Source organism: Leopardus geoffroyi, chromosome C1, assembly GCF_018350155.1.
Source record: "Leopardus geoffroyi isolate Oge1 chromosome C1, O.geoffroyi_Oge1_pat1.0, whole genome shotgun sequence".
Taxonomy (NCBI): domain Eukaryota; kingdom Metazoa; phylum Chordata; class Mammalia; order Carnivora; family Felidae; genus Leopardus; species Leopardus geoffroyi.
In genome coordinates this window covers 146,185,448-146,329,626 of record NC_059328.1, presented here as the reverse complement: position 1 = coordinate 146,329,626, position 144,179 = coordinate 146,185,448, and positions in this window count along the sequence as shown.

The following is a 144,179-nucleotide window of genomic DNA, read 5'->3' as shown; positions in this document are numbered from 1 at the left end:
AGTCCTTGGGATTCTTCCTGACCCTAGAAGCAAAAGCATTGCTTAATGATAATTATGTTGCTTGGGGCTTCCAGATAAATAGGGATGGAACCATATCTTTTTTGTTGTCCAGATAGGGCACAGAGAAAGAATGAATAAGCTCGTCTCCCAAAAGGTAGAAACCTCATAAAAAACAGAAACTGACTGATATGTTTCTGTGGAAGCATTTGTTGTTACGTCATTGCCAGGGCCTCAGATGTGTGAAAAGTAGGTTTAATTTATATTGAAAGGCGCTGATGAAATACATTACTAATCTTTTCATTTCCATGAACTGGAGGTTACTCGAGAGATTTCTAAGGGTAGATTCTCCCACAGGAGAGTAACATGTATCTCAAAATGCCAGCTATTTCTGGGAATTATCATCAAGGGTATTAAAAGCAGGGGAACAATGTGTGGAAGTTTGGATGTTGCAACCAGAGGAATGGCGAGAGAAGGTCCAGGAAAGGGCACCTGAACTGAATCAAGGGAATGTGGGTACTGCCATCTGAGGACAATCTAAAAATATTTGCTCTCATCTGTCTGGCAATATGCAGGCTAAAATGAAAAATGATTGACGCCTGTCAAATTATGAAAGTTATGTATAATTGGAACCAGACTTAAATGCAAATGAACTAACATATGTGAATGGGATTTAAATAGTTCCTGGCACATAGTAGGTGTTCAATAAATGTTAATTCCCTTCTTGTGCAAGCTTATTTGGAAGTTTAAAAGAGGAAATTGTAACACAAAGGAAAAGAGATATAATTTGTAGCAGGTAGTAAACATATGGAATTTGGTGTCGAAAGAGGTGATTTTGGTGGGAAATGTGGAGCTAGCTTCAAAATAAACTACAGAGATGATAGATACATAATGATCAGTTAAGGGGAAGCTAGTTATGAGTCTGTAGCCTGAGGAAATGTCTGACTTAAAAAACAGAAGTTTGTTATTTTTTTTCTCATTATAAAGACACATTTGCTAAATAATTTTCAGAAAAAATAGATGAACAAAACCCAAAATCACTCATGATATCAGCATTTAGTAATACCACTCGAAATTTTACATGGGTAGTTTCAGTATTTTTCCATGTAAATGAAAATACTTCATCAGTGATGCATACGATTTCACTTAATGAAGTGAACATCTTTCCATATCATTTGAATTGTTTACAACACAGTTTTATTCAATTCATATTATATACTATGAAAGATATCATATATAATATGTCATCAATTGCCTATAAACGGAATTTGACAGTTTCCCCACGTCAGCTCTTTGAACCAATATCCGTGTATCTGTCTTTGCATAGTTCTTAAAATATTTAATTAGGCTGAATTCCTAGATATGAAATTGCTTGGTCAAAGAGCACATGAGTTGTTGAAGCTTTTAATAGGTGTTACCAAATGCCCTCTTGAAACATTGCAATAGTAATGTGCACTCACATCTTGGTTTATTAAAGTACTCCTTTCCTCAAACTCTCTCCGAATTTGGGTATATTGAAAAAAACAGTTTACCAAATTTATTTTAGCCATATGTTACAATTTCAATTTACATGGATTAGTAGTGAGATTAAATATTAACTATTTTTAAATGTTTATTTCTTTTGGGGAGAGCTATTGCCATTTTATTATATACTTTCTCCGAAGTTATATTGCTATGTTTGCTTTTCACATTTTTTATTTTATTTTATTTTATTTATTTACTTTAACATAAAATTATTTATGTTTGAGAGACAGACAGAGACAGAGAGTGAGTGGGGGAGGGGCAGAGAAAGAGGGAGACACAGAATCCGAAGCAGGCTCCAAGGCTCTGAACTGTCAGCACAGAGCCTGGTGTGGAGCTAGACCCACTAATCGCAAGATCATGACCTGAGCTGAAGTCAGACGCGGAACCGACTGAGCCACCCAGGCACCCAGATATGTTTGCTTTTTAAACAATAATTAACTTGAAAGATTTCCTTGTTGCAGTTGCAGTCTTCGTTTCTATTTTTGGGCACTCTCCTTCATCTGAGTTTGAGCCAACTTTCTTTCTTTCTTTCTTTCTTTCTTTCTTTCTTTCTTTCTTTCTTTCTTTCTTCTTTCTTTCTTTCTTTCTTTCTTTCTTTCTTTCTTTCTCTTTTTCTTTTTAACTTTTATTCATTTTTGAGAGACACAGAGAAACAGAGTATGAGCAGGGAAGGGGCAGAGAGAGAGGGAGACACAGAATCCAAAGCAGGCTCCAGGCTCTGAGCTGTCAGCACAGAGCCCGATGTGGGGCTCGAACTCACAAACTGTGAGATCATGACCTGAGCCGAAGTCGGACGCTCAACCGACTGAGCCACCCAGGCGCTCCTTGAGCCAACTTTCTACTACAGAAACCAACAAGACAGGGTACTGTATTTCCCAAGGTCCTTTGCAGGTACTGCGTTTAGGTGATCTAGCATAGCTAATCAGCTGCGTCCACCTGGGACTTTGAACTGGGAGCTGGTGATGCAAAGAAGGAATGAAAGGTGAGGATTTATTATGCGTAACGTGGCAACTCCAGCAGTGTCAGTGATAGCACCTGATGTCTCATGCCCAGTTTCATCCACAGTGGTGTCCTCAGCAGATGGGATCGGTGATGTGATTTTGGTTGCGATTCTGGCTGCCTAGCCTCCATTGATTAATGTACTCATGACCTAGATGACCGTTTAGAAGTATAATTTTTCCACATTGTTCTTATTTCAAGTTCCCAATAGTCAGGAACACAACCCAAAAACAAGATAAAATTCAAGCATACATAACCTCATTTTGGCATTTGCTTCTGACTTGTCTAGAAATGATAATTTACCAGGCAGGGTGTTTGTGTGGTGTTCATATCAGAAGTCAACGGGTAAGTCCACATATATTTATTGGATTCATCTATGTTCATGGCAGATTACTGAGTGAAGAAGGTATAAATGGAGAAAAACATATGGCCTTAGTCCTCAATTTTGTTGATGAGGGAAAAATAAACAGAAATAAATGGGTTGGGGCACAGTAGAAGATTCTTTATAGCCTAGGGTTAATTATGTGGGAGATACATCAAAAGAGGGTAAAATTGAAACAGATATCAAGGAAAGTTCCATGGGGGAAGAATGGGTTTGAATAAGGTATACTAAACAGAACATAGATTTGGAATAAGTGGAGAGGAGGAAGTTACTCCCATGTAGAGATCAAGGAAGTGAGAAAAAAGTAGGCACATACGAAAGACAGACACTAACTAGAGTGAGAAAGTTGAGTTAGAGGGTAAGATGAAATAAGGTTGGATGTATATATGTTATAGAGGAATTTGTATACCAGATCAAGGTTGGCCTTGACTTAATAGGCATTGAGGCACCAGTGCACACTCTTGAGGCAGAACAGTAATTTAGGAACCACGATCTTTGTTCTTGCAAAGGCAAATTAAGATATTGAATTATGAAGGCCCCTTAAACACCAGTGTTCCTCATGGATTTATCAAAAAACTTCCTTTTGGCTTTTAAAAGCCTTTTCCTTGATCATTCCTGTCACCTTTAAGAGCAACTCTTCCCTTTTACAGAAGAGATAAGTGAGGCCCAGAGATGAAGTCATTAGTAATTAGTGGTAAAGCCAGGTCTGGGTACATACCACATCATGGCCAGCCCAGCACACATTTCTTCAGACCTCTGGTTTCCACCATCTGTCCTGAGAAGCAACAGATAGAGTGACATGGACCGTAGATTCTCTGGGTTCAAAGTCTAGCTCTGGTACTCACTAGCTTATGACCTTTGGCATTTTTTTCTAATGTTTGTTTGTTTTTGAGAGACAGAGAGAATGCGGGAGGGGCAGAGAGGGAGGAAGACAGAGGATCCAAGCAAGCTCTGTGCTGACATCGACGCGGGGGGTCAAACTCATGAACCATGAGATGACGACCTGAGCCGAAGTCGGCCGCTTAACTGACTGAGTCACTCAGGTGCCCCATTTTTTTAAGTTTATTTACTTATTTTGAGAGAGAGAGAGTGTGTGTGCAAGCCCGGGAGGGGCGGAGAGAAAGGGAAAGAGAATTCTGAGCAGGCTCCACACTCTCTGCGCAGAGCCCCACACAGGACTGGAACCCACGAACCGTGAGATCATGAAAAGAAGCCAAAATCGAGACGCTCAAATGACTGAGTCACCTGGGTGCCCTGTGACCTTTGGCATCTTTCTGTCTCAGTCACTTGTTTTCTTCGAGTATCTGCTTCATGAGTTCTGGGAAGATTAAACTAGCCAATATTCATAAAATACTTAGAACAGAGCCTGGCACATCCCTGGGGGGGAAGAGAGGTGTAAGGAAAGCTATATCAAGGGTTACACTGTCAAACTGAACAATGTAGTCAACTCTCTGATCTGAAAAAGCATAAACAATAGGTACGAATCTTATCAGGTTGTTTTCAATATCAGGTTGTTTTCAAGTTGAAATGAAACACTGTATAGAAAGTTGAGTGTGTGCCCCTTGGAGGAACTCAGTAAATGTTAACTCTTTCTTCCTCATTTCTTGCGTCTATCAGTGGTAGCAGAAAACGAAACAAATGGAAGAACAGCAAGTACGTATCAACGGGTAACTTAGAAACAGTCGATAATTTGTATGCTTATTGTGTATGTGTATATGTTTTCTGAATATGCTTGCATATACGCTCTCCTCACTTGGATTTTCTCTCGTATGCCATTTCACAGATATGTTGAAGTTCTGTAAATACATACTTCTTGTAGATTGAAGGAAGAAAGATGAGCAGGTGTCAAACTCTGTAATGTAGACTTTCCTACCCAACACTCTTCATGATAACCTCTCTGCACCTTGGGAAGGAAGAAAAGTAAATCTTTTACTGGATTAAAAAAAAATACATTGTTTGGGGTGTATTAACTGAAAATAACATTGTATTGGGCAGTGAAACTGGGCCATAAAAATGTTTCAATTGCTAAGTATTACTAAATGCTTATATGGGCTAAAGCAGTCAGGCCAACAATGATTAGTTTTTCTGCTTTTCTGAGTGGGTCCTAAGGAGAAACAAGCAAATTGAGAGCACAGGCTTTGCTTCTGATGCTACAGCCTTGGGAGAGATATGAGGGAAGACTGGGTCCTACTTTGCTTGGATAAGTGGGAGTTTCCATGGGGAGATGGCATTGTGTGAGGCTGAAGCCCTTGTGAGGAGTAGGACTATATGTATTGTTTGTTGAGATGATGCTCATAGATGTCAATCTAGCAAAAGTGTTACATCATTCAGTAGCTACATATCCCCAGAGGGAGAAAACTTGGCTTTGATGTGCTGTGGTACTTGGTGGTGGAATAAGGTACTACACGACACTTTGTGCATTATCTCTATTCCTTTCATTTTTTAAACTTAAAAAAAAAGTTTATTTTTTTATTTTGGTAGAGGGAAAACAAGCGGGGGGGGGGGAGGCAGAAAGAGAGGGAGAGATAGAGAGAGAGATTGAGAATCCCAAACATGCTCTGTACTGTCAGCACAGAGCTGGACATGAGACATGAACTCAGGAACTGTGAAATCATAACCTGTGCCGAAATCAAGAGTCAGATGCTTAACAAACTGAGCCACCCAGGCACCCCTCTATTCCTTTCATTTTGAAAGAATATTGTGTTGAATGTTGAAGTATTTGGTACTTTGAGTGAGATGAGGAGGAATTTATTTATTTTTTTTTATTCTGAGTGAGAGAGAGAAAGAGGGAGGGGCAGAGAGAGAGGGAGGGGAAGGGAGACAGAGGGAGAGAGAGATCCCAAGCAGTCTCTGCACTGTCAGGGCAGAGCCCTGTGTGAGTCTTGATCCCATTACCGAGAGATCGTGACCTGAGCTGAGATCAAGAGCCCTTTGCTTAATCAAATGAGCCATCCTGGCACCCTATGAAAGAATTTTACTAAGCAACATCCTTTGCCCGAATTTCTCTATCTAACTTAAAGCCTTCTTTAATACATATATAATAATACTCATAATTTCTTCTTGTAAATTGTTTCTGGTTGCAATAAATATGCCAGCATCATGTGCTCCCAAAGTTCATTATTATACTCCACTGTCTGAGCAGTAACCGAATGAAGGATGTGGGTGTGGGAGATGGAGTTATTAACTACAGAAATGTATCAAGATCCACATTTTTGTTTTTTTTTTTAAATTTTTTTTTCAACGTTTATTTATTTTTGGGACAGAGAGAGACAGAGCATGAACGGGGGAGGGGCAGAGAGAGAGGGAGACACAGAATCGGAAACAGGCTCCAGGCTCTGAGCCATCAGCCCAGAGCCTGACGCGGGGCTCGAACTCCCGGACCGGGAGATCGTGACCTGGCTGGAGTCGGACGCTTAACCGACTGCAACACCCAGGCGCCCCAAGATCCACGTTTTCAAATTGCACATGCCCCAGGTCAAGAATTAAGAAACATAGAATGCTCCTTCTAGTAAAAGAAAAATGCCTACCCTCAAGAAGTGTGTCATATAATCATAGAAAGTAAGCAAATTTTTAAAGTAATTATTTTGAAACTGTTGAAATTGTTCGTATAGTGATGAAGAAATAAAAATAGGGGAATTTCCCAGATGGAGCGATAGCAAATGAATTGGGAACAGCATCGTGGCGAAATCCTGAACTCCGAGGCTTTGAGCACTGTAATCACAACATACTAAAACTAGCATCATTGTGGGATCTTCAATATAGTGATCAGCCTTTCCATGTCTTGGCTTCATCATCTGTAAAGTGGGGATAATGATAATAGTAACTTACCCCGTAAGATCATTTTGTGGATTAAAGAGTTACCATAAAGGTTGTATTTATTATCTTTTACAGCTATTATCTTGTTTGCTGGGATACCCTTAGTATAATTCATCTTTTCTTCTTTCAAATAAGTTTACTCCCAGAAACTTCTATTTTATTAAAAAAAAATTTTTTTTAAACATTTATTTATTTTTGAGACAGAGAGAGACAGAGCATGAACGGGGGAGGGGCAGAGAGAGAGGGAGACACAGAATGTGAAACAGGCTCCAGGCTCTGAGCTGTCAGCACAGAGCCCGACGCGGGGCTTGAACTCGCAAACTGTGAGATCATGACCTGAGCTGAAGTCGGCCGCTTAACCTACTGAGCCACCCAGGTGCCCCTGGAAACTTTTATTTTAAAATAAACATTCATTTGGGGGCGCCTGGGTGGCTCAGTCGGTTAAGTGACCGACCGGCTCAGGTCATGATCTCACAGTTTGCGAGTTCAAGCCCCGCGTCGGGCTCTGTGCTGACAGCTCAGAGCCTGGAACCTGCTTTGGATTCTGTGTCTCCCTCTCTCTCTGCTCCTCCCCTGCTCATGCTCTGTCTCTCTCTCTCTCCTTCAAAAATAAATAAAAACATTAAAAAAAAGTTAAAATAAACATTCACTTAAACCATATGAGAAACCATATATTTTAACTTAAAAATGTATATTTTAAAAAGAGGTAGGAAGATAGAGTACAAATGATTTGTTATTTTGAAACAATCAGTTGGTTAAATTTACCCAAAGGACAGGGTTCTAGTTTCTTTACTGAAGGAAAGGAGGTTAAAGTACATAGGCTGGTAAATAGAATTTATAACTCTGGGATTTTTATCCCCAAGAATAATTACCTGGAAATGGGAAGGGGGCATTGTGCAAGGATGCTTTTATTACTTAAGTTTGCTGTTCTCAGGAATTAGGCACCTCTAGGGTGTGAGAGTGAGAGGCACCTGGTTATATACTACTTTTAAATGTTGATGGATCATACACAAGACATACTTTTATAAGAGGGAAAATGCATTCAACATTTTTCCCTGAGTAGAGTATGCAGAAAACCTGCTTAAATGGGGCATATGATTTTTAATGACTCAGGCCTTTTAGTCCTCGGAGATGAACCAAGTATGATAAATAAGATGGCAGCTGGTGAATATTGTGTGTTGTCATCACACCGTCAGGTTTGAAATCACCTGAGAAATGTGTAAGAAAGGTGGTAGCTTGAAAGGACTGGTCTTTGGTCTAGCCAACTTTGGAGAGGAATGAATATATTGAAGAAAGTGCATTGAAGTCAATTAAGCCAAACATCTCTTTCTGAAAATTGAGAGATACTGACAAGGTAATTAGAAATAGGGTAAGACTTTCATTGCAAGAAAAAACAAAATCAGAGCTCAGTTTCTCATAGAAATTGTTTTTCAGTCCGTTTCCTTTGACCCGTACATTACGGACAAGAACATGTTTCCACCTTGTGTTTTTTCTTTTGCTAACTTTTGACCTTTGATTTTTCAAATACTTATTAGTCTACACATAGGTAGGCTGCTCTTATGTCTGTTCTTATTTCACTGGCTATTCTTAGAAGGAAATGTTCACTAGTTAGCCCAGGAGAAAAGCAAGGTTTGTGCATCATTAAAAAATCAATGAATGCATTTATTCTTTTATCTAACTGGATATAATTATCTAAACATATATTAAACCTGTCCCGGAATCATAAAGAAGAGAGAATGTGGAAAATTAAAGAATTAGGCAAATTAGAAAAGCTTAAAATGAACAGGTAACTAGCGAAGAAATAATTAAATATATTGTATATACAATTGACTTTAATATAACACCAACAGAGCCTCAATGCAAAAAAACTGTATCCATGAAGTTTAGTCGACTTACACTTTGTAAAGCATCCAGTGTCTTAGGACTCCCCCCAAATTAAATAACATAGATCACATGACTTCACTCATATGTGGGATTTAAGGTACAAAACAGATGAACATAAGGGAAGGGAAGCAAAAATAATATAACAAAAAAGGAGGGGGACAAACCATAAGGGAGTCTTAAATGCAGAGAACAAACTGAAGGTTGCTGGAGGGGTTGTGGGTAGGGGGATGGGATAAATTGGCAAGGGACATTAAGGAAGACACTTGTTGGGACGAACCCTGGGTGTTATACATAGAGGATGAATTACTAGACTACACCCTGAAATCTTTATTGCACTATATGCTAACTAACTTGGATGTAAATTAAAAATAAATAAATAAGTAAATACAAATAACATCGATCAGCAACTACAGGGAATTTAAAAATATAGAAAAAAAATAGTTAACGGCCATGTTGATCCTAAGAAATATTTCTGATTGATTATAATTAGAACAGTAAGTTGTAGCTTTGGTGTGAGACAGCATCATTAGCTAATGAAAGGTTTACTCAAACTCTTAAAGTACTATAAACTTATTAAAATTATAAAAAGCTAGGCATAATTTTAAGAATAAAATGACAAGGGATCAAATCTATAAAAACATTCAGAATCACAGGACTAAAGAAAAAGGGAAAACAACTATCAAATATAAAACCATAAAGGTCAAGAAAATAGATATTTGACAAATCAAAATTAGATCCATTGAGATGAGAGATGAGAATTGAGAGTTGTGTCAAAAACTACAGAAAATTTTAATATTTATGAAAAGGCTCATTGTTTATATGTAGAAAAAACTAAGTTCATCTTGATAAAATAGAGTTGAAGAATGTTGAATGTACGTTTGCTTAAATGAATTTCACAAAAATTCCTTCCTCTTCTGCTTGAAAATATTCTCAAGCATATTTTGCTATTTTTAATAGAGAAAAGCAAACAAAAGAGGAATTTTTATTACAATTGCAAATCAATTATGTGCTCATATTCAGGGAGAAGCAGTGACCACATATATAAAATACAAAATTAGTTCACACAGATTTTTTTGATTTGTATAAGAACACACATAAACAATCACACACAAATATAAAATGCAGAAATATATGTATTTATGTATTTGGTGTGTGTGTGCATGCTATTAATATTTTCCTAGCATAAAATCAAAACTCTGAGCCCTTAATGATAAGTAAAAAGAGATAAAAAATATTCATAAGCTCTTATAATATTGCCTAACATTTAAAACTTCTTGTTCTACCTCAAGAATTGACTTCACAGATGCAGTTTCATTATCTACAGAATGGGTATAAAAATCCTTATCTTACATGATTGTGTATGGATTAAGTGAGGAAATATTTGTAAAATACTTAACCCAATGCCAGAAATATAGTAAATCTTTCATAAAAGTAAATATTATTAAAAAATTATTATGAGAATTGGGTAATTGAATGCTTATATTATCAGAGGTACTTGTATTCATGATACTGAATGCTAAACATATAATAAAGCCACTACGAGGGAAGAGCTGAATATGAAAAATTCATATATTTATTTTATTTTAATTTTTTTGAACTGGCTCTCATATATATATATACATATATATATATATACATATATATATATATATATATATTCTTTTTTTTACTTTTTATAGAGAGATGGAGCACAAGTCAGGGAGTGGGGTAGAGGGAGAGAGACTCTCAAGCAGGCTTCATTCTCAGCATAGAGCCTGACAGAGGGCTTGATCCCATGACCCTGGGATCATGACCTGAGCCAAAATCAAGAAATGGATGCTCAACCGACTGAGCCACCCAGGCGCCCCTGAACAATTCATATTTTTAATTTGCTAAATTGGCCTTATTCAAATGAATGTAACTGTTACCAAAAGTTTTCATTTTTGTTTATGGTTAAACATAACATCGTTAGTTGACGGATGCTTGTTTTGGCTGTCCTGTATAGTGTTTGTGCCTCTACTGAAAAGAATTATAAAGTCCATTGTATTCTTTTCAATTGTATATACAATATAGCTCTTCCTCAAAGTATATTAACTAATTTCTCTCAAAGGCCAATTATTAGATGTCCTCATATTTGTGGCAGATTAAGTACGGATAGAAGATCATTGGAAGTTCTATGTACATCCCAGGTAGATGAAGACATGATGAGGTTAAAAGTTTTGTTCCTAGAAACTCACATCCCTTACACCTATCTAGACAGTCAGCTAAATATTCATGAAACTGTGTCATCATACAGTTTACATTTTTCCTTCTGGTCCAAAGAATAGTGTCTGTCCAATCTCTTGCTGAAACATGATACTCGATACTTTGCTATTCTCTATAACCACTGGTTTTGTCATTCTATTTATCCATAAGTTTGACTAATTGGAGACTCATTTATTCATTATTAATTTATACATTTAATTAGAATTTCTAAAGAAAGACAATGTACATTAGGGAATCCGTGTTGGCATTTGATGATCACCATTTTCTAAGTGCTAACAAGTTACCAGTTCTATAAGCATTTCATGATTTTGCTGGCCTTCAAATTTCAGAATTAAATATTCAGCATTTAAAAACTCCAATAATGTTTTCTTTATTTTGTTGTTAATTTCATGAGCAGAATATCCCACCTTTTGAGCAAGCAACTACAAAGACTAAACATAAAAGAGGTAGCCAGAATGTGGCATAAATTGTAAGATAGTCAGCAAATAAAAATTAAATTTTCTTCTAAACTAGAAAATCCAGTTTTTGGCCTCTTTCTTTTCTAAATTGTCCAGTGTCCCACGCATGGTTTTAGATGTGGACTTTCCCAAAGCAACTTCTCTGGATTTTAGTTACTTTCTCAGTAGGTACGGATACAGTACTACTTGAGTCATAAGTTTGTTGAGAAGAGAAGATTAAATATGGTATTCTTAGATGAAGCATCTAATACATGATATGAAACATTGTAGAACCAGTAAATTGGAGAAGGTGTCGTTATTATTGTTCTTAGATTCCAAGCACTCACCAGGAGAAGTACTTTAGCTCTTTGTTCAGCTTCTCTACATTTCTTGCCTCTCATGGTATACAGGTTTGGGGCCAGGAGAAATTCTGGGCTATGAGACTATTGTTTTCATGGAATGGGGGTTGGGTGAGGATTTGGGGTAGAATACAAATTGATGGGGGTGTCACTACTGAGCAGGCCGGGGAAATGGGGTAGAGATCCATGCCAAGAGGATAGGGAGTGAGGTAGGTAGAGTAAGACCTGAGAATATTGGCGCCTTTATATAAATAAGCAAAGAGGCATTATTGAACGGAAGGAGTGGTTCAGTTCCTTTGCTTCAGGTCCAGCCAGATACACCACTTGTAACCGAATGAGGAGGACAGTGATCGCAGCTGAACTTTTGAACACCCACCAGGGTGCAACGGTTGGTTTTGAGCAGCTTCAGCCTGAAGTCATAGCCCCCTGGCCAGGAGGAGGTTAGCAGACCCCAGGGAAAGAGAGAGTATATCTTTTCTCATTCAGAACCACTCCCCTACTCCAAGCAGTTCCCACTCCAGCACGGGGAAATCTCGAAAACTCTGGCTTATAGAGGCTTAAGCTTCTTTATTCTGGAAGCAAAATCTTAGAGATAAAGGCTTTAAAATGCAAATGAACTGAAATAACCAATTTGTTTCTATTTTACTACATAGGAGAGGGATGAGAAAGCCAAAAGTCATCTGAAACTTTGTCTCAACTGTGATTTATCTCTCCACTATGGGCTAATTAAAAAAAAAAATCAGGTTTATTGAGGTACAATTTACATATAATGATATTTTCTTTTTTCTTTTTCTTTTTTTAAAAAAAAATTTTTTTTTCAACGTTTATTTATTTTTGGGACAGAGAGAGACACAGCATGAACGGGGGAGGGGCAGAGAGAGAGGGAGACACAGAATCGGAAACAGGCTCCAGGCTCTGAGCCATCAGCCCAGAGCCCGACGCGGGGCTCGAACTCACGGACCGCGAGATCGTGACCTGGCTGGAGTCCGACGCTTAACCGACTGCGCCACCCAGGCGCCCCTATAATGATATTTTCAACTGGTCTGATTTTGATGAAGCACAAGACAACACTTCCTTAAAACCCTTGTCCTGGACCCTTGTGCAAAGGCCATTCAGATCGCACTGCAAATTGTTTATGAAATCTAGCTTCCCATACTACAGCTATATTGGAATGGAAACAATCTCACATCAATGGCTCAAGTGGAATCTGAGAGCAGCCTATCCCATTATATTCCTGTTATCCTTGACACTGAACAAAATGTAGCCTCTTGCGTCTCCCAATGCCCATACTGTTTGCTCTGGGCCTCCTGACACTGCTTTCCTCTCTCCTTACTAACCTCTCTTCCACCTGCAACCCCCATTCCATTTTAAATCACCCCTGTGCCTTTAATGTTGATATTAGACATTAATGGAGTCGTAATGGGCCATTTTGCCTACTAACAGGTCTGAAGAGTCGCTTTGACACGTGTCGAATATTACAAGTCAGCAAACACTTTAGAATGTTATTCTCTGATAGAGTATCAACTCCATAAGGGCACAGGTTTTTTGTTTTATTCACTCGTGTGGACCAAGTAACCAGAACAGTACCTCTTATAGTAGGTATTCAATAAATATGAATAGAATGAATAAAGTCTCTGACCATTCTTCAGCAAAGTATATGGTTGTGTGGTAACATAACAACTAATGATTACAAAATTCTTTCTTCCATGGAGTTTATTTCCTAATGTATATGGGAATATTGGAAAAGGCAAAACAAATGAACAAAAAATTCCCGACAATAAGAATGGAAAGAAATATGATTTCAGACTGCCATTATACTATGAGAAAAATAAATCAAGGTAAGAAAATAGAAAGTGACTGGTATGGGGTGTTTGGTTATTTTAGATAAGGTGATTAGGACAGCTGTCTTTGGGAAGGCAGATCTGGGCATGACGCTGAGTGATGTGAAGATTTTGGGTATGAAAAGATTTGGGCATAGGCAGGAGTGACAGAAAGTGTGGAGGTTCTGAGGTAGGAGCATGGTTTTGTGAATTTGAGAGAATGCTGGAGATAATGCCAGGGAGATAAGCAACAGCTATATTGTATGGGTCTTATAGGTTATGCTAAGAATTTTTGGTTTTATTTTATTTTTTATTGTGAAAAATATTTATTTTGAGAGAGAGAAAGAGAGTGAAAGCATGAGTGGGGTAGGGGCAGAGAGAGAGAGAGAGAGAAAGAGAGAGAGAGAGAGGGAGAGAAGAGGGAGAATCCCAAGCAGACTGCACTGCCAGTGCAGAGCCCTAGATGGGGCTCCATTTCACGAACCATGAGATCATGACCTGAGTTGAAACCAAGAGTCAGATGCTAAACCGACTTAATTACCCAGGTGCCCTTGGGTTGTATGTTACACATAATGAAAAGACACAGGATAGTTTGGAACGGGAAATTCATGTAATCTTACAGGATTAAAGCTCACTGATTAAAAGGCTACTTGGTGAAGAGACCAGCTAGGTAAGGCTCTTGCAGCAACATGTGAGAGGTGATGGTAGATTGAACTAGCATGATGGCATAGAGTGGAACTCAGTTTCTGGATATATTATTAAGGTAGAGTGCTGAGTATGGATTCAATGTGGGGTAAGTGAAAGAGAAATGAAGGTTCCTCGACCAAGCTGGAGAAACCTATGTTACTGTACGTGTTTCCTCAGGGAAGGGAGTGAGCTGAAGCATTTTGGGAAACTATTTATTATGACTCCCTGAAAACTCAAAAGAAAATGGTCATTTCAAAGACTGGTGTACATTTTTGGGGCGCCTGGGTGGCGCAGTCGGTTAAGCGTCCGACTTCAGCCAGGTCACGATCTCGCGGTCCGTGAGTTCGAGCCCCGCGTCGGGCTCTGGGCTGATGGCTCAGAGCCTGGAGCCTGTTTCCGATTCTGTGTCTCCCTCTCTCTCTGCCCCTCCCCCGTTCATGCTCTGTCTCTCTCTGTCCCAAAAATAAATAAATGTTGAAAAAAAAAATTAAAAAAAAAAAAAAGACTGGTGTACATTTTTAATTTTTTTTTTTTTTATTGTGGAAAGTGTTAAACAAAAAGGTGAAAAAAATAGTACAATGGGCAACTAGATACCCATTGTCTACATCCATCCACTAATTGTTAACATTTTGGAACATTTGTTTTTTTTCTCTCTCCATTCACACACTACGACACACAAGCGTCCTTCAGAAGCATTTGGAAGTATGTTGCAGATATCATGTGACTGTACTTCTAATATTCAGCTCATATTTACTGAAAACGAGAAAATTCTCTTAAATAAGCATAAGACCAGAAGAATTTAACATTGATACAATGCTATTAACCTTTTTTTTTTTTTACATTTATTTATTTTTGAGAGACAGAGAGAGACGGAAGGCAAGTGGAAGAGGGGCAGAGAGAGAATGAGACACAGAATCTGAAGCAGGCTCCAGGCTCTGAGCTGTCAGCACAGAGCTTGATGTGGGGCTCAAACTCCTGAGCTGTGAGATGGTGACCTGAGCTGAAGTCGGATGGTTAACCGACTGAGCCACCCAGGCATCCCAGTACAATGTTATTAATCTAATAGGCAGGACTTGGGGGTCCTGGGTGGCTCGGTCCGACTTTAATTGTCCGACTTCGGCTCAGGTCATGATCTCGCAGTTCCTGAGCTCGAGGCCCATGGAGGGCTCTCTGTGGACAGTTCAGAGCCTGGAGCCTGCTTCAGATTCTGTGTCTCCCTTGCTTTGTCCCTCTCTTACTCACACTCTGTCTCTCTCTGTCTTTCAAAACTAAACATTAAAAAAAATTAATGTGCAGGCCATAATGAAATCTTCTCAGTTGTCCAAACAACGTTCCTTTTTTCACTTATCCTTGAGTCAGTCGAGGATTATTCATTGCCTGAAATGGTGTTTCTTTGGTTTCCTTCAATTTGGAGAAGGGGTTAGCAATTTTTTCTTTCTTTCTTTCTTTCTTTCTTTCTTTCTTTCTTTCTTTTTTTGCAAAAACTCAGACAGTAAATATTTTAGGTAGGATTTGGGGGTCGCATGTGGTCTCTGTTGTAACTATTCGACTCTGGTGTTACAGTGTCAAAGGAGCCATAGACAATATGTAAATTATGTGTGGCTGTGTGCCGATACAACTTTATTTATGGACGACGAAATTTGAATTTAATATACATTTCAGGGTTCATGAAATATTCTTCTTATGATCCCCCCCACCTCAAATTTAAGCATATAACCAGGTTTGCCAGTGGGCTATAAAAACAAGCAGCAGACTGGATTTGTCACATGGCCCGTAGCTTGCCAATCCCTGATGGAGAACAATCCTCTCACCTTTCTTCTCTTTAATGGCATTGGCATTTTTGAAAAGTCCAGGCGAGGCCTGTTGTCATGTTGAATGTCAAAATCAGATCCATCTGATTGTCTCTTCATTATTAAATACAAGGTCATCGTTTTGGGCAAGAATATGGAGAGACAGTGCCTTTCTCACACATGGTTCACATGTCAAGGTGTATACATGGTGTCAGTTTAGCCTATTATTTGTAATGTTCTTTTCATTTTTCTTCGTTCAGTTCTGTGAGTAGAAAATGGGACCATGCCCGTATCAAGAGTGCCTATAAACAATGAAATTTTATAATGAGAAACCCAAGCGTACCCAATGGAAAAACAACTATATGAACCACTATGAAGCTTGAGCGATGTTGATGGGCATAATGTTACTAAGAGTAGAACATTTACAAATGAATGAAGATTTTTATATCATTCTTACGTTACTTTATTGAAGGGATTTTAAAAAATGTTATATACAGACAGTTGGGCCAATCACATCCCTCTGTTTATGGTACCTTTGGTTATGGTATGCCCCTCATTTTCTTTCTTCCTTTTGTTTTCAATCTTCCCCTCCCTCCCAAGCAGAAATCCACTCTATTGCATTTGAAGATACATGTATCTGGAAAACATAGAATGTTATTGTGTATTTGTATGCTATAAATTTATATAAGTGACAGTGTATTATAATGTCATTATTTTTCTTCTTTCTGATCATGTTCTTAAGGCTTAGCCATATCATTCTTTGTGTTGCTTTGCTCTGAGAATAATATTCCACAGTTTACATCTACCATAGTTCATTTATTTCCCCTAGTAGAGTACACTTAAGTTGCTTTCCCACTTCCTTTTACCACACACAGTGCTGCAATGAGCCCGGTCATACATCACTTCTTCTGTGTCCCCCTTCTGATTCTCTGGGTCAGGTACTCAGGAGACGGAGGGCTGGGCCATGGGGTTTACACATCCTGCAGTACACTGAGCACTGTCAGTCAACTTTTTGTGCCTGCCGCTGATTCACAAGATTCCTATTTCTCCACATTCTCACCGACGTGTGGCATTATTTCCAATTATGACCTTAATGACTGGTACAATGAGATGCCATCTCTTCATAAAATTATTTTTCTACTGTGTACTCCTGGCTTTCTTTTACTCATTGATGCCAGAGTTACTTATATCTTATAAATTAGTTGATAGTCAAGTTTTGATATGTTATCTTATGAAATAAGAGAGAGAAAAGGGGAGGAGGAGAGAGAGCAAATAAAGCAGAATGTTAACGGTTTGGAATCCATCTGGGTTTCATCATGCTATTCTTTTTACTTTACTATATTCTTGAAATGACCTATATTAAAATTTTGGCTATAGTTCTTTTCTTTGCATCCATAGAGCTCTCAAATGCTGTCGTGTTTACCCATGTAGCTGAAACATAGAAAGTATTCATACATTCATTCAGCTATTGAGGAAATAGTTATTGATGAAACACTACCAGACACGTAATCTGAGTACTGGCAATACAATGGTGAATGAGAAAGAGTCCCTAATTCTAAGGAAGTGAATGCTAAATCAAGTGAAGGGATATGGTCAATAAATAAGTAAACCAGTAAATGAAAAAGATAACTTCCTATAGTGACACATCCTCTGAAATAAGTAAAACAGAGTGTTTGATAGTGACTTGGGAGACCTGATAAAGTTTGTAAAATTGTGGACTGAGTGAATAAAGAATTTCTAGGTTAAAGACACAGTGAGGTGATAGAAGATGATGGACGTTGGAATCAGATCTGGGTTCAAATTCTGCTCTTCTTACCAGATAAAGACTCAAACAGACTTGCATTTAGATCTTATTTTATTCTATGGCAAATAACAATTTCTGAACCGATGCTCTTTTGCTCCTGTCTTATCCATCACTGAATAGGCCCATGAACCACCAGTAGGAGGGGGTGCAATGGAAAGAGGAAAGAAAGCAGAGTGGGTGATGAACGGTACAGCAGAAAAAGAGGAGGATGAGAGGAATCTGGATGAAAAGGCGAGATGGCAGAGAAAGGCAAGGAGGAAGATAAAGACAGAAATGCTCAGGTTCAGTGAGGGGATTGTGAATAAATTCAGTGAGCATTTATTGTGTAAAATAGAGCTCTCTTCAATGAAGGCTGATTTAGAATTGGTGCCATCACTAAACATAGGCTGAGTAGACAGATACCCTCTTTGGTGGTTGTTTGAGTTCATGAGATAATATTAACAGTAGCTATTTTCCCTAACTCTCTGCTTAAGGAAGCTGACTGACTTTTGATAATGCCAGGATACTGTGTTAGTGTGACACGTCAGACATGTGCAGGGGTAGGTTTAAATAAAATGGACAGATCAGGGGAGAGTAGGTCATGGTTACTGGTGAGCTTGAGAAAAGGGTCAGAGCGATTACTCAGAGAAATGTCTGGCAACCTTTCCACGCTATTCCTTGATTTTAAGAGGTTTTCAAATTTAGTTCTTATAATGCACAACAGGTTAGAAATTGGCAGTTGTTTTTTAGACCAGATGCAGTTTTCATTACAAGATATTTTGATTGAAAATGGTCTCTTCCGAGTGGCAAAAGAAGCGGGGGGAAGAGTTATACTGACATTATGCTGCAGATTTTTTTCAATTAAGAAAATATTCTAATCCATAATATGTGAATTAGAAACTCAGTATCATATAGCTCCACAGCCCATATGTAGGAACTCAGGTATGGCAAGAAAGTGAAGAGGGACTTACATAGTCTATGTAAGTCTATGTAAGAGGGACTTACATAGTCTAAGTCCCTCTTAGAGGTCCCTCTTAGAGGTCCCTCTAAGTCCCTCTTAGAGGTCCAGAATTAGTTCATATTGATATAAGCATACATACATAGGGGAAATCAGAAACCAAGAAGGTAAATAAAAATTAGTGATGAATACCAGAACTCAGAGATTCCTCATATCATTTTCACCTGTTGCCATTGCAAAGAATACTTAGCTACGGCTTTGATGGGAAGTTAGAGAAACAAGAAGTTGTACAGAGTTCAGTTACACAGCACAGCACTTGACGGTAATATGTGTTGAATAAATGAGTGAACATATCAGAGGTATCAGAATTAACAGAGTTGACTCGTTTCTTCAGTGAGATAAAAATATTATTTTGGTACATCTCAAATCCTTTACTGCTTACCCTGGAGACAGTATCTCCCTTATCCATTCTCTACTCTTGTGTTTCTGGTGATCTGTCTCCTACTCTAGAATGACACCTGACTTAGACAAGAGCAATCAGTATAATTTATAATCCCAGCTTCATGATTGGTTCAGAGAAAGACACATGGCCCAGATTGTCCCATCAGGATTAACCTAGGGATTTTTGCTGGATGACTGGGAAAGAATTACATTCTAGCCTCTGGTATTGCTGGGAATATAGCACATGAGCTTGAAGCTGCCAGGAGCCATGTTGTCACCTGAAATGGAAAACCTACTTAAGCATTAAAACAACACCAAAAAAAAAAAAAAAAAAAAAAAAAAAATCCCACAACAACAGGAAAAGAGCTTGGATTCATCCTAATGTTATCATCTGAGCCCTTGGATTCTCTTGCACCTGGACTTCTCCAATGGAATTTTCAGTTTTGTGAGCCAATTAATTCCTGGTTTCCTTAAACCAGCTCTTTGTTGTGAGTGGCCAGAGGCAGAAAGAATCTCAACAAATGTGCAGAATGTGTGTATTTTATTTTATGCTAGGCAGTAACTAAAACATAATAGGATAATTATTTTCTATTTCAGAAGATAATCTGGATTTGTATTTCACTTAAATCCATAATGGTTTGATGTTTTATGTTTTCTAACTTGCTACAATACTGGGTGAAAGCTAGTGATGTGAAAGTCCTTTCATGGCCTTTCCATAAACATGGAAAATAAAAATCTCAGTAGATGAATGCTATATTCATGGAGTATATGTTATTTTAATTAATGATTCCAATTTAATTTGGAGAACTCAGCATAGAATGAGTGTGAGCCTTTATACCAAGCAGCCTTGGTCTTTTTTTTTTTTTTTTCCAACGTTTATTCATTTTTGGGACAGAGAGAGACAGAGCATGAACGGGGGAGGGGCAGAGAGAGAGGGAGACACAGAATTGGAAACAGGCTCCAGGCTCTGAGCCATCAGCCCAGAGCCCGATGCGGGGCTCGAACTCACAGACCGCGAGATCGTGACCTGGCTGAAGTCGGACGCTTAACCGACTGTGCCACCCAGGCGCCCCATGAGTGTGAGCCTTTAAATAATTGTATGTATCTACTTGGAATAGTAATTGTGTGATTTGCGCTCTATAGTGTCTACAAAATTCTAAGTATCCATCTTTGTTAAGATGCTTGAAAGTAGGACAGTTTCTCATAGACTCACAGTTGTGTTGACCGTCCATTTAGTAATACTGACCAGAATATAAAAATGATTGAAAAGAAAAAAAGATTTTGATTAGTGAAACCAGACAATGGAATATTCATGCAATAAGCTTATATATAGTTTTCTCCTGTCTAAAATATTTTATCTAAGCATATATGGTATGACTGTTACAGTTTGGATTTAGAGAAATATATAGGAAAATGCCTTCTGTTTGGACATTAAGGTGAGAAGAAAAATGGCTCCCTAAAGATGTCCATGCCTTGGTCCCCCAAACCTCTAAATATGTTACTTCACATGGCAAAGGAATTTTGCAGATATGATTATGGTTCAGAACCTTTAGATGGAGAGATTATTCTGGATTATCTGGGTGAGCCCACCTTAATCATGTGATTTTTTTAAAAAGTGGAACCTTTCTTGACTGCGGTCATAGGGAGAGGGGACAAAAGAAGAATAGTCAGAGAAGTGCAATGTTGCTGGCTTTGCAGATAGAGGAGGGTTGGGGGGCGCCAAGAACCAAGGAACTTGCGTGGCTTCTAGAGACTGGAAAAGGCAAGGGAATGGATCTGCCCAAGAGCACCTAGAAAGGAACGCTGCCCTGTTGACACAGTGGCTTTAGTCCAGTGGGACGCGTGTTGGACTTCTAATTACACAACTGTAAGGTAATAAATTTGTGTCATATTAAGTCATAAAGTTTGTGCTAATTTGTTCCAGTGGAATAGGAAATAATACAGCCATTAATGCTTTTTGTCAGACCAGAGTTGCATTCAACCATGTACTTTACAACCTCACAGTGGCCCAAACTATGCAGTGAAAATGTTTGCCTCTTTATATGTGCGTGTATAGATGAGGTCATAGTTCCCCTGCTGATACCTTTCTATAAAAAAACAAACAAAAAGAACATAAAAATAAGAAGTAGCATACACCTAAGATCACAATCTGGTTTTAATTGACGAACTTGCTTGAGTTTTCAGGAGTTCCAAAGCAATCTGAGTCCATGTCTCTTTTTGTACTTGGTGGTTTACCTGTAGTCCAAAGAAATAGTTACTGGTAATACCCGTAGTGTAGTGTTTAAGTACGAGAAGGATCTCCTTAAAAATGCAATTGGGAAATACTCATTACTGGTGATCACATTGCTTAGATACCAGGATGAGTACATTCAATTTCCTAAGGAAATAGATTGCTTCAAATATGTTTTGATGGCAATGGGAATTGAGGAGATTATAGAATCTTGGAATTTTAGAAGATCTCAGAAGTCCCTGATTCCAGTGATTTTCAAACCTGGCCATGAACAACTTTGGGGAGCTGTTTAAAAATGAAGATTTCCTTGGGGCGCCTGGGTGGCGCAGTCGGTTAAGCGTCCGACTTCAGCCAGGTCACGATCTCGCGGTCCGTGAGTTCGAGCCCCGCATCGGGCTCTGGGCTGATGGCTCAGAGCCTGGAGCCTGTTTCCGATTCTGTGTCTCCCTCTCTCTCTGCCCCTCCCCCGTTCATGCTCTGTCTCTCTCTGTCCCAAAAATAAATAAACATTGAAAAAAAAATTAAAAAAAATATGAAGATTTCCTTATTTCATGTCAGGTATATCAAATCATATTTTTGGTGGTGTACCTGACAGATTTTTTAAAAGAGCTCCCCATGTGATTCTGATGCGAATCACAAGTATTTTGGATCCACTAAGCCCAATTGTCCACTTAAAGAATTAATTCCCCTTATGTACTGTGTCAAATAATTCAGCAAATATGGTGATATGGAGATTAACAAGCCAGAGTTTACTCATCTGCCAATTTACATGCCCAGTGATTTTTAGGTATGGAAAGAATTTGGAATCCAGTGAAAAAGACAAATTGTAGTAAAGTGTGAAGTAGAAGTAAGTAGGATGTTAGAACCAGGAGAAATAGTATATGATGCAGCCCAATATATGATTGTCAATCCTCTAGTTCTTTCAAAAAGTGTTCATTTATTTATTTTGAGAAAGAGAGAGAGCAGGGGAGGTGCAGAGAGAGAGGGCAAGAGAGAGAATCCCAAGCAGGCTCTGTACTGTCAGTGCAGAGCCCGATGTCAGGCTCAAACCCACGAAACCATGAGATCATGACCTGAGCTGGAACCAAGAGTCAGATGCTTAGCCAACGGAGCCACCCAGGCACCCCTAAAATAATTTTTCTTTTACATTTAGCCCCAAATATCTTCATATAACTCCTAACCAAACATTTGCATTCGATTCATTATAGCCTCGTGAAGTGAAACGAATAAATGAGACAGCATACGTGGCTCAGTGCCAGGCTCAGTCGTCTCAGCTGGGAAATCTCAGGCCCATCCAGTGCTAGAATATGCACATCTATGCGCACTCATAGCACTGATCAGTCTTACTGCAATCACTTCTTCATTTGTGTTTCTTCTATAAGATTGTAACTATTTTCTGAAGCTTTAGCAGTTAGTGTAAGGTGTGGCGTATAGTAGGTCCTCAATAAATATTTGCTGAATAAATGACCAAAGAGTCGGTGTGTTTATGAAATTTTATGCCTCTCTTCCTCTTTGTGTCCAGTCGTATTGAAAATAGTGAAATATATATATTTTTCACGCGGTTAACAACTTCAGTTCTTGGAGCTATTTCTCATAATTAGTGTTTTTTTAGATTCTTCCCCACTCCTGCTTTCTTCTCTGAGTATCTTTGGATGGACAGAGGATCAGAAGAGGGCTCTGTGCTGACAGCAGAGAGCCTGATGCGGGGCTCAAACTCACAAACCTTGAGATCACAACCCAAGCGAAGTTGGATGCTTAATTGACTGAGCCACCCAGGTGCCCGTGGTCTGTTAATAGGTGTTTTAATTTTATTTTGTAAAGTATCTTGATTGGACCCTCTAGTTCCAGCAAATTTTCATATTTGTTGAACATGCCCTTTTATCCCTATGAAATTTAACAATAAAATGTTGGGTAGGACAGAGAGAAGATCAGAGATGCTGCAAAATACTGCTACAAACTGCTATTTAGGGTGACTGGAGTCTTAATTATTATGTAGCTGATGAAGTAATTAATGAATCAATCTTCATTCTGTTGGTATATTTGTTAGAAGAGATATAAATCCAACTAACTGTATCATTTTCTAGTTTCATGTCTACATTTTTTTTTATAGGAATATAGTATTAGACTTTGTCAAAAGTCTTTTAAAAGCTTGGTTTTATTGGGACATTCGTTAGGCTAAGAATGTGGTCTAGAGCAAAAAAGTTATTGGAGCGTGGAGGGGCTCTACAGAAACATCCAGATTATTGAATGAGAATGGTGGGGATTTGAGTTGCATAATTTTAGTGCTAAGACTTTGGAACCAAGAGAATCTGAACCCAAGATGAGCTAGAAAATTAAGTGGGTTTGGAGAAGTTGAGTGACTTTGTAAGATCTTGTACTTAGAAGCAGAAGGAATATAGGGCCAGTTGTTGAACATTCGGTCCAGTGATGTTTCTACCTTACTATAGCATCACACCATTCTTGATGTCTCAGCTACGTGGCTAATTTTCTCTTTTTTTTTGTTTTTGATCACCATTTCGCTGCCCTGAGGCTAAGGCTGTGAGAAACAGGTAAAATTGTTTCTTGCTAGGCCATGCATTACCCCAAGCTATGTTTAATTTTGACACAAGTGAACTGGGTGAAAAAAGAAGTCCTCTTTTTTTTTTTTTTCAGTCTACTTTATACTGACATTCTCTAATGATGAAGTGATGAGACTAGATGTCTTAATTTCTGGAATGACTCTTTTTAATCCATGCATGTTAGAGATGTAGGCAAAAAATGTAATGACAGTAAACAATTTCCATGCCCTAGCTTTTCTTTGGCATGGAATTATTGTCTGATGTAAGATTTAGAGTCATGGAAAAACATCACGCTGGCATTAGTTAGATCAGTTGGCATCCAGCTAACAGACATAGGCAGAAACCAGTGAGTTTTAAATGGAGGAAAGGAATAGGAACAGGTACAGAGCAGAAGATAACTTAAGGGAACTTTGAAAAACACAAAGGGCTCACTGTTTGGGATCAAGAGGCATTGAACCACGATGGGGAGAGCATTCTTAAAGGAGATAACAAATGGTCAAATACTAGCTCTACCTTTAGACAGTCCTTGTTCAGATTATATTAGTTACAGTTGTAAGATAGTGAAACCATTCCACTGCAGTAAACACTTACTGTATTTATTTTTATGTAAGACCTAGTTTTTCTTCTATAAGCTAGATTATCAATAATCATGGCTTTAAGATTTGGGCATGTTCTGAGAAAATCCACAGATAGCAGAACACATTAAAATTTTTTTTAAATGTTTATTTATTTTTGAAAGAGAGAGAGACAGAGCACAAGTGGGGGAGGAGCAGAGACAGAGGGAGACACAGAATCCGAAGCAGGCTCCAGGCTCTGGGCTGTCAGCACAGAGTCCGGCCTGGAGCTGGAGCCCAAGAACCGTGAGATCATGACCTGAGCTGAAGTCGGATGCTTAACCGATTGAGCCACCCAGGAGTCCTAGACAACAGAGTATATTGAGGTTTATTCTCATAAGTCCAAAGAAATCACAATGGGGAGGAGTACAGAACTTACTCTATATTCTTATCAGTAGAATTATGCCTTCAGGATTGTATGGATCTTAGAACTTAGGTTCATGATCAGATGAAGCAAGAAAATATCTTTGGGTTAAACTTCGTTTATAAACCCAAGTACCACCACTTTATTCCTCAAAGTGCGATTGTAATGCAAAGACTCAAAATTTAATTTTGAGACATCATAAATTAACAATTCAAATATGTTTACATTTAAAATTTTGTATCTATTATTAGTAGATTTTGTTGAAGATTCCTTCTTTGGGAGGGGCGCTTGGGTGGCTCAGCTGGATAAGCATCAGACTCTCGATTTCTGCTCAGATTATGATCTCACAGTTTGTGATATTGAGCCCTGTGTCAGTCTCTGCACTGTTCGGAGGCTGTGTGGGATTCTCTCTCTCCCTCTCCCTCTGCCCCCAACTCCTGCTCATACTCTGTCTCTCTCTTAAATAAATAAACTTAAAAAAAAATATTCCTTTTTTGGACTGGATTAGATTGGAATTGGAGTTAAAAACCATGAAGCTCACAGCCAACATTTTGTGAAATTTTATTTCTTTCTGCATTCAGAGTCTTGTAAGATACATCTCATTTTTAAAACATTTAAATAAATTTGCTACTAATTCCTTTATATTTTATACATTATACATACCATGACGTTTATGTCAATATTTGGGCATAAAAAATAAATTTTAAAGACTTAAAGCTTTTCTTTTTCTTTTTCATGTTCATTTTATTTATTTTAGAGAGAGAGAGAGAGAGAGAGACAGCACAAGTGGGGGAGGGGCAGAGAGAGAGGAAGAGAGAGAATCCGAAGCAGGCTCCAGGCTCTGAGCTGTCAGCATAGAGCCCCAAGCAGGGCTCAAACTTGTGCACCGTGAAATCATGACCTGAGCCGAAGTCAGATGCTTAACCGACTGAGCCACCCAGGCGCCCCACCTAGGCACCCTAAACAAGGGAGGTAAGGAAATATTAAATATAATTTGATTCATCTTAGGAGAATATTTCTTCATTCATTTAATAAAGTTTTTTCGAGTACCTAATCTATGCAACTCTTTATACTAGCTGTTAAAGGAGGATACAGTTAAATAAGACTTGGTATTTGCAAAAATGATGTGATATTTTCTACAGCATAATTATTCTGAGAATAATTATCTTTAGGTCAGGGAGAGTGGTAAAATTAGTTGAGTTACAGAAGACCCAAAGTGGGGAGACTAGCTTTTAGGGGCATTGGGCAACTGTTCAGATATTAGGAAGGAGATGGGGCTGGAGGATGGTATAAGTCTCCTGGGACACTGTGTTATCAGAATGAGAGAAGGGTCAACAGCAGTGTTAATTCCATCCTAATCTAGAGAATTACTGAGGATTTTCTACATGGTATGCAGCTAGAACCAGATTTAGTTAGAGTTTGAAGTTGTCCCTTATGTGAAGATCAGTGTAAGTGCTGCAAAGTACTATGGCTAGACAATTGTAAGGAGAGAGAAATAGAAATCTAGCCAGATTGTTAAAACCAGGGCATCACAAATGTTAATAAATGATTGTAGGCAGACTAGTGGCTCCTCAAAGGGGTTCAGGGTCTGGCTCAGTCGAAAGAGCATGCTACTCTTAATCTCGGGGTTGTGAGTTCCAGCCACCATGTTGGGTGTAGAGATTACTTAAAACAAATCTTAAAAAGAAGAAGATGTTCAAATCCTAATTTCTGGAATCTGTGAATATGTTGCCTTATGTGCCAAAGGCAAATTAAAGTTGTGGATAAAGTTGCTAATCAGATGATCTTGAGAAGATTATATTGGATTATCTGAGTGGGCTCAATGTATCAGAAGGGTCCTTGTAAGTGGAAGAAGAAAACAGAGTGAGATAGCCCAAGGAATGGCGGCCTGTGAAAGACTTGATCTGCTACTGTTGGCTTTGAAGATGGAGACAGGGAGTTGTAAGCCAATTCATATGGGTAGCTTCTAGAAGCTGGAAAGGACAAGGAGCAGATTCTCCCTGAGAGCCTCTAGAAGGAATGTAGTCTTGCCAACACCTTAACTTTAGCTTGGTGTGACCCATTTCTGACTTCTGACCCCCAGCATTAGAGGTTAATAAATTTGGGTTACTTTGAAGTCACTCAGTCAGTGGTAATTTGTTACAGAAGCAATAAGGATACCCATACCATTGAAGTAAAATTCTCTGAGCTTTATCTTCCATAACTCTGAAGAGAGGGTTATAATGCTTGCCTCCAAAACAATAACCTCAAAATTTTATTGCAAAACTTGTATGATACTATGTACCTGAAGTATCATAGATCAATGTACTTGAAGCCCAGCAGGAAGCTGGACAACTATGAATTGTTCGGTTTGTACAGTTACCTGCATGCAGCTTCTTATGCATTTTGGAAAGAGGCTTAGAATCAATATCTCTGTGTAATCCTCAGAGATAATGTCTCTGTATGCACTGTTGATGTGTCCCGCCACACTGGACAAGCAAGGCACAGTTTCCAAGTCATTTCAGATAGCATTTAACAGGGTTCCGCATCAGAAACACATGTCTAAGGTGCAGAGTTGTGAAATAGAACAGAAGCTGACAGCTTAGACTGAAAAGTGGCTAAGGGCAGAAGTTAAGGGTACAAGTAAATGGAAAAATTTCTAGCAGGACAAAGAATACCTTGGGGAAGAAGACCGAAGAAAAATCACCAAAGCGCTTTGTGTTTATTTTATGTCTGGCACTGTTTTAAGCATTTTACATCCATTAAGTCACTTGATGCCCAAGACAATCCTGTAAAGTAGGTATTTAACTATCTCTGTTTTATACATGAGGTCACTGAGGCAATTAACGTGCCCAAGTCACACACTTACTTAGAGGCAAAGCTGGAATCGGAGCCCAGGCAGTTTGACTCCAGAGTCCATGCTCTTTTTCTTTGGACTCAGATGAAATTGCAACATTTGAACCGTGTTTTTCAGTATTATATCCCACAGGGCTCTTAACCTAGCTATCACTTTAATAATTTGAAATAAGCATGAAAATTTGGAAGAAATAGAGGACCGTGTCGCCAAAAATAACTTGTGGTTTTTGTTCCATATGCGATTGCCTTCCTTTTGTATATTTGGGAGAAATTCCAATGTTATGTGTCCTGTCCTCTGAGGTGAAAATCAGAACTCCGATTCTCAGGCTTTCTCGTGGCTGGAGCACAGGCATATGACTGGGCAAATCAGACACCCGTACGTGAGTCTTTGACTTGCAGAAAACACACACTACATGGTGCTTCTGTTTTGCGGGTGCCTGGTACTGGTCTAAGGTTCAGTTTCCTAAGGCAGAAGTGGCATGAGCGCAGGAAGCTAAAATTAGGGCTGTAAACCAACTTCCTGGTGACTGGAGGCAGAAGTGGCATTGGCAACGGTTTCTTATCACTTTTCTGACACCGTTTTGGCCCTTTGTATGTCCTGGAAGTTTAGACTTAAATCTGTTTCTCCAGCCTTCTCAACAGTTCTGTGAATGGCTTAATATTCAATAAATTATCTTCCTGCTTTAGTTAGTCAAAGAGGATTCCGTTGCTTACAGCTCAAAACCCTGACCGACAGGAAAATAAAATGAGAAGACAATGCAGAATTATCATTTCTTTAAGATGCGTTTTTTTGTTTTTTTTTTTTTTAAATTGGAGAGAGAAAGCTCCAGGCTCAATGCGGAGCCTGTCACAGGGCTCAATCCCATGACCCCGGGATCATGACCTGGGCCAAAATCAAGAGTCAGATACTCAACTGACTGAGTTACCCAGGCACCCCTAGAATTATCTTTAAAAAAATATTTTTTCTTAATATTTATTTATTATTGAGAGAGAGACAGAGCATGAGTGGGGAAGGGGCGGAGAGAGAGGAAGACACATAATACGAAGCAGGTTCCAGGATCTGAGCTGTCAGCCCAGGGCTTGACATGGAACTTGAGCTCACAGAAGTTGAGATCATGACCTGAGCCAAAGTCAGACACCCAACCGACTGAGACACCCAGGCTCCTCTCCCAGAATTATCTTTTAAAAGGGAAATAAGGGCGCCTGGGTTGGTCAGTTGGTTAAGCGGTTAATCATCCGACTTCGGCTCAGGTCATGATCTCACAGTTCATGGGTTCAAGGCCCCGCAACGGGCTCTGTGCTGACAGCTCAGAGCCTGGAACCTGCTTCAGATTCTGTGTCCCCCTCTATCTCTGACCCTCCCCCGTTCATGTTCTGTCTCTGTCTCAAAAATAAATGAACATTAAAAAAAATTATAAAAGGGAAATAAAAGAAATTATAGGTGAATTAGAGGGTTAATATATATTATCAAACAATATATATAATATATATAATATAAATAATCTAAAATAAATAATATATATAATATATATTATCAAACAATAAAAGGAATGAAAATATAAGTTAATATATCTATCAAATCTCTGGCTGTGAGATGACTTTGTAAGTGTTAAATTAATTATATACATCTTATTAAAGAGTGATGAGTTACTCTGTATTTAAGTATATTATGTGTGAAAATAAAAAAGGTAAAAAATAAGCCAATGGAGGGAACTTTCAGAACAAATAAGAAACCTAGAGAGTTGTGATCTTTCCAACATAAATTTGTAATAAACACAGTAAAAGCACAATAGAAATGGACAGAGATCACAAATATAGAGAAATAATGAAAAACGTCTAATATTACCAGTAATAAAACAAAGGAAAATTAGAAAAAACTGTAAATTTTGTCTACCTATGATGTAGCTGACTTTAAAAAAATGATTGTAAGGATAAAAAGGACAGATTTGAAGGGGTATAGGCACCACAATGTTTATAGTAGCACTATCAACAATAGCTGAACTATGGAACTATGGAGAGACGCCAAATATCCATTGACTGATGAATGGATAAAGAAGATGTAATATATATATATATATATATATATATATATATATATATATATTACTCAGCCATCAAAAAGAATGAAATCTTGTCCTTTGCAATAATGTGGATAGAACTAGAATGTGTTATGCTAAGTGAAATGGTCGATCAGAAGAAGACAAATACTGTATTATTTCACTCATATGTGGAATTTAAGAAACCAAACGGATGAACATATAGAAAGGGGGAAAACAAAGAGAAGAGAGGGAAGCAAACCACAAGAAACTCTTAGTGATAGAGAGTACACTATGGGTTGACAGAGAGAAGTGAGTGGGGGGATGGGCTAGACGGGTGATGGATATTAAGGAGGGCACTTGTGATGAGCACTGAGTGTTGTTTATGAGTGATGAATCACTGAATTCTATTCCGGAAACCAATACTGCACTGTGTGTTAACTAACTAGAATTTAAATTAAAAAGAATGAAAGAAAATGATTGTAATGTTAGTGATGGCAAAGTGAAATGCTGTTGTTAAATTTTAAAATTTTATAAAGTCATAGAATGTTCTTAACAGTTATATAACACTACATACAAGCTTTAAAATACTCATAATTTGGGGCTAATCAGCCCATTTCTTGCAATCTAAGCTAAGATGCAATCATTAATAAAGACAAGTTTTTTCCGCAGAGAAGTGTATCTAAGTTTAGTAAAAATTCACATTGACTAAATAAAAATAAGAGAAGAGTTAAATGTACATTGCAAAATGAAATAAGTTATCATTGAAATATTCATTACAAATAATTTGTAGTTTGTGAAAATGCTTGTGATACAATGGAGTGAAAATAAGTCAAAATTTCAGAGTATGAGTATATACATGTATTAAAAAGAAAACCCAAGCTACACATACAGACATGTGGCTATGAGCATATACAATACCTCCTCTGAGTTCTAGATTTCATTAACGTGATAGAAGACATAAGAATAATACCCTCCGTAATAACACAGAAAAGGGCAGCATCAAATGCTAAAAAGATACTGGGTCTATATAGTTTTTGGGTTTGAATATATCAAACTTTCCAAAAAAAAAAAAAAGATATTGTTTATGCTATTTGAATGTTCTAGTCATAGAAAAATAAGAGTTACTGAACTGCTCTGTGAAGTTGGCATAGCCATAATAACAAAATTGGAAAAGGGCAGTGTATATAAAAGCAGGAATTTATAGATTGTTATGGGTTGACTTGTGTCCCCCCAAATTCATATGTTGAAGCCCAAAGAGCAATAACTCAGAATGTGATTGTATTTAGAAAGATGATTGAGCTAGAATGAAGCTGTTAGGTTGGGCCCTAATCAGATCTGACTGGTGTCATTAGAAAAGAAAATCTGGACACACGAAGAGACATCAAGGACACGTGTACACAGAGGAAAGACCATCTGAGGACACAGTGGAAAAAGTGGCCATCTGCAAGCCAAGAAAAGAGGCCTCAGGAGAAAACAAACTTGTCAACACTCTAACCTTGAATTTCTAGTTTCCAGAACTGTGAAAAAATAGATTTCTGTTGGAGAATACTACCCAATGTGTAGTATTTTGTTATGGCAGCCCTAGCAAACTAATGCATAGATTTATTTCATTTAGAAAATTAGATACAAAGATTCGAGAGAAAATATTCTTAAACTAAATTCAGGTCTGTAGAGAATGAGATATCATAAACATTAGGGATTTTCATAGGAATTCAAGAATGATTCAACAATAAATAATCCATCAAAGTAATAAATAAACGGCAGATTTTCATTTTTAAAAAAAATTAAATTTTTTCTATTTTAAGTTTTTATTTTAATTTTAGGATTGTTAACATACAGTGTAATATTACTGGCAGGTGTACAATATAGTGATTTCGCCTTTCATACATCACCCAGTGCTCATCACAAGGGCCCTCCTTAATCCCCATCGCCTACTTCACCCATCCCTCACCTCCCACCCCCACCTCCCCTCTGGTAACCATCAGTGTGTTCTCTATAGTTAAGTCTGTTTCTTGGTTTCTTTCTCTCTTTTTTCCCGCTTTGCTTGATAAACTGTAGATTCAAAAATTTTTTTTAATGTTTATTTTTTGAGAGAGAGAGAGATAGAGTGCAAGCAGGGGAAGGACAGAGAGAGAGAGGGAGACACAGAATCCGAAGCAGGCTCCAGGCTCTGAGATGTCAGCACAGAGCCCAACAGGGGGATCAAACCCACAAACTGTGAGATCATGACCTGAGCCGAATTCGGATGCTTAACCGACTGAGCCATCCAAGTGCCCCAAACTGCAGATTTTTAAAAATAAACATTCCTTGCCTTTTCTGGCTCTAGAAACTGCAGCTCCCAGTCTTTGGCTTGTGGCCCACTTCCTCCATTTTCAGAGCCGGTGACGTTCCATCCCTCTTACCATTTTCCACCGTCACATCTCCCTCTGACCACAGTTGGAAAATGTCCTCAAGTTTTAAGGATCGATCTAGTTTGTGCCCAGCTAGAAATCTAGACGATATCCCTGTATCAAGAGACTACCTTATCATACCTGTAAAGTCTCTTTCGTCACGTAAAGTAGCAAATTCATATGTTCAGCAGATTAAAATTAGGATTTATTCGCCTGGCCATTATTCTCCCTCTCAGAGTGATATCTCCTTTTCCATTCTTGACTTTGGTAATCTGATTCTTGTCTCTTTTTTCTTGTTCAGACTATCTAAACATTTATCAGTTTTGTGGAATTTTCAAAGAGCCAATTTTTATTTTGCTGATTTTTCTTATTTTTTCGAATCCCTATTTTACTTATTTTTGGTCTCATGTTTATTATGTCCTTTTTTTTAATGCTTGCTTTGGGTTTATTTCTCTCTCTCTCTTTTTATAGTTTATTAAGGTAGAATGTTAGATTATTGATTTGTGAACTTCATTCTTTTTTAATATGGGCATTTATTGTTCAGATTTTCTTTTATCACTACTTTGCCTTCATGCCATAAATTTTGGTAAGCCATGCTTCTGTTTTTACTCCTCAAAGTTGTTTTCTAATTTCCATAGTAGCTCTACTTTGACTCATTGCATGTTTGGGAGTTGATTGTTTCACTTCTCCATATTTTTAAATTCTCCAAATGTATTACTTTTATTGAAACATAATTTAATTCCGCTGTGGTCAGAGAACATCTCTGTATGCTATTGATCCTTTTAAATTTCTTGCTGTTTATGTCTAACATGTAAGCCATACTGGAGAATATTCACTGTGTGTTTAAGGAGAGCATGTATTCTACCTCTGTTGGGTAGTGTGTTCTAGAATTGTCTGTTAGAACTTGTTGGTTTACAGTGCTGTCCAAGTCTTCTGTTTCCCTGTGTGTCTTCTGCCTACTTGTTCTATAATTATTGCAAATGGGCATTACAATCTCTAATTCTCATAGTTGATTTACCTATTTATCTGAATTCTTTCAGACTTCATACATTGTAGATTTGGGGCTTTGCTGATGGGGACATATGTTTATACTTGCTATATCTTTTTGAAGGATTAAAACGTTTATCATTATAAAATGTCCTTCTTTGTGTCTAGTAAAAATTTTATCTTAATGTCTTATTTGTCCAATATTAGTATAACTGTTCCAGCTCTCTTTTGGCTAGTTTGTATGGAATATCATTCCTATCATTTTACATTTACCCTATTTGTGTTTCTGCATATGAAACATGTCTTTTTTAGACAGCATAGAGTTGGGCCATTAAAAAATATTTTTTGACAATATATATTCTTTAATCTGTGTGTTTAATTCATTTTCATTTGATGCAGTTACTGACAATTTAGGATTTTTGTTTGTCATTTTGCTATTTTTTCTTATGTCTTACCTGTTTTTGTTCCTCTGTTTCTTCTTTATCGTCTCCTATCTTTGTATTGATTTATGCCTTTGGTGATGCAATATTGTCATAACCTCCTTTAATTCTTTAGACATATTTTTCCTATAGCTCTTTGAACTTTTTTTAGTAGTTGATTTTACGTCTTTTTCAAGTCAATCCAATATCCAAAAACCCTCAGAGAGAGTTTTAACTCAAGGCTTTTTCCTACGTAAGTGCCATACTTCCTTGTTTCTGTGTTTTTTCTTGATATTTTTGTTGACAACTAGACACGTTACATAATATTATGTGGCTAATCTAAAAATCAGCCACTCCTTCGCCACATTTCCCCATGGTTTGCCATTGCTGCTCCCTTTCTGTTTTGGTTGCTGTTTGTTTGTTTAGTGATTTTTTTGGCTTGCTTCTACAGACCCTCTGTCTCTTATAGTGTATAGTGTATAGCTTTTGAAATCTCTACTTAATTACCTTACTGGTTATCTAATGCTCTGGTGGAGATTTCCTTAAAAAATTCTTGAACTTATAAGTCTTCTACCCTTCGCTAAGAGACTGTGTGTGCACATGTGTGTGCGTGTGTGTGTGTGTGTGTGTGTGTGTGTGTGTGTGCCTGTGCGTTGTGTCGGGCCTTCTACTCCCTAGCAGTTAACAACTCTGGCTTAACTTTTACTTTCTGCTTGCCCATAGCCTCGAGGTTAGCCAAAGGCAAAAGATTATGGTTGTGATGATTAATTTTATGTGTTGACTTTGCTAGGCTATGGTACCCAGTTGTTTGGTCAAATACCAGTCTAGATGTTGTTTTGAAGGTACTTTTTTTTTTTTTTTTTGAGATGTGATCAATATTTAAATCAGTATACTTTGAGCAAAGCAGATTATCGTCCACACTGTTCAATTCATTCAATCAGTTGAAGACCTAAAAGGAAAAGACAGATTTTCTAACAAAGAAGGAATTTTGCCTCTAAGTTGACTTTGGAGTCAAGGCTGCTGTATCAATTCTTCCCTAGATTCGCAGCTTGCCAGTGTGTCCCATAGATTTTAGATTTCTCAGCCCACACAGTAGCAGGAGCCGGCTCATTAAAATAAGTATCTCCATATACATGGTATTAGTTCTATTTCTCTGGAGAATCCTGACACAGGGCTCTTTCAGGTATCGCTTTGGCATGTGTACAACCCTGTCCGTATGTGTGTCCTTCTAGTTCCCAGGAATATAGCTTTTCAAAGCCTCCTATGGACAGTTTATTCTCTAAATCTTCCTTTTAAGTTTCGGCAGACTCTTTGTTCCCTCAGCTGATATTTCAGCTTTAGGCAGCTCTGATATGAAATAATTGTCATTGATTATTTTCCACAAATACCCTGGGGAGGGGAGTATTTTTACCCCCCTTAGGAGCTGACTTTAAACAATGACAATGCCCTGTGAATGGGGCTTTTCCATGGAGCTGCGGGATAGGTAAAGTAATTACAATGTTCTGGGGATGAGACTTTTTGGAGGAGCTCCAAGCCTTTCTTGTCTTCTCCAGTGGCTTAAAAGGTTACTGTTTGGCACATCTACTGTGTGAAGCTTCAGGGTTTCAAGTCTATGGTGGTATAGGGAGAAAGGACACATTATATTGTCATAAACTTTGCTATTTTTACCAAGGGTCAGCAGTTTTTCTTGAAGAAACACCCCTTAGATTGTTGTTGCTTTTATGGAGGAGACAGATTTACCAAATTTCTCATTTTACCATTCTGGTAGTCCTGCTTCCACTCTTCTTTAGCTATATATATATATATATATATATATATATATATATATATTTTAAGGTTCTTTGTTAATAGAGAGAGAGAGAGAGAGTCAGAGAGAGAGGGAGGGAAAGAGAATCCCAAGCAGGCTCCACGCTGTTAGCACAGAGACTGATGTGGGACTGGAACTCACAAACCACAAGATCAATCCCTGAGCCAAAGTCAGATGCTTAACCAACTGAGCCCATTTAGATAAATTTTTATAAAACACAACTCATAGTTGCATGAGTGTGTACGAGCATATGTGTGTGTGTGTGTGTAAAAGTGCTTCTCTTCAGAGTGGGGTATGTGTTAATGGAAAGAAGTGAGATCTGAACTTTCCACTCTTTATCATGTAGTTCTATGCTTGTTGAATAGTCTAAAATGAATATGGTACTTTTTACAGTAAATTTAAAAAGTAAGGGCAGAATAGTAAAAGAAAATACTTTGGGTAAACTTACCAAAATTCACTAATATTTTTCATTGGGTAACAGGAATGTTATTATTTTTTTTTCCCAGCATTTGTTTCCAAAGTTTTAACTGAAACATTATCAGTTCTTTTAAAATTTTTTTGAAAATTAGGGGCACCTGGATGTTTCAGTCAGTTGAGCATCTGACTTCAGCTCAGGTCCCGATCTTACGTGCAGTTTGTGAGTTCTGGGCTCCACATCAGGCTCACCGCTGTCAGCATGGAGCCTGCTTTGGATCTCTTGTCCCCTACTCTCTGCCCCTCCCCTGCTTGTGATCTCTCTCAAAACCAAATAAACATAAAAAAAAAAAAATTGAAAATTAGAAAATGGAAAATGTGACATGGGTTTCAATCTCCTACCTAGTTTCTCACAAAAATGCAAGTAAAAGGAATAGTTAATATTATTTGGGTGCCTATTATTTACCTACCAATACAGAATTCATTCATCTTCATGTCAACTGCATCAAAATGAATTAGTTTGCTACAAAATGCACATAAACATAGTATAAAGCATTTATTTAGTTTCTGGTAATTTTGAGAGGCATAAAACACTTGGGACACTCCATGAGCATAAGGCTTGAGATTGTTTAAAAATAGTTAAGTGGGATATTTTGTTTAAATCTTCAAAAGAGAAGGCATCAGACTATTACTTCGTGAATAGCAAAACCCCGAGGGAAGTTGAACTAGTCTAAAGTTGACTTCTAAAGCCAACTCTGTGTAATTACAAATATGATAAATAATACAACATAACATAAAAAGGCAATGTTGTAAATTAGGTTCAGTTCATGTAGGCAAACTGAAGCAGAATTAAATAATTAGAAATAGTAGCTAAATTTGGTGAGTAATTTTCATCATTTGGAGCAGCCACCTCTTTTCACTTGAATAAGTGTGTTTCAAGCTCCTCAATTATCTGGATAATTATAATCACTTTCAGTTTCACTTCACATTCTAAAAGAAAGAAATAGAAATGTTTTTATTTTTAGTTTTTTAAGAGAGAGAGAGAATGTGTGAGCAGGGATGGCCAGAGGGAGAGGAAGAGAAAATCTTAAGCAGGCTCCATGCTCTGTGTGGGCAGTGCTCAATCCCATGATTCCGGGATCATGACCTGAGCAGAAATCAAGAGTAGGATGCTCAACCGACTGAGTCATCCAGGAGTCCCAAGAAATGTGTTATTTTAAAATCTAACAATTATGGTATGTGTATTTGTGGTGTTTTATAAATTGTCTTATATGCGAAAACTAGAAGTGTTGGAGTGAATTCTAACACATATCCTGGCTTGGCCAGTTATTAACTATGCAACCTGGGGAGATGCTTTCTTAACTCTTTTGAACTTCAATTCCTAATGAATACAATGGTTGTAATAATACCTCATATAATTGGAGTAAAGATTAAACAAGATATAATTTATAAATATTTGACAGGTTGGATACGATCAATAGATGTTTTCTTCTTGGATGAAATAATTAAAAATATCACAAATATAATAATATTCATTAAGTCAATAAAAGCAACACTAAAATGTGCCTACTATCTAAATTGATGTTTTTGAATATTTAACATGAGCTCTGAAACATGTATCTTTGTGGATCTTTTGAAAATAATATTATTGCACCTTGATTCTCAATTCTGCTCACAAATGGAAAGATCGATAGCACGCTAAATCTTGAACAGCAGGCAAACCAGTTTTCACATATACCGAGATTTAGAATTATTTTTATTCACAATAGTTTTGTCATTCTCATCATGGCTGATTTGAGTTAATATTAAAACAAGTCTGCTTTTTATTCATACCTATCACTAAGAAGCAAGATACAAATATCATGGACTGGGCCTTGGATCTTGGAGAGGCATACTGAAAACAAACACTATGAATATCGATTTTGTAGGTAAGTGTAATCAAAACCCTTTCTCTTGGATTTGCATCCATAAAGTTTTATTGGTCAGAGTTTGTTCATGGGCAGGTATTTCTCAGAGAACAGTAGTGAACAAATTTCCATATCGTATAAATACTGAGAGAAAAAGTTATGAAAGAGTTTGTTTGGCATGGGAGGGAAAAAAAATGGGTGCTATGCTCTAGAATTGTCTGTTAGGTCTTGTTGGCTTGCCGTCTTGTCCAAGTCTTCTGTTTCCTTAATTGACTTCCTGCTCATTTGTTCTACCAATTATTGTGAATGGGTATTAAAGTCTAATTCTTATTGTTGAATTATCTATTTCCCCTGAATTTATTTTCAGGAGTGTCTGTCATGGATTTGAAAAAGGAAATATCCCAGGTCTCCTTCAGTTTCTCCTTTATATGGATTTTCATATATGGGTTGTATTATCTCATGACATTCTTACCGACTTCAGTCTTTCCTTTGCTCACTGTTACCATATTCACTTTCTGAATGTACTACGTGGGTCGTTTCCACCTCTGCTCGCCAATACTTCTATCTAGTAACATAAAGTCCTTCGTATGGCATGCACAGCCTTGAATAGCACTGTACTATCTGTAGCTCTGGCTTAGCCCTGGCTGCCGTGACAAAATGCCACACACCGGGTGACTCATACAACAGAAATTTGTTTTCTCACAGTTCTGGAGGTTAGGAAGTCCAAGATTACAATGCTTCCATAGTTGGTGTCTGGTGAGACCTCTCTTCCTGGCTTGCAGGCCAACTGTCTTCATGCCGTTCCCTCCTAGGGTCTTTTCTCTGTGTGCTCATAGAGAAGGAGAGATCTCTAGTGTGTCTTCCCCTTCAGCCCTATCTGATTAGTATCTCACTCTTTGACTTCATTTAACCTTGATTATCTCTGTGTAGGACCTCTCTCCAAATACTGTCATTTAGAGGGTAGGGTTTCAAGATGTGATTTTTATAGGGACACAGTTCAGTACATAACCTGTATTATTTAAGATTAGGCTCAGATGACAGTGACAGAAAGTCCCCAAATAACAGTGGCTTAAAAAACTAGAAATTTATTTTTCCCTCATGTGAATTTAGGTAGTTCTGAGATGGTCTGTCTCTCCACGGTGCCGAGGACCCATGTTCTTATTTCTCCTCTACCCTCAAAAAGAGTTTGTTTACTTCTGACAGCTGTGCATGCCATTTCCAGCAATTAGCCATTGCCCAGAACTTAGACACATGGTCACATCTAACCGCAAGAAAGTCTTTATTTGCAGGTGTTGGTTCTGTTACTGAGGAAAACTGGGGATAGTGCCTATTGTAGGACAACCATCAGCTTCTGCTACAACATTTTCTAGTTTTCCTTTTTCTCCAGCCAATTTCAACATATACCCTAAGCCGTAGCTAACCTGGATTACATTTCATTTCATACACCTTTGTGTTTTACCATCTCAATGTTTCCTTATGCAATTCTTGTTTCCTAGATTGCATCCCCGGTTTAAGGTAGATATGACAGAACTTGGCCATAGATCCTTCACAAGAGAGGGAAAACATTTCGTCTTTCCGCACAAATCTGGCTAAAATTCACTGTAAGAACTTTTTCTCTGAATAATCATGGTCTACTCTGAACTGTAGTCACTGACAAAGCTGTTTGCTCGAATGTAAAAATGCCTGATTTATTATTGTTCTGGTGAGTGATTTGTATGCAGTGGAGAATTGTTGATCATGGTAATTTTAAAGTAAAAAGAACTTGCTTTCACAAGAATGTTTTATGTTTCATTTAGAATTCTCCAAAGCAAATTATATCAATTCTATAGTTTGTTTTGGTGTGTATATTGCCTAGATTGCACTACAGAAATATTTTTTGCTTTTTTTTTTAAAGTTTCTTTATTTATTTTAAGAGAGAGAGAAAGAATGAGAGAGAGCAGGGGAGAGGCAGAGAGAGAGGGAGAGAAAGAATCTCAAGCAGGCTCTACATTGTCAGCTCAGAGCCTGATGCGGGGCTCAAACTCATGAACTCATGAGATCATGATCTGAGTTTAAATTAAGAGTGGACACTTAAATGACTGAGCCACTCAGGTGCCCCTAGAGAAATATTTTTACACTGTTTTGAGTAAATGACTATTTTTCATTGTTAAGATAATTATTTCCTCTGGTGATGGATAGTCCTTAATTTTTAACTTGTGTAGTAAATATTAGTTGGTTTGCCCATTATTACTATCCTACCAATATTCTAAAGAAAGTTATTTCTAAAGTTTCAAAGAAACCTTTTGTCAACTTTGTTAGAAATATATATATTTTTTTGATTAAAAAATATTTTTTGAGAAAGAGAGAGAGAGAGAGAGAGAGCATGAGAGCAGGGGAGGGGCAGAGGGAAAAGGAGAGAGAGAATCCCAAGCAGGCTCCCTGCCCAGAGCAGAGCCCCACACAGAACTTGATCTCATGACCCTGAGATCATGACCCGAGCTGAAATCAAGAGTTGGGACGCTTAACCACTCAATCGACAGAGCCACCCACGTGCCCCATGTTAGAAACATTTTCTAGGTAAAGTGACAATCATAGATATTTTCTAAATTTTTCACTTTATATATAAATTTTTTTTAAAATTTTTAAATTTCCCCACCACTAATTGGTAGAATCATTGTCATTAGGAAGGTACTCATTATTAAGGAAAAGAAATACAACATGTTTATCGGTAATGATTGATATAGATTTCTCTCTATAGCTTACTGAACTCTAGACTCCTGTCTTGAAACACCTCCCTTAAAAACCCTGAAATTCTATAGAGCATAACTTTGCATCATGCATTTGTTTTGCGTTATGGGTTCCATCAGTCAGGATAGATGGAAGTTATGCTCTGGAAACAGACGATTTCCAATCTTCGCTGTTTTAAACAAGAGTCTCTTTCTTATTCATGCTACATGTTCAACCGAGGGTGGCAGTGGGCTCAGCTCAGTAGTCACTGAGGGACCTAAGCTAAGAGAGGCTCCAACCCAACACATATTTACAATCTCAATGGCAAGGGAAAGAAGATATGTGCTTAAAGATTCATCCCGGAATGACACATGCCACTTCTCTTCGCAGTTTATTTGCCAAAGCAAGCTACAAGGCTACATCTCAATTCAGTGGGGGCGGGGAGGTATAATCCTTTCACAGAAATCAAGTAATTTGTGAACAGTGACATGGTTTACAACAGCCTTGAGGCAGACAAGTCTTACCTTTGGGGAATGTTTGATGGAATGGAAATAAGACAAATTTACTGATATAAACTTGTGAAAGAATATTTCAAAGGAAGACAGATTGGTAGAGTTGAACAACTACCTGTTACCAACAATGTTGAAACTTTGTTTAAAAGTGAAACTCATGGTTTGGTCTAAAGTTTGAGATGTGTGTAGTTTGGTAAGTGGGTTCCGGAACAAGATCTCTGGATCGAGGTAATTAAATTCAAGCTTACTTCACAAGATACTAGTCAAGGAAAATAGCAAATGTATTAATCTAATTAAATGAGATCTCTTTACAATGATCAGAATGAGCATTTTCTAGGTCGTGCCTGTATTTTCTAGCCAAATCAATCATTTACTACCTATGTAACAAGCGTTCATAGCTCAAGGACACTAAGATGCTTGGAAACTAGTGAAAGAGCTTGAAATATACCCTTAAAGGAAATTTGCAAACACTAAAAGAGCTAGTCCATAACCACATCCATTTTTTCGATCATTAAAAACTTTTCGTGTGATCACAATCACAGGAAACCAAACTCTCTCACTTTCCTTTGAAAAATACTAGATAAATACAATTGTTATTATTTATTGGGTACCCACTAGGTGTCAGGAATTATCAGTTAATTGTTTTGAATTCTCACAAAACTCTGTAAGATATTAGCCCTTTTAGGATTAAAAAAAAAATGAGTTTCGGGAAGTTAAATCATTTTCCCCAGATTTTCTAGCTATTAAGTGAATTTTTGAGATTTAAATAAACTGAAGTCTGCCTGATGTCAAAATCAGTCTCCTTTCCTCTATATCACACCACATCTTTCTAGTAAATTATACAAAAACTATGGTGCTGTATTCTCTTTGCATATTTTGCTTTTGAAGTTGATGTTGCTGACAGTGTGATTAATTAAACATTCACCAGACACGATTTGTTCCTGAAAGAATGTGAAGGTTGGGTGACTTGCTCAGATTATTCACTGAACTCTTTCCTCTTTATTTTATAGACCCATCCTAAGTTGAGGGTGATGTTTCCCCCAATAGATCTGAACACAATTTCTATGACTGCAGTAGTTTACAAAGGCTAGCTCTGTAGAAAGATATCTCAAGGTGCATCTGCTTAAGAGGTCAGTGCTAATCTATTTTTTCAAGTAAAACTACCTGGCATCGCATATTAATATTTATTACTCTCTCCTACTTCCTTTTCTTTTGCTATTCTAAAACTTGACTGTATGAGAGATTCCATCTAAAACCCTTGCTTTCACCCTATAGATGAGAAAACTAAGAAACAGTAAGGTTAAGTGGTGTATTACAGTTCCGACCGAATCAACCAAGCTTGGCAGTTTAGTCTTCTCAATGTGCCAATGTCATATTTACTCATTGTCATCTACTTCTCTTTTCTTGGAAAAGTAAACTCTTGTTTATCCACGTGACATTAAAATACCAATTTAAAAACTTCAGATCTTGATGATGATGAGTAAACAAGCCATAAAATGGAAACATGTGCTGCAATGAATACATCCAATAGAAGATCTAAATAAAATACATACCGAGCTTTTATAAACCAGTAAGTAAAAGATGAATACAATGGAATAATGAATAAAGACTTGGATAGGTACTTCACAAATGATGATATCCAAAAGACTGGCTTTATCTCATTAACTTTCGGGGAGATAGATATTAAAAGCACAATGACACATCAGTTTGTACTCAGCATAATGGCCAAATTTAAAAATAAATGAACCAACAATGAAAAAAACACACTCGACAAGTACTAACAAGGATGTGGTCTATTCAGAACAATCATACGCGGAGGGTGAGAATGTAAAGTGGACTGGCTATTTTGGAAACTCTGCTTTCAGTATTTGTGAATACTGAGTGTGTGACTCAAATAATTATAGTCCTAGGTATACGCCCAAAGGATATATGTATATCAGTTTATCAAGACATAGACTATTCACAGCAAGCCATTATAATGGCACAGTGATAAAACTATCCAAGTGCTCATCAACGACAGAATGGGCAAATTGTGATATTGATGTTGTACAACAAGAATGAACACACTGTAACTACATGAAATCATGTGGGTGAGTGTCAAAATATAATAATGTAAAAGAAACCAGATGCAAAAAAAGTAGGCACTGTGTAGTTCCATTTATACAAAGTTCAAAAACAGCAAAAACTAACATAAGTGTTTGAAGTCAGAATGGTGGTCACCTTGAGAAATAGGGAATGAGGGGAGGGTAACAAATAGGGTGATAAAAATATTCTGATTGTTGACCTGAGTTAAATAGTTGTATTTACTTCATGAACAGTCATGAAGCTGTGCACTTACGATTTGGGCACTTTTAAAATGCCACATTTAAAAAAATGTACTTAATTTCAGGTGTGTGTTTTTTCTTTCTCTCAAAACCTTCTCGGACATTACAATTCCTTTGATTTGCCCACATACAAAATACACTCCTGGCCATTCCTTGCTCCTTAGGTGAGATATACTCAAGGAATATAGCAGGGTAAGGTTGGCCAAATAAAATCTTAATTAGAAATTAATATGACTCAAATGTAAACAGCCCCTACATTATATCACTCTCTTGAGCCACTTTTTATGAATGTGAGTAATTGAGAATTGTTTATCTATAGCTTGTTGTTGGAGAGATTTCCCAATTAATATTTCTATCAAGTAGGCAGAAGAATTAATTTCGATTGTAATAAAATATTGAGCCCAAGAATTTCTATCCCATCTTATTAGGTTATCCTTTACCCTTATTGTTCTATGTTTTCTCTCTCTTTTTATCCACTGCAAGAAAACATTTCTGTTCACTTAATGGATTTCAGACCTTTTAAAAATATTCAGATCCATCTGATATTTATCTTGATTTGGATGTCATTCAGAGTGTTTGCAATGAAAAAGATTTTCTATATGCTTTTCTAATATCTAGTATCTGTCACTGCCACTAGACTGATATGCCCTTGGTTTCGTCTTTCCTTTTGATGAAATGTTTCATGAGAATATGAGACGCATAATTGTGCATTTTTAAAAATTAATTTCAAATATTAGTTAAGGCTGTTAGATTTAGAGACCAGGTTTATTTATCTAGATAGAAATAACAGCGTGGTGTAATTTTAAATACGATTTTTGTGTAACCATTAAAAAAGTGATACAGGTGGTAATTAAAGAAACCCATTTGTGATCTACATATTCATGCAAAATAAAATTCCAGAATCAAACTACTACCCAGATGGGGTCTTCAAAGACTCTGATTTTGCTTTAGTGCATCTAGAGCATTCAAATATGCATGAAAACTTTTTATATTCATTTTCACTGATGATCAAATAGATGAAGAACGGAAGGGGCAGTTTGTCATTTTTTTTTTATGTGACTGCAGTGAAATATTATTGGTAATTATACCATATATTTTATCCAGACGTTAGCTTTTTTCTTGCTCAGTGCAAACCCCTCCACATCCCCCAGAGTTTAACTTTCTCTAGCATCGTCGAAGAGAAAGGTGCTATCTTTCGTTCACGCCCGGATGACTGACTGTTGCCCTCTTCGCGTTCCCCTCACCCCTTCTGTGGGCCTCGGGTTATCGGGCCCTTTCTTTTCTTTAAGTATCAATTATTCAAACATTTTGTGCCAGTCTTAACTGAAAATTTGGCTGTAAAGCATTTCCTACTCATTACATGATACACTGGTCTCTCTCTCGTCTGTGTCTGGCTTCCAGATTGGCAGTCCCCCTGTGTTTCTGCTAAGAATCTCCTCCCATTTGAGGCTGCTCAACACCACTGCCCCTACTCCCTTCCTTCCTTCCTTTCTTTCTTTCTCTTTCTTTTTATGTAGAGCAATCAGAGCTATCTCTGTCCTTTTCCAAACTAGGCCCTGAGGGCCTCAGCACTGAAACCCAAGTGGTCTGTCAAGGTGTTTTGCTAAACAAAAGGCCATCTCCTCCAGAGAGAGATTATGCTTATTCTTTGGAAGTATAAGTGATTTCAGTCAGCTCTCTTTCCCCCTTCTCTGTTGCAAATACATGTACATAAAATGTCACAGAGGAGTCTTTGTCTTTTCCTTCTCACAGTCACTAATACCACTAATCAGACACACTACCATTGTTTAACTAGGCAGAGTCTTTCCTTCCATTTATAAGTTTGCCCGCATAACAGCTCTCTTGAATTTCACGGTGACTGACAACCAGGAGAAGGTGATGATGCCTTTGGCCACCTATCAGTGCCAAGAACAGAATCAGAAAAATACCATGATCATAAATGTTTCATGGAATAAAAATTATCAATGAAATGCTAGATTAAACATCGCTGGACGTGGCTTTTATTTTACATAACTAAACTATAGAATGATTGAATTAGTGTTTGTATTTAACTTCCAAATGCCAATTAAATTTGACACATGCCGCTTCGAAGTCAATAATTCCCAATGTCCGAATAGGCTGAAATTCAGAATTGCATGTGTGCATGAGTATGTGTGCTTGTCATGTGTATACATGCAGGGGTGCACATTTTTGTATGTGTGTATTTGGAACAAGCCTCCCTCCAACCTGTCCCAACTAACCACGATTTAATACACTGTCTTTCCCAAACTTACTAAGAATAACTGCTGTAATCCAGCATTACAAAGTATTTAGCTATGTGTTAGTTACAAACTTCTTTTATAATTATATTCAGTGAATCAATTTGGCAATTTTGGTGCAAACTGTTAATATCATTGTTGATTCTGATTTTAATGTCTTTAATTATTATTGGAAAGTGTGCCCTTAATTGACCACTCTTATCCTTTAAATCTGCTAGAAAGTCTAAAAAAAAAAACCCACAAAAACAAACACATGAAGAAAAAAAAAATCTTACACTCTTTATCAGCTTCCTCCATAATTAAAATTTTTTAATTTTATTCATTTTTCTTTGAATACATGCATAACAAAGTTTGAAAAGTATAAGTAGGTGTAGAGTAGGAAGTAAATTTTCCTTTTAGTCCTGTCTCCAGCCACTAAGTCCTTTCCTCAGAGGGCTGTTTCGATTCTTTTAATTCCATAAGCCTTCTGTATGTCCACAAGCATAAATATCTGCCTATCTAGGGGCACCTAGGTGGCTCGGTCCGTCAAATGTCCAACTCTTGATTTCGGCTCAGGTCATGATCTCATGGTTCGTGAGATCAAGCCCTGCATGGGGCTCTGTGCTAAAAATGTGGAGCCCGCTTGGGATTCTCTGTCTCCCTCTCTCTTTGCCCCTTCCTTGCTCCTGCTCTCTCTTTCCCTCACTCTTTCTCTCTCTCTCTCAAAATAAATAAACTTAAAAAAATCTGCCTGTCATCTATTCATCTACATACTCTGTAAAACACCTGTATATCTTGCAAAAGTTAAAAATTGCTCCAAAATTTTCATTGTATGATATCATTAAGTTTATTATGATGGGCACTTGATTTCCTTCTAATCTTGGGCTATTGCACACAACAATGCAGTGGAGATCCATCTACATATGTCATTTTATATATACGTGTGTTTTGGTGGGATAAATTCCTAGAAGTGGAATCGTTAAGTATGCTGAATTACTCTCCACAGCGGTCATAACCAATAACAACGATACCTGCAACGTGGACCTCATACCAAGAATCTATGTAAGTTATTATCGTAATTTTATCTTCACAACGCTTCCATAAAGTTTGTATTGTTTTTCTAAGATAAGATGAAGAAATTGAGGCTTGGGTTGCTTGGGGGCTTGCCCAAGATTCCACAAGCGCCCGAGTCAGAGCCCTTTCCAACATAGTCTTTTCTCTCTTTCTTAAAGATGCGGAAGAAGCTGTCTTCTAGACTGTTAAGTCCTGCGACTTGTCAGAATCCAGAAGGTAACTCAGGACATCCCTGAGATGTATCATGGTTTTACTATATCAAAGAGTCTATCCCTTTTCTCTATTCTTTCGGGGTGCAGAGAAAGCATATCTATATCTGTATCTATATCTATATCTATATCTATATCTATATCTATATCTATATCTATATCATCTATATCTATATCTATATCATCTATATCTATACCTATATATCTATATCTACACACACACACACACACACACACACACACACATATTTTATTGATGTTAAAACATGAGATTTGCTATGTAAGATCATCTCTGCCTCTTTGTCTGTAAAACAAAAATTTGGGCTAAATTATCTTTCAGAGTTGTATTTTAAATATAAATAGGTCAGTTAACTAAAAATTTTGAAGTATTTTTTTTTTTTATTTTGGAAAAAATTCTTCTTTCTAGTTTAACATGTGAAGCCATAAAGACTACATATCTTCCGGATATGGTAATACATGGTATTTCTCTCTTTCTTGGCAATGCTGTATATATTTTTTTCTATTAGAATCCTATCATTTCCCTGTCCTAGGCATATTAAGTGGGTGCACACCAAGGATGATTTAGAAGAAGTATTTGGCTGTCTTAATGGTCTGGTATCACATAGCATACTTTACATGGTGTTACTCTAGATGATACACATTTATAGAGGAGACATTTAATTTGTCATGGCATATGTGCTTTAAAAAAACATGCTGATAATTGTGTGATTGGTTCTTTCACGTGTTTCAAGAAAGGGTTACCAAGTGAGTGGTATAAAGGATGACTGTGCTTCCCCGAGTTTTGCAAATGCTGCCTCTACTTTGTCCTTGACCCAATTTTATTTCATTTTATTTTAAATTTGGGCTTAAAAAATAAGTACGAGTTTTGAAAGCAAAGTTAAAGTAAAGGTCAGAGGGGCGCCTGGGTGGCGCAGTCGGTTAAGCGTCCGACTTCAGCCAGGTCACGATCTCACGGTCCGTGGGTTTGAGCCCCGCGTCGGGCTCTGGGCTGATGGCTCAGAGCCTGGAGCCTGTTTCCGATTCTGTGTCTCCCTCTCTCTCTGCCCCTCCCCCGTTCATGCTCTGTCTCTCTCTGTCCCAAAAATAAATAAACGTTGAAAAAAAAATTAAAAAAAAAAAAGTAAAGGTCAGAGATGATTCTCTTTTGCTTGGTCTTCTCAAGTTTGGAATTCTGTTTATGAGAAGTATTTGCAGAAAAGGGTTGGAAGGGTAATCATTTCATTTCCCTTCTCTTCCAATAATATGAAATGAAGTAACTGCAGGTTTTACAGACTCAAGTTCATACTGGAATTGTTCTATGGTAGATGCATTTAATTGATTAATTAAATTACTTGCTCCCTATTTTAGGGGGAAAAAAATAAGGAGTTAAAGAAAGCATCCTGGCCATTTGTTTAGGTTTGTGAGACACAGTGCACACCTACTGGGTAAGGAAGTTTATTTTTTTCCTCTGATTTAATTTCCCTAATCTTTGGAGTCTTAATAAATTCAGGTCATTGGAGAAATTATAGGTGGAGAAAATAAAGTCTAAGAGTCAAATAAACACAAGCCCAACACACCCAGAAACCCAAATTAGAGATAAGGAATATATGAATAATAGTTAGAAAATATTTCCTTTTTTTTTTTTTGTGCTCCTTTCTCTCTCTTTTTCATGATCTTTTAAAGATTTGTTTTTGTTACTTTTAAGCTAAACAATATGTTTTCCCCCTACATCTCTCCTAAATGGAAATTTACCTTTGGGGAAAAAAAAAAGCTAACATATTTACTACGCTAATTTGCTCTATAGATATTTTGGATTCATGGGAAGTTGCTTATCTTTAAGAAATTTTTTTTAATGTTTATTTATTTTTGAGAAAGAGAGAGAGAGACAGAGTGCAAGCAGGGGAGGGGCAGTGAGAGAGGGAGACACAGAATCTGAAGCAGCTTCAGGCTCTAAGCTGTCAACACAAAGCCCCACATGGGGCTCAAACTCATGGACCGCGAGATCATGACCTGAGCCAAAGTTGTTCGCTTAACTGACTGAGCCACCCTTGTGCCCTGAAGTTGATTATCTTAAAAATATTCCCAGTGCACAGGAAAAAAAACAAGGATTCAGGTTATTGCCCATCTGTTCTACAATCCTTTGTGGAAAGTCTTAGATCTTAAGAAAAATCTGTGGGTTCAAAGGGAAAAAACAGAAAAAATGGGGAGAGAAGTAAAGCATGGATGACCCTCCTGCTCTCAGGGTGGGGCAGTAACAGGGAAGGCTGAGCAGAAGCCCGGACCCACAGCCCCACTCAGCCATAAGGAGCGCCTCTCTCCCTCCCTGCCCAATGGGAGTTTAGGAGTTTCACCTGTTTCAGTTTCAGCTATGATAAGGTTACTCATCATACCAAGAACCAGGAAAGCCTCAACTGAATGAGAAAGAATAACCAACAGATGCCAACCTTGAGATGACAAAGATGTTGAATTAGCTGATGAGGATTTTAAAATGGCCATCATAAATAATAATGCTTCAAGGAGGAATTAAAAATAGGGCTTGATACAAATGAAAAAAAAGAAATCGAAAATCTCAACAGAGAAATAAAAGAAATAGAGAAAAATTGAACTTTTAAAACTGAAAAATAAAGTAACCCCAAGCCAAACCAAACAAAAAAACAAGCAAAAATTTTACTGAATGGGCTCAGAAGAAGTATGTATGAAGAGAACAGAAGAAAGAATCAATGCGCTTTAAGATGAAGACAATAGAAGTTACCCAACCTGAACATCAGAGAGAAAATAAACAGGAAAGAAGTGAACGGGCCTCAGCTACATTTGAGACTGTAACAAAAGATCTAATGTTTATCTGGTCAGTATCCCAGAAAGAGAGTTAGAGAATGTAGAGTTGGGAGAGGATTAGAAGAAATAGTGGCTGGAAATTTCCCAAATTTGGCAAAAGATATAAACCTAGAGATTCCAGAAGCTGAACAAACCCTAAACAGTATAACCCAGAGACATCTTGGTCAAGACACGTCATTATCAAAGTCCTGAAAGCTAAACACCAAGGAAAAACTTTAAAAGCAGTTAGAGAGAGTTGGTATCTTACCTATAGGGGAAAAGAATTCGAATGACAGAGAATTTCTCATCAGAAATCATGGAAGCTAGAGAAGGTGCCACAACATTTGCAAGCGCTGAAAGAAAATAATTGCCAACTCAGAATTCCATATCTATGGAAAATATCCTCCAGGGATGAAGGTAAATTAAAACCATTTTCAGATGAACAAAAACCAAGAGAATTTGTTGCCAGCAGAACCACCCTAAAATAATGACTTTAAGAAATTTTCAAACAGAAGGGAAATAATATAAGAAGGTTCATTGGTACAATGAAAATGGACAATGGGAAGAGTAAAAATATGGTCCCTACAACTGATATTCTTTTTTGAGTTTTCTATGTTATATTTGGTGGTTTTCAATGTCTGATGTAGCCCTCGTTGTATGTAGAGGAGATATTTAAGATAATTCCATTATGAATGGGGGAGGAAAAGGGACTTAAGGGGAGTTAAGATTCCTATTTGTCACTTGTACTGTTAAAGTATCAACACGAAAAGTTGTGAAAATTATGTATGTGAAAGAGTGTAGTACTTAGAACAACTACTAAAAAGCTATACATAGAGGCACCTGGGTGGCTCAGTCGGTTAAGCGTCCAATTCTTGATCTCGGCTCAGGTCGTGATCTCATGGTTTGTGGTTTCGGGCCCCACATGGGGCTCTATGCTGGCAGTGTAGAGCCTGCTTGGGATTCTGTATCTCCTTGTCTCTGCCCCACCCCCGCTTGTGCTATCTCTCTCAAAATAAGTAAATAAATAAACTTAAAAATAAAAAGCTGTACAGAGAGATACATTCAAAAAGTACTGTAGGTAAATCAAGATAGAATTCTAGAAAAGGTCCAAACACAAAGCAAATGAATAAAGAGAACCATTGAAAATTATTCAAGGAATATTTAAGAAGACAGCAATTTTTCACACGTAATGGAAATGATCAGTCAGGAAATTGCTTTCTTCCTAAAAGTCAGTTGAAGGGTGATGCATTAAACCACGTGCGAATTTCACCTGAAGAGGGATAGGCAGTAGGTAGGTTTGGAACTGCGGCCGCTGAGAGATGGAGGTCAGGCTTATAGGAAGCTGTTAGGGTGAGGTGCTTCGTAAAGGTTGAGAACAACTCTAAGCAATGGAGGAACTGGGTCAGAGAAATGATATAGAAAAGAAGCACCAAAAGGAGATGTAAGCAAGGGAGTTTTGGTTATTTCACATTTTTGCCCAACATGAGCCTTTCATCCAAGTTGGAAGGAAGCTCCTTTTCTATTATTTCTCATATGTCCTGTATGTTCCCTTATATTATCATTTTCTCCTCTCTTAACATTCAAAGGTATTATACATTGAATTGTATTATACACTAAGTAGGTTATTATGGAGGGAGTGTGGGCCAAGCTTTTGTGAACACATTACTTTTTTTGGCTAAATAAGTTTTGAGTTCCAAACAACAGACTCAACATTAGTCTTTTGGACCGCTTTTCTGATGGTTGGAAACAGATGGGTTCTGCTGAGATCGATGCTTAGCACTAATGTTCAGAGAATATCCTCTCATGGGAATTTATCAGACAGAAGTGAGCAGCTATTTTATTTAGCTGATTATAATGGAGAGTCGAACTATGGATACTTTTCACATGAGGCTTCAGTAGCTGCAGTGTTCTGTAATATATTAAAAGAAAGAGTCAAACCTTGATCTTGGGGTCCAGGGTTGGGGTGGAAGCACCCCTTTGCATTGAATGAAGTGGGCCCTTCTCTAGGCTAAGTGTCAAGAGGGAATAGGGAAAGACACATGTACCTCTGTTGAAGATGATTTTTCTTTTAAAACTACACTGCCCACAAAGCATTTTTAGCTTGGGTAAAGTATACAATGACAGAGAAGAGCTATAATTTTCCTTCTCTTTTTCTTTCTTTCTTTACTCCTCCTTCTTCCCTCCTCTTCCTTCCTTTCTTCTAAGAGCAAAGATGCAACACCATTTTCCCAATCTACTGCTTTAGATCTTGGGCCCAGATTGCCTTTTTGTAACTCTCAACAGGTTAGACTTTATCAGCTACAAAAGGACTTTATGCCTGCAAGCATAATGTGTCCATTTATGTTGAAATCCACTGATTTCCCAGCTGTCGTTAATTACTACTGTTCAGTAAACTCTATTATTCTTTTTACCAGGAAATAAATTTTTTAAATTAGTTTTCATACGATTGAGATTCTATGTATCAACATGATGATTTCATTCTTAGTTTAGTCTGCCCTCTCTACTTTAATTCTACAGTACTAGAGTGAAAAGAAATAGAGTTAGGAAAATGTGGAATATAAAATATTATTGCTTTTGGTGGCCCTGGAATCATTTAAAGGAGCACAATTTTTAGACACACAGTTCCTATGAACTTACTAAATGAATTTCTTTAGAACATAAACAATCCTTTTGTCCCGCATATCTGAGAAGCCCAAATATGTAATTAGTCAGTCCTAAGTAGTTTCAAAATAGGTTTGTTTCTTTCTTTTTTTTAATTGAAAATAATTTATTGTCAAATTGGTGTCCATAAAATAGGTATGCTTCAAATTGAGTAGGAGAGAGGCATTTTCTCGAATAATGGGTGTGTGCAATTTTGCTTCTTTCAGCATAGAACCAACCCTGTAGAAGAAGTCCCAGGGTGTACCCTTGCGTTTATAGTAATTAACTCCTCAGGCGCTAGGGCCCTGTTGACTTTGAATCAAGTTTGTGATCAAAAAAGGAGCTGGCTATTCAGTAATTATGCCAGACCAGACATCTTCACTAGAGGGGCTTGGTCTTGTTTTGTGAGTTATCTCGAGATGAATTGTCCATGATTTTCCTCATTATGTTGTCTTTGAGTGGGCTTGGGCAGTTCAGGCCACAGTGTTGAGGAAGTGATTGGCAACACACTCAAATATTTTAAATGGATATTTGGAATGCACCTTTGGGACAAATAGCTATTTTCATGTATTTTGAAGAAGTTCACTCAATTCACAATGAATAAGCACTAAAGGCGTTGCACAATTGGGTATAGTTGACCTTTTGCCAAGGGTTATTAATATGGCAGAGAGCTTTGGTAAGGGTGAGGGCTAGGCCTTGGAACTATTGGTAGAACAGTTAAGGAATACGGTAAACTATCACATTACATATTCATGTTTTCGTTTAAAAGACACTCCTGCATTTCACATTCCATCTTTGAAATATAAACTTTAAAAAAGAAGTTTTGTTGATGGCATTGTAATGGCTTGCCAAAGTGTAAGAAATAGGTCGAACAGGTTCCATCTGTGTCCATTGCACAAGATTCTCTACGCCCTACATTTAGCATATGAAGCGTGGATTTCGTTTTGCTTGTGGATGTGGAGGGAAGTCCTGTAAGAACTAGTAGGAGGGGTTTTTCTTTCCTCATGCCAGTCATTGTAATCTACTTATAGCAATTTTTCCTCACCCAAGCCCCACCTAATAAGGTGTCATGTTATGGGTATGATTTATGAATCTGATTTGAGTACTTCCTAAATCAGATGAAGTGGAAAACAAGAGAATTTGTGAGTCAGTGAAGAAGAATTCATTTGCCTATAATACTGTCTCCGTTTAAAAAAAATGTTTTTTAAATGTTTATTTATTCTTGAGACAGAGAAAGACAGAGTGTGAGCAAGGGAGGGGCAGAGAGAGAGGGAGTCACAGAATCTGAAGCAGACGCCAGGCTCCAACCTGTCAGCACAGAGTCCGATGCGGGGCTTGAACCCACCAACGAGGAGATGATGACCTGAGCTGAAATCGGATGCTTAACCCACTGAGCCACCCGGGTACCCCTGTAATACTGTCTCTTAATCAAAGTCTTATATTTAAAATGTTGAAATAATGTTGAAGTAATCCACCCTTGTGCTGTAGCTGTCGCTGTAGCCGTGACAAAAGTGGCCCTGACACACGGCTGCTGCTGGGTTAGCAGGAGTAGAGCGACCTGAGCCCAGAGGTAGCGCTGTGTTTCTCACACTTCCCCCTCCCCTGCTGTTGTCGGGAGTTTTCTTTATGTTTTCAACAATCCAGACGTGCTTCTTTTCCTGGGGGCAACCTCCTTGAGTGAGAAATGTAGTGAGAAGTGTGGCTACAGCATTTTGGTTGAAATGTGCTACGAACACAGCCAGATATTTTTTTTTTTCTCTTCCTTCCATAGGATTTGGTATTTGTTTAGTCTTTTAAAGCGAAACCATAACAAGGTGTTTGATTTTTTAACCATTACAATACGTGATAAATGAAATGGTGAAAATGTAAATATGTTTGCAGCAGCATGAAACCTTTTAATTTTAAGTAATAATGAAATTTGTTTTGCGGTCATGGACATATGCAGAGATGGTTGGCAAAGATATTTTGCTTGAGACTCAAGAACCTGATAATAGGTGCAAAATTAAATAAGGTGTATGTCTCATTTGGAACGAGTAAAAGTGAAAGAACTGGGAAAAATTTGATGCAATTAAGCTGATTAAGATGTCGTATCACCTTCTTTTATGTGAAAACCATTTGTTCAAAGAAAGGAAATATTACCCTGTGAAGAGCATGGGCTTCAATAAATATTTATTGAACTGTAATGTCCCATTTGATAAGAGTATCTCTCAACCCTGCTCAGCATTTTAATGATTCTACTGATAGCAGAATCGCTTTGCTTCTGAAATGTAGCAGGTGATTTGTAATTGTCCAGCCAAAGTTGGAATCAGTTCAGTTAGGACTCCCCCATGTTTATCCAATTGTAAGTAATGTCAAGAGGTGAGATGTTTGATGAAGGGGATATGATTTCTCATCTATGAAATGCTATTCTCATTTGTTCCTTTGGGGACTGTAGCTGTCAAAAGGAAAAAAAAAAAAAAGACAAGCTGAAAAAAAGAAAATCTTTATCCAAAGAGTACCGCAGAAATACCTATTTAACCCAGATTTTAAAGACCATTTTATAATCTTGATTAAAAAATATAAGCACTTCAGCGCTTTCTAGTCAGCCACATAGAGTAAAATATGCTATTGGAGTGATCACCTGGTATTCGGTGAGTAACAAGTCAGTATTGATCACCCCTTATGAGTGCGGTGGCCTGAGAGCTTTTGGGTAGTCACATTTCATGGAAAAAAACCATTGACTCTTACTTTTTTCCAGTCTCCCATCTATAGATTTAGCCCCTGGTAGCTCTAGAATATCTTCTGGCTCTCTTAGCTTTCTAATTCTTACAAAATACTTTTGGTGTTCTCTCACAGGTAAAATATTTTATGTTACACAATTTTATGCTTCCAAGATGACACTAGTAGAAAAAATATTTGTGAAAGTTTTATATACACAGCTTGGTCGCACAATTAGTTTCAATCAAATGTCCTTGGTGCCTGAGCTATAAATACTATTCTATAACACTGATAAAGCACAGTTTTGATATCTCATCTAAAAAATGGATTCAGTATTTGGATCCATTTGGAAAGCAGAGGCCTACCTGATTGTTTATAGATAACTGGGTTTTTTTTTTTTTTTTGTAGTTTTTGTTACTGATGTAAAAGACCACCTAAGCTAATGTTTATGTATCTGGAGGACTTCTTGGCAATTGATTATAAACACACATTTAATTAACAAATGAATCACATGGATTAGATTTATACTGCCAGGGTTTTTTATTTTAATCATTTTCAATTAATAATACAAAGCATTTACAGTTTTATTTAATTCGTAGCTGTAGTTTTGAAGATAAGCTGTGCTGGAAACGATGGTTCAGCTTTTTAACTGGCTTTGGTTTGGTGCAAAGATCAACCCTACAGTAATTTCATCTTGGAAGTGTGTGTGTGTGTGTGTGTGTGTGTGTGTGGTGAAGGGGTGGGGAGAGAGGGGGAGAAATATGAAACTCTTCTTATCAGTTGCCTTTTGAATAGCACTTTATTCTAGCCATCAGCAATGACAGTTTAAAAAAAGCATAGAATACCAAAGAAGGAAGACATATGTTCCCTATTTTTATGAATAAGTATTTCAACAACAGAACTCGGTTCTGTTCATGGAAATAGCTTCTTATACATATCTCTAGGACTATTTAGGTGCTCTAGCAATATATTCTATAACCATAGCCTGGGGTCTTCATCTTCCTAATCCCTGAAAGTTTTCCTTCGTTTTTTCTGTAACTGGGTAAGCCATAAACGCTAAGCATACTTTAAAATATTAATAACATGAAAACCTGCCATTAAATCATTTCTTCTCTGAGTAAGACATGCCCCTCAACAAATGTTTTTGTTAATGTTTATTTATTTATTTTGAGAGAGAGAGAGCGCGAGTGAGTGCGCTTGTGTTGTGCAAGCCGGGGCAGGGTAGATGGGGAGGGAGAGAGAGGATCCCAGCAGGTTCTGTGCTGTCAGCACAGAGCCCAGTGCAGGACTCGAGCCCAAGAACCGTCAGATCATGACCTGAGCCAAAATCAAGTCTCCGGTGTTTAACCGACTGGGCCACCCAGGCACCCACTAAACAATTTTTTTGATTGGATGAGGATACTCAGTGAGCTAGATCCTTCTAATGGGTGATCCACTTCTGAGAGAAAAGGGGGCAACCCTGTAAGTTGTAAATCTTTTAGTTTATGAACAAGCCTTGTTTTGGGTATCAAAGCAGTGATTCAATAAAAGTAAATAAACACGACCTCAAAACATCTTCTTGTGCAAACTCTTTATGAGCGATGTGCTAGGCAAAAGATCAAATACACTAAAGGCATTTTATCCCTTCCCGTTAGGAGAGTAACCTAGGAAACAAACAGCATGGGTGTGTCTACTTATTCCCATGCTGTAGTCAACCTCCAAGGACTGACTTCTTTAGAGTAATGCTTGGCCCAGCAGTGAATTCTCTGACAGCCCTGTGATTGGTAAAGGCATCAGGATGAGGCAAAGAATGGAGGCATAGGACATATACCTCATTGGTAGGGGGAGCGTGGCCTCAGGCTGATGAGGGTGTGATAAGTCCGCAGGGCACGGGGGGGGGGGGGTGTGGGAAGAGTTGGGGACGAACAGAACAAGTAACTCTCTGATAGTGTTTGAAGGGTTATACAAGAAGCATGGAACCCAGCTGTTCCATACTTTATGAAGGCCAGACAAGAAGGAATGGACTGAACTTGCAGTAAGAATTGACAAAGGAGGTTCTTAAGTACTGGAAACGCGCATGAAAGGCGGTTCTGTACTTGTCCCTTCACACACACATACATGCTCAGCTGTTAATCTCCGTTGACAGAGACCAGGCTGCAAGACCTTTGGAGGCCCTTCACAGTTTTATAGAAAGTCGAAAACTAACTGAATTGGGTTATGTGCCTCCGTGAACAAAAAATTCTGGTAAACTCTTCTGCCTTTCCAAACCCAAGGTCTGAAAGTCCTTTCAAAACAGTCAGGATATGTATAGTATCACTGGGAAGATCTTCCTCACAAGCCTGTTACTTTCGTCTATTGTGAGCCAAATAGAGCGTTTCCAGTTACTATGCAGACATCTGGTCATTTGCAATTAGGAGAAGCCATTCACTCAACCATTCTTTTATTCATTTCCTTTTAAAACATCCTTTTGAATGGCTATTTAGCTGATAGAGTCTGACTAATTTCACTAAAAAAATGAATAACTAAAAATTTCTAAGCACGTGCAATTATGTATACATATATATTTTATAAATTAAGATGATTTTCCTCATTTGTACATCGCTGAGCTCTCTGTCTTAGTCAATGTAGATAAGCCTGGAAAGGAATGGATGAGCATTTAGGATTATATTATATAGAGAGTTTTGTATTTTATTTTGTTAACGCATTGTCTATTTCACCAAAATGACATTGAAAACAAGATTTTTACTTGGTGGATACTAATTAGTGCTTTTCTCCATGTTAGAGATTAAGTTGCTTTCATTTTTTTTTTTTTCACTGTAATGAACAGTCCTTAGAATAAAAGCTTAGAAGGAGAGTTGCTAAACCAAAGGGTAAGAACATTTTTAATGCTCTTAATGCTGCCAGATTGCTATTCAGAAATTCCATCAAAAGTGCCTGGAAGTGTCTTTTTCATTGCACCTTTACCAGTGTTAACTGTTAACAGCACTCAAGGTTTGGAATAACATTAAATGGTTTCTGATTTGAATGGGATTGATGAAATGATTAATATGTAGACAGGTTATCACAGGCATATGGGACTACCTCCCGAGCTTTTAAATGAAATCAATCCATTAAAAATGTTTTTGATTTCATTCACTCGTGTTCATTCACTAATTTGAGAAATACTAACTACGTATTCAATAAGCTCCTACTATGTGTCAGGCTGTGATCTCTATTAAAAAAACTGGGTGGTGAAATTCCTGTGCTGTTCAGGTCACTATAATGTCTAGTTTACTGCACCAGCTTTTCTCGTGCACTCCCTGGATTCTTTCTTTCTTTTTTAATATTCACCACTGTGATGGTTAATTTTGTGTGTCAGTTTGACTTGGCCATAGGGTGCCCAGGTATTTGGTCAAACGTTATTCTGGTATTTCTGTGAGGGTGTTTTGGGGTGAGATTAATACGAAATTAGTAGACTGAGTAAAGCAGATTGCTCTTCCTATATGGGTCAGCCTCATCCAATCAGGTGAAGTTACAAACAGGCTGACTACCCCGCTCCACCTCTGAGTAAGTGAGACTTCCTCCCACTTAATTACCTTTGGATTATAGCCACACCATTGGCTCTTCTGGTTCTCAGGCCTTCAGACTTGGACTTGAACCATATTACTGGATTTCCCAGGTTTTAGGCTTGCAGACAATGGATTGTGGGACTTTTCAGGCTTCATAATCTCATAAACCAATTCCTTATAATAAATCTGTCCCTCTGTCTGTCTCTCTCTCTATAAATACACACACACACATACACACACACACACACACACACACACACATCTCTCCTATTGGTTGTTTTCTTGGAGAACCTTCATACAACTATGATAGCTAGAGTGATCTCTTTGAGAAAAAATCAAATAATCCTGCTTTTCCCTGTGGAATTATTCAGTGAGTTCCCTTTGCCTTACAATAAACCTCAAACCTTTTAACATGGTTTCCTTCATGATTTAGCCCCTGCTTTTTAGCCTCACTTCTTTACCTGTCTCCCTCAGTAAGTGCACTCTATCCTTATTGTAATTTTTATATTCCCGTGAACACTCCATGCTTTGTGACCATGCTGGGCCACCTCTCGTGCTATTCCAGCTTCTTAGTCATGTTCTCTTCTTAGTCTTTTCTCTGCCTCATTTCTGTTTGTCCTTTTTGTCTCAGCTTACACAGAAGGTCTTCTAGGAATCTCTTTAAATCTCTTAAATCTACTTAAAGAGCCCCAGCTACTTTTCCCACGGCAGCACTTACTATATGTCATAGTTGCCCACTTCCTTACCTGACGTTGCCGTCGGCATTGAGAGTCCATGAAAGCAGGAATGCTTCTATCATTTTTACTCCAGAATCCAGCTTCTAACACGGTGCCTGCCATAATCTAGGCTCTTAATAGACACTTGAATAAATGAGTAGAGGTATTTGATGAGATTTTAGGGTTTCCTTTATATGCTCTATGATATTGCTGAGGTTGCAGATCAATTGATTTTTACTTGATGAGCCTGGTAACTCGTTGAATACATATGAGTCATGGGGCGCCTGGGTGGTTCAGTTGATTGAGCTTCCCATTTCGGCTTAGGCCATGATCTCGCGTTTGTGGGTTCAAGCTCCTCAGCGGCTCTGTGCTGACAGCTCAGAGCCTGGAGCCTGCTTCGGATTCTGTGTCTCCCTCTCTCTCTCCCCACTCTTCCTCGCTCTCTGTCCCTCTCTGTCTCTCAAAAAAAACCATTAAAAATTAAAAAAAAATAGGTATGAGTCATGCCATTGACATTGTTTACAATATTAGACAAATGTAATTCTAGAAGATTAGTCCCCCATCTGGTAGGTGGACTGTTCAGGTACAGTACCCAGTGCATTTTGCTTTACCTGTGACTCCTTTCCTATAACTACGATTTCTATCAGTGATTCTAAACTGGGGACTATTTTTTCCCCCAGAGGACATTTGGCAGCATCTGGAGACATTCTGACTGTCATGGTTTGGGGTTGGAGTGAGGGTCCTGCCGGAGTCTAGTGGCCAGAGGCCAGGGATGCTGCTAATGGTCAACATTGCACAGTGTAGCCCCCACAGCAAAGACTCATCAGGCCCAAACTGTCTAGGAGGCCAAGGTTGAGAAACTCTAGTCTGCATAAACCCAGAGAAAGTTTATGAAGAGCAAGCTGTCCCATGTGATGGGTTCACTGTAGTCACTTGATATCTGTGGTCTTTCCAGGATGCTGCATATTATTTGACCATTGAAGGAAAAAAAAACAAAGGCAGGGGACCAGGCAGCCAAATGATGCACTGTATTATTGCATGGGAGCTGTTTTGGTGCTGTATTTTAACTCATTAACATTTAAAAATTGTTATGCAGCAGAAAAATAATTATGTCCTTTTAACTGTTGAAACAGAATCCATTTTTTCCAAGCATACTTTTTTTAAGGGCATATTGCTAAAACACCAACTGTTTTACAAGCACAGTAATCACACTGTGGTTGAGTATATTGTGTTTTGTTAGGACACACTTCATAGTGTGGAAAATGCATTTGAAAGTAATTCTTCTGGGCACAGTTATGGAAAAGAACAAAGGTGTGCTTTAGTTTTGCAAGTGAACAGTAAGCTGCAGAGTGACCCCCTCTGGCAAATGAAACGTGCAGTGGTTTCTCCAGGTGGTTTCGGGAAAGTTCAATATCTGAGTCTTTGACCTTCACTCGAAGGAGTGAGGAAGCTAAAGAAAGAAAGCGGGAGATGGAGAACATTTAAGAGGCTCGAAATGTTTCAATCCCTTTCAAGAGAATAGTTTATCCTGTTCCTAATCAGCAGTTCTGTTGGGCCCCTTCGCTTTGCACTTCCGTCACCCAGGAAGGCGCTGCTTGTCGACCTAGTTTCACGGACCTGCATATCCACATGTGGAATTTCAGGGGGTTTCTGAATCGCTGCAAGTGTGTCCAAGATTGGCGTGCGTGCCAATTCAAGAGTTTTTCTCAAGAGACGTGTTCACAGCTTTATCGGAATTTCAGAACGACGGTGACTTGAAAGAGTTTGAGACAGCTCTTTAGGAGATGCGCATGTCCTGCTCTAGATGGAGTTTCTACATTTGTGTGTGGAATGTTCAAAATGGAGCTGCTTCATCACTAATGGGGTCCCCAGCTACTCACCGGTCTGTAGAGCTGCTGTGGGATGCCTGACTGTAAGATTTGCTTTGTGTTGTTTATTCTATTACTACACAAATGGGCCTGGACGATCCTAATTTCTACACTGATAGATGACTTCCGGACTTTTATTCTCTGGTTTGCCAAAGATGAGTTATAACTCACCCAATGCTGCCTTCATCTGATTTTTCCGCCTTGAAGACAACCTCACTTAAATGAACACATAGCTCTCTTATATTGATGTACTGTAATTTAGGATTAAATATAAAGGAAATTTAATAAATACATTTTACTAAAACAAAAGTAATAATAATAAGAAGAAAAAAGAGTAGTGCAACTTTATGTATTCTTCCTACACATGGAAATTCTGGTCTGATCTTGATTACGTTGATGGCCTTGGGCTCATCTGTGTGTTCCTTAAAAGGTTAAAGCTGGTCTCCTTCCAGCTTTGTATGGCCAGGCACACTGCCATCTCTACACATTATCAGCCTGTATGTGGCACAGAGGGGGAGGTGACACTGGCTCCTATAGTTTACTTTGGAAACATGCAAATTCGCTTTCTCCTATGAGATAATTATGCAATAACCAGGCATGGATGAATCCTCAGTTTCCCTTTCTTCATAAGTTGCTGGTGTGTCTGACTCTGGATTCTTGTGCAGTTTGAACAGTCACGTTCTCTAGACTGCTTGCACTGGGGGTGGAGCAAGGCAGAAGGGACTGCTGTGTTATTAATAAAATATTTTCCTGCCCTCGACATTTCTGTGTTCTTAGGAGAGGATTATGTGATTTAAGTTTGTAGAGTCACAATTCAGTGAGGGCTCCTAGACTCATAAACAGGTAAACTCTGATGATCAGAATAAGGAAAGGTGGCAAACATTTTAAAACAAACTGACAGTAGAAAGGCCCTAAATAATTATATTTTGAAATGGATGCATTCTACTATGAATAATATTCACTGTATATAGGAAGTACTTATTCAGTGCTAAACTCTGAGGTTTTTTTCTTCATATTAGTTTCTGATTGTAAATCATGGGTTTACAATGTTTGATCTGTGTAGAAATTAAAAAAACATAAATATTAAATGGTAGTGCTAGGATAGTATTGTATTTCCTCAATATCTTTTTAAGGAAGGTTCTTGTCAGGATATTGGAAAATCAAATACCATATTATTCAATGTCTAGCATGAAATTGAGAGTTAAATGTGGGTCATCAGCATAAGAATTTAGATGCAGTCTTTCTTTTAACTTAAATATCTTGAAAAAACACGTAACACAGGGGGGCCTGGGTGACTCGGTTAAGTTAAGTGTCAGACTTTGGCTCAGGTCAGGATCTCATGGTTGTGAGTTCAAGCCCCACATTGGGCTCTCTGCTGTCAACATGGAGCCTCGTTTGGATCCTCTGTCTCTCTGCCCCTCCCCAGTTCACTCTCTCTTCCTCTCTCTCAAAACTTAACACAATTTTTAGTCATAAGGGCTGTGGTTCAGAATATTTTATGGGTCATTTAAAGTTCGAGGAGACTTTTGTGTTTAAAAGTGACTTTAGCTTTAGACAACATTGGAGCTCTGGAGAGAGCTCGATCTACTTGTGCAGGTGGGGAAGCACTGGGAGCAGAGGTAACCCGGGTTATAGTTGCATCGACATTAAGTGACAGGTAGTAATGCTCCACGTTGTCCTGGTTGTTCTACTGGGCATTTCACCAAGTTGGTTAAACAAACGCAATGGGAACCACTCCAAATTATCTACTTAAGGTCAGAACATGCCCTTTTGATGTATAATTTACATCAATGAAAGTAGTATACCAAGAACATATTTATATAATCACATCGTAGCAAGAGTAAAATAGTACTCACAGTCTTTTGTTGGGCTTCATGTTGACTTAAGAACATGTTCTTTCAAATTGCATTATTCTTAAACTACAACAACCTAAGGAAAACTTTTTTTTTTTAATTTTAGAAAGAGAGAGAGAGGTTGAGCAGGGGAGAGAGGCAGAGAGAGAGAGAGAGAGAGAGAGAGAGAGAGAGAATCTTAAACAGGTTCCATGCTTAGTGTGGAGCCCGACACGGGACTTGATCACTCGACCTTGGAATCATGTCCTGAGCCTATATCAAGAGTTGGACGCTCAACCAACTGAGCCACCCAGGTGCCCCAGGAAAACATTTTTGAAATATCTTCCTTAATGTTTTAATTCAATAAATTACTTAAGTATTTATTGAGTGCTCCTGATATGTATATGCTACACAGACCATGGTAGCATGTGGACCTTGCTCTCTCACAACTTCCAAAGTAATTGGAGGAGGTAAAACATACTCCATGAAAAACGAAATAAAGCAGCACTTTGATGCACTATTTACAGTAATGGTCTTTAAGATGACAATGCAAGAAATGGGACAAAGTAAGACACGCTTAGTTGCCATGGGATTTCAGAAGATAGAGAGGGAGAGAGCTTCAGGCTATGATAAAGAAGATTTTTTTTTTAGTGTGAGGAGGTAGAATTAGAATTTACTTTTTTAAAGCTTATTTGTTTGTTTTTGAGGAAGAGAGAGAGTGTCTGCGTGTATGCATGCCCACGCGCAAGCAAGGAAGGGGCAGAGAGAGAGGGAGAAAGAGAATCCTAAGCAGGCAGGCTCCACTCTGTCAGCATGGAGTGACAGTGTCGAGCTGTTCATGGGGCTCGATCTCACGAACCTTGAGATCATGATCTGAGCCAAAATCCAGAACGGGACGCTTAACCGATGGAGTTACCCAGGCGCCCTAGAATTTACTTTTGAAGATTGTGTAGGCTCTTAATATAGGTGAAGTAGAGAACTGAGGCCTTTCCGTTTGAGAACAGCCTGTGCAAATGACACTGCACCATGTGGTTGGAGGACAGTGAAGAAAGGAATTCAACTGTGGCGAAACATTTGTGAAGTGCATTCAACCGAGGCAGGCTGGATGCGGACTGTAGAAGACCTTGAACGACAAGGTGGGGAGTGTGCGGTTTACCTTCTATTCGATTCTGAGCCACTGAAGATTATTCAAATTTCCTCTGCCTACTGGTGTTCTCTCGGTAACCTTATGCATTGCAATGTCCCTTTTCGGTATTGGGACATAGACTTGAAGAAAGTACAAAAATTGCTAAATTAAATGAAGTTGGGATTTCATGTCCAGCAAGAAAAAAAACAATGAAATTACTTTTTCCTAATCTAAAGCACTTGATAGCATATCCTTCTCAGGAATGAGCTAACTATGGGTACACTGTTCCTTAGCAATCGCTGTCTAAACACACCAGTCCATTCACCGAGGTCTCTTGTGTACATAGTGCTGGTCGAGGTGTTTGTTTTATCCCACAGTGAACTGCACGTTGCACCTGCCATCAATCACCAGTCATAGGTGTGTCTCTTAATTGCCATTTAAAGGTCTTCTGAATGTGACTTATATGTATTATTTTTCGCCTTTTTTCACGGGCTCTAAACAATTCCTTGTTTAGAGCCAGAAAAGGATACTGAAGATCGACTATTACATTATTTTTAGCTTTGCCTTCTAATTTGAAAGAATCAAGAATTGTTGGTGCTACTCAGGATTACAATTCCATTGGTAAGAGCTTGCCGTATATCTCCTTGAAATAGGAGGATCAGTGTTTTTCTAATGGCAGGGACCAGACGATCTCATCACTTCATGTCTGATGTTTCAAAAACAAGAAGGTAGATCCTACAGATTATAATTCGGTGACTATGAGGTTATTGCTAAGCAAAATTCTAGAGGGACTAATTCAGGAATAGTTTTGAGAGTGTTTAGAAGATGAGCCCTTGATCACTTTCAGCTAATATACTAGAAACAGCTTATCGCAGACTGCTCTTATAGACTGTTTTCCTTTATTCAAATCATCTTTTCTGAAGTTTGTTTATTCACTTAACAAACATTTATAAGTCCAACTCCATAGTAGGCACAATACTAAGACCTTTCTTTCTAGCTTTCTTGTTCACAAGAGAGGCATGGATCATACCCCTAGGGAGCTTATGTTTCACTAGGAGCAATGAACTCAAATAAAACTCAAAACAAACAACAAGAAAACCCAGCAAAAGGAAACACTTGAAGACATAAAATAATTTTAAATTGCCGATATGTCTGTGAAGGAACCAAAAAAGGATGAGGAAAATGTTGAGAGACCTATATGTGTAGGTGCTCAAGATCATTGCTGTAGTGAAACTTACATGTTACTTAGGATCCTTCTTAGAGTCAGCTGGTTTGTGGTAATAAATAAACTAAAAGGTCTTAGGTTCAACCTAGTAGAAATTTATATCTAGCCCTGGTAATGGTCCTGGATGGTGTTGAGACAGGCAGGGTAGTTCTGCTCTACACAGTCACCCGAGGGCCCAGGTTCGTTCAATATTCAAGCTCTGTCATCCCATAGAGTAGGGTTTCTTAACCTTGGCACTATTGACTTTATTTGGGGGGGGGGCTGTCCTATTCATTGTAGGATTTTTAATAGCATCCCTAGCCTAAAATCACTAGAAACCAATAGCCCTCCCCACTGCCTCTTCTTGACAGTCAAAAATGTCTCTAGCCATTTCTAGATGTCCTCGGTGGGGCAAAGTATCCACAGCTCTAAGGCCTCATTATCATTTGCATTCAGCAGGTGGAATGTGAAAAAACACAGAAGAGGCAGACCCATTCTCTTTGAAGCTCAGATCCAGAAACAGGAGATCATTCTTCCACTTATATTCTTTTGGAGAGACCTAAGTCATGCAGCCACGTCTAACTTAAAGGGAACTGCGCAATATAGTCTAATCATGTGCTCAGCTACCATCTTGTTATTATGAAAGAAAAAAGTAAAACATTTTGGTGGCTACTACTGGCCTTTGCCACACGTTTCAAAAAATTAACAGCGATACTTATCCCATAGTTTTGGAATCTATGAACTGTTGCTATCAGCTTGTTATGCTTGTGAAATATTTGTGTTATACTTAATGGAGGAACAGTCTTGTCCTTAGATCATCCATTATTCTTGTTTCTTCATAGTTTTGGTGAACAAAGTCACATGTAGGCTACAGGCTTAGTGAAAGTCACTGCAAGCCTAAGGGAGCTCTCCAACGTGTGTGATGTGGCACTCTGATGTTGACTAACATCTTACTTTGAGTAAGTCTGGTTTTAACAATTGCGTCTTAAAGATATGTAGAGAAAACAATACTAGCCTAGAGGAAAACAACAAAAAGCACTACAGGAAAAGGAAATAGGCTCACCAAAGGAGATCAAAAAATCAGTGGGTAGTTAGCAAGTAGTTACCTTTTATTATATAAAGGAGTCATATTTTTTAGAGCGGCAGATATAAAATTATTCCTCATGGAAAAGTAAACTATAAAACTTACACAAATATTAGAGTCAGTAACATTTTTTTTTGTTAGGTTTGAATGAAGAATTTAAACAGTGTGGCCATAAAATAGTAGTGTGCATCATCTCTGAGAAGAGAGAGCAGAAGCAGCAGAAGAAGAAGCAGGAGGAGGAGGAAAAGGAGAAGAAGGAGGAGGAGAAAGAGGAGAGGAGGAAGAGAAGGAGAAAGAAAAGGAAAAAGGAGAGCAGAGTGTCTCTTTTGAGAGTATGCTTAGCTATTCATTAAGGCAGGACTGAGATCATTCTTCAGTATTCTCCTCTACCTTCCTAGTATGAACACACATATGGTGACTGAAACTTGAGTTAAACTAGATTCTCCATGCTGGTCTTTGGCCTCTTTCCAGGAAGCTAACTCCACTGAGAAAACAGACTATCCTGAGGGATTTGGTGCAGTTTGTATGCTTCCTAATCAGATTTCTCTGAGTTAGACTTTTCCTTCAAGAAATTCCTCTCCAGATACATTTTTTTTTTTTTAATATTAATGGAATCTTATTGTGTTTTTGTCAGGTAGGTTGTAGGACACATTCTTAACTAAACATCTGGTGTCTTTTTCTTAATAGAAAATTAAATTCTGGCTAGAGTGGTTTCATCGTACATTTCCAAAGAAAAATTTCATAACACATATGTTCATATACTCTTGCTCCGGAACGTCAAAATCAACGTCTATTTCACTTTTGATTTAGTATGTTCTCTTTGGCAATTTGCTTGCTCTAGAAGCCTACTTCCCAGATCTGTTCTTTCATCTGGAACTAAGATTCTTATTATGAAACTGTGCTACAGACCCACCATTGGAAAACATCCCTCTTTGGGGTGTAATTTGGCACCTGAAGACAGGCAGAGCAACAGGATGTGACAATTTAGGATGAGAAAACAATGGTATATATTGTACTACAGCAGAGTTCGACATGATAGAAGCAATTTGAAGAGGCCAAATGTAGTTCGCAAAGATACTTGTTCTCTAAGGAGTCAGCACTGATTCTTCCGGATGCGCTGGGAGCATGTTTAATTAAAGCAAAAAAATACATTAGTTGTTTTTTTTTTTTTTTCTTTAAAATGTAACAACTGGTTAGAGTTTTAAAGCTCTTAGTTTCTGGATGCAAGTTAGTTACTAGTGGCAGAGTACAAACTTCAGTGGGTTAGCTTATTTTCCATGCTATTGCTTACCCAATGATTTTGAAAGCAAAGCAGGACCTTAAATGAAGGCAGGAAACACATGGGGGAAACTACCTTCCTACTGGTGGGAATACACATTGATACGAAAGCGCCCAGTTCAAGTGATGGTAGGTCTCTCAGCTCCCTTAGTGCATATTCCGCATTTTCTCACTTCCTTCAAGCCCCCAGCCTGTTGCTCTGGGCCGTCCCCAACTCCATATCTTCCCAGTTCGTCTCAAGCTCCCTCAATTTTATGCCCTTGAAAGTCACTTTCTCTCTCTTTCTTGGTTTCTGAGGAAGAAGTGTTTTCCTCTTCTTCCCCCCCCCCCCTCTTTTTTTTGGTGTCTTTAATGTTATATTTGCTGCATCTGCCAGAACATTAGCACCTTTAATTTCTGTTTTCAGTGGTCTTCCCCCATCCTACAAGATGGGACGTGGAAGATGACCCAAAGTCCTTCAAGAAAATTTTTCAAGCTATTTTGCCTTCATTCTCGATCTCTTCTTGGAACTTGCAGCCTCCGACCCTCATCACTCGATCATTCCTTAGTCTTTGCAAATGAACATTTATATGCTACCTTCCTAGACTTTTCATATACCTGTTAACTGACCATTGTTTCATTCTGTTTCCTCTTCTAAATTCTCCCAAGTAGGTGGTTTCCAACCATCAGCTCTTGGCCATCACCAGTCTCCTTACTTCTCCAGATTGGCAGTATCAGGCACACCCAACTCCTACTTTGAAGTGGATAATTAGTGATGATGCTATTGCCATGCTTATATCTCGGTGGGGATTCTACTCCACATTGCCAACTGCCTGCTGCAAATCTCTAAGTGCAGCATGTTCCAAAATCATGAAAATGCAACTTCTGCTCTCTCTCCCTAAACCGCCTCCTATTTTCGACTGTCCCGGTTCTTACATGTAATCAGTCGCTAAATTCTCAGAAGTTTACTTCTACTACCTCTCCCGTCATCCTCTTCCTTTCTCTTGGCACATTCTTAAAGAAAATTGGTACTCTTTTACCAGTTTTCTAAATAATCTTTATGCCTTCTATATTCTTTTTCTTTAAATTTGTTTTTTTTTTTTTTACGGTCATCACATTAAATTCCAAATCATTGTTTCCCATGAAAACTTTCAATGGACCTTCCCTCCATACAGCGTGTAATTGAAAACCTCTCAGCCTGGCACTGAAGTTGTCCCTTTGTGCTACAGTGGGAAAGAATAAGGCTTCCTAAGTGTCCTGAGGAGATTAACTGACCCTCCGTGAAATCAGGGAAACAAAATTTGAGTTGACCAGGACTATTTGCTCTTTTTGTTCATGCGGCATTGTTGTCATAATTTGGCTTTGAAATACTTTCTAAAACTATTGGTTGTAGAATTTCACTTGAAATTGATGCCGGTTTGCTACAGCTCTGCAGCGTTTATCATTTTAGATTGACAAGGTTTCTTCCTATTTGCCCTCAACCACAATCGCATTTTATTGCTACAGTAACTACTTACTTCCGTTTAAAATATAAAAACAAAACATTATCTGCTCCAATTAGGATAGCTGTTTTCATTCGAAATGAAAATCGCGGCTGAGATGATCATTGTCTTTCCAGGAGAATTAACAATGATGAGAGTAATAAGTGATACTCAGATTATAATCAGATGATTTTTCTACCAGTTACAATGAATTATGGTTTTGGTAACTGCCATATTGGCATTTAGAGATCCACTAATCCAAAAACTAGAAAGTATTTATGGACGCATACAACCTTCATTGCCTGTTTATTTCGAAAGCAAGTGTTAATGGAGGTCAATTAGAAAAGACAATAATTACTCTCACTTCAATAGCTTCTGCTTACCCACCAAATTTCTTAACCAGGCAAAACCAAAAATATAACCTGGAAAGGAAGCCCTTCTAAATCAAATTACATGAACTATTTAATTCATTACGCTTTTTGGTAAATGGGTCATAATATTTGCCTCAAGCTGTCACACCTTGAAAATGTACTTGTCCTAGTCAAGGTTGCTGATGTCACGCTTAGGAGCTCACATCCTGGGAGAGGTTAACAGTTGAAGCTGAGGTGTATCTGGTTCAGCCCTGAGGCAGAAAAACTGGATGAAGCAGTTTTCTCCCCCTTCCCCTGCACAGAGTATGCGATTTGTGCAACAGCTTTGGCTTGGCAAACAGGGAAGTGTCGCCGCTAAATCGGCTTTACTCTAAGGGCACAGTGTGCCTATTTCTCAACTCAGTGATATCCAAATCCAGGACCATTTCACTTCAAGTGGAATACACACACAGAGCAAACATTCTCAAGGTCAGATGTGCGTGTTCTTTATTTTCCACTGCAGGTGCCATTTTCCTTGTTCAGAAAGCGGTACAGAACTCACTCATGCTCCGGAACAGTAAACTCCATAGGAACAAAAATGGAAGAATACACTCTTTTTTAAGGAGAAGATGTTAGGCAATCAGTGTTTACGGGGTGATCAAACAAGGGGAGGCGTGGCAGCCCAGATTTGTCTTCCTGGGCACAGGTTGGACGGTCTACTTGTGGGGTGGCCAGATTACTATGGCAGAAGGGAAGTGAACAAGTCACTATATAATTCCAGCAAAATTCCATGACTTTTCAGTGTCAGTAGCTCAAGCAGCAGGAGGGTTGGGGACAAAGCCATTTGGATTATTCCTTCCTTTCCTGTTTTCTTTTGATGGAGTGAGTAGCTGTACAATGCTGTACATTTTGAGCGTGGATGTGCGTGTGTATAGTTGTTGTTGTTATTATTTTGCAGTTTGACACAGCTTATGTTTGCGTAAACACGATTCAGCAACTTGATAAAGCAGCCCCTGATGGTCTGGATGCTTGTTACAGACTAGAGAAGTGTGGATTTTTCTTTTCCTTCTATCTCATATTATTGTAGACAGCGTCGCAATTACAGATGGATGGGTCTTTTACATACACGGGCTCCGCAAATACCTCTGGGCTCCCCTCCACCTCTCAGTACTGAATGCTGTTCTATTGTTTCCTTTCAGGTTGTGCCACTTCATATCTCTTACCTTTTTTCCCCTCAGTTTTATGTAAATTGTGTGTGGATAATGGAATGAAATGGTTTCCATGGAGCTGAACAAATATAGGTCATAGTGTAAGGAACTCTTCCTCTCCTGAAGTACACAGGTGAATTTGCATATAATTTTAATTATTCAGTTTTATAAGTAGGACTGAAACCGTGAACAAAGTTGAGCTTCTGTGAGGTAGACCTTCATTTTCCCTCATAAAATATGTATGTGTAGATACAATAAAAACTCACACTGCACAAAAACGTTAAAACTTCGTGGAGGAAAATCAGATGGGAAATCTGGGTTTTCACGTATGTTTTTATGACTTGTTAGCTGAGTGACTTTACGGTTTGTGTCTCAATGCAGCCGCTGTAAACCTCTAAACGCGCTTGTCTTTTTAAGCCTCCCATTCATTTAGTCTACTCGCCTTCATTTATTAACGCATTAAGTAACTCATTCAATAAATGCATAAGCTTTGGAATCAGACAGACCTGAGATTCAATCCCGGTTACACTCCACACTATCTTTCATTCAGGAAAGTTAGTGAGCCTCGATGAACGCGAATTTCTTCATGGGTGAACACGGGCTGGTCATTGCTACCTTACAAGGTTACCGTGGTGCAGAAGGACACGTACATATACACTACCTGATCCAGGATCTACCGCATGATAGGTGATACAGACGCCAGGAGAAGGCAACTTGCAGAGCTCCAGCTACAGGAAATGTTTCTGATCAAGAACATCAGCTTCTGCGACTTGAAGTTCACCAACGCATTGGCAGTGAAGCCACGTGTAAAAGGCTCCCGGCCGACGACTGGGTGCACCGGGGATGGTAATGCAGGTTTATTCCTGGAAGACAAGAGCCCCTCCTTAGCATGGGCTGCTTTGGCTCAAGGACACCTTGATGGTCTTGGTCTTGTTGAGCCTTCCTGAAACCGCAGGGCAGTCTGGGACACCACACCTAACCTTCCTTCTCTTTTAGTTGCATGGCGGTCTGAATGGTCTCCCAGCCTTTCTCAGCTCCTCCCTCATGTTCTCTCACAGAAGTTTCTCCTGATAAAACCCTTGCCTCTTGGTGTCTGCTCCTGGGAGACCTCACACGAATACAGGTGCTCATTAGTAATAGTTGTTGTAAAGATTATGTTTATTACCCATTATGTGCAAAGCACTTTCTTGGGCTCAGTGTATGACACAAAGCTGAATGAAGCATATTTCATTATTTCAAAGAAGTGGGATCACGATTCTGATGAGTTGTGTGATAAGGCCAAAGGATATAATATTGAAAACTTTTACCCCTTGGATAAGAAGTACCATAAAAATTAATGATGGACCAAATAAAATTAAAGGGCACCTTTTCAAACACTCATTAGAAATGTGACACCTGTGCGTTTCTAGTCGCCTAATATCACTTTGCTCTAGCATGATTCCTCAGGCTAATGTTTGAGAAGGATATATGCAATAAAGGATTTATAATATGGACTTAATTTACTCTAAGATGGGCTGTGTATTTTCGTTATCATAGTTCCAGTGGAACTATGAACGGGTTGGCAGTGGGGCTTTGATTAAGTAGACTTCTCCCACTATTGTGATCTTGGGTCTACTGTAAGATCCTTATACTCCTTATTTGTCAAACTAAGTTTGAATCAGATGAGCAAAAGATCTCACATTCTCTGAACTTCTAAGTTCAGTATCTCAACACCTTTTCAGACAGATGGATAAGGTGATGATTGGAATTTTGAGACGCGTCATTTTTTTTAAGGCTTCCGTTACTGAACTGACCATCCCCACTGCTAAGCTTTGGAGAACAGTTTCCGGAAGGAAAATTGGCTTTCCTCTTCCTTTTTTTACTGTCTCTCAACCAGTAAAGATATGTGTATACATGCATGTGTATATATTGGCATGGGTGTGTGTGTGTGTGTGTAAGTTTTGGAAATAGAAGAGAATATTACTTTTAGTTAGAAACGAATTACTGAGGGGAGCCTGGGTGGCTCAGTTGGTTAAGCATCTGACTTTGACTCAGTCATGGTCTCCCGATTCATAAGTTGGAGCCCCACATCAGGATCCGCACAGAACTTGCTTGGGATCCTCTCTCTGCCCCTCCCCTGCTCTCTCTCTCTCTCTCAAAAATAAATAAACATTAAAAAAAGAAAAGAGTTATTGAATATTGCTTTTAAAGTTTTGATTTGTTTTTCTTTTTAATAATTATTTTTAAAAAGCTTATAGAGCACTATAGACATGATTCATTAATTTTCACTCTTGCAGGCAATGGAAGAGGGAGGCGTACGTTATTATTACAGTTTTACAGATTAGGATCTTAAGAAACCCAAATTTGAGTGGCTTTTTCAGCTTCAGGAATAGATCTGACACATGCTGATTTCCAATTTCCATTTAACTCTACAGATATTTCCTGTAATTGAGGAAAATTGTATTAACAAGTCCAAATATCTCGAATTTTTGCCTTTCATCACAATATTGCTGGATACCAGAAAAAGTCATTAATAGCTTGACTGTGTAATACACATACCAAAGAGTGGATTAATAAGAATTATCATCCATGAGGCAAAATAATTCAATTCAGTTATTTCAATCAGAGCAATGATTTTTCATTTTAACACCAAAGTTCCTAAATAAGCTGTTCAGGAAATTCATGTTTGAGGTGGGAAGTTTTCAATTTGTATAACTTTCCTGTCTTTCTCTGCAACTCCAAGGTAGTATTTTGCACAAAATCTGAGATTGTTGCTGGTGCTTTGGTCACTGATGACAGTCCTTAGGACTGTTGAGTTTGGAACTTGAGTATATTTCAGACTTATCTTCCCCAGTGCATCCCTCCGACAAGACTTCATCAGACCCAAGGGCCCTAGATTGACTGCCTACTTCTGTCTACCTTCATCATCCTTGTAGATTCAGCTTGGGTTTTTTCATAGGATGCACACTTTTTTTTTCACACTGAGTATTAAAGTTTAGCATCTGCAACATCTTCCTCTTCAGCTGGCTGTGCTGTTATATAAAGTATCTATGGATTGACCCTATCCTTATAGCACTGATTATTTAGTTCCTGGAGACTCTCTGAAGTCATGTGTGTAAACCTAAGTTGCTTTTTTTTTTTTTTTTAATGTTTTACTTATTTTTCAGAGAGAGAGAGAGAGAGAGAGAGCGTGCAAGTGGGGAGGTACAGAGAGAGAGGGAGACACAGAATTGAAAGCAGGCCCCAGGCTCTGAGCAGTCAGCACAGAGCCCAACGCGGGGCTCGAACTCACAGACCGTGAGATCATGACCTGAGCCGAAGTAGAATGCTTAACTGACTGAGCCACCCAGGTGCCTCCTGAGTTGTTCTTAAATATGTCAATAATGTGCTTTTTTCAGTGAATGTATAAAACTGAAATATACGTGAGGTGCTGTTAGCCTAATTCTGGCATGAAATTATGTTCCTTATTCCTTAAGCCTGTGGTTCATTCCAGAACTTTGGTATATTCTTTTCCTAAAGTTCTTATGTCTACCTTGAAGTTTCCAGCATCACTCTGCTTTTATGCTCAATAAACCTCCAGACTTTTCTCCCATTAATATGTACACAGAAAAGTGCTAAGTAAAGCCTTTTTCAATTTTTTTTCTATAAACCTTCCTTAAACTTGTATCAGCTGTTCTTGCTTGAATCTGTGTGAGCCAAGGTCTGATTTTGCACAAAATTGCACTAGTCATTTTAAGTTTAGCATCCCAACAATTTCTGATGTTCCGCATACAGCCATAACTTCAAGGCCTCTGTTATCTGAAGGGTGATGACCTCTTAACTGGAGAAGTATGTCCGGTCATTTATCCACAGTCACAGACTTGACATCTTTCTCTGAATATTTATATAGGTCAGCTCTTGGGATATTCCAGGGGAAAAAAAGCTTCCATGGCCAAATCATTTTAGGAATTCCTGCCTATTCAAACCCTTCATGCCTTCGTTTTTTGTTTTGTTTTGTTTTGTTTTGTTTTTGTTTTTGTTTTTTTTTTAGGTGGAGCTGCCCTCAAACTTTGATTAGGAAAAAAAAAAATTGTCCACAGCCTGTTTTCCACCATTTGGGGAAAGAAAGTTCCCATGGCTTTTTTTTTTTTTTTAAAGTATTTATATACTTTGAGAGAGAGAGATAGAGAGAGAGATAGAGAGAGAGAAAGCACAAGTTGGGGGAGAGGAACAGGAGGGGGGAGAGTGAGAGAGAGAGAGGGGGAATCTTAAGCAGGCTTCACACTCAGTGCAGAACCCGACACAGGGCTCGATCACTCAAACCTGAGATCATGACTTGAGAGGAAATCTAGAATCAGAGGCTTAACCGACTGAGCCACCCAGGCACCCTTCCTATGGGCTCTTTTTGTAATATAATTCAGCTTCCTAGAAAACTTACTGACCAGAAACTCTAACGTGTAATCCAAGCATCCTCCTGTTTTGGAGCCTATTGTGAAATGCAATTTGCCTTTGCTTAAATGCTGTTATTTAGATTGTTAACATCTTGAGGGAAGAGGGAATATCTTTATGTGACTCTGTGACATGTTGACATGCATTAAATATGTGAGTAAAATCAGTACTTTTATCAAATACATTGGTGTGAACCAAATAAAAAGAACACTCTTGCTATATATGTACCTGGGTAATGGGAAAGTCCAGCATCTCTTACTAAAGACCCTACGCTTAACAGAGGAATTCCTTTTTTTTTTTTTAATTTAAAGTTTAGCTAATATCCAGTGCAATATTGGTTGTAGGAGTAGCATTCAGTGATTCATCACTTACACACAACACCCAGTGCTCATCACAAGGGCCCTCTTTAAGACCCATCACCCATCTAGCTCATGTCCCACCCACCTCCCTCCGTCAACCCACAGTTATTTCTCTACTGTTAGAGGGTCTTGTGGTTTGTTTCCCTCTTTCCTCTCCCCACCTTCCCATACGTTCACCCATTTTTTTTCTTAATTTCCACATATGAGTGAAATCATATGGGATTTGTCTTTCTCTGACTGACTTATTTCGCTTAGCATAATACATTCTAGTTCCATCCATGTCATTGCAAATGACAAAACTTCATTCTTTTTGATGGCTGAGTAATATTCCATCATGTATATATTTATATATATGTATATATATATACCACATCTTCTTTATCCATTCATCAGCTGATGGACATTTAGGCTCTCCCCATAGTTTGGCTATTGTTGATAATGCAGCTATAAACATAGGGGCGCATTTATCCCTTCGAATATGTATTTTTGTATCCTTTGGGTAAATACTTAGTAGTGTAAATGCTGGGCCAAAAGGTAGTTCTATTTTTAACTTTGTGAGGACCCTGTATAGTGTTTTCCAGAATGGCTGCACCAGTTTGCATTCCTGTCAACAGCTCTTGTTTCCCAAGGTGTTGATTTTAGCCATTCCTCCAGGTGTGAGGTGATAGATATCTCATCCTGGTTTTGATTTGTATCTCGTTGAGCATCTTAATCCTTAACCTTCTTTTCTTTTTTCTTTCTTTTTTTTTTTAATTTTTTTTCAACGTTTATTTATTTTTGGGACAGAGAGAGACAGAGCATGAACGGGGGAGGGCAGAGAGAGAGGGAGACACAGAATCAGAAACAGGCTCCAGGCTCTGAGCCATCAGCCCAGAGCCTGATGCGGGGCTCGAACTCACGGACGGCGAGATCGTGACCTGGCTGAAGTCGGACGCTTAACCGACTGCGCCACCCGGGCGCCCCTTTTTCTTAATCCTAGCTATGTAATAACATCACTTGGAGTGCTTTAAAAAACTTGTGATATACTGGTCCCATCTCAAACTAATTCAATTAGAATCTTTGAGAAGCAGGAGTATATGGGGCCTAGGCATCAGCATTAAAACTCTCCAGAAATTCTAATATACACCACTGGTTAATTAATGAACCATGAGTTAGTGAAATATCAATGAATTTCTGATGATTTTCTTTATAAGTTGGTGCCATACAGTTGGATTTCTCTGCCTATGGGTCATCTCCTGAGGAATTGCTACGAATTCCCAGGACTTAAACTGCATAAGGCACACACATGTTGGGGTATGAGATGACCTGTGTCTGTGCTGCCAAGGAGCTGACTTGACCAGCTGGGTAAAAGCCAATTCAAGGGCAAACAGAAGCCTGCGATTACCCCACAGGAGCTGTTCTCTGAGCTTTAGGTTTCCAGAAATAGAGTGAAATCGGTCTGGATTTCCACAGGCTTTAGTGTCAGAAGAGAGTCAAGAGAAAAGAAGCTATGGGTCACCTCCCCTCACCTTCATTCACATACTTACAGACACCTGTCTCTATAACCCCAGGGTCCAGGCCATTCATTTATTTCTCTATTCCCTTTGGCCATTCAGTCTGATCAACATCTACTGGCCAATTGAGGACGCAGGTACGGTATGCCAACATCATAAAGGATTAATGGCAATATAATGTATTTACACAAATACAACCAACAGAACCATAAAGAAACCAACGGAACCATAAAAAAAACCAACGCTGCCATCCATTAACACCCAAGTAATATACATCTGGCGAAGTAAGCCAATGCTTTCTGTCGGAATCATCCCCGATTTCACAAATCACCACCTTTCTTCCTCCTCACGCTGTTGGTTTGTCTCTCGGTGCCCTGAGCTCGGTTCTGAGTATGAGGAGTCTGCCTACCTTAGTTTGGTCACAGGGATCTGTCGGTGTCATGGGTCTCCTGACATGGGCAAATACCCAGGTCACATGGTAGGGCTGGCTGAGTGGCTGCTGAGATTTTGATCTCTTCAAACTCCAAGGAGGTTGGACAGGCTCAGGGTGGAAGATGTCACTGGACAGCCTCCTCCAAGTACTCCAGTAAGTACTGCAGATACGGACACTTTCTATGTGTCTTATGACATGAAAGAGGTTTGGGAGGTGTATGTTTTCATGTCCAAAACTGGATTATTGTTTTGATTTGTGAATATATATATATTGTATAAAATATTATATCTACTTAGCAAGTGCCATTTACTAGAAAACAAAACTCTGTATTTCATTATATCACTTAAATTTTGACACGTATTAATTATGCGTTGGGCCACAAGGAGACCTAATTTCCAGGAAGGAATTTCTTCCAGACGTTTCTCAGGCAATTTATCTTTTTTGAATCTTCGATCTTCAGAAAAATCAGTTGAGAATTCAGAGAAATGGGAAGAGGCGTTATAATTCTCCTGTGAGAATTAAAGAAGCTACTGGTTTAAGGAATCCACTGATGTTAAATCAAAAGCAAGAGCAGAAAACACTGACAAGGGAGTTGAAATTTCCAGAAACTGCAGTGGGGGCAAGGAGGAAAGAAGTGGTCACCATCTAATCAGTCAATCTTGCTTATAGTTGTTGCCTGGTTATAAGCGTGTGTTTGTGGCCCTGTCTGTTGCTGCTGTAGCCATTCTTTCACATTAAACAAATATTAGTAAGTCCAGGCACATAATATCTTTTATACAAACCCTATGAGTGGTCTTCCATGACATAACAAGTTTTGAAAGACAGCAACTCTTTAAATTGGAAATTTCACCATGTGAGTCTGTATAGTGCTGTTAACTTTGCTAGGTGATTTGAATGTTGCCTTATTTGAAATCTACCCAATATCATTCACTACGGTTTTCCAGCATTTGAATATTTGCCAGAGGCTACAGTTCTTTGTACGTACTTTAATAGAAAAAAATACCAGGTAAAGAAGGGAATTTAATACTCAGATAAGAAGTCAAAAACCAATCTAAAATCTAAGTTAGCAAAAGCAATATCGATTTCAACAGCAAAACCAGAATCGGAGCAAGCAGACAAAATATTTTCATCGTTCAAAAAGGAATTAGTTCATATGGAGTAATTTGCACCCTGACACCCAGCTTGAAAGTACTTTTGAATGCACTGTTAGCATTACAAAATGAAAGAAGCTTTTCTACATCTTTAATATTTGTCATGGAACAAAGGTCATGACTATTGGATAGGGTAATTAATGCTTTGTATGTTTAAAATTTCATTGTAAGAGTAGTGGCTCTTAAAATATTAACTCTTGACGGTATTTAAAAAGTTTTTAAATAGGTTTTTATTGGAATTTTTGTGCTACTAATTTCTTTTATTGTTTTGAATTATCAAATGTTTATATCATGTGGAAATCATTTTTATATGTTATTGAATTTCATAATATATATTGTTTCATAATATTAACAAGTTATGCAATTGGTATTACATGTTTTGTTTACAGCAAAATCTATCAAAGTTTAATAGAAAATCTCTATCAGAAAAACAATTTGCTATTTAATATTATGGCCATTCCTTTTTAATTAAAAACACATAAAATGAAAACTGCACAATGCTATGATTTGGGAAAACCCAAAGAGTTTTTTGTGTCCTAGGATTGAAGATTAATATCAAGAATTTGCACCATTAAGATACAAATGAGATATCCTGGGGGCCAGTACCAGGGAAAGAGGAGAGCAACATGATGCCCCGGCAGGGGAAAAGTTGGAGGGTTAAGCCAAGTTCAATTACAGGGTGTCAGGACAGAACGCTCCAGGAGCAGAATGGCATGGACACCAGAATTGGAATCCTGAAGACACATCAAAGTCAGGAAACATCAGAGGCAAATGAGGGGGCAGAAGGGGAGTTAAAAAGGAAACTAATTCCAGGGGTCAACATCTTCTGGAATCAAGATTGCTTTAAAATGGCTGAGCGTGGATCTCTGAGGTCGGCGAGGCAAGAGATCTTAAAGGAACAGCCTATTGTCAAGTGCCACCTCCTGCAGAGTTTGAGGATTTAAAGATACACATTTGATAAATTCACCGTTTGGTAATAGACCAGTGGGAGATGGTGATAGGAAAAAAATCTATTTCTATAATCAGAACTTTCCTTACACTTCATGGATTATGTATGCATAACTTCTCCTCTCTTTTCCTAATTTCTAAGCAGAGGACTATGACAGGAAGATAGAGAAAGGAGGGCACAGCGCTGAGGGCTGACATCTGGGGAAGTGGTGTCATTCATTAATCTGAGGAGGAGAGACAGTTGAGGTTTTTATTCTTTTTCTCTTCTTTTTTTTTTTTTTAATTTTTTTTCAACATTTATTTATTTTTGGGACAGAGAGACAGAGCATGAACGGGGGAGGGGCAGAGAGAGAGGGAGACACAGAATCGGAAACAGGCTCCAGGCTCTGAGCCATCAGCCCAGAGCCCGACGCGGGGCTCGAACTCCGGACCGCGAGATCGTGACCTGGCTGAAGTTGGACGCTTAACCGACTGCGCCACCCAGGCGCCCCTCTTTTTCTCTTCTTATACAAAAGGGAAGGGAAGTATTCTTCGTCTACGTTAAGTGAGGGACCTTCAACATACTTGTAGAAATCGGAGGTGCCTAAGAGAAACAAAGATTGCCATCCTGGTCCTCTTCAAACTCCTATTAATGTGATCTCCGTGACTACTTGGGCAAGAGGAGAAGACAGAAAGAAATGTCAGGTAGAGAGAAGAGACCCACAGCACAGTGTGCTGTGGCACAGACTGGTTTGTATTTCTGGCCCACGGCAGTCTGTACAAAGTGGCCAGACCTCATCCGATTGGCTGAAGGCACACCTACAAGGACTGGATGAGTGATCCCACTGCAAGAAGCAGGGAGGAAGCCTGCCTACTAGGTTGGAAGAGGTTGATCCACGGAAGTCTCCCGTAGAAGGTGTCAGCTGAGATGGGGGGGTGGGCTGCACCTGTGCCCTTGTGGGGTGCCAGCACTTGTGCACGGGCCACCGGGATGGCTCCACGTAGCAAAATCAGCACAGTTGATTCCAATTGTACATCTAGGTTCTTTTCTCTTTTAAAACTATTTCTCCCGGGTAATCGTAATCCATGGGTGTTTCTGTGTCATTCCTGCTGTTCCAATTGTATTGATCTTTTCAAGTTCTTTAAATACACCACTCTCACATTGGTTTCAGGGCTTCTATGGATGCTGCTCCGTTTGCTCAGAACACTTCCTCCTGCTCAGTGACTCACCAACTCTTATTAATTCTAAGTTTTGCTTAAATGTTGCTTCTTTAGGGAGGTCTTCCTTAAGTCTCTGGTAGTTTTCTCCTTCATAAGATATGCTTTCTTACCACGCTGAAATTCCACTTTCTAACAAACATGTCAAAGATCATGTCTGTCTTGTTCAAACTTGCACTCCAGGATCCACTACTGAACTTAGTGGCGTATGGTAATTAATGTATATTCTTTGTCTCAACGAACGAAAGTAGCTATAGTCATCAAAGGAAGAATGAGAAAGCAGAATTCATACTAGGAATAGAAATCAGTTGTATACTATAAACCACTTTGGAAACATTATAAGGGCCTAATAAAAAGTTAAGTTTGTCTCTAGCCATTTACCTGGAGGCAGTCACAATTCCTATATCAGCATTAACAATATTGACTTTGATTGTTTTCTCTCTCTCTCTCTCTCTCTCTCTCAAGCTAGCTAGCTAGCTAGCTACTGGCATGGCTCAGGGTTGGGAAGGAAGTTATGATTACACTCAAGTATGTCTTTCACAGAGATGAAGTGAGCTGTGGTATACACGACATGGGCTGAAGCATCTTAAGGCATCACTTAACCTTAAAGATCTCCACCTCCTTGGCCCTCACTGTACTAGAAATCCAACAACTCGATTAAATGCTCTTTTACAGTGAAGGCACATTAAGAAAGAGATGAATCGTGGGAATGTTAGGGCTAATATGGATTATGAAGCAGGTCTCCTTTGGTCGTCTTGTGCCATCTTCTCAAGGTCTGTATCTTCCCATCCAGTCGGATAGATTTTTCCAGGTGATGAGCAAAGGGGCCCTGAAGGACTCCGGGGAGTCCTTAGCTTCTTTCTTCAGTTCATCTCTAAGCTCTCTATCAGCTTGGGCAATCCATGACCTCACCTAAAATGGAGCATTTTATTGTAATGAAATAGCACTCAACTAGGGAGTCAAAAGATCGAGTCTTTGGTTATTAACAATCTTGGATGTCCATTAACTTCTCTGAGTTTCAGTTTCTTCTTTGAAAATTAAGGGTTATACTTTATGATGTCTCAGGACTTTTCCAACCTTAATGTTTAGTAAATGTTGATAATGATTCCCAATAACAGAGAATAGGAAGGAATGATCTTTGAGAGTTCTACTATAACGATGCAAAAATGCCATCTGTTAATTACATGGATGGCAGCAGGTAATAAACATATTTAAAAAGGGAGAGAGAAATTTATCTAGAGCTCACCAAAGTATATTAAAGAAGAAATCTCTCGAACATGACTTTTTATTGCAATGTCCATCTTTCCTCTCAAGGAAACTGAAGAAAGCACTCAATATTTCAGAAAGATGATCCAAAGAGACCAGCAGAGTCTCTGGCAGGGTAGGAGGAGAAGAGGGAAAAACAAGATTACCTTTATGAAACGCACTGAAGACAGAAATTCTAGATGACTTCGGCTTTGGCAAAAATCTTCCTAGGAGTTAAAGGTCATACAACTTTCTCCGATAGATCTATGAATGGATTGCTGTGTTTCTATCACTTCCTGAGTGAACCTCACAAAGTCCAGGTTCTTTACTTCCATATTATGAGTTGAAAGGGATAAGGGGGATTAAGAAAAAGTTACCCTTTTGTAAACATTTCAAACCAAGTTTGCTCCCACCATGTACAAAGAGGCATTAACGAGGGGCTTACTGTCTGTGTGAGAAGTTGCTGCAGGCTGCAGAAATCTGTGGCTGGGCTCTCAAGATGGCTCGTTTAAGGCCAGAGGTCCTGTTTCTCCTAAAATTCAAAGGTTATACTCTGGCTAGTGGAGAGAGGCATGCAGGGAAGATTCCTCCACAAAAGGTCGGGCGTGGGCCCCCTCCTCGGAGACAGATACCATCATGGGGCAACAGGGGGTCTCAAGATCAGTGGGTTGAATTTCTAGCCTCTTTTTAGGGGCCTTCAAACTTACAAAAATTAATCCTTTTGATTGACTCTGGCTCCTAATCTTGAAGATAAGCTCAGAACATTTACCAGTTTTCAGCACTGTTTACCAGGCCAAGTCTTAGCACCAAATTATGAGTTTTGTCATCAGTGACCTTTCCAATCTTCCCTTTTCACCTGCCCGCTTGGTAGCTCAAGTCCTCCTCCTTCCTTCTCTGTGGAAATTTATGTCAAAGTGTTTGGGATTGTTAGGGATTTAAGGAGATCAAATCATTCAGGCGTTTCATTTTCAGACGACAAAACGAAGATCTAGAGAGGTTACATGACTTCCCTAAAGCTATGTTTTTAAATCCTCCTCAGGATTTCAATATTAGGCATCTGAGTTAGTTACTGATGTTGGGGGAATCATTATTAATTGGTTTGACATGTAGGTCGCAAAAATTTTCATTTGGTACCACCTATCGTTTCTAGATATTCAAGTGCCAATGCAGGCATATTTCAAAATAATTTAAAGATCTTTAAATACATAAGGCATCCCGTATCATTCATTTTTAAAACTTCTTAGCAAAAAGCTTTTGGGATAGAATTATTCTTTACTACTATTTTGAAAACAATTGTAAATTATGAAATTAAAAACTGCTCTCCACTTAAGAGTATAGTATCTGAAAAGAAAAGGGGGTAGAGGTATCTGGGTGACTCAGTCAGTTAAGTGTCCAGCTTTGCCTCAGGTCATGATCTCATGGTTTGTGGGTTCGAGCCCCTGTCTGTGCTGACAACTCAAAGCCTGGAGCCTGCTTCAGATTCTGTGTCTCCCTCTCTCTCTGCCCCTCTCTCACTAGTGCTCTCTTTCTCTCTCAAAAATAAAAGAAACGTTAAAAAAATTAAAAAGAAGGGGTAAACACAAAAGCAGTTTGCAAGCCCACATTAATGAGTGACTTTAGTGATTTGAATATTGTACAGTAGAAAGACAAGTGTCGGGTGGAACCCCGTGAAAATCAAAGTTATTTGCTTCTCGAAGAAAGCATGTAGGCAAAGTCTCCTTGGGGCTAGCATGCCAGGATGAACAGACTTGAAGGCAGAGGTATCTGACCTAGGACTTCTGAAATGCTATAAATCTTGCTCAAGATAGCGATTACCAGGACCTCAATGTTTTTTAATCCTGTTTGATGCAAAACGGTTCCCTGGAGGCTTCCACTTGCCAAATGAACTCGAGCTGCTTCTTCTTCTTCTTCTTCTTCTTCTTCTTCTTCTTCTTTTTAATGTTTATTTATTCTTGAGAGAGAGGGAAAGAGAGACAGAGCATGAGCAGGGGAGGGGTAGAGCGAGAGAGGGACACAGAATCTGAAGCAGGCTCCAGGCTCTGAGCTGTCGGCACAGAGCCCCATGCAGGGCTTGAACTCACGAGCTGTGAGATCATGACCTGAGCTGAAGCTGGGCGCTTATCCGACTGAGCCACCCAGGAGCCCCTCGAGCTTCTTTGTGGAACCACTAACATGGGACATCTTATGAGTAGACAACCCTCATGGAACCTTATATTATCAAACTGTTGGCTTCATTGCTTTGGACTTTCTTTCCTGTCATCCTATTACCAATGTACAAGTTTAACTACCTGTCACGGCGTTGCTCTTCTCAAGGGTATTTTGTCAACATTGTCAAAGAGAGTTACGCTAGATTTTGAGTTTGAAAAAGAATTGTTGGTCTTTTAGGTAAATAATGTATCTATGGATATATTCCCTAGTAAAATATTCCAGTGCTAAAATAAATAACATAGTATAACTTAAAAAAAAATTAATGTTTATTTTTGAGAGACAGAGATAGAGGGAAAGAGAGAGAGAGGGGCAGAGAGAGGGAGACAGAAGATATGAAGTGGGCTCTGCGATGACCACAGAGAGCCCGGTGTGGGGCTCGAATTCACGAACTGTGAGATAATGACCTGAACTGAAGTTGGACACTTAACCGACAGGGCCACCCAGGTGCCCCCCAAAATAGTATAACTTTTGTGAATTTATTACATTTATCTCCAGATGTAAAATATTATTAATTTCTTAAAATAAACATTAAAACATTTTCTATAAGTTATTAAAAACGTTCTTAAAATAATGAGAAAAAATAATTTAACACCAAAGAAAATATTAAACATCAGCACACTATGTAATTCTTTTAGTTTAATGATTATTTTATACTCTTTTCGATACCCTTTTTTTTTTTTAACATTTATTCATTTTTGAGAGACAGAGAGAGACAGTGCACAAGTGGGGGAGGGCCAGAGAGAGAGGTAGACAGAATCCAAAGCAGGCTCCAGGCTCTGAGCTGTCAGCACAGAGCCCGACATGGGGCTCGAAGCCACAAACCATGTGATCGTGACCTGAGCCGAAGTCGGATGCTCAACCAACTGAGCCACCCAGGCATCCCAATACTCCTTCTTAAAAAGCCAGCATATAAATTGTTGGTTAACATTCTAATCTTTAATGGAAAACCAGAACACTCTGGCCTCTTGCCTTTACCATTTCTGCTCTTAGTGCACTTTCCTCTTCCCAAGCACAGTGGTTTAGAAGATGCGGCTTCACGGTGCCATCTTTTTCTGGTTGCTTTGCCCCCATTTTCCCTTTACATCCTTTGAGTAATATGGTACCCATTTGCAGAAGTCATCTTTGAGGAAATCATACTTCTTTTTTTTATGGAATGGATAATATTTGAAAAGACAAGTAAAGCCTATCAAATAAAAATAAAACCATGGACTTTCTGCTTTAGGCCCATATCTATGAGGAAATTACCCTCCTTTCTTTCCATTCTTGCCACAAATGGGATGTGCGTGTGCCATTGGTATTTGTATTACCTTCCTTGAAGGCATCTTTTTATCCAATTTCCTAGAATGCATGTGGTGCCCATACTAGGTCTAATGCTTTTGATTAGCTGCTGCACATAATGAGTCCCTGCTTTACTCTAGTGGAAGCATGAGAAGATGATGTCCTGTGTGCATCCATTGTGGAGAACAATAGAAGGTTAGTCTTCTGTACTGAAGGTTTCCGAACTTGGGACTGCCAAGCACCAAACTCTACCACCTAAGACTAGAAAATCTGGACGTGTTCCATTAATAATTGACTTCAATGGTGCTAACTCTCCATCGAAAGGCTGATGATGAGACTTTCAAGATCTTGGCTCATATGGGACACCAAAATGCCAGTGTGGACGAGATTAATAATTTAGGCTTTTTCCTTTTCATGCAAGAACAATGGTACCTTATTGGATCCTAAGCCACAGGCCACACTCAGAACTCTAAATAAGGTAACCGGGTAGGCTTGGGAACAGGGCTTTAAAAACCTGCTACTTCTGTATTGCTGGCTGTGCCACATGTATTAATTATGCCCATCTTATGTGTTGGTGTGTGTATGTGTAGTTCTACACCTTTCTCTGAATTAGGCTTTGCAGTGTTATACCTTGTATAGCACCTGGAACTCTAACAAAGGAAGAAAACCAAGAACAGTAATTAGAATTTGTTCCTGTCTAGTATGCACATTCTGGTGATTCAAAAGCATCCACCATATGCAAAGTGCCAAGCTGAGGCATAGTTGGTGCTCACAGTGCTTGGGGGGATATCATCATTTGGGATGGGGAAACAGACAGATCTGCAAGCATTTCTTGTGCAAGGTGGATCATGCTGAATGGTCCAAAGAGGTGAGGTATAGCATCTAGAACATGGGCTCTGGCTTCAGAATATTGTGCAAATTCAGTTTTTATGGCTAAACATGCATGTGACTTGGGAAAGATTATTTAATCTTGAGAAGCCTCAGTTTTCTCATCTGAGAACTTGCAGTTAAAATGGGATCTTCCGGGGTGCCTGGGTGGCTCAGTCGGTTGGGCGACTGACTTCGGCTAAGGTCATGATCTTGCAGTCCGTGAGTTCGAGCCCCGCATCGGGCTCTGTGCTGACAGCTCAGAACCTGGAGCCTGTTTCGGATTCTGTGTCTCCCTTTCTCTCTGACCCTCCCCCGTTCATGCTCTCTCTCTGTCTCAAAAATAAATAAACATTAAAAAAAAAATTAAAAAAAAATGGGATCTTCCTCCTGGAGTCATTGAGAAGATGAAGTCTGATAAATTATGTCAAAGTTCCCTTTTTAAAACACAGTACCTACCACACAAGGCTCTAGCTCAACAAATGTTAGCTGCCATTATAAAAAACAAAGTCCCATGGAAATATGGGGGGAGACAATACACACATACCATCGGAAGGGTTAAAAAAAAATCTATCTCCATAGAGGATTATAATTTAAGGCTACCTAGAGGTGGCTTTAACTTACACATACTGGTAAGTTATGCGGGTTTTACACGTCTGCTCAGTCTGTTAATTCAGTGACAAAATATGTACTTACAACGGCAATTAAAGCAACTTAAAGTAGCTCTGTAATACATCACAGAATACCTCTGTAAGGAAACACAGTTGCTATAGATAATTTTAGATGGTTATGATTTTATGAATATTTTAAGAAGTAAAAAAAAAATCAGGAAGGTGTAGTGCTATTATTTTTAAACTCAGAGCTCAGAAATCTAAAACTGTGCCATGGGAGAGCTCTAAAAAGCTCCTTTCATAAAGCAAGACGTCTCACTGCATTAAAGATTTGCCTCTGAGTCTGCTGGTTACTGAATGAATGGAATTTTGTAGCATCTTTAAAAAAAAAATCCGTGTTAAGTATTGTTTTTAATGTTTAAATAAAAATTTGCAGATAGATGTTAGTGTTTTGTACATAAAGACTGCAGCCAGGCTGGAAACACAGAAGGAAACCCAGAACCGTTTTGAGATGGTATTAATAAATATCTGTTATTTATTTATTTATTTATTTATTTATTTATTTATTTAAAGTTTGCCACTGGAGTGGCGCCTGGGTGACTGAGTCAGGTAAGCAGCGAACTTCAAACTTCTGCTCAGGTCACGATCTCACACTTCGTGTGGTTCGAGCCCACATCGGGCTCGGCGCTGACGGTTCAGAACCTGGAGCCTGCTTCGGATTCTGTGACTCCCTCTCTTTTTACCCCTCCCCCGCTTGTGCTCTGTCTCTGTCCCTGTCTCTCGCTCTCAAAAATAAACACGAAAAGAAAATTAAAGTTTGCCCAGGGAGAACTCCAAAGAGGGAGTCTGACAGTTACACGGACTCTATCACAACAGGACTTAGTAGTGAGAGGAGACACTAGGGGAAGTAGGTTTGTTTTCAGTCGTGGTTGAAGCACAGGAACTCACCTTCCTCAGAAATTAATGGAGGCTTTCAATCTTGCTGGCACCGCTACTTTATCATTCATATGACTAAACAGACAATCAATTTAGCCGCAATGTATGGGAATGAAGGGAAGGGACAAATAAGCTATGAATGATGAGAACAGAAAAATCAAACCCCCCTCCCTTATTCTTTTTTAATGGCTAATTCCAACAGGGACAAGACCAGTAAAAAGAGGTTAATGAATTGCAAAGATTCTTTGGAAAGTGATTGACTGGTATTGAAGCACAGTCAAATCAGTCATAAATATTTACTTTTATTAGCAACCGTGGGTTGCCTGTTATTTCCGATTGATTTTTAAAGCTGGCAAAAATCTACCACTGTGACTATTATCCCATGTTCCCAAGTTTGTCAATATTTCTCTGCTCGAAACAATTCCAGAACACACAGAGCCTCCTAAACCCTTATTTCAAACGCATTTTTTTCAACACAATTTCCCAGTGATTACAAATGATGAGTTAAAGTGAGTTTCCCTATATCATTAAGAATAATTATCATCTTTTCATTTTGACATTTTTTCAAATGGATAGAATGGCAGCAGTTGTGGGCTTGATGTTCTTGGATAATCTATATTCCATGAACATCGACTTGCTAACCTGCAGTTGTGTTGTTTTACCAAGTGAGAATGAGCCATAAGGGAAACCTCTTCTTCTTCTTCCTCTTCTTTTTTTTTTTTTTCTTTTTTTTAATTTCCAGCCCGTGTAGCAGCGACTGGGAGCACTCCAAGAGTTAACAGGGCAACATCGTTCCAGTTTCTGAGCGGTGTGCAATACCACTGTTTGTTTACATCATTGAATAAGATGCTGCTTTATTTTGTGCAATCCAACCCAATATAAGGACATTTTCCTGAAACTTGCTGTCTAGACCATCAAAAAGATGGAAATCACTTTTAACGCAGCGTTTGTAACATTCAGATCCAATAATTCAATTCAAAGGAACATAACAAAAGGACTTTCCTACAGATAACAACAAAGAGTTAATATTTCCCAGGGCAGACAAGTTTCCAATTCAATTAGTTTTAATGAACCTTCTGCTCACTGGTTACTGAACTAGAAAGAACAGCAATAAATGCCCAGAGGAAAGAGGGAGAGGATATTAAAGGAGGGTTAGTGTATAGTATATAAATTTCCAAGTTGACTAAAAGAGTAGCCTTGATGTAGTTTTGGGAGCTAAAGACAGAGAATCAGATCTGTCTTCTCAGTTTAGTGTGCAGGGACAGCAAATCTCAGCTGGTTGTTTCATGCGATGAAACAAATACAGTAGTCTATCCCCAAGTCTGATGGTAAAACAGATAATACAATAGATAATCCAATCACATTGTGTCTAAAAGCGATGAGCATGTTCCATACGGAAAACACAAAATGAATTCTTTACTAATAATCAGCAGACCAGATTTGTTAGTTTATTTACATGTACTAATGTAAATATGAATATATGGACAAATGTGTATGTACCTTTCGCTGTATGCTTTTCAAAGAATTAAGATAGATTTTTTTTCAGTTTGCGTGTAACAGAAGTTATACATTCACTCATAAAGGGAACAACATAGACATAAATTTATGAAAGTAAAAAGTGTCCACCACAAGCGATTTCCTATTTGAGATCCAGAGAATGAGTTTTACCCTAAGAATTTAATGGATTTCATATTTTTATTTGATTCTGATAGTCACCTTAAACCTGTACGATAGCACGGCAAACTTATATTTCCAGGATCAAGCTGCAAGTCATACTGTGGTTAAACATGACTACCTGCACAGATATGATTGTATAAATATACAAATCCACTCCAGTTAAATATTTGAAATAAATGATAGAGTCCAGTAAGAGCCTCCATGTCTATTATTGTTTCGAGTAAGCATTGTCAGGTATTTTTCCATTTCTGGAACTTTTGAAACATTTTCATTACCCATCACACCCTCATTATATTGAACTATCTTTTTATTCTTAGCTACAGCCCAGTTCCCCGCCCCCCCCCCCCCCCCCAGCCCGCCATGGTTTGGAAATCTTTTTCTGGACCCTGAATATGAAAAGTTCTAAACGTATGGCATTACACGGCACAGATACATTCCATAAGGTGCATAAGGATCCCCTTCACCCCAGGTGGTCCATTTTTTCTCAAGCAAGGGTTCAAAGAGCACAAGTGCACTGTAAAGGGGACCCACAGCTTGCGTCCCTGTCAGCTTTCTGAGGCTCGCACTTGAGAATATGGCCGCAAATCTGATCAGCAGCTACAGCATTTCAATGATGCGTATTTTTCCTTGCAGATGCATTTCTCTTTGAGTTTAAAGTCAAGCTTGTGTTTGTGGATGGCTGCTTTGTCAGTGAACATTTGGAGTTTGAAAATAGAGCACCTGGGTTGGGTTGGAGAGAAAAATGGTTTCTGGCTTGGTAATCACATGTTTAACCATCACTACCACCACAAAATTAGGACAGAATGGAACCAAATCAAATGCAAAGTTGAAGTTTGATAGCACAGTGTCTCTCTTGAATACTCTTTAAGGAAGGTCGTCACATAATTGGGAGAAACATTGAAACAGGTCAACTTCTATCTGCAATGCTATTGGCCACTCCAAGCACAGACTATTTTAATACGCTAAGAGTTTTTATCACATTTTTGATGTTATTCAGTGGCCTTCGTTTATTTAATGGTAGTACCGCATTTTTAACATGAAGAGAAAATATTCACTCACCGCATACTTCCTAAGAGATGACTGCTTTAAATAGGATGAAATTTTAAAAAGAAAGGAAATAAAACGAAATACAGAGCACTCGTTTCCAGCACAAATCCCGTGTCTTGCAATTATCTCCATGCTGGCCACATAAAAATTGTTATAAATAATCAAGTGACCTCACGCTAGTTAAAAAGTAGAATATGATAGGGCTAATCTCTTTAAAAATATAAATATTCATGTTACTCGAAAGAGGCTATTTCCAGGGATGGAGTTTAAACATTCATTTTCAATTTGGACAAATGTTTTACTTTGTCTTACATTCATTTGATGTTCTTGTTGTGCATCAGTGGTTGGGTGAGGTTTTTTTTTTTTTATTTAAAAAATTTTTTTTAACATTTATTTATTATTGAGAGACCGAGAGACACGGAGAGGGAACAGGGAAGGAGCAGACACAGAGTCCAAAGCAGGCTCCAGGTTCTGAGCTCTGAGCTGTCAGCACAGAACCCGATGCCGGGGCTCGAACTCACAAACTGTGAGATCGTGACCCGACTTGAAGTCGGACGCTTAACCGACTGGGCCACCCAGGCACCCCGGTTGTGTGAGTCTTTAGAGCTTCTGAAGGAAGAGGGTTGCGAGGCAATACAGAGTTCGTGTTTGCACTTTTGGTAGTGGCACAGGAAATGATACTTATGGGAAAAGGCATATTTTTTTCGAATGGCAATTAGCATATGAAGCCTGATTATGAACATGCCACCGGAAAAACAACCTTACTTACACGTGGGGGTGCCTCAAAGTAGTAGAATTCAGAGCCTGTTGTGGGCTGGCAAAACAAAAGCAGAGGACCTCCCTCCCCAGAACAATAGAGACACGGCAATTGGCAGAGGCAAGCACCAAAGGAAACATATATTACACTAAAGCATTTACTTGCAAAATAAGAACGCCGGTGTGCAAAACACTACAGCCCTCCAATGCCCACTTTTCTTAAATAGCAAAAGAAACTCTAGAACTTTGCCTCTAAGGTATTACAAGAAACTTTGTCAAGTTGCACATGAGAAAATAGAGCCCACAGCCATATAGTAAGCAAAAAAATTCTGTTTGAGTATTGACATGACAGTTTTTGAAAGTTCAAGCAGAAAACCAATTATAATGAGCACTGGAAAAGCCCGGAGCCCTGCTGTTCAATAAATAAAAAGTACAACAAACTATTTTCCAAAAAGGTTCTAGAGAGTTTCTTCTTGTCCCACTACTTACAATCTGATTACATAAATAGTCTCTATTTGCTGTTGAATTGCCAGGCAGCTGTATTAAAGTACAAATCAAATCAAGTCAGGATTAGAAAGTAAAAGAGCATGGTTTAAAGTAATCTATCCCCCAGGAACTGTGCTCAGATTCATCAAACAGAGCTTAAAGTACAGTATATCTTATACCCTCGTGTTTCCATGCTGCATCGCTGCAAAACCAGTTATTATTTTTGATATCCAGAGAATGTTGCTTGTTGCTGAAGAAGGCTCACTTGCTTATTTAAAGGTACTATTCGTATGTGCCACTTATTTATTACTTCTTTTGGTTAAGATTCACGGGAAGGATCTAAGTACGAAAGACTGGTAGACTCTTTACTGACCATATCCTATCTGCCTCAGCTGTGAATGGTCATGAAGATTTCTTATACATAGAAGGATGACTAATTTATTCCCGATTTTGGATGATACACAGTTGTGATGATATTAAAGAAAAGCTCATTGCCCTTAGATGCTATTGGCTATACAGTATTATGCACACCTGCCCTCACAAATCCTGTTCCATCCAATTATTACCAAAGGAGAAGGCGATTTAGTCATTTCGACCTGTGATTGTTTTTGATGGAGAGCTCTACATGGAATTGTCAATGCACTCATCAGATTTTGGTATTTACAAAATTGCTGTCGCCTTAAAGTAGGAGGAACACAATTCAATAAATATAAGTAGTTTCATCAATGAAAATTTTCGACTTTTATTATCTTATAGGACAAACTATTTAAATCTACAAATATAAGCTTGTATTTCACCACGTTCCTTGTATTTATATGATAGCTAAATAACGATTCCGAGATGCTATATTGGCTTCAGTTATCATATTCTACATTTCTCTCCAAAGGGCATAAATGTAGCCTGTGAAGGTAGCTGGATATTGATTTAGAGTGATTAATTTATATTTTATGTGTAACACGGAGGGGAAAACAGGCAAAAGTGTTATTTCTGTGAGCTGAAAGGCTTCAGGAAAATGGGTAATGTGTGTTTTAACCAGACAGCCCAATGACCATTTTTCTTCCTACATCCCTAAGCTGAGAGAGAAAAAGTCGACGGTTGCCATTAGTGAACATTTCTCATGTAAGTAGCTCTACTTACAAACTCTGCCACATTAAAACAGGCATTCGGTGCCATCATCGTGCACCACGAGATCTGAAATGCTGGCACCTCTCCATTGCAGTCTGAGGCTCTTCAGCCCAATTTAACGTTCCGTTCTCTGCACTTTGCTCACCTGATCATTACCAGTGACACAGAGCCCCCGCGGTGAGATGTCGCCAGGTGACTCGGGCAGCGTTGGGAAGGGACCTGCATTCGTGCAGGACACTGGGAGGTTTCCCTGTGTGGGACAGAGATTCCTGTCTGAACTGTTCAAAAAGAGGGAGGCTTTTATTACCAGGGAGGTACCGGCAGACCAAGATCCTGCACACAAGGCCTTTGTGGGGCGAGTGGCGCTCCCAGAGTCAGGTCGGATGTTGCTTCTAAGAAACTAGCTGCCAATCGGCCCTGTGTTTGAAACAAACAGTTTTTGAAAATCTTTTAATGAAATATTGATTTTATCAAGCACATCAAACTAAAGGCAAATGTAGCATGGTGTCATGATTAAAAAATAACAATGTATTACAGGTAAACTAAGATAAATGAGTTAAGTGCTCAGTTTGCGGTGCAAATTGAAACCATACATCACAACCTTTCATTATCCGGCATTCCTGCTAGAGTATGGAACATGGAAGTTGATTGAATAGTAATATCAGATTAGTAGGGAGCTTTACCCTGCTTCAGTTGAGGGTGGAATTTGGAGCTAAAACGGGATTATTTCCATAACAAAAGTTTCTTGAAAAGATTTTTAAAGTGAATGTGACTGATAATCAGGCAGACTATGGCACCCTGAAATTGCCCTTCCCAGATCTCACATGAAGAAATGAAGGGATCTGTATTAATTTTCAAGCTCCCTTTGATTGGGTGAACCTGTCTCCGTTTTGTATGACATTGTTGCCACAGGTCATTGCCTGGTGCGGTGTACCATGAAACAAACAAATAGAAAAAGGCACCTTCTGGCACTTTAAGTCTCACTGCCATCTGACTACTACCCTCGTGGTTCAGAATGATGAAAAGCGGAGGCTGGGAGACATCTTCCTATGGTTAGATTGGGAAAAATGAGCATGATGATCACATGGGCTGGGAAGGGCAGGAGAGACAGCCGAAGTCATCTAGGAACTCAAGAGAAAAGGAGAAGACAAGAGGTCACAATTATATTCTAGTATCACACTCCCTTTCACGGAGATCTGATATATTCAGTTTGTTCTTGTATGGTGCTTAGGGAAGTTCTAATTAAGGGAAGAAAGAATTTTGACACATGTGAAGCAGAGATCAATATTTAGCACTATAATCAGCAATTCCTGATGCTTTGACAGTGTCACTGTACTCATTGTAACTATCCATTATTTTCTCAGGGAGGAGAGCCAGGCAGAGGCTAACAGGCTTACGGCAAGCTATCATGAATCACATAAAGCAGTGTCTCATCCGCCTCTATTTGTCTTGCTTTTCGTCTTCATTCATCCTTATAAAGAAGGCTGTACTGCCACCAGCCCTGAGACGCCACCTTACCTCTGAACTGCACGACAACAAAAAGCAAAAACAGTTTCTAAAAGCGTCTACTGTGTAAAGCACGAGAGCTACTTTCCAGAGAAATTAAAAAAAAAGAAAAAGAAAAAAAAAAAAAAGGAAGTGGTGATTGTTTACCCTCTGAAAACATGCATGGTAGACTCCTTTCACATGTAACCTAAAGGGAATCTATTAGCCACTAGAAAAATATTCATTTAAAACACTTTGGGGGGAGGTTATGTTTATAGTAAGTTATAGGTTTAGAATATATTGATCTCGCTTTTCACCCAGACTAAACAGTGTCTGTTCTACAACAAAGAAAATCCCACCATCACAGAACTGAACCAGATTCTGTGTCAAATTTTGGTTTGGGCTGGACAGATGAAACTGTAGTAAAATATCAGAATAGCTGGTCATCTTAACTTTAGGGGTGCAAGCAGATGGTCAAGTGCTGTGTTCAGGTTTTTTTATGCTGCCACGAGATTTGTCAAGCTGTAAATCTTTCTTTATGTTCGCCAATATGAAGTCTAAGTTTATAAAGCATCTCCCTCGCTCAGATTTTGGCCAAGAAGTAGGCGAGTGATGTAGTCTACCTGGGTGTAATTTGAACTCTGTTTACATTACATATATGATATCATAATACTCAATGATCATTTTAGCACATTTAAAAACCAATGCAAAAATAAAATACAAATCCCAAGGCTTGTGTTCCCTTGATTTTAAGTTAATTGCATTCCATTGCTCCATTTAACTAATTATAAACTGCTATTCTCTGTGTGTGTGTTTTTTTTTAATATTAAAAATTGTGCCAGGTCTGTCTGGTTAATTAAAAAAAAATGATTATCAGAAAGGGATTTCAAGTTGTATTTTGCTTATTTTTGCCCATTAGATTTTGAGTGGAGAACATGGACTGGATAACTTAAAGAGATAAACACCCTGTAAAATGTGATGGAATGATTTGACTCCCATTTACATACAGAACATCATTTCCAACATTTTCCATAACATTCACAGGCGTGCAGCGTGCGATGTACGACTGTAGGTGGAAGCGGAAGACCTGGTGTCTCGCATTTCAAACCGTCAGCTGATTCTCACTGCTCTATTCCTGTTTAAGTGAGATGCTGACACAAGCTCACACACTGACTACCCCAAGTAGCACTAATTAAGGGCTGTCCAACTGTGCTTTCTGTTGAGCAGTTTGCTCCGGTGGGTGACAGGAAACAGCCTGAGCTCTGTCTGCAGAATGACATAACAAAGAAGGTTTAAAAAAAAAAAAAAAGAAGAACACAGATCTGGTGGGCTGGATAAAAAGACCTAAGAGAGAGCTAACTTGCCCATTTGTTGCTATGAATACATAATTGTGGATTAAGAAAATTTGCGAAGTCACTGTTTATTGTCAGTTTATTAGGGTACGCACCCTTTGCTAGAATCACTAATAGTTACAGAAGAATGTGAATTAATAGGGAACAGAGCAGTCCTCTTATTCAAAAGGCTATCAGTAAATCTCCTCTTAAAAATAGTGGTCAAGTGTTGTCATTATGGTGCAATGGCATTGTGTGTAACTTGGAGAATTTAGCATAAAAAGCAAAGACTTGAAGGGAATGACTCTCTTGGGTATAACTATGAACGTTAATTTATTAACAGCCAGGTTGATTAAGAGAGTGTTATTAAAAAAAAAAAAAGGAAAGAAAGAAGAAAAACAAACAAACAAAAAAACCCAAAACAAATGTTCCTATAAATGGGGAAGTAACTAGAGCAACATTAACCTTAAGTTCTTTCCCTGCATTTGTTTTCCTTAAAACTCCAATGAATTTGAACCCGAGTTTCAGTGTTTCTCTCAACTCACTCTAAAACTAATCCCACATAGAGTCTTAAGAAAGAAAGAAAAAAAAATATATTTATATATATTATATTATATATAGTATATATATAGCATATATATAGTATATATACATATATATATACTATATATATGCTATATATATACATATATATATACTATGCATATGCTATATATATAGCATATGCATATGCTATATATATATAGCTATACATATGCTACATATATATATACACTATATATGCTATATATATATATATACATATATATATACTATACTATGCTATATATATATAGTGTATATATATATATACTATATAATATAATATAATATAATATAATATAATATAATATAATATATATATGAGCCAACTGCTCCCCAGGGTATTATATCACTACTTGGAAGTATAATAGATCCGCATGGACATACAGTCGAAACCAAAGGGGAGGAAAAACACTAAATCGTGTTTTCAAGGTATTACTGTGCGTTCTGACGAACGCCATCCTCATCATCTACCAGCAGGCATGGGACTGAGAACCGAATGTAGTCCATATCTCACTAAGCGATAACGCCTCCTGGCTGCTGTGGTGTACTTGAGGAATTGGGTGGCCCACTCCTGTCCTTTTGCAATGGTTTCATTTAATTGTAATCCAAAGATCAAAGGTCTGTAACTCTTTAACCAAATTCCAATGTCTGCCAAATTCAATAGCTGTCATTCTTATAGAAAAAGGCAGTGTAATATGTGTGTCCTGATCTAATTTTACAGAAAAAGACACAATTTACATACTGTTTATTTAGTTAAGTCCCTAAAATCAATACCTTTGTCTGTACCTCTTTTGTTTAAAATACATCATGACATGGCAAACAGCTATATAAATGAATTTTTCTAAACCACACGCATTGTTAATGCTTCTCTATTGCACACTCAAAAAAGAATAGTTGAAATCATAGCGTTTTATAGATCAACCTAAATGTATTTTAATATTGGATTACTAAAGAATGTTAAGTTTTACATTTCTAAAATTATAAATTTTGTTTGAAAAGGTCAGTCATTTTCTTGAGCCACATTTACCAACAGGGGAACATATTTCAACCATTGAAATAAAAGGAAAAGTGATTATGTTCACTATTAAGAGAAAATAATTCTTAAAAATGTGTCTCTGTAACAAACAAGTAAAAATCCCAACAACAATGAGCTCCTGAAAAAGTTTCAGGATGGTATAGCAGTATTCTCAAGGAAGGAAAACCACTTTCTGTTGGTAAGAAATAAATCCATTCAAATAGTTATCTTACAGATTAATCCATAATTCATTACACCTAAGAAAAGCACCATTTTGCTTTGTGTTACAGTCACAGACATCTCTTTACTGGCATTCCTCTGGTCACGGTAATATTTCTTTGAAATGTGAAGCAAATGACTATCTTTAGAACAATTTTTTTCCAACTCTAAGAATAGCTATTTGTGTGTTAATTTTGCATTTTTAATGACATGTGGCTTTTATATTTTGATTAGCTCTTTAGAATAATTTCCTTCCTTCATTGTCTCTGGTGTGTAACCATAATTAGTTAGCAAGGTTAAGCAAGATGGATCTAAGTGACACATACAGTGTGGCTGGGGTAGCGATCACGTGACAGCGAATACTTAAAGGTGCATGTGAAGACCCGCACAGTCTCCCCTTTAGTAAAATTTGGCGATTTTAGGCTTTAGAAAGCATAAAGTGTAATGTTATTCCCATTTAAGTTAATCACAACAAAAGAGACGAGGTATTCATATATATATCTTGTCCTTTCACATGACATATTGAACATTTAGTTTCCTGCTAACTTTATTTTTCTAGGAAGAAATTTTTAGGATAGGAAACTTACACCATGTGTTTTTCGTGTAAGGACAATCACTAAACCTAAATATCCTGTTTTTCTCAGGGAAGGGAGAACTAGAAGATTCTTGGTGAAGGGAGGGGGCATTGGGGTCCCAAGTCAGAGGTCTTAAGGTTTCTAGTTATACCTTAGATTTGCAGTTGGATTACTTAGTGTGTAACCTTGATAAAACTGCACTGCTATTTTTTTGGTTCATTTTCACAGATTCTACACACTCATCATATTCTAGTCCCTTCATTTCAGTGCATGTGTTCTGGTATTTAGGTCAAAACTCCGGCTCCAAGGTATTTTGTAGGTTAGTCTGGATATCAGAAAACTTTTCATCTTCCAATAAGGAAAATCTCTTAGGCATTTAAAAAAAAATTTTATGTTTATTTATTTTTGACAGAGAGAAAGACAGAGCATGAGTGGGAGAAGGGCAGAGAGAAAGGGAGAAACAGAATTGGAAGCAGGCTCCAGGCTCTGAGCTGTCAGCACAGAGCTGACGCGGGGCTGGAACTCACAGACTGAGAGGTCATGACCTGAACCGAAGTCAGACGCTCAATCGACTGAGCCACCCAGGTACCCTTCTCCTAGGCATTTCTATGGGATGAGCACTGGGTGTTGTATGGAAACCAATTTGACAATAAATTTCATATATAAAAAAAAAAAGAAAGTTTGCCTGGGAACTTAAGAATGTAAGCTATTTTGGGGCGTCTGGGTGGCTGTCAGTTAAATGTCTGACTTCTGCTCAGCTCGTGATCTCGTAGTTTGTGGGTTCGAGCCCCGAGTCCGGTTCTGTGCTGACAGCTCAGAGCCTGGAGCCTGCTTCGGATTCTGTGTGTGTGTGTGTGTGTCTCTCTCTCTGCCCCTCCCCTGCTAACGCTGTGTCTCTCTTGGTCTCAAAAATAAATAAACATTAAAAAAAAAAAGAATGTAAGCCATTTCTCTTCATTAAAGGATATTTCTAAGTACCCATAATTGCCACAACTCAGTTATGAATATTTACCTAGCCATTCATCTACCTTCCCATCCATCCACCTAACTATATTGAATATCTTCTCTATGCCAGGTACCATGGTAAGAGCTGTAAAAACAAGGACTGTATCAAAACAGTCCTTTTTGACTGTATCAAAACCACCCCTTTTGAGGAATTCTTGCTACAGTGAAGGAGACAGTCACATAAAAAACTAAACTCAACCAAAACAACCAACCCCCCCCTCCCCAACCCCCCAATTAAAACCATGTTCTGATGTATCTTAAAAATAGTTTCTATCTTTTGGTAGACTGAGGTCAAACTTGTCTGAAACCTGGTGCATATACCTCCTTCCCTGCGTCTGAAACATTGGATGATACTACTGTGGAGAAAAGGATGCTTTGTTTATCCAGGCTTTTATTTATTTTGGGGAATGAATATCTAATGGTAACTTGAGTAGAACAGTTGCTTCTAAAGAATCCACCAGGTTGCGGATTTCTCCAGCCTAACATTGGAGGAAATTATCCTAGAAGTTGATAGCTGTAGTGTTTATATTTCATTTCATTAAAAAAAAATTAATTTATTTTTGAGAGAGAGACAAAGCATGAGCTGTGGAGGGACAGAGAGAGAGAGAGAGAGAGAGAGAGAGAGAGAGAGACATAGGATCCGAAGCAAGGTCCAGACTCTGAGCTGTCAGCACAAAGCCCCATGCGGGGCTGGAACTCACAAACCATGAGATCATGACCTGAGCTGAAGTCACTCAACCAACTGAGCCACCCAGGCGCCCCTATATTTCATTTTCATTATATCCTTTGCCATTTGTGGTTTTCATATTACTCTTCATAGAAACAGTACAGCCCTCCTTCAGCACCTTTCCTCATGACAGCACTTGTGGCTTCCCCTCCCCCTTGCCCAGACATGCCATTTCCGGCATTGGAATTCCTGAAGGCAACTCCATTTCCTGAAACTCATCTTTTCTGTAACTTTCTTAGGTGGTGGTAGCCCCCTCCAACTTTTCACCCAATAACTTCCTAGCTGTCCACGGTCCAGAGTCTGGGACCTGTTTTGTTTCTTTGCTACTTAGGACCCTGTTTAAAGAAAATAAATATTTTCTAACCTTGAAAAAAATCCCCTGGACAAATACATTGGTCCCAATAATTGTCCAAATACATGGACAATAGACAAAACCTTATATCATTTAAAGATGTGCTAGGACCTGTGTAATTGTCTCTGGTTTTTGATTTCTTTAATTTGATATACATATGCTGTGTTTAAAACAGTATTCTAGGAAATCTGTCAGGGCACAAAGTTGGAAAAGGGGTAGTTCTTGTCTCCTACGTTCTCATAATCTGTGAGCAATAATGATAAATCCTTCTAAAACAATGTAGATTATGAAAATGCAGACTGTGCCATTTTTAGAGTATCAACAAAATATCAGAGTCTTCTTAAGTATTTCTTGATGAATCACTTATATTCAATCATACTCTTCAGACCCTGGAACATGAGCAGCATGTGTCTCCTTCAAGGTCATGTGGTAATGGAACACACTTCCTCCTATAGTGAATGCAAGGTTTCATTCATTATACCACATAGCCTTCTTTGTGTGATCCACTGTCCTGCCTCTCCTCCTCCTCCTCCTCCTCCTCCTCCTCCTCCTCCTCCTTCTCTTTCTTCTTCTTCTCTTCAGGGATCCATGTTCTTTTTATTAGACATGTGCTCAGTTCCTTGGATTTTTAAAAACTTAATTGGTGAATTAGCTCTTACTGCTTGTTCTGGGACCAATCCATCAGATGATTTGAGAGCAGTTCTCTTCATTCCCAGTAGGTAATAAGAATGAAAGAACTAATACCACTGAAAATATTTTTTTCTTTGGAAATTAATTCACATTTTAATTTTGCATGATATAGACTATTTTGTCCATTACTTTGATATAATGCTATCATTATTTGGAGCTTGACTTAATGCTTGAAGTGGGCAGTAGAAAATTGGATTTACTGATCTAACCAGGAAGAATTTTTTCCTGTTGCCATTAATAATTCAAAAAAGAGGACCATGTTAACTGAGAAGACATTCCTCTGAGGGCAGAAGAAGGGTAAGTCGGGGCCTGAGTCTCCCCACTTATTTGATCCATTTGGCAGATTGTTTCAAATGGAAAGTCTTGAGACTTTGCTGGTTATAAGCTCATATTCAAGCTGGAAAAAATGTTTTAATTTATATCTAAGATGCTAGTACATAATTATTGCAATACGATTACATGCTGCCCTATATTAAAAAAAAGAAAGAAAAAAGGACGAAGGAAGGAAGGAAGGAAGGAAGGAAGGAAGGAAGAGAATGTTGGCTATTGAGCTGGGCATTTCATAAGTATTATTTCTGTGCAAGATTAGATATCATTATATTCACTTTACAGATTAATAACAATAATAATAAAAGACTAGGTAATTTAAATACTTTGTCCAAGATTACAAACGTAGTAAGTGCTGAACTGAGCTCTAAACCCAAGTTTGACTGACTTAAGTCTACATAACTCTTTTTTTTTACATTTAGTCATTTTTGAGAGACAGAGTCTGAGTGGGGGAGGGGCAGAGAGAGAGGGAGACACAGAATCCAGGCTCTGAGCTGTCAGTACAGAGCCCGACATGGGGCTCGAATCCACTAACCCTGAGATCACGACCTGAGCTGAAGTCAGATGCTTAACTGACTGAGCCACTCAGGTGCCCCCCCCCCACCCCGACCTTTTTTTAAGTAGGATTCATGAGTAAATGCTCTGAGAGACCTGGTAGGCGAAATAAGTGTGTGAAGTACTCAATCCAAACAATAGGACTGTAGTAAATTGCAGAATTCTGAATAAAGACATTTGGTTTCAGAAATTTTGAAAATCCTATGCTGGCCAATAATATATTTCAAGTAACTGCAATAGCAACTATAGCAGCAGAAAGAACAAAAAGCAATTTGGGACCCATTTTCTACATTCGAGGTGTCTGTTTGGAAAGAAGTTGGAGACAGCCTGAGTACTGTGGGAATTCGTAGATGTCGGAGGAGGCCAAGTAGCAGGTGAGGCGATTTGGGGAGAAAAGGATTATTTCTTCCAATTACAAAACACCTTAGTAATGCCCATCATGCTTTTGATCTTGGCTTAGATGTAACTTCGTCCAAGTAGCATTCCTTGATCCTGCTAAGTTTGTGTTCTTCTGTAGCACCTTGTACTTCCCTTGTCATAGAACATTATTCTCTATTCAATTGCTTATATATTTGTCTTTTTCTCCTCTTACTATCAGCTTTGTTGTTAGGCAATGTCCAGCTTGTTCATGTTGCATTTCTAGTATTGTAATGGCATTTCCAACAGAATTGGTGCTCAATAAATATTTGTTGAATGAATGAGGGAATAAGTAAATATTAAATGTTTTACTTTTCTCTGTATACATATTTATTTATATTGCTTTGGAAAATATTTAACTCTTCCCATGGTTGTTAATTATAGAAATGAGAACCTTGTAAAATTTTTGGAAGCAAAATATTTTGTGTTTTTTCTAAGTAAGCTGCAGGACATTCAGAGCTTGGGTGTTAGTAGTTGGGGTTTTGTCAGGAAAACAGCATTTTAGGTGTTTCAAACAAGAAGGGTTTTATTTTATTTTATTATTTTATTTTATTTTATTTTATTTTATTTTACTTTATTATTTTATTTTGTTTTATTTTATTTTATTTTATTTTATTTTATTTTATTTTATTTTATATTTTTAGGAAGGGTTTAAATTCAGGAGCTTAAACAATTTGGCAGAGCTGAGGAGGTGGTGGAAGCCATAGAGAGCTTTTGCTAGGTTTCCGGAAATCAGAAATTTATGGGAATTGCAGATGCTGACAGCCAATGAACCTGGTTGCCTTCAGCATGAAAGGGTGAGATACAGATGTCCTGGGAGCCATTGCCAAATTCTCTGTGCCTATATATGACTGCTAGGAGAATAATAATGACTTGTATTCTCTTCCCTGTTCTAAATTTCATGCACTTGCCCCCTCACAAGAGAGGGTGTTTTAGTTTCCTGTGGTTGCTGTAACAAACTATCAAACACTTGGTGATTTAAAACCACAGGTATCATTCTCTCATAGTTCTGGAGACCAGAAGTCTGACATGGGTTTTGCTGGGCAGAAATCAATGTGTTGGCAGGGCCACATTCCTTCTAGAGAGTCTAGGGAAATTTCCTTGACTTTTCCAGCTTCTGGACAGTATTCCTATTCCTGGGTTCATGGCCCTGCATCACACCATCTGTTTTCCTCTTCCTGTTTCCTGTCGTCACACTGACTTCTCTTTGTGTTCCAAATCTCCCTCTGCCTGCTTCTTATAAGGACATGCACGATTGCACTTAGGGTCAACCTCGATAATCCAGGATAATCTCCCCATCTCAGCATTCTTCATTTAATAACATCTGCAAGGTCCCTGTTGTCATAGAAGGTAACACTCACAGGTTCCAGGGATTAGGGGCTGGATATCTGGAGGAGAGGGGGTGAGGGGTGGAAGGGAGATTATTCAACAGTATAGGGGAGAACATACAAGGAAGTGAAAATGAATGCTAGCCACAAAACAATCAATATCCAGCACAGAATTCAGTAACAGTAAGTTGTCAATAAAGATCATGAATTTTTATTTTGGGGCATTAATAGCAGATATGTGTCCTGAGCAAAGGAGGCCATATTTCTGTTCTAGTCTGCATTAGTTGGATCACACAGGGATCAATGGTTTTAATTCTGAGTATAAATCTTTAATTTTTTTTTTCCTGAATGATTCTAAGGTAGGATGGAAGTAACTAGCAGCTTTAGTTCAAATGAAAGAAGGACTTTCTAACCATAAAAGTTGTTCTATAATGGAATATGCTGCCTTGTGAAATAATGACTAAGACGTTGGTGGACATGAAATTAAGAGAGCGTATAATTACCATCTATGAAATCCTTAAAATTCTATTCATGCCAGTTTCACTTAATGGTTCTGTAATTCATAATTAAAGAAAATATTTTCAGATTCATTTAAATTTTCAGGTTTACCACTTGTTGAGTTTCTAATGAGTGCTTCATATTTATTATTTACTGAGGTTACTACACAATTTCTTTTTAGTTTGCTCTAAATTTAATGGGTTTGATTTTCAATGGATATCCCTTGCCCTATTAGTTCTGACTAATGCAAAAGTCATTATTATCAACTAACCTCTCAAAGTTGTTCCTAACTTTTCCTTTTTTATGCTATACACACTATTTTTCAACAAATCCTAGGGTTTCTACCTATTAAATCTATATTTACTTTATATATTTATACTTTTAATGAGCTAATATGTTTCACTAGTGCATTCTTTGAGTTACCAGCTACCCAAACAAAAAAACCAGTATAATTATTTTACTTTGATTTTACTATAGAGTGAATGTTTGTATGCCCCCCAAATTCATCTGTTGAAATCCACTCCAATGTGATGGTGTTGCAGGTGGAGCCTTTGGAAGGTGATTAGGTCATAAATGCGGACTCCTTGTGAATGGAATTAATACCCTTAGAAAGGAAACACCAGAGAACTCCTTCCCCTCTTCTGCCATGGAAGGGGACAGGGAGAAAATGGCCATCTCTGAGCCAGAAAGTGGGTCTCTTCACACACCAAACCTGCCAGCACCTTGCTCTTAGACTTTCTACCCTCTAGAACTGTGAAAAATAAATATATATTATATAGAAGCCACCCAATCTGTGGCATTCTGTTATAGCAGACGGAACAGGCTAGATATATCTCTTTCACTTTGATTTGTGCTTTAATTGGTCTTTGAAACTATTCGGGTTTTACAACATCATTCTTGAGGTAAAAGAGTAGTATAGAAGAGTATTCAGTACAGCTTATTTTAAGTGTTTGTGTTTTATTATTTTTTTTTAGGGTGTTTATAGGACATCTTGATTCCTACTGACCTGTGGAGCAAAATGTAGCAGAGTGAGTATTTTTCAGGTTGTAACTGCAGAGAAAAGTTTAATTGTTGGGATGTCTTTTTGCTCAAATGTTTACAGGGCTTGTACAAAAGAATACTGAGTCCCTGATTTTGTATCACTTGTGAAATTTTGTGGGTTGCACTGTGCATTACCATTCCAGAAATTTTCAGATTAAGGATATTTCCCCAAATATTGTCCTCCTTCTAATGCTTCTTATTTTTGTATGCATTCTAAGTGTGGATCCAGTCACAAGGATTGTTTTAGGTATGTGCATGGCACCTAATCAGAGCCAGGGAGACAAGGAAAAACATTCTTGAAAATCCTGGAAGAGAGAGAGAGAATCCCAAGCAGGCCCTGTGCTGTCAGTGGAGAGCCTGACGCAGGGCACCATCTCATGAATTGCAAGATCATGACCTGAGCCGAAATCAAGAGTTGAATGCTTACCCGACTGAGCCACCCAGGCGTCCCTCTCTTGCCTTTTTAAAATCAAAATTAAACATCTTGTGACACCAAAAGCACAGACAACAGATGACAAAAATAAACAAATTAGACTTCATGGAAGTTTTATAAGATGCATTAAAAGGTGCTATAAACAGAGTAAAAAGGCAACCAACCTGCAGAATGGGAGAAAATGTTTGCAAATCACATTCTGATAAAGGATTAATATTGAGGATATGTAGAGAACTCCTAAAGCTTAACAACAACAACAAAGAAACAACCTGCTTCAAAAATGGGCAAAGGACTTCAAAAGACATTTCTCAAGGAAGATATACAAATGGCCAAGCACATGAAAAGACGTTCAACATCACTAATCATTAGGAAGTACATATCAAAACAACAATGAAATACCAACTAATGTCCTTTAGGATGGCTTTTATCAAAAACAAAACAAGCAAACAAACAGAAAATGTATTGGTGAGAAGGTGGAAGAGTTGGAATACTTGTACACTCTTGGTGGTAATGTAAAATTGTGAAATGGTGCAGCTGCTATGGAAAACAGTAGCGCATTTCTTCAAACAACAACAACAACAAAATAGAATCACCATCTGATTCGGCATTTCCACTTTTGGGTATAAATCCAGGAGAACTGAAAGCAAGGCTTCAATTATCCTGAAAAGATAATTGTTTACTTATGTTCATAGCATCATTATTTACAGGAAGTAAAATCTGGAAGCGGCCCAAGGATCCATTGATGGATGAATGGATAAGCAAAATGAGGCATATGAGTGCATATACAATGCATATACTGCATACAATGCAGTATTGTGTAGCCTTAAAAGGAATGAAATTCTGATGTATGCTACAACATGAATGAGCACTGACGACATTATGCTAAGTGAAAAAAGCCAGTCACAAAAAGATAAATACTGTATGATTCCAATTATGAGGTACTCAGAGTATTTAAAATCATGAAGATAGAAAGTAGAATGGTGATTGTTGGGGGCTGAGGGAAAGGAGGAGCTGGGAGGCTAATATTCACTGGGTATAGAGTTTCAATTTTCCAAGATGAAGAGTTCTGGAGACGGATGGTGTTAACAGCGGCACAACGTTGTTAATGTGTTTAGTAGCGCCGAACTGGACACTCGAAAAATGGTTACAATGGTAGGTTTTAAATGCTGTGTATCTTACCACAATACAGAAATTGAAGGAAAAAAAAAAAGTCCAATGAGAACGCAGGATAAAGTACTAAACCAAAGGCATAAAACTGAAAAGCAAATCTGGCTACCACAAGGGTAAGCCTGACGCTGTCAGAAGTCAACACGTTGTGCTTAGTGATGGAATCCAGCAAACTAGAACGCAGGGAAAAGAGAAAAACCTGGTTACAATGACATCATTTGAACTTCTGAACTCTTGCTGTGTCTGAAGCCCAACATACTCCTTGGACCTTTCAGTTATATGAACCAATAAATAATCTTTGCATAAGCCAGTTTAAATTGGGTTTTATAAATAAAAAGATTCTTAATGGATACATCCTGGTAGATATTGAAATCACTGTGTATATATCAACTGTATGTCATAGCTCTATCTAGATTCACCCTTCATTTATCCACTTACTGCATTCCTGGGCTGTCTCTCCCAGGATCTAGCTAGACATTCTTTGTTTCCCTGCTTCACCAGGAAGTTCTGCAGTGAGCATCCCCATTCTCCTCTTCACCATTCTCTATCTAACCGTGGTCCCATAGCGCCTTGACTTTTCTGACATTGTTCTCTCTGATAGAAGTCAGCAGCTTTTCAGTTTATTTGTGCCACTTCTTTCTTCTGAAGTCAAGTGTTGCCTGGAAGCACTAAGGAGAGAATCTCCTAGGACATTTTGAAGACAGAAATTACATATAGCTTAGAACTGGTCACAGTAGTTATGGGAGGCCCTATGGGGGGGGAATCTGGGTTCTCAAGAGGTGAGGTAAAAGATGGATGATAGTTTACTAAGGCTGAGTATCTTTGGGGTGGTGGGGATTACCGAATGGCCGTTGCTTGCTGCTGTAAATTCTGGTTTATTTCCAGTGAAGATGCTACCTAGACAATGCTTACTTATCCTTCTGCCATAAGGCACTTCTATAAGGAACATTCTCTAGCCCATCCCCCCATCTCCCAGATCCAAGTGTGGGTTATGTGCTCCTTCTATATATTTCTTTATCACACTGTACTCTCCCATTTTAAAGCATTCAACACACTGCAATGTGTTGACTTACCTACTGACTTAACGGTCCAGTGACCGCAAGCTTCACAAGAGCAAGAATTTTATTTTGTATCCTATTTGGGACAGTGCCAAATACAATGCTTGACCCTTGTATTTGTTGAATGAATGAATGATTACCTGAGTATCCTAAATTATTTTATCCCTATTTTAAGGGATTGAGTGCAATGAGAATTTTTTGAGAAATTGAGAATTTGAGAAACTTTTTGAGAAATTACTTGTCAAAATTTTTTATAGATTTCATTTTTAGAAAAATCATAGTTTTTGGATTTGGGGAAAACTATTAATGTTGAGGATTCCTCAGACTAGTTTAGTTTTAGAAATGTCCTTTGTAGAATATCTCGTTGCTTAACCAAATTCTCTTCTTAAATATATAGAATCATCTTTATTCACTTCACCACATAAGCCTTATAATGGTCAAAGATTCGATTGTTGACAAGATCTGGAAGTTAATACAAATATATATATTTTTAATTGAGGTAACATAAAAATCACGTCAAAATCCAGATTTCTAGCTTATTTTGGAAAACTGGAAATTTATCAACACTGAACCCCTTTTCCTACAAAACAAAAATTAGGTGGAGATGAAGAGTGGTTTCCTTTTGGAACTGAGCACATGTCTGTTAACCAAGATTCCCAACATTCGTTCACATGAGATATGTCACCCGTATGGAAATGTTATAGAGGTCAGTTAGGATCCCATGACAAGTCATATAAACCCATGGAATGCTTGAAGTATGGGTAGACAATGGTTTTGGTTTATTGTTGACAACAATTCATGATAAGTTCTTCAAAGAAAATTAGTTTTGTTTCTACCAATTGTATAGACACCCATCCAGGACAGATGTCTAAAGTTGTCAGAAGAAAAAACCAGACTTTCGTAGCATTTTCGTGCATTACTGACATCATTTCCATTGGTCTCCCTTCTTCTACTCCTTGCCCTCCTCAGAACTCTCTCTGATGTGATTGTTTCATGTCGTAAATCTGAAAATGTCATTCCTCTAATTAAAACAATTTGGCCTTGGGGCGCCTGGGTGGCTCGGTCGGTTAAGCATCCGACTTCGGCTCAGGTCATGATCTCACGGTCCGTGAGTTCGAGCCCCGCGTCGGGCTCTGTGCTGACAGCTCAGAGCCTGGAGCCTGTTTCAGATTCTGTGTCTCCCTCTCTCTCTGCTCCTCCCCTGTTCATGCTCCGTCTCTCTCTGTCTCAAAAATAAATAAACGTTAAAAAAAATTAAAAACAAAACAAAACAATTTGGCCTCAGGGACCTGCATCCAATGGCTTCGATTCTCTCTCCATTTTCTCCTGGAATTATTCTATTTCTCACCCAGCTTCAACTATGGTTCTTTTAGTTCCATAAGTTAGTGAAATAATTTCCTAGCAAAGCCTTCACACATGCTTTTGTCCCTCAGTTCACTCAAAAGTTTCTTATCTTTTGTGTTTTGTTTTCACTCTTCTTTCTAGAAACTTTCCCTGAACCACACAGTTTGGAGTGGGTCTCCTTTCTCTTCATTATTTTCAAAACATTCATCAGAATTTATAATTAGATACTTATTTGTGTATTTGCTTTCCACCCTATAATACTTTAAATTACAGGAGGATAAGGCTCATGTGTGTTTTTACATGCTGCCGTATATAATATGTCTACTGTGTGATGTTTATATGTTGAAAAAATAAATATATATTATATGGCCATGTAAATTTGGAGTTCAAAAACAGTAAATCTTGCATGAGTTAAAGTTTCTGTTGCTAATATTTAGAACCATAAGAACATAATTTCTAACATTATAGATTATGAAAAAGGTTTGCTTTGAGATGTGTGGAATAAACAAATGCATATTGAAGTAACTCCCATTGGAAGCAATGGGATGTACCGAATCACAGCATACTCTTTTCCAGATGAATGCAGTTTTGTGTTTCTCCTTTTTTTCAAATGGAAAATGTAATCTCACTTAGGAAAACACTGCAAGATTCTATGAGTATGTGTAATCTCAGTCTGGTTGTGCTCATAAGGAATTTTCAATTTAGCCAATGGGTAGACACCCCTTTTCCATTGCTTGGGATTTTCTTCCCTAAAGCTGAATCTTTTCTTTCCAAGGAATGCAAATTTGATTAGGGATAGCTATGCACTGATATTCTGTATTCTTTTTTTTTCCATGGTGATGGAATTATAAAACAACTTGGCCAGGCTAGAATTTTACTGGTAGGTTTGCTGATCAGCATTGTTGCTTGAATTCTGTGAAATTATATCACTGGCATGTAGAATCAGTTTTTCAAGGATAGCTGCCATGGACAAAGAATACAATATGTTTACATTTCCTGGGGGAAACCCTATGCAAGTATACACTTGCGTTTAGGTTTAAGATTTTAGTGTCAATTACAAAATATTTACTTTGATTAAAATTTACCATTGACACCTGGATGCACTGAAGTGTTTTTGTTTCTCAAGGTGTTTTTTGTGAGTGGAAATTTGGCATTAGAAGATTTAAGTTTAAATCCAAATAAAACACAAGTTCAATAAAAATCTCTTTCACTTTGTGGCTTGCAGGTACAATTTCACTTAACACATATCGCTGACCCTACATTTTCTCACATACACATATACAAATACATACTCGTGACTGTAATAGTCTTTTCTTGGTTTTGTAACATGAGGCATTTTCAGTAATTTAAGGTATTCTTTTTGGGGAAGAACTGTCAGAAAACTGCTTACCTTCTATTATAACAGCCCTCAAAATTAAGACTAGTGTGGGACAAACCAACTTACTTGGTGACCTCAGTTTTAGACTGCTAACCAGTGGCCGTTTGAACATAAGCGAGGTCAAGAAAATGCATATAAACTGCACCAGAGCAGGGGCTTGGCTTTGTTCACTATTGTATTCTCAGTGCTTAGGAGTATACTTGGCTCATAGAAAGCACTCAACACGTATTCGTCGAATCAATGCATTATTCTTCCATTGCCCAGACTGCCTGTGTTTGTTGGTGATACTGTGTGACAGTGATGGCAGCAAAGCTGAGAAAATGGGCTGACTGACCAGGCTTTCCATAGATAATAACAATCTGGTTGAACTGGACTGAGCAAACCACCCTGGGAATCTTTGGGAACATCTGGAGGGAGAATGCTAATCTTAGCTCATGTTTGTATAGCAGTTTACTCTTCTAAGCACTTTACTTATATTAACTCATGGTATCCTCATAACACCCAAAGCTAAAGGTAGGGAATATTCTTCACTTAGGGAAGAGAGACTGAAACGCTGAGAAATTAAGTGACTTGCCCGAGGTCCCATCTCTAGTAAGGGGCAGAAGTCGGCTCTAGAATTTGCTTTCTTAACTCACTGTGCTATTGTGTCTCTCCCAATCTGATTAATGGGGGTTTGGAAGTATATTAACTTCAAAATTAAAAGAAAAGTGGACATATTTTGAGCCCCAGTTTAAAGAGGAACATGCACTATTTTGGTGAGAAAAACAGGTAACTTTGTGATGACACTGTTTCATAATTTTCATACATGTTGATCCAGACATGTTGAATTATATATATATATATGTATATATATATATATATATATACACAAGATCTTTTAAATTTAATGTTTGACTATATATATGATCTTTTTAATTCTCATTTAGTCTTGTGTGTGCATATAACATACATTAATTAACTTTTTTTTTTTTTAAAGTTTATTTATTTTTGGGACAGAGAGAGACAGAGCATGAACGGGGGAGGGGCAGAGAGAGAGGGAGACACAGAATCGGAAACAGGCTCCAGGCTCTGAGCCATCAGCCCAGAGCCCGACGCGGGGCTCGAACTCACGGACCGCGAGATCGTGACCTGGCTGAAGTCGGATGCTTAACCGACTGCGCCACCCAGGCGCCCCATTAATTAACTTTTTAAAAAGTTTTGGACATAGGTGCCTGGGTGGCTCAGTCAGTTAAGCATCTGACTCTTGGTTTTGGCTCAGGTCATGATCTTGGGGTTTCGGGCGTTCAAGTCCCGCATTGTGGGTCCTGCACTGGCAGTGCAGAGCCTGCTTGGGATTCTCTCTCTCTCCCCGGCTCTCTTTGCCCTTCCCCCACTTGTACTATCTCTGTCTCTCTCAGAGTGAAGAAATAAACCTAAAAAAAATAATAAAATAAAAAAAAAAGTTTTTGGACATAGATATTCAGAAAGGGAAAGGAACACAAAAACTGTCATTACCCTGTTTAAATAATCATTTGTTTTATTTAGAAATCATGAAAGTAGTAATTGAATATGTGTAGACAATTAAAATGGTTCAAAAAGGAAAAAAATAAATGGAAAATTTCCCTTCCACTCATCACAAACCCCCACTTTGCTCCAAAGTTTAGCAGAGAGGACTTTAGAAGGGGAATGATAGATAGCATTTAGGCTTGACTACCACTTTTAATTACATTTTGGCAAGTATATCTTTATGCTAATACATACTTTGTCACGTTCTCTCTAGAACTGTTATTATTTTTGAAGCTGAGCCTTTAATGGGTAACCCTCCATCTTTGGTTTCCTTTTTAACTTCTAAATTTTGGGAAACCAGAATCGACACAAGAATTTCTGAAAAGATTCCATGAGTAAGACATGAACAAAAATATTCCATACTGCGCTCTGATTACAATTAAAATAAACGCTCTTCCTTTTACTTACAATTTTAGCTCTGAAGATGCAACGAGAGCGACTGAATCATTTCCTTTCTCTCCATTTTTTATGTGCTATAAAAATTGTCGTATTATTCTTGGTAAAAACATCAACAAAAATGTATCCATTGAATCCTTAATTAAATAGTTGTCTCTTTAAGTACTTCTTTCTGATCCTAACATGCTTCAACATTTTAATTTTAAAACATTTTTTAGAAACCTCATAGAAATCTGAATTTTTTATGTGTCTTTGATATTAATTACTGAACGATGAAGTTTTGGGTGAATGTACCCCATCAGAATCCATTAGTAAAAATATTTATACCACATATATACATAGATTTCAATTTATACATATTTAATAAACTCCTTTTTTATATGAATCTACCCTTTAATATTAATCCTGGGAATTTTTACTGCTGCAGCATATCAAATTCTTGAATTTCATTGAAATACTTTTGTTGTTTTCATATATTATGAAGCCTACCATAATGTTCATTTCATCTTTGAACTTCATGCTAGAAAGTATTCTTTCTCTTAGTGTCCATGTCGTCATTGACAATCTTGTAATTTTAGGACATCGAACTTGTTTTGAAAATTGGATCTTTTTGTCTGTTGTCAGTTACTCCAAATGTATAATTTATACAGAAACAACTAATAATCAAATAATCAAAATTATTCTAGTTTTAAAATGCTATAATCTATGTTTGTTTTCTAGACATTTCTTTTTTTTATTTTTTATTTTTTTAATTTTTTTTTAACATTTATTTATTTTTGAGACAGAGACAGAGCATGAACAGGGGAGGGTCAGAGAAAGAGGGAGACACAGAATCCGAAACAGGCTCCAGGCTCTGAGCTGTCAGCACAGAGCCCGACGCGGGGCTCAAACCCACGGACCGCGAGATCATGACCTGAGCCGAAGTCGGACGTTTAACGGACTGAGCCACCCAGGCGCCCCTGTTTTCTAGACATTTCTAAATTTCACCATAATTTGAGGTTTTACATGACTTCTAATAATTTCTGTATACATTTTTCATCTTAAAATTTTTAGTTAGAACTTGAAATTTTGACTTATAAATTATAACATTTTAAGTAATTTGAAAAATTAAGCCAAATTTTCCCTCAAATATATATAATGTTCAGTCACCATCTATATTTAGGAAGTTAATATGAAGAAAAGAGGGTTTTTTTTTTCATATCCTATTTAGAAAAATTGTTGCTATTTTAAAATTATAAAGATCTTAGAAATATACTCCAAATGTAATTGTTAAAATTTTTTATTTCGTCTCACATTAAAACACCAACAGCCTGCATATTTTTAAAATACTGAAGCTATGGGACAACTTTTTTGTGCACCTACCAATTAAAAAATATTTCTGTATGAATTAAAAGCTAAAAACTTACTACACTTTGCAGGCTATTAACTGATTTTCTACCATATGCTAAGTACCTTTTGATTAAGAGAAATTGATATTAAAGAACTTAAATTTATAATATTGTTAAGATAAGGAAGTGGATTCTTCTGTGTAATCCACATCATTGAATTCATGGCCCTCTCATCGTAAAACAGATTTTAAATGTACTACCACTGATTGTGTTACTCATTCATTCATTCATTCATTCCACAAAGATTTGCTTAGTCATCTAGTGGTTACTAAATACAAACAAAGGGAACATTGACAGGAAAAAAAAAAAAAAAAGATTTCTCAACTATGGGAAAAGAAAGAAATATAAATGCTTAAAATGATAGTATAGTTGAGTACAATGACATAGTGTCCATGGGTGCCATAGAAACCAAGAAGATGTGCACTCCAGCCTTACCAAGAATAGCAAATATTAGATCCGGGCAATGGAAGGGAGAGGCATGAGAGCAGATGTAATGATATCTTGTGTCCAGGAGAAATCTCTATGGATTCTGGAATATAAAAGGCAACTGACAAGTGTGAGCAGAGAAAGAGACACAAAGAAATAGCAAAATCATCAAGTGAAAATTAAAACACCAATTAAAAAAAAATGCCCTCCATCATTTTGCAAGTATCACCCCAAACACCCTATTATTAGTAAAAATTTTTGCTCACAAAATTGGAGGAATATTTCCCCCCCCAGGAGAATGAATATGGGGTTCTTTATTCAATTTACTTAAGGAATAGATATTAGTAAGGAATGTAGGTGGTCATTTCAGCTTTGGGATTTCAGGGCTCAGAAATTTTCCCCTTAAAGAAATGAAATGCCAAAATGTACAGTGCAAGTTAACTAAGACAAAATGAAAGTATTAGATCCAGTCAACTTGGACATTAAAAGTCAAAGTTCTTAAGTTCTGAGGACACAAATTTCCGCTGCCTGGCCCTTTGTAATGTTAATTGGGTCTCAAACAAAATAAGTTTTATAATGTCTAAAGCTCACGACTAACTCTTTAGCCACTTGAGAAACTAAGCTATTTGTAAAGGTGCATTCTACCTGCTGACTTCTTCAGTAATGCCCTACCATTCAGTCTAGGTGTTTCTTGTTTTTTGTTTTTTTTAATTGTGCTCCTTCAGTCAGAAACTGACACAACTGTCAAAATATAGTCACTCATACACTAGTCAGTCACACTCCGATAATGTGTCTGTCATCATGTTAAAACAGTCATTTGCTGACATATTTTATGGCCATGAACATGTTTCAGAAACCAGCAAAAAGGGTTGGCCTTTAAAAAATAAGCAAGAGTAGCATTTCCTTCTAGTGAAATGACATATAATTTAAAATAATAGTGTGTCAATAGTGACTATAGGAAATTGCTGGAAAGTGGACATTTCCAAGTCCACTTTTATCTGGGAAAAAGTAGTTCTTTTTAAACCAGCAAACACTTTATTGAATTAAAAGCATCTTTGTCAGATTCTGAAAATGTTTATTGCACAAGGCTTAGAGTTCTGAACTTCTCTAAATATGTGGAATAGCAATTTTGTGAAGAATAAATGTTAATGCTGTACAAGATAGCATTTATCCTCAATACCTTTTCATTTATATTAGACCACATCCAAATTGAGTTTTGCATTTAATAACCTCTATCAGCAAGTGTAAGAATAAGCAGGGAAAATTTATAGTTAGAAGCATAAACATCCACATAGATCAGCTCGTGTCCAATGGTTTGTTCCAAAAGCTCTTAAAATATGTCATGGATAAACTCCAATTATGTAATAAATAGGAAACAGTTTTTGAAAATAATAAAGCTTAGACAAGTCCAGCAAGATTATATACAAATGCATGCTGATTTTTTACTTGCTATTGAAATTGGCAAAATAAATACTTTAGTGGATCCCTAAGTAGTTATAAGAGTTCTATCTCTTTCGAGTGAAGAATTCACTTGTTAAAAATACATGCTAGTCCCCACACTGCATTAAAATTCATACAAAGAAGAGCTTACATTCTGTTCATAATATTATTGTTTTCCGATTCATTAGAATCTTCGTATGTAATTCTAAGATCTTTTTTTTTTCAAATATGGAAACCATTAAACATGAACTAGGAAAATGATTTCCTGACTTCCTAAAATGATTGCTAAATTAGGAAACCGATCACAGTCCCCAAAACTATTACATCAGCATTGACACCCTGTTGGGTCTGTGGGTAAGAAGATCATATATGTTAAACATTTGTGAAATTGTAGTGACTTTCTTATCCAACAAGATTTTTTGGTTCTTTTAAAGTAATTATTTAGAAGTATTTCGGTGTTCCTTATTAACACAGACATTTAAATCTAGTACCAGCTCCCTAGCAAGGATGGAGAGCCAAACTGTCTCACAGATGCTATGTCCATAGAAGCAATTTTTATAGAAGAAACATCCTTTCACTTTATTTCACTACCTGGCTTCTTTGTTCATTAAGCTAATTACTCTAGTCTACATTCGTGCCTTTCATCTACCTTGTTTCTTGAGCTTGATCCTTTCCCAACCCTGAATCGACTCTTACTGAACAGTTGAAGCTGAACAGGAAGGAATTGCAGGTGTCAACTCACAGTTTACAAATATGACATCTCCTCTGGCATAGCTGGAAATATGAAATATTGATTTATGTGCAGTAAAAGGTCTTATAAAAATGATCACATACACATGAGAGATTAATGCGCAGGAGATCAATAGAAATTTCATTCTTGACGCTAGACTGTCACCTATGGTGAAATGCTAAAATACAGAAATCAATATTATCTATGAAATGTCAAATTTATTATAATTATGAGGATGAAAGCTGGCCAAGTGGCTCCCAGGAGAGAAGGAAGGATAGGTTACTGGGCTGAAGCATCCTTCATGTCCCTTGTTCACTTGCTGCCAATTTGAGAGCAATATTGGTGCAGGGGGTTTTCAGGCATTATGTACCGCTGTGTAGTAACAAATTCCTGCTGGAATATTTAACTCTTGAAACTGACAATAATACAAGAGTCCACATAGTCAAAAGGTGCAGAGCTTTTAGCTCCCGAAATATGGAGAACATTTTAAGCATAGATTTTACTGTGGTATGTATACCACAGCCCATTGCTTAAGACAATTGAGCTTTTACAGACCGAAGATTAAGAAGATCTCGGTGCCGTTTTATTCAAGCTCATGTTCTGTTCTCTCCAGTGGGGGGTGGGGGGAGAGGGGAAATCCTAAATTGTCTATTAGCGGGCTTCACATTTTCTATAGTTTAAGCCATTAGCTTGATTCTTAGAAATTGCCATTCAATTTCCACTGCTAGGCAGCCATTCTTCGAAAAGATTTTTATGAGTTTGTGGCAGCCTACCAGTCTCATGTATCAAGTTTAATAGAGTCTTTGAAAAAGTAACACAAAGCTAAAATTTTATGAGCCTATAAGAAAACAATAAAATGAGAGTATTTTGTCTTTGCCTTTAAGTGGGGAGGGGGATTTTTAGAAGTTGAAGTGAAAAGCATAAAAGAAAAAAAAATGCTTCTTTTTACATATTCTCCATGTCCACAGAAAAGCAGAATATTAAAACCCTTATTAATAGTATTATTGTTCCCCATAACAAGTGGAGGTTGTACAAGCTCGTGTTGGTGATGTCACCCCGTGATTCTTGCAGGCATTGGAACCTGGTGTGGACATAAGAGAGGACGGAATGCGTCTGACCAACCAATGAATTGGGAACCTTGAAGGAAAATGTGTATTCCATTGTAGGAGTCTAGGTGAGGAATAGATTGTGTTATTTGCTGTCAGTTAACACTATTCCTAAAGCCCTTCTGATTCAAATTTTAACGATTCACAGTTTTGAATAAGCCGTGTGCTCTGCCAACCATGCCCAGAGGGCAGCACAAAAAAGCCTGTTCATTTTGCTACTCTGGTGCCTCCACCTACAAAGTCCTCAGAGATTTGTGAAATGAATGAATGAATGAATGAAACTTTAATTCATACCACAGTGCTATGGTACCCCATGAGTGGTGGCGGGTAGAATTTCTTCTCATTTGGACTTAACATTCATTTGTTTTTAGAATTATGATTCTCTCGGGGCACCAGGGTAGCCCGGTCGGTTAAGCCTGGGACTCTGTTTTGGCTCAGGTCATGATCTCGAGGTTTCAGTTTTGTGAGTTCAAGCTCCACCTAGGGCTCTGTGCTGGTAGCTTGAAGCCTGCTTGGAATGGTCTTTCTCCCTCTCTCTCTGCCCCTCCCCCATGTGCGTGCACACTCGCTCTCAAAATAAAGAAAGAAACATTAAAAAATAAAATTAAAAAAAAAAGAACTATGATTTTCTCTTCCTTTCATTCTTTTTTTCAAATCTAGACAGCTTTTTGGTAATCAGCGCATCTAGGTGGAACGTGGGCTTGAGTACTATTTGCTATATATGAAAATTTCAAAACATAACATCTCCTTGTATGGATAGATGTCTTTCACCATGCACTCTTTAATGTATGGTTTATCACTGAGTTTTTAACTGGAATTACATACAATATGGGAAATTTACTTTCAATTAGTAACGTGAATTTATAATTACTAAATTGTAATTTATTATAATAACTACTGTGAGTTTGATAACAGTCTTGTTATTCTACATTTCTTTGCATCTTCCCAGCTCTAAACTAATTTTAGAGATTGGTCTTTGATCTGATTCTTAGGGAGATGTTTCTCGTCCAGACTTCGATTTAGTTGAGACCATTTTGAGTGATGGGATATTCACCACTAATATCTTGCATTTGTTCTCAGTTTTTAGGTATAAAAACGGAGCCGTGCCATTTCGATTTGTGGCAATCAGGCCCCCTTCCTCTAATAAATTATCCTTTTTCTTGGATTTCAGTTTTTCGGTGTTATTGTCTAAAGCTACTGTTTTTGTTCATGACACGTATTCTCCAAGTAATACTTCTGTATTAGTCACGGAGGAGCACCTATCAGAGGTGCCACAGAGCTGGCAGTCTCTGTGTTCTGTCACAGAGGAGCACAAGAGGAGTCACAGGGAGGTTCCCCAAATGCTGAGCAAGACCCCATGTGAATGTCATTTAGGTCAATGAGCATTCATTAGTTGAATGTCTACTATATACAGGAAAACTTGGGAGAAAAGATGAAAAGAGCACAGAAAGAGTCCTCAAGTGGTTCACGGAACTGTACAAATTGGATGATATTTAGAAATGGGGGAATATTTAGAAACGGAAATTGCAAGACTTGGAACCCGAATCCTTGGATTGGTGTGCTCTCAGCTCAGATAGAACCTATTTCCATATCCTTTAGAGAAGAGCCAGTCCATAGATATTCCAGAGACATAAAATACCAAGTTCTTTCTCATCTATTATTACTGAATTATTTACTCTTCCTAAATATTATCTCTTTTGGCCAGAATTGTAGGATTATTATTACTGCCAAATATGATGGAGGATTCATAAACTTTCCTCCAGTTGGTAATATAAACACTTTTTTTTAAAATCTGGAAAAGAGATAAAGATTTATTTACTTTTTAAAAAACACTGCAGCATTTACACAATTTATAAATAGAGATTTGGGAAGATTTTCCACTCTACACAGCTTCTTAAGGCTTTTTTTTCCCCCTCTTCTGTACCTCAAGTACCCAAAGCAGTTAAAGTTAATACTTAATGCAACCTAGTTGAAGAGATAGGCATTTCTTGCAGTCAGGTCTCAATTAAGAGATAAAAGACAAAAAGTGCAAAGCGCTTGATAAAGCTAAGAATACAAGGCCAGCCATGGATGTGCTTGAAGCTGTCCATAGCGATAACTGGATAGTCAGCTGGAATCTTCTTGAATTGAAGTGGGTGCTCTAACTTATCAAATTCCACATATGGGGAAATTATTGGTGCCTACAGTGGTGATTAACACTAACCCACTGGGTCAGAAACAAGCTGGGATAAAGGTGAAAACTGTATCTGACTATCAACACCAAATACATCCATTTAGAGAAAGATAGCAGAGGGTTTTTTTCTCTTTTTATATCTTCAGTTGTGCAGGTTGTCAGGCTGGTCACACAGTTAATGCTGCATATAGAGTGCTCTCTATAATGTGCAAATTGCAATGCACATTAAAATGTAATCTACTTTAATAAGTCACATGAAGATTACATTTTAAGATAATTGTTTGTGTGTTTATGCTACACACCAAAAATATTTTCCTGCTTTGTTTACGGTATTTTCTCCTTGCCTTTAAACATAATGATTGCAACTATTCGCACTAAATAACGCCCTTCTTCAAATGGTTGGGGGCAAAGTTACGGAGGTTCAAATTGTGGATTCCAGGAACCATGGTTCACTGTATAATGTCCAAACTGCTTAATCTTACTGAATTTCCCCAAATGAAACTTGTTATGATGTTATGATCATCAAAAACTTCACTGGACATCAATCATGAGGATACTTAGCTTGAATTATCCAGATAGTTTTACAAAGTTGTCCACTTTTCAATTTCTAGGTAGACAAACATATTTGAGAGGTGACAATTTTTGAAATACTTATAATGAACATCATGACCTGGACTTTCTGACAGATCTATTCACTTGGAATACGGCCAATTATCAATGATTTATTAAAATGGGTGAGAAGGAAATTAGAGGAAAATGGAAATGACAAATAATCTCCAAATTCCTCACTGTTCATTCAGTTAAAAGTCCTTTTCCATTCAGCTACCAGTAAAATCATTTACAAGTGATGACATTTAACTGAAAAGATTTTCATCTCTCTTTTTTTTTTTCCCTCCTATCCATCTTGTAAAGGAAGTATCAACGGAAACTAAAATAATCCATTGGGTTTAAGAGGCAAAATAAGTGCCGATTAATCTACGTAGATATTATGCATTCAGCAGGAAGCAAAATGACTGGAATACAGTTGGTACCCAACCAACATTTCTTGAATGAATGAATGAATGAATGAATGAATCAGTAACCAAAAATATAACTGACTTATGGATTGACTGAGCTATGTATTTTTAAAATCTGGAAATTATTATAATGATCAAACATGCTGTATGTATTTTGATTTGCTTATGGAAAGCCTATGGCACGTGGCTTAATCATATACGACCACTTATTTCATTATACTAATGTCACTAATACATGTCATGTTACCCAGAACGATTGTAATAGCCTTGCTCGGGAGCCATGGGACGCTAAGTTAATGTACTTGTTTCATCACTAATCTCTGGGTTAACAGGGAAAATTTTCAATCTACTTTCTGTCAAAATAATTCAGTGATCTTTGTTTTTATCTGTTTGAATATTATGACGGGAGATCCCAACATTCTGGAAAAGTAAAGGAGCCATATACTGACAGAACCTTTTAGTCCCAGGTGATATAAAACCCAACTGAATCAGACTTCAGAAAAAAGAAATATTAGTTCGTATATGTAACTGAAAATTTGGCAGGAGGTCTTCAGGAATAGCTAGATGCAGGAGTTCAAATAATATGGTAAGAATTCAGAATGTCTTTATTTTCGGCCATAATTTCCTCTGTGTTGGCTTTCTATGTAGGCTGCTCCTCCCACAGGAAGGTTAGGTAGCTCTCAGCAACTCAAGATGGCTTTATTACTAACCTCAATCTAAAGGAAAGATCATCTCCATTTCAATAAGCCACCAAAAGTTCTGGTGAGCTTCACTGGCTTGCTTGGGTTCTGTGTCCATCCTTGACCCAAACACTCTGGCCAGACAGGTGAAATACACCAGTTGTAACATTAGGATCACAAGTCCTTTCTTAACTCAATTTGCATTTCCACTGGGATGTGGTGCTCTGTCTCGAGTCCTACGTCTAATGCTTGGATTCAGAAGTAGGATTAGTATAAACTGAACCAAAAGCAGTGCGTGTGTAGAAAGATGACTCTAGGAAACATAAAATTACATTTTCAGAGGAAAAAGATGGATCTTGGGGGTGAGGGGAACAATAGACGATATTGCAAGAAGTGTAGATGTAGAAATGAAAATATTAGGAAAAGGATTACAGAGAATGAAAGCCTTCATTAACTCTGAAATCATATCTACTAAATGACTAGAAGGCTATATCCTACTGCTGTGTCCCAAATGGAGAGTATTACTGAAGATCCAAGTCTTCCAAAATATTTTGAAATATATTCAGCTCTTCAGTTGAGAAATGTGGTCAATATATTGTTTTTTTTTTAACGTTTATTTATTGCGAGACAGAGAGATACAGAACATGAGCAGGGGAGGGGTAGAGAGAGGGGGAGACACAGAACCTGAAGTAGGCTCCAGGCTTTGAGCTGTCAGCACAGAGCCCGCACGGGGCTCAAACTCACAAACTGTGAGATTATGACCTGAGCCGAAGTCGGTCACTCAACCAACTGAGCCACCCAGGGGCCCCAATATATTAGTTTTTATATTGGTTCCTATGAAAGGAACCAGTATATATAGACTTTCCTGTTTTTAATTTAACCTGGATTTTGGTTTTGAAGGCAATTGAGAGTCAAAGCTGGGATGAAGAGAAGTGACTCATTTTCCTCCTAGTGGAGACTCTTCATCTGAATTCCAATGCCCCTAGAGGACATTATTTTTAATGTCAGGAATAAAATCACATTATTGAATGAGAATGGAAAGAGAACTAAAATGGTTACTTTGATGGGTTTCAGTAGATTAGCTAAAATAATATTCAGACATAAGATTTCATCAATAACATTAAGCAGCATTTTATTCTAGACAATGTGACTTAATGAGTTAAGTAAAAGATAGCATCTGAAGGTTTTGGGGTATAGAATACATTAATTTAAAGTTGTGTAAATTGTGAATAAAATACTTTATTTTATATGTTCTACTTTAGTTTGGAAACTTTGCCTTAACTTTGCTCTGACCTTTGGCAACTACTACTGAAAGAAATTATTGTTTATATTTCTATTCTATTGTTTCTAGCAAAAGCAAATGTTCCTCCATCACAATTTTAAACACTATTTACCAGGATTTCTAAATTCTAGACTTTAGAAAAAGAATCTTATAGTTTTGGACAGACTCAGAGTTACAAATCTGTTTCGTAAATGGTTCTTCATAATTCCTTCTCGATCTACTATTACAAATCCGCAGCATTTCTCTTCATCAAGCCATCATGTTTTACTAAACTGTGCCAAACTGGGTAGCCTATTGCGCTTTTTAATCATTTCCCAAATGATCTCAGGTCAAAATCTATAGGATTTTGGAGCACTTTGTATAAGATGTATAAGATGATATATCAAGATTTGTGTTGCATTTCAGATAAGGCATTAAACTTCAGTTTTTCATGAATTGTTTTCACAGTTCAGTCTGGACTGGCTTTATGAGCAGGAACCTATGTGAAATAGTTGAGGGGCAGCCAAAAGGCCCTCTGGACTTATAAAACTTCCTTCATCACAGAGTCTCTTGAAATAAGTACTGTAATTCCCATCAAGTGGGGTGCCTTATCATTAGCTCATTATTCCCCAGAAAGCCCTGTGAGGAGAACATATATGGTCATTAATAGAGCCATTGACATTTGAAGCCAGCAAAGGTAGGGGAGCTGGAGAGGGGCGTGGGTAAAGGATAGGGTCTCAAGCCCTGTGGTTTGCAGAAGAAGATCTTGCTTAATTGCAGAAAAAGAAATAACCTGACAGTCTTGCCTTCTTTGTCATTTTGTGTAGACTAGACTCTAAGCTGGGCTATTATAAAAAAGAGAAATTGGCTTGAGATATCAAAGTTTTATCTAATTTTTATTATGTATAGTTTTGGAAGATACAGTTTGTTGTTCCAATGGTTTTTGTTTGTTCATCTGTTCATTCTTTTATGAAAAAATAGCTGTTTTTTTCAAGTTTTCTGTGTGTCAGATATTGTCCTAATTGTATTACATGTGTTATCTCACTAAAGCCTTCTAAACAATCCTCGGAGATAGGCACTGTTATTATCCACATTCTACAGAATAAAGTGACTAGTATAGATATTAAATAAGCAACATCACATGCTAGTAAATTATGTGTCTAGGAGTTGAGGAGGTTTACAAGACAGCAAACAAATAACAGGTACATGAAAAAATAGTACAGGTAAAAAAAATCAAAATAGGTGGTGTGACAGAATAATGAGGCTTTGGTGCAGAAGGGTAGAGATTATGATGTGTCAGGTGGTTAGGGAAGGATTTGGGAGGAGGTGACATTTGAGAGACGACCTGTAGGATAAATAGCAATGAGCTATGCAAACACTAGTGCAAACTTCTTAAAACAGAAAAAGGTTGGTGTGTTTGATGAAAAGAAAAGGGAATCCCTGTTAGCTGTATCTCAAGTATAGTCCTTCTACTAAACCTTGGTCTACTTACAGATCTAGCTAGATCAGAGGAAGAACAAATAGTTGTTTCTTTTCCTTCCTTCCTCCCTTCCTTCCTTCCTTCCTTCCTTCCTTCCTTCCTTCCTTCCTTTCTCTTCTGTTTGTTTTATAAGTAACTGTTTCTTAAGTTCTGTTCAACTCTACTCATTCTCTCTGGAATCAGCAAATCTTGGGTACTGGATGCTGGGTACTGTTTCTCTCCTTTTGGATTTCACATGGAATTTCTCTCTCTGGCCTTTCTCATCTAAATTCTTCTCTTGCTGGTATACACACTAAGGCTCCACAGCGTTTAACTGAGAAGTAACATCTTTCTTTACAGTCTTTATTAAGATCAGAGTCTGGACTTGATTAACATCTTTCTTTAATTCAATCAAACACTAATCCAGGGCTTAGTTAGGATATATTCTCAGGTTAATCCCAAAACAAATTGTCATAAACACTATCCTTAAGAAGTTTAAAGTCTAATATAATAAATATTTAAAAAAAATAGGGGCCCCTGGGTGGCTCAGTTAGTTGGGCACCTGGCTTTGGCTCAGGTCACGATCTCACAGTTTGTGGGTTTGAGCCCTGCGTTGCGCTCCATGCTGTGCAGACCTTCCTTGGGATTCTCTCTCTCTCTGCCCCTCCCCCTCTCATGCTCTCTCATCTCTCTCTCTCTGTCTCAAAGTAAATAAACTTTTAAAAAAATTAAAAAAAAAATTAAAAAATTAAAAAATATATATATTATTTTAAAAATATTTGCTCTATTTACTTTTTATATCCTATCAATCTTTTCCCCTTGTGATTCCACTATCTTTGAAGCCAGTGAGCCAGTCAGAGGAAACAAATAAGTCATTCATTATTCATGCTTAAGTTTCAAAAGTGATTTTAAGTTAAGGATTTTAAGTTAAGTTTTAAAACCAAACTCTTTGGAGAAAGAAAATGCTGTTCAAAGTTGCAGAAGTTTATCTATATATAACTACATAAAATATATATAATGAAATATATATAACTCTATATACATATATATAATGTATAATGTACATACATACATAACTCTACATATATATATATAATGAAATATATATAACTCTACATACAACACATGTAAGCAAAATTTAGATATCTTATACTATATGTTAACTAACTTGGATTTAAATTATAAAAAATAAAAAAATAAATAAATATCTAAAAATTAAAAAAAAAAAACCCTTGGAGATCTAAGTGCTGTATAAAGTATAATATATGGAGATTGTAAGACATGTTGTTACAGAAGTTCTTATCCAAGCAGCAAGGGAAAACCCTTTTTGCTCTGGTGGTATGAAAGTGCAGAAACCTTGAAGAACTGGGAGAGCTCAAACCTTGAAGAACTGGGCAGCTCAAAGGCTCTTTTTGGCCTTGGCTGTAGTTAAAGAAAGATGGGGAAAATGAAGACAATATATAATTGAGATAGAAATAAAAACTATGGGGTTTTGTGTCTCTTTTCCTCTTGAGAACTCTGGGAAGAGGACTGTCACAATAGGTCATCATTTACCTGGGAGCATAACACAAATTTAGGGGACACTAGTCAAATTACTGTATATCTCAATTGTGCCTCTGGAGTTGTACATTGCTCAGCTGTAATTCGGAATATGGTGTCTTTGACTACCTGCGCATCCCAGAACAAAAATAGCTGTATAGGATGCTTATGCAAAGAAGGACCTGAAATAATTCTCATGAGTCTCCTTCTTTCCACCTTTGATGGAAGAGATTTGAAAAATTCCCACATAACTTCAGTTGAGCAATGCAGAAGGAAGGTATTAGTGTTGGGGATTAAATGGGAATCGTGGCCAGATCACAGATTTGTAACACCAATGAGAAAAGAAGGGAAGGTCCTGGATAACAGGTAGGTGGGCCAGTTTCCTGGGAGAAATTAGAGTTCCTTTCTCTAAGGGGAGAACAGAATAGGCCAGTTAAACTGCGGCCACTTCAGCATAGGACAGGAGCCAGTGAGGACAGAGGCTGCTTGTTCTCTATAGTCTAGTGGGATGAAACACCAAAAGGGAAGTTGAGCATAAGGTCCTCTCCTCGATGCCAAAATGTATGGCCAACTTCTCTTCATACACAAATACCATCTTGGGAAGGAAAAGATGCCTTGAAAGGGAGTTGAACTTTGCATTGTCTTCATAATTACCAGAGATGGATGATTCTGAACCAGAGGAGATGAAAGTAGTATTATTTGGTAAGATAGAGTGTTTTTATTATTACTTTTTGTTCCCTGGATCCTTCTCACAATAAAGACAGTTTCTAATTTTTTACCCTTCCACTTCCATACATGCTTATGGTACTAAATACAAAGCAAGATGCCTGACAGTTTTAGTGAAGTGGTCTTGAGTTCAGGAGAAAACCAGATTCTTTATAGATAGAAGTAATCCCGTTTTATTGAAATCTGTGAGCTGCTTTTGTTTTCCTAACTTTCAAAGTGGATTGTCCACAATGGATGTTCAGTTGACTCGTGTAGTTGGAGCTTTTTATGCTCTATTAATTGACTTTCAAGATTCGTTTGGATTTTAAATAGATAGTGCTTTCAGCAGTTAGAGAAGGATTACTTTTATTACTCAGAGTTGGAGTCCATTTTGTTTTCTGAATGTATCAAATTTCTCCACTGTAGAAGGTAGAGGCCTCAATGGATTTTCATGGACTCTGCAAGTTATACCTGGTGCCAACAAAATTGCTTTAGGGTTTTCTATAGAAAATGAGATCTTTTAGGAATATCTGCAATAAACTCAATTTAAATTTCTAGCAATAATTTTAAAAGTCAGTTTATTCTGGTAAGGTTTTGGTTTCATCTTTACTTTCTTATTAATTCTTTTGAGAACTCTCTTCCAAAAATTGTATCCTTAAGGTTAGCCACAAGCAGTATTTAAAATGTTTATCAGCTGTTACATCTTATTACCAACCAATTAGGGCCACCATAGACTGAAACGAACCAATATAGCTCTCTGGACTGGGGCCAGCCCTGGTTTGGGCAAAATTACTTCAGCTTGATTTATTGTTCATTACCGTTGACACTAGCAGTACTGAAAGTTGATAGTATTATGAAAAATGGGGTTTTCTGATATTCTCTCCTCACTTTTGGGGGGAAAGGGCACATACCCGCACATTTCTGAGGTCCTGGGCTATAGACAACTAGGAAAATCGAGTTATTTGTTTGTCCTCAGTTTAGCTTGGGGATGCAGACAAAAGAGAAAGATATTTTTGAAGCATTTTGTTTTCCCATCAGCACCTAATGCAATATCTGACGCATTCTCAGTAGATGAACAAAATACAGAGGGTGGAGTTTCAAAATTGCATATTTGTTCTTTATGACTCTGGACATCACATTTTCACTTAGTTTTTGGTTAGTTGATCCCTCTAGGGCACGTTAAGATCCAAGGTGATCAACATGTAATTTCAAGTAAGTCTTTTTAAAAGCAAACTCCAGGGGCTCCTGAGTGGCTCAGTCGGTTAAGCATCTGACTTTGGCTCAGGTCATGATCTCACAGTTTGTGAGGTTGAGCCCTGCGTTGGGCTCTGATCTGCCAGCTCGGAGCCTGCTTCTGATTCTGTGTCTCCCTATCTCTCTGCTCCTCCCCTATTCATGCTCTGTCTCTCTCAAAAATAAATAAACATTAAAAAAATTAAAAGCAAACTCCAAATGTCTGAGGTTTTTTTTTTCTTTTTTTTTTCCAAATTATAAATAAAAAGAAACTTGAAAAAAATGTCAAATGACTTAGCTTATTATACAACAAAAATCAAATAAGCTATTGTGTTTATAGCACATTGTTGTAAACTGTGGTAGAATTTACTGAGCTTTTTTCATCAGAGATAATCTTTTAAATAGTAATATATTGACTTCAGATCATCTTAGCTGCCTTGCCTTTGGAACATTCTTTGGGAAATTAATTTATTCATTTTGCTAATAATGTGCTTCTTCTAAGTGCAAGTAACTCTTAGGCTAGCAAAAGAGTTAGAGTAGTGAACAAAATATTTTCCTGCCCTAGTGGAGCTTATATTCTAATGTGAGTCACAGGAAATAAGCAGAGTAAAAGAGGAAATTACAAAATATAGTATGATTACTCTTACCTGATATTATAAAAAAAATTAACTCGAAATGGATCCAAGAACTAAAATGTGAGAGTTAAAACTATAAAACTCTTAGTAAGAAAACATAGTAATCAATTTTTATAACTCCAGATTGGGCAAAGAATCCTCATATATAACACCAAATGAACACGCAACAAAAGAAGAGTATATAAATTAGATTTCATCAAAGTTAAAAATTTTCATGCATCAAAGGACTCAATGAAGAAAGTGAAAAGACAATTTGAAGAATTGAAGAAATATTTATAAATCTTACATCTGGTAAGAGTCTAGTACATAGAATATAGAAAAATTCTTACAACTTAACCAAAAAAAGATGAACATCCTAGTTAAAAGATGGGTAAAAGACTTACATAGACGCTTTCCCAAAGATTATATACAAATTGCCAACAACTATATGAAAAGATACTTGACATCATTGGTCACGAGGGAAATGGAAATAAAAATCACAGTGAAACACCACTTCACACTCACGAAAATGGTTATAAAAAGAAAAAAAAAACAAAATAAGTTTTGGCAAGGATGTGGAGAAACTGATATCTTTGTGTATTGTTGGTGGAAATCTAAAATTGTGCAGCCATTGTGGAAAGCAGTTTGACAGTTCCTCGAAAAGTTAAACAGAAAATCGCCATATGATCCAGCAACCCATGCCTAGGTGTATACCCAAAAGAATTGAAAACAGGTGTTCAAACAAAACTGTACAGGAATGTTCATAGTAGCACTACACACAGTAGCCAAAAGGTGGAAATAACACAAACGTCCATCAGTGAATAGCCGGGTAAAGAAAATGTGGTATATCAGTACAATGGAATATTGTTCAGTCACAAAATGGAATGAAACAGTCACACGTGCTACAATGTGGATAAACCGTGAAAACATGAAGCTAAGGAAATAAAATGCCACAGATCACATATGGTATAATTCAATTTCTATAAAATAGCCAGAGTCGGTGCTAGATAGGTGCTAGAATTTGATGATGGATTATACATATGCTGTATTAGAGAAAGAGGAGTAAAGAATGACTCCGAAAATTTTGGTCTGAATAACTGGATAAATGGAGTTGCCACTTGCTGAGATGAAGAGGGCTATAAAAGGAGGAGGCTTGGGGGGAAACGAAGAACTTGGTTTTGGAGATAAATTCGAAAGACCTATTTGATGCCCAAGGGGAGGTGATAAGTAGGTATTTGGATATACTAGTCTGGTATTCAGGGGAGTGGTCTGGGCTCATAAGCAAGAAGATTGCATTTAAACCTGTATGACTTGAATAAGGTCATGAGAGCATGGCGAGATGTGAGAAGAATGACAGACTAAGAGCTGGGACATCTCACTTTTCGAGCTTGGAGAGACGCGGGGCTGCAAAGGAGCCTGAGAAGAAGCAAGCTAGTAGCTAGGCTTTTAACCCATTCTGATGGCTCTATCCTTTTCCTTCATGTAAGTACTAAATCTAAATCACCAGCCCCAACATCTCCCTAGGCGCTGGGTTGCATTTTTTACTGACACTATCACTTGGTTCTGGTAGAACGAACCTCTAACTCCATATACTACGTTGCTGATTCTGTGTCAACCCCTCTGTCCAATTCAGTCCTCATTCCTGCTTTCTGTATGCACTCCTTAGGGAATCTCAGCTCTACTTCTGCTTGAACACTTCTTGAACATTTCAAGGCCTTTCCAAATGCAGCCACATCTTGATTTATAATCTAGTGTTCATTGTACCTGTATACCCACTCCTCCAAACACCACACTCCTCTGCTTGTGGTCCCTTTCCTATCGCTCTTTCTCCCTAATCTTTATCTAAATTCTAACCACCTTCCGAGGCCCATTTCACATACGCGTTCAAGCCTGGAGCACATAACTTTTCTTCATCTCCAGCCCATATGAACTATTTCATGCCCCTGAGAAGGTTTTACATTTTATTTCTTCTAACCCAGTGAGGTTTGGTGAGTATTGTCAGTTGGGAAGCTAGGCCTCCTCCTCGTAACAATATCTGGAGTTCCTTGTGGGGGTGCTATTTATAGTCTATGTTCTTCTGGATGATTTGGGTGGTACCAAGAGAACTCCTTTTGATGCAGAGATGGTCACATATCCAGGTTTGCCCAAACAGTTCTGCTAAATGCTCTAGGGATGGGCAGGTGACACAAGCGAGACAGGTGAGTCACTTTCTCTCCTTTACCCTGCTTTACTTTTTATACAGCCCTTATCACAAATAATTATACATATTTATTTCTGTATTTGTGTCATGTATATTTTCTCCACTAGAATATGAACTCCATGAGAGCAGGTGACACTGTCTATTTCATTTATTACTGTATCCTCTAAGCCTGGAACACTGCCTAATACTTACTCCGTGCTTAATATTTGTTAGATGACTGAATAAATTAATGACCCCATCCCAGGTGTATTGTAAGAACTATTCAGAAAAAGACTTGCTTATCCCTGGGTTTGACAATCTGGTAGAATAGAAATATAGAACCAGTAGTGGTTACTTAACCACCACATAGGGAAGCCTAGCTGAGAATGAAGCCAATTCCCGTCCAACATAGAACCAAAAGACGGATTTCTGTCAACATGATTTGAATGCCTGGACCCAACTGGGTGTGGACTTCCTAATGATTTTGGAATTTGCAGCTTGTGAAGCAATGTATTCTTCCCTTCCCCACATTTTTTTTTTCCATAAGCAAGTTTGCCCATTTACGATAGCCCTGATACACGGTTTTTATTATACTCCAGTTTGTACAGTGTATCATAGAATTGGCAATTTTTTAGCTCCTCTGTTAGACTGTAAGCTATCTCAAGGTGAAGACCTTGCCTTATATGCATCTTCAGGTTTCATATAGCATTGACCCCCTGGTTTCCTGATAAACATTTGATAAACACTCGTTGCATCAAAATGAAATTAACGGTCTTTACTTGAAAGTCAGAAATATCTTTTCTTACATAATACTTTGAAGAAAGGTATGGATATTCCCGAAGAAGATGTTTGCAGAATTCCCATATTTTAGTGTTCTTTAAAGGATAAACTTCAACCACCTAAAAAATATTTTTGCTCACATTTTAGACTTTATTCTATAATAACTATTAATCATATTAGAACCTTGGATGAGTCCAAAAAAGTTTGATACAATTTGGCTCCTTATCAAAAGCCTGGGAGGAATTATTGAAATATCTCTGTTGGAATTTATAACTTGATCTGAGTGCTTCTTGGTGTGCTTTGATTTAAAAAATAGAGGGTGGTTCTACTCATTTAACAGAAGGTATGATGTGTTTTTGGATTCGTAGATCCGTGTAATCCTAATGGTTTGCTATCAAGATTCTCATATTTTGGCCTATATTTCTGCCTATTAAATTCAGTCCAAATGAAAGTTTATAGCTGTGCCCGAGCTCATTAATTCTCTCTCTCTTGCTGGTGGCCAGCCATACCTATAGGTGGGCTGGCCCAAGTTAGAAACCAAACGATCTCCCTGCGCAAGGAATCAGCGGTTTGATCTCCAAAGCTCAGGGTTTCATATCAATTGAAATAAGCAGCCAAAGATAAAAGGCGGTCTGTTGTGCTTCCTTAGTATTTCCAGGAGAAGGAAACAAAGACCATCTATTTTCCTCTAACACGCCCACACGCCAGCCCCTTGCTTCCTTCTCTGCCTCCTGGTCATTTGAACATTAATGCACATGTCCCTGAAATTGCCTTCTAGCCAAGAAGTCAGAAAAACGTTTGACCCAGGAGATCAGAGATCCTTGGGTGCAGAGCACAGACCCGTGACGTGGAAGACATCCTTGCGTTGTAGGCAGAAGCCGGAAGAATGAGCCACTCCTTTCTCCGTGCTCCCTACACAATGGCTGCCACCAAGCAGAGGTTCCCAACAACCTGTTATGTTTAATCAATGAAGAGATAGAGTCCGGCCACCGTCTTTGAGACAGAATTATGTGCTCTAAAACTCAATTTGTTTCTGTTTTGTTTTATGCTTTGAAGCCTTCTAAGTGGATTTGGTACCATAGCTGATTGACAATAATTAGAGTCCAGATTTTTTTGCATCACATTTCACTGATACATTTAATGTTGCCTGTCTAGATTATCATTATTGTTACTATTTTTAGTTCAGTGCTCGATAGAGTCAGAAAACAGTTGCTCAGCACCTTTTTTATAATTTCAATTTATTAACATAGAAACCTCTCAGACTTCTTTTCCCCCTAGCTTAAGTGGCTTTAACACCTCAGAAAACCCCCAGAATTCATTTTTTCCCCCTAATTACCTTTCTCTGGATAATCTCCAGTTCCTCCAAGTGCTTCTTTCAAGGGTGTAAAAATCCATTACTGCAGGCTTTCTTGGACAATAACAATTCTGTCCTTGCCCTTTGGTTGACAGAGTAGCATGGCCAACATTATGGTAAGGTGAGGGCCCAGGGACCCAAGAGTTGTTTTCTTCCCGTGTTCAGTTGCCAGTTTAAATACTATCAGTGTTTCCAAATTTACCGCACTGTGGTCTCACGTTGACTGAGAAAATTCTTATAGGGAAGCAAAAGTTTTTACTATTGCCCACCCGTTCTGGTAATATAAGAGAGGCAATTTTCCAGTTCTTGCAAACACATCTGCAGGCCGGTGCCCCAACATCAGGTGCCATAGTTCGGGCTTGTTTAAATGAATGAAGCTGGTCAAGTACCAAGCACCTGCTCTAAGTATTCCGTATGGTTTTCCTCCCAGAAGGAATGACCAGTCTGAAGCAGCTGTGGGTAATTTTATTCGCCAAAACAAGCTGGAAGCAAAAAGGAAAAAATAACATGATTAAAATCCTAAATGGGACTCAGTACAGTCTCATTAATAAGCTACAAAGCATTTAAATAGTGAGTGTACCTATGTGCTTGCCAGTATTAGCACATCATCAAGAAAGTGAAAAATGGACATACATGTTATTCATTAAATCCTCAAAGGTAGGAAACTTGGGGGCTGATTAATTCAAGTAGGTAAATGAAGCCAAGAAATATGGATCACTTGATGGAAAATAACCAAGTTAAGTCCAGTGCTAGCTCACCTGTCTGCTTGGTGTATGATGTCCTCGTAGAACACTCAGAGCAAAGTCATGGGAGTTATCAAGTCAGGGAACATTTCTTGAATGGCCACTCATTGTAGTGTCTCAGGCACATTATTGATGGCTGGTAGTATCTGCTCAAATCTAGAGTGCTAAAATTTAGGAAGGAAGATGTGCAATAGAAAATTAGAAAATCCCAACAACCACTAACCCAGAAACAATGTGTGACAGATAATTAAAAACTCCCATTCCTGTATGTATATCACCTTGCAACATGACTTTGCTGGTCCTCTCAACCATTGAACTTAATTTCTTCAACCATTGAATCTGGACTTGCCCTTTTAACTTGCTTCAGCCAAAGGAAAGTCAGCAAACATAACTCAAGCAGAGGCTTGAAAAGTCTCTGTACATTGGGGCCTGTGATGGTTATTTCATATGGCACTTTACTGAACAAAGGGATGTCCAGATAGCTTGTTAGACATTGTTTCTGGGCGTGTCTGTAAGGGCGTTTCCAGAAGAGATAAGCATTTGAATTGGTGAAAGACAAGGCCCTTCTCAATGTTGGTGGGGGTCATCCAAACCCTTGATGGCCTTAAGTGAGCAATAAAGAGGAGGAAGGGCAAATTCACTCTCTCTCTCTCCTGGAGCAGAGACAGCCATCTTCTCCTGTTCCTGGTTTTCAGGATTTCAGATGCAGACCAAATTACACTGCTAGCTTTCCCGGTTCTCCATTTTGCATATGGCAAATTGTGGGACTCCTCCGCCTCCATAACCACAGAAGTCAATTCCTATAATAAAAATCCTCTTATATGTATATCTCTATATATCCTATTGATTCTGTGTCTCTGGAGAATCCTAAAATAGAGCTTTACTCTCTCTCCCTGCTGGGAAACCTGCGAGCTCCAAGTGAAGAAGCTTGGGCTATTCTAGGAGAGAGACCCGGGAGAGAGAGAGGCTCAAACATTATTCTCTCCATTCAAACACTGTGCAGAGAGAGGCTCAAACATTTCAGCGGTCACAGCCGTAGCCCCAGACATTTGAGCGAAGCCAAGCTAGACCCTTGCCTTGACCACTCTAGCCCATAACTGCCAAGTCCCCCACAAAACATGAGAAAAAAGAAATTGTATTAGTTTTAAGTCACCAAGCCAACAGCAAAGGCTAATTGATACACGATGAAATAATTATTTATGTAATTAAAATTCAACTGTAAAATGTAATATGTGATGATGGAATGATTAGAAAAATTATACAAGGGTGAGGCTGGGATGGAAAAGTCTCAATACCAGTGAGATCTGGCGATTTTGTGCAGAGCATTTTGCAAGGATTTTTTTTCTGCTTCATTTTCATCCCCAAACCATCTGCAAATCCTGGTCACTTTATATTTAGATTCCTGCAAACACCTTCTTATGCATCTTCCATAAGATTTGTCGTTTTGTCCATAATCCAAATAAGTATGCTTAGAGCCATTTGAGTTATATATAAATTCTTTGAGGAATGCAACTATACTTAGTATCCAGATTTTTTGATTGTTCAAACAAAGTATTTCAGCTTGGAAGCTAAATAGATAATGTGGTGATTTTAACGGGTGTCCACAGATTCTTTGATGACCACATCCCACTTCAAAAGGTGGACCCTAGTTTTCCAATCAAGTTAGTCTGTTTAATGGGCCTCTGCATGAAATGTCATTTGCCTCTTGTTCAGTTGAAAGAGGCTGGAGTGGCTTGCTTCTAGTGAATAGATTGTAGTGGAAGGGATTCCAAGTGACTTCTGAGGCTAGGTCATTGGAAGGATAGAGCTTCTCTCTGTCTTGGACCATTCACTCTGAAGGAGGGCAACAAACTTGTGGGGACAATCAGACGGTCCTATAGAGAGGCCCACACGGTGACTGACTGTATTTCCCGCCATCAACCAGCACCAAATTATCAACTCATGGCAATGAACTACCTACCTTGGAAAAGGATTCTCCAGCCCAAGTCCAAAATTGTGGCCCCAGCCATTATCTTGACCCCTTCCTATTAAAGGGCAGAAAGGCAGAACCATCCATCTCAGCTGCTCCTTAATCCCAAGCCCTGGGAAACTGTGAGATATAAAATGTTTCTTGTCTGAAGCCACCAAGTTTTAAGGTAGTTTGTTTTACAGCAATAGATAACTATTACACATAATAAGGAAAAGATGAAATTTACATGGTCCTTTCAAAAATAAAGATTGTAAGTCGATTAGCTTTTAGTCCAACAGCTAGATCAAGGAAAGTTAGCTCCAATCCCTTAGAATCCAAATGTGGACTTACACACATTTTAAATATGTTACAACGATATAATGCTATCATCTAATCAGCAGACCTTATTCAAATTGTGGCAAATGTTGCAAAATCTCTTTTATAGAAGGACATTGATCATCCATTACAGGTAGATATTATGTGTCTTAAATGTCCTTTAATTTTAATAGTTACAAAGCCTTTTTTTAAATTAAAAACAATATTTTATCTTTCAACTTTATTAAGATATATTTAATATATAGAAAGTTGCACATATTTAATATATATACATTAATGTGGGTATTTTGAATGTGGAAATCATGCATATACCCATGATACCATCACCACAAATTATATGGTGAACATACCCATCACCTTTAAATAACGTTTTGAGTCTCCTTACTGGTCTTTCTTTCTTTCTTTCTTCCTTCCTTTTTTCTTTCTTTCTTTCTTTCTTTCTTTCTTTCTTTCTTTCTTTGTTCCTTCCTTCCTTCTTTCCTTCCTTCCTTCCTTCCTTCTTTCCTTCCTTCCTTCCTTCCTTTTTTTTTCTCCTTATGGTAATAACACTTAGCATGAGAATCTAGGATAGACAAATATATAAAGGCAGAAAGTAGCTTATAGGACAACTGGGAGGTGATAGCTAAAAGGCATGGGTTTCTTTTAGAGATGATGAGAATGTTTTATGATTGATTGTGGTGATGGTGGCACATCTGTGTGAATATACTGAAAAGCATACACGTTATTAAATGGGTGAATTATATACTATGTAAATTAGACCTCGATGAAACTGTTACAAAAAAGTTCTACTAACGGAATACTGACAACACGCTTTCAAGACTCTAACATGTATGGTATAGGTACAAAATAATCTGTGCTTGTTAATTTTCAAATTTATGTTTCATATTGGATTTGTGTTAGAGTATACCTATTCTCAACTTCAAGAATAAAGTTTCCCAAAGAGGGTTTCATTAGAATCCCAAGAATAGAGTTGGGTTATGCAGAGTGGGTTCTCATCAGAATTTTTGCTCACACCGATGCGGATCCATTCTTTGCACACAAGCCGAGACGTCACAACATCACAAGGCAAGAACAAGCTAAGTCACCAAACAAAATCAAATTTTGAAAAGTTACCAGCTTTTATATTTTTCAAAATAAAGCAGACAGGACTCTATTCCTTTTTTTTTTTTTTTTTTTTGATTATTGTTATTGTTTATATTTGAGAGAGAGAGAGAGAGAGAAAGCAGGAGACAGAGAGGGGTGGAGAGAGAGTGAGACACAGAATCCAAAGCAGGCTCCAGGCTCTGAGCTGTCAGCACAGAGCCCTACGCAGGGCTTGAATCCACAAACCAAGAGATCATGACCTGATCTGAGGTCAGAAGCTCTACGACTGAGCCACCCAGGAGCCCCAAGGGACACTATTCCTGAACTCTGGGAACAAAATCTCAGAATATAGATGTTGATGCTGTTATATAAAACATGTTCAAGCATGCATGCCAGCATGTCAGCCCCACCCATTACCAAACCAGCCCAACCCCAGGACACTCTCTTGAATGGCTTCCCCGTGTATTTTTGTCTATATATATTTTTTCTACGATCTATCACTAAAGGCTTCTTACACATTCACAGCTGTCTACAGTCTATAATCTATCACTTCAACCTTCTACAATTTATCACTAAGCATTATTAATCATTCCTTAATAATGTATTAAAGGCTATTGAATTTTTCAATCTGCAAATAGGGGTACTACTTGAATGTAGGGAGACGGCTTCTCTCAGTGCATTGTTGCCCAAGTATGATAGGTTGAGGTACTACTTAAGGCTCTGCAGGACTGGAGATTCTTTAAATTAGTACAAGATTGGGAAAAGAGCTGGAGATGGCAGGAAGGACAAGCAGACTTGTTTTGGGGAGACCCTTGGGAGAGGAAGGGAGGAGAAATGGAGCAGGGAAGGACTGGGGTGTGCTGGAATGGGGCACCACAGGCAGCCGCTATGGTGGTTTTATTTTTTTTCCTTGCTACAGATTTGTTAGTACCGACGGCAACCTCTTTCTCTCACTCCATTCCCAAAACACTTCCCCTCCCTTAGGCGACACTTGAGATTTCTGGTCAGGGTGAACAGGCAGTGGTGATAATCCCCAGGAATGTTCCTGAGGGCCAGGGTGCCCAAGGGCCTGAAGAAGAGGGCATGGTACACAGTCCAAATCACAGGCTTGAAGTCTGCAGTCAGATGCACTGTAGCCTCCAAGTCCCAGACGGCAGAGCTGGTGCTTAAGAGACAATCTGGAAGCAGGTCTTTGTTCAAGTTGTAGTTCTACAACTTACTAGCTGTGTGATAAATCCCTTGACTCTTCTGAAACCAATTTATTTAACTCTAAAATGGGGATAATGGTAATATTCACTTCATACAGTTATCGTGGGAGTAACAATAATTCTCACTAATAATAATAATATTGTCTAATAACAGAGTTAGCAGCAAATAAATGATAGACATTTTTATTATTGTGTTTCGATACTACACATGCAGATGGAAATGAGTCCTGGAAGTGAGGTGCTGAACCTTATTTTTTTCCATTCAGCCAACCAACAAATGTTGAAACTTTTTGATCATCTTAACATTCTGTCTATACAGCCATCTGGAATATTCACAGGAAATATTTTGAAAGACTTGATAAAAGCTCATTGTAATATATATATATATATATATATATATATATATATGAATTTTTTTTTCTTTTCCAAATGAAATGACAGCTGTGGATGGATAAGAAGCCCTTTCCCATCACATTTTGGACAGTTCTAAAGTATTTAACATTTTCAAAGAAGAACAGATTCTGGAGATCACTTTAGATTGCTTTTTAATTTGTTGAACAATGCCAATTTGGTTAGAAATTAATTCTCAGCATTTCACATTTCATAGAAGGAAGGTAAGTATCTTTTGAACTTTTCTCTCATATACCCATAGGATCTGGGATTTCTTGATGCTGATTAAAAGAGAAAATAATCTTATTGACATGGAATATCTCATGTGCCAATATAAGAGGCATCATGCTTAATAGTCTCTAATTAACAGCTGGTCATAAATAGTGTTATGCTTTTCATTGAGGAACTTATTTTCTTTTATGTGGCGTTTGAATTTGTATTTTATACACTGGCAAGTGTTACTGGTTTTAATTTATGTCAATGATACAAAGTTAAAAAAAAATCTTTTTTTTTAAATGAGTTATTTTAAGGAACAAACGAAGAAAACATAGGACAGGTAGTATACGGATATGGTGTGACAGAACCCAGCCATATATGTGTATCCTTAGTTCACAGCTTCTGTTTTACCATGTGCTTAATAAACACTTTGTGGGTGAATGGATGAGTGGGATTCTGCCTTGCTCCCAGGGCATCCCTGCCATGTTCCTCAGTTCTAGGAAATGTGCTTTCCCTGAATCTGTCATTTTGTGTGTGTGCTTTTAGCTCTTCGATTTGGATCTGTTTATGAGTCTTTCTTTCTTTCTTCCTTATTATTCTTAAGCATTTTTGAGCAATTTGAGATCTAGGGCAGCTCTGTGTTGTTCTTTGTCTTTCCTCTTCACCTTTTCTTTTCCCACCCATTGAAAGCTCCAATATCCAGTTTCCACAACTTTTGCTGCCATATTCTTTATGTATTCTCCAAGACATGGCCCCGTGGCTGACATTTGAATCCTAAATACAGGCTTACACTTGATCATAGAGTTAACTTAATGCCTCTGGGCATTCCAACCTGGTGAAATCATAAACCTTGCTTGCATATACAGGTTGAATTCTCAGTCCTTATCTTTCTTCATCTTCTTACTTCTTGTCACCCCTTTTTTGTAGTTTCTTTCTTAAAACACATTTTTTTTTTTTTTCACTTTTCTTCCAGGAACCCATTCATTCTTGGTTTTCCTCCTACCATACTTCTTATTCCTCAGTGTCCCTTGTTAGTTCTCCTCTTCTTTTCAGACTGTTGAGGTAGGTGTGCTAGGGCTCAGTGTTTGGACTTACTATTTATTTATTTAGTTAGTTATTTATTTAAAGATTTTTAACATTTATTTATTTTTGAGAGACAGAGAGAGACAGACCATGAGCCGGGGAGGGGCAGAGAGAGATGGAGGCACAGAATCCAAAGCAGGCTCCAGGCTCCGAGGTGTCAGCACAGAGCCCGATGTGGGGCCCGAACTCCCGGAGTGTGAGATCATGACCTGAGCTGGAGTCGGACGCTTAACCAGCTGAGCCACCCAGGCGCCCCTGGACTTGCTATTTAAACTCACTTGACAAGCTTATCAATTCTTTCAGTTGTTGAGGCCAAAAATGTTGGAGTCACTCTTGAGTCCTTTCTTCCTTTCATATTACATAGCTGATCCTTGAGCAAACTTTATTGGCTCTATCTCTAAAATATATCCAGATTTCAATCACTTGTGCCCACACTTCTACAATCCTGATCCAATCAACGATTATATTGTAATTAAATTATTGAATTAACCACTTGAATTACATTTTTACTTGTATTCCTGTTTCTCTATAATTTATTTTCAAAAGCCATTAAAAAAATCAGTAATATCATGTCCCTTTTCTTTCACTTCATATACGTAATGTCTGTTTGAATTGCTCTCCAGTTCTCTTATCATATTTGTTTCTAGCACCATTATTGATTTGAGGTCTAGGGCAGCTTTGCATTTTTCTTGATATGTGTTTGTATTATAATTGACATGCAATGATCTGTACATATTCAAAGTGCCCAATCTGACAACTTGTGATATATGTGCACACCCATGAAATAATCACTACTATCAAGATAATGAAGACATTCATTACCCCTAAAGTTTCTTTCTGCTCTCTTGTATTCTATCCTTCCTGCCCTTCCTTCCTCCACCCTCATTTTCCTGACATCCACTGATCTGCTTTCTGTCACTACAAGTTGTTTGAATTTTCTAGAATTTTATATAGGGAGTAATACAGTATATATTCTATTTTTGTCCCCGTTCTTTTACCCAGTAGACTTGGGATTCATCCGTGTTGTTCTGTGTATCAACTGCCTATTCCTTTGTGTTGCTGTGTACCAGTGAATATGAATGTAGCATGGTTTGTTTTACCATTATCAACTGATGGACATTTGAGTTGTTTCCAATCTTTAGCACTGATAGATAGAGCTGCTATGAACATACTTATGCAAGTCGTTGTATGGACAGAGTCTTTCATTTCTTTTGGGTAAATACCCAGGAGTGGGATGGCCAGATCATATGGTAGATGGCTATATTACTTTTTGAAAAGCTTCCAACCTATTTTCCAAAGTGTTTTGTCAGTTTACCTAACCACGAGCTGCATATGAGAGTTCCTGTTCCTCCGCATTCTCACTAACACTTGGTGTGGTCAGTCAATTAATTTTAGTCCTTCTAATAAGTATGTGGTAGCATATTGGTGTGATTTTAATTTGCATTTTACTAATGACTAATAATGCTGAACATCTTTTCACGTGCTTATTTATCACCCCTATATCCTCTTTGGTGAGTGTTCTTAAAATCTTTTGCCCATTTTCTCTTTGGGTTCTTATTATTGAGTTTTGAGAGTTTTTTTTTTTTTTAAACTATTTTAAATATATTTATTTTTTTAAATCAGATGTACCATTTGCGAATATTATCTCCAAGTTTATGGCTTGTATTTTCATTTTTTGTATTTTCATTATTTTAACAATATCTTTTGAAAAGCAGAAGTACTAAATTTGGATGAAATTCAATTTATCTCTTTCTCTTTTAAGAATCCTATTTTAGGTGTCGTGTCTAAGAAGTCTTTGCCTAAGTCAAAGTCACAAAGGTATTTCTCTCTATATTTTTTTTTCCAGAAATTTTACAGTTTTAGGGCTTACGTTTAAGTTCTGTGATCAGTTTTTTTTTTTTTCAACGTTTATTTATTTTTTTTGGGACAGAGAGAGACAGAGCATGAACGGGGGAGGGGCAGAGAGAGAGGGAGACACAGAATCGGAAACAGGCTCCAGGCTCTGAGCCATCAGCCCAGAGCCTGACGCGGGGCTCGAACTCACGGACCGCGAGATCGTGACCTGGCTGAAGTCGGACGCTTAACCGACTGCACCACCCAGGCGCCCCTGAATTAACTTTTATACATGGCAGGAAGTACAGATAGAAGTTATTTTTTTTTTGGCATATGAATATCAATTATCCCAGTTCCATTTGTTGAAAACACAATGATCTTTCCAATAAATTGCTTTCCTGTCTTTGTAAGAAATCAGTTGCCTGTGTATGTGTGGATCTATTTATAGAATCTCTATTCTGTTTCACTGATCTACTTATCTATTGTGATGCCATAGCCACACTGTCTTATTTATGCATCATATTCTAATGGAACAGACTGCATTGTCTTCCCATTTATTTAGTGTATCATCTGTCTTCCCCAACCCCTGGGAAGTAAACTCCACAAGGGAGAAGATATTTGTCATTTTTGTTTTTGGCTTTTTCCCAGTATACTGCTTACTTGGTGCATTTTGTTAAATAAATGAATGGACAGAGAGCTCAAGTGAAGAGATGATTAGCTTTCCTCAAGTTGAGGTAACAGCAGAACCTCTAGGGATATCTGGCTTTTGAAAATATGAGACTATAGAGAGGTCAGATAAGAGATAGACATCTGGGAGACACTTGGATAGAGGAAAAAATTCTTGAGGTCTTTTCATTGTTTCAGACGACTTCAAGGCAACAGCAAGGATATTCAGATTCTGGGTGTTGATTCTCGGGGAAAGCAAGTCACTAGTTTCTGCCTAGCATTAAGAGATTTCCCCCTTTAAGGTGTGGTTTGTGAGACTATGTAACTCTGCTACTTGTCCAGGTTTAAGCCCATTCTACTAGCTTGACATCTGACTGAGGCATGATCTTTTTTTTTTTTTTTTTTTCACTCAACCTTGATCTTCCAATTGGCCTTTGACTGCTGACTTCTGTACTTTACTTGGTTCCAGACTGTCTGCTTGGCTGACCCTGTGCTTAATTCCTGACCTCTCCATGACTCTTAGGAACCAAAGCTCGAACCCTACATTGACTGCTGTCCACAGTTCAGTCAGAAGATGGAAGCCTTTAGTACAAATGAATCCTCAATGGGAGGAGAATATATATTAATATAAAAAATAGGTCTCTGGGTCAAACATTGTGAAATGCTCAAAGTAGGGGAAAGGAAGAAGGGAATAAAAAGGGAATAAAAAACACAGAAATGGTAGAAGAGCATAAAGGAGGGTTTTAAAAAGAGAATATATTTTCATGAAGAAAAGATCAGTCAACTGAATGAAATATAGAGAATAAAGAATGAGCCAAGTCCATTGGATCATAAAAACAGTAATCCATTGGTGACCTTTAATTGCACTGAAATTTACCTGCTAGATAATTTTGGTACTGGTTTGAATGTGCTTCTTCACCGTTTAGAAATGAAAATATGTTTCTGTGTGTATAAATGTAAGTGTTTCAAAGAGATAATTTGGCTTAATCCTCCCTGGAGGTAAGGAGTGGTGCATGTGTGCACTTGTACCGGGTATGTGGGTATATGTACGTAGGTGGCTGTAGGAAGGAGAAGCAATTAGGATTCATTTTTTTTCTTTCCTCTCTTTTTCTCTTTTCCCTCTTGTAACAAATCCAAATGGCATAGAAGTATGAAGCCATGGTTTGGTTTGAGGGGTTCGCTCTGGGTCAGGCAGTATTTTCACGTTTGCCGTGAAGAAAAAAAACTCTAACTTTTTGTTCACCCATCTCAAACTGTAATTTACCGCTCTTAAGTCTAGCAGCATTTGGAGATATGTGTTCTACTTTCATTCAATGGTCTTAGCCCATTCAGATGGTTTACATAACAGAATGGTCTCACACCGTTCTTTCAAAAGTTTGAATCTGGCCTTAAGAAGCTGAAGTTGGCAGCAAGATGTGATTAAGCATATTAGACGGACCAAGATAGTCTTGTGTTTCCACAACAGCCAGGGTTTAAAGGAGCTTATTTCAGAATATATATTATATGTGTATGCATATGTATTATATGTATATGTGTATATATACATATGCATATATGTGTATATATGTATGTATATGTATATATACATACATACATATATGTATATGTGTATATATGTATATATATGTATATATGTATATATATGTATATACATATTATATGTATATATAATATATATGTATATATTATATATTATATGTATATTATATGTATATATACATATTATACATATTATATGTATACATATAATATACATATCTATATATTACATATGTATATTATATGTATACATATGTAATCATATGTATATGATTCCCCGAGAATCAATTATATGTATATAATTTAAAGCTTTCATATTAATGAAAATACTACGGATTGATAAGGTAAGAAGAAAACTAGTTGAAAACCAAGCCAAAAATATTTGGACAATTACATCTCAGTTTTCGTAACAGAGAATGCTTTTGACCAACATTTTAGTGACCCAACTTGTAGGGTTGCTTTGGAGTATTCAAGACATACATAGACACACACACTGACACACATTTCAATCATGGACTAGGAGAAAAAGGACTAGTTTTCGGGGCCCTGTTTGATTGCATACCACAATTCAAGGTAAGCAGGTGGCTTAGTGCAATATAAAAGGGTTGCTAAACAAAGAATTTTATTTCCTGGCTGGTGCCTGCAGGGGAGAAACTTTGAAAGGAAAGCAGAAACCTGACCGCCAAAGAGAGTCCAGAATTTTGAAACGAAGTGTTTTTACTGATTTTAAAAGGTATGCAAATTAATTACAATTTACAAACAAACCTAAGCTTTTGAATGTGATAGATTATTTTAAAAAATAATA